Genomic DNA, 142,080 nt, shown 5'->3' with positions numbered 1-142,080 from the left:
TATATAGCTATTTGGCCCTGTGCAGACACTCAGCTCCTGTGGTCTGTGAGCCTCTTGGTGACTCTCCAGTTGTGTACGTTATGAAGCCTCTCGTAGTCTCTCAGCTCCTTTGCGTCCAGTGTCCTATAACACCTAGGTATACTATCTATAATCTATCTGTATTCTATAGTAATAAATTACATTAAAATACCTGATTGTGAATCTATATGTGTATATTTAAAATTAAATAAACACTTATACACTATAACCCATATCGCCTTGTCTGTCAATGTTACTCCATTTATAACTAAAGGCATATTTAATAGAAAAAAAAAAAAGGGAGACACATGTTTTCAGCAATTGCTCTCGTATGCTCCACTCTGAATTATAACCCCAAATCAGGACTTTCCCTTAGACCTCATGGACTATACAGTCCATGGAATTCTCCAGGCCAGAACACTGGAGTGGATAGCCTTTCCCTTCTCCAGGGGATCTTCCCAACCCAGGGATTGAACCCAGGTCTCCCACACTGCAGGTGGATTCTTTACCAGCTGAGCTACCAGGGAAGTCCAAGAATACTGGAGTGGGTACCCTATCCCTTCTCCAGCGGATCTTCCCGACCCAGGAGTTCAACTGGGGTCTCCTGCATTGCAGGTGGATTCTTTACCAACAGGGCTATGAGGGAAGCCCTCAACTGTAACTAAAGGCATATTTAATTAAAAAAAAAAAAAGTAAGACACAAGCGTTCAGCAATTACTCTGGTATGCTCCACTCTGAATTATAACCCCAAATCAGGACCTTCCCTTAGGCTCTCAGAGCCTGTGTGGCCACAGTTAACACGAGGAACTTCTGCCATCTTGTGGCACTTCCCGCTGTTGCAACCTGACAATTATGGGTAATGAGCGATTAATATTCACAAGATTTTTCATGCCCTAATGACCCCACCCTTAAAAATATATACAAGGGATAATGAATAAAAAATGTAAAATAGGGAAACTATCAGAGAAAATATCAAAAAGTAAATACAACTGCAATGTTTAAAAAAATAACACGTATAAAAGTTCACCATAATGCAACTCATTAGAGACCCAAAAATCAAAAAACAACAAGATCAAGACAGAAATCAGAAGGCCAGTGTCTATAAATCTACACTGACGAAATGATACAGTGGGGATAATTAAAGTGGTCCCTTTAGGATGCTTGTGGGATGTAACTGGCAAATCCATCTATAAAGGCCAAAGTGGAAGTGTATAGTAACTGTAAAAACACAGGGCACTATGATCTGGCATTCTAACTCAGACAGATAGGTGCAGAGGAAAACAGATTTGATAAATAAATGCACCCAAGAGTGTGCTGCCACAGGGTGTACACTTACATCAGACATGAAAGGAAATACACGTGCAGAGATGAAGAACTGAGGAGCAAGGCAGACATCTGCACGATGGAATATGACTCTGCTGCGAAAAGTGAGGAACACAGATCCAGAGATAACATAGTAAAAGAAGTCAGTCAGAGAGAAAATAGAAATGTCATATTCTATCACTCTCAGGTGGGATTGAGAAATTGTTCCCAAGAAGCATATTTACTTTTGAAATAACCATACATCGTAGGAAATGAATTTGTAATCACAAAAAGAAATGGTGGGTTTAAATTTGTATTAGATTGGGATTAATGTATACAACGAAGGATATAAAATATATAACATGGACTTTCATTACCAAGGGAGGAATATTAAACACTCTGAAATAATCTATATGTGAAAAAAAATACCAACAATGAATACATACACACATGGTAAGATATGAACAAAGTTTGGGAAGTTTAGAGGAAAAAACAACATTGTAATCAAATTTACTCTAATAAAAAGATAGAGATTAACTCTTTAAAAAAAAGATGAAGTAATGAGACTCATATTAAAAGGCTGATAAGTGCCGGGGTCCAGCCCTGGTGGATCCAGGGAATTCGAAAGGTGGACGGAGTTGGCGAGGAAAACTTATTTATTAATATAAGATTAGATTATGAAGAAATAGTGTAGTAGGAAAATTAAGTGGAGAAAGAAGGCTGAATAACTTGGTTTACGTGGGAAGCCAATAAAGTTCCAGACAAGGAGCTTGCACCATCTACGTTAGGCCACCGGCGTCCTCTTGAATATCGGGGGGTGCCCCGCCTTGGGCTTCCCCTCGTGTGGATCTTAAAAGCCGGGACAAGTAAGTAGACGTGGTGAGCCTCCACGCCCCAGATGGGAATTCAGCCAGAAATTAGAGAGGAGACATGGGGGAAACCAGTCCAGCGACTGGCCCCGTCCTCTATTGTTCAGAAGGCCTTTTATACTTTTGATAAAACATGGAGATCAATGGGTAACACAAAGTTATGCAGTGTTAGCAGTCCAGGCTCTTATCAAAACCAGGCTTTTCTCTCTGCATACCTAGTTGTATACACAAGTCTTAGGTAATTTACATCATCTTCCGTCCAAAAGGGCCAATTAATACTTTACAGCCTTTTTTTCTGATAAGGGTTTGTCAACCAGAAGACTTATTTGTGTTGATCTTCCCAAAGTTTGGTGCCACTCTCAGAAAGCACTAAATAAAGTTACATTCTTACATAGCAAAGATACAGCAATTTATAACAAGTAAAAGAAGTACAGTGATTTACAACAAAAGAAAAGTAGTTAACTCAAAAGTCTAATGTTGCTAACATCAAAACTACTATGTGTCTTTTTCTACATCCCGATTCCATTGATTAACATCCTCCCAGGTGCCTAAAAGATAAAGAATATGGAGGTCTGGCAGCAATTATTGAATCAACAGTGAAAACCCGTCACCAATATGATTTTTAACTCTCTAGAAAAGGCTCTGTATCTTTAAGATGCTTTTAAGCTTTGTGTCTCTCGTGGTTGGGGGACTGTAAGCAATTCACAAGCTGTAAGAGGTCTGGGGGAACCTGTTAGGCAAGCTAGAGAGCTATCAGAGGGGTTTAACTGAAACATCCCTTTCAAATGCAGAAGACTAAAGCCCTGATTTGACTTTTTCCAGAGAATATCAGAAGAGTGGAAAAGCAGGCAGATTCTTATTTTTTGGGGGGTGGATGCTCAGGAAATTCCAGGGGGAACCCCTGAAGCTTGATCACGTCCTTGCGTTTTGTCAGGCTTCCTTCTGCATGACCTTGTCATGGGCGGGATTCCTCACGCTGGCCCCCGACAGATAAGGAATCCGGGGCCCTTGAAAAGGAGAAAGGGGTCCGGGGCTCTCAAGGAGGAGCAAAGGACAAACTTTTTTCTACATTGCTTATTAAAGCAATGCATATTAAAAAGCAGAGACATTACTTTGCCAACAGAGGCCCATCCGGTCAAAGCTATTGGTTTTTCCAGTAGTCATGTATGGATGTGAGAGCTGGACTATAAAGAAGGCTGAGCACCAAAGAACTGATGCTTTTGAACTGTAGGAAGGAGACAAAAGCCTCTGGGTGTCTGTTCTGGTATACTCCATTCTAATTTACAATCCCAAACCAAAAATTTCACTCAGGCTCTCATAGCATCAGTAACATCCGTTGGGCATGTGGGAATCCTGCCACCACAGAGCAACCTATAAATAATTGCTTTGTTGTTCAGTCACTAAGTCGTGTCTGACTCTTTTGTGATCCCACGGACTGCAGCAGCGCAGGCTTTCCTCTCCGTTAGGGAACTTAAATTCTACCTACACTCAAAAAAAAAGGAATATAATAGAAAAAATGTAACAGGGAAAACTATCACAAGAAAATATAAAAAGGTAAATAAATTTACAATGTTTAAAATAGAGCACACGAAAATTTACACGATAAGGCAAATCATGAGACACTGAAAATCTGAATGACAATGACGTGCCACCTTATTGAAGGCAAAAAGGCCACTATCAAAACATCTGCATTCCAGAAAGGCTGCAGTGGGTTAAGATACCAGGATCCCTTTCTCATGCTGGTGGGATGTCATTGGTAACAGCCTTAGAAAAATCAACATGGAAGTGCACTTTTAAGGTAAAAATGAAAGGGCATTAAGATGCCACAGTCCCACTCCTATGAACATACACCGAGAAAGCCTGATCTGAAAAACCCGGGCACCAAGGAGTGCACTGCACGAGGACACACGATCAGAAAGACCGGGAATGAGAGAAACTGCACAGGCACCGACGGGTGGATACAGGAAAAGCAGGCATCTCCACAGTGGAGTGTGACTCAGCATGAAAAAGTGGAAATAATGTCATTTGCAGACATATGTCATTTGCAGAGACATAATCTTAGTAAGAGAAGTCATTCACTAGGAAAATAGAAATATATGATATCACTCGCAGGTAGGATTGAGAAATCATTCACAAACTCATTTATATTTCAAATAACCACACATCTTAGGAAATCATAGTTAACCACCCCCGCCCCCCCAAAGAATGGTAGTGGAAGGGTTAAATTAGGAGGTTGGAATCAACTTATACCAAAAAAACATGTAAAATACATAACCTACGTGGACCTACACTACCAAGGGAGGTGTATTAAACACTGTGAAATAACCTGTATGTGGAACAACAAACATACATGAATAGACACATGCATGGGGATAAAAGGACAAAATTTCAAAACTTTAGAGGAAAAACAACAATGTAAGTCAAATTTACTGTAATAAAACTACACATTACCTCTACTAAAAGAAAAAAAAAAGATGAAGTAATGACACACAAGCTGTCACATTCCAAATGGATTTTCAACCAGGAACCAGGACTAAGCCTAAGTCTCCGGTTACCATAGTAACAAGTGTAGGGCAAGAAGAAATTCTGCCAGGAGTGGTCCTTCCTGCAAAATCAACATTCTAACTATTGTTCATGGTTACTTCATATTCACAAAGACTACTGGGCATTAACTGATACTTGCATTTGAAACATTTTTAAGGGAAACCAATTGAAAATAATACAAACTGGGCAAGCAATCAAGAAGAAAATTTCTAAAGTAACTTCAACTCATAACGCTGTTTAAAAAAATAGTCCATGAATAGCTGCTGAACCCGGTGATTCATGACAGACGTGCAAATCATAACTACAAGGAGGGATCTCTCCCCGTCAACCTGAAAGGCCGTCATGAAAAATCCACAAAGAATCAATGGTGGAAAAGGCATGGAGAAAATGGTATCCTGTAAAGCAATGCTGGAGACCAGGCTCAATCGGATTGGTTAGAGCTGCCCACTCCAGTGTTCTTGCCTGGAGGATCCCACGGACAGGGGAGCCTGGTGGGCTCCGCCCATGGAGTTGCAAAGAGTCAGACACAACAGAGCAACTAACTCAAAGGTCCTCGTCGCATGTGAATGGTAAAGGTCACTGTAGAGAGAAGCATAGACCTGCCTGCAAGAGATAAAACAGGCCCACCAGAAGATCCCGCAGAACCACGACAGAGTGCTTGAGGGGAAAGCAAAATGAAAAAATCCACGCAGCCAAGTTGCACTGGACTAGATTTACAATATCCAACAAATGGAGTGTGCAGTTGGATTTGGGGAGAAGTGAATAGACAATGAGTATGTGACACCAGTACACAGTGCAATGCGCTCAGCCAAGAAAGAATGAAACAGTGAGATCTGAAGACACAGACAAAACTAGGGGTAACTAGTGAAGAAGTCGGTCACAGAAAGAAAAACCTCATATCACTTACGTTAGAATCTAAATATACACACCAACAAACTAACAGAGAATCGATTCAGAGACTTAGAAAGCAAACTTCCTCTTAGTAAAGGAGATAGAGTGGTACATGAATAAATTCAGAGCCTTAGATGCAACAAATATATTCATTCCATATAAAGAGGAAAATCAATAAGGACCTAGGTATACCAAAAGATTTCTACTGACAATATCGGAAATAATACGGGGAAAGTCCAAATGTGAATACATATGCTGCTGCTAAGTCGCTTCAGTCGTGTCCGACTCTGTGCGACCCCACAGGCGGCAGCCCACCAGGCTCCCCTGTCCCTGGGATTCTCCAGGCAAGAACACTGGAGTGGGGTGCCATTTCCTTCTCCAATGCGTGAAAGTGAAAAGTGAAAGTGAAGTCGCTCAGTCGTGTCCGACTCCCAGCGACCCCATGGACTGCAGCCTACCAGGCTCCTCCATCCATGGGATTTGCCAGGCAAGAGCACTGAAGTGGGGTGCCATTGCCTTGTGTCTTTAAAACTGAAGAGCATGTTTTGGACACTTAGAACTACATAGCCTTTGATCGTGAGGATCACAACAAACTGGAAAATTCTTCAAGAGATGGGAGTACCAGTCCACCTGACCTGCCTCCTGAGAAACCTGCATGCAGGAAAAGAAGCAACAGTTAGAACTGGACATGGAACAACGGACTGGTTCCAAATTGGGAAAGGAATATGTCAAGGCAGTATATTGTCATCCTTCTTATTTAACTTATATGCAGTGTACATCATGCAAAATGCCAGGCTGGATGAAGCATAAGCTGGAATCAAGACTGCTGGGAGGAATATCAATAACCTCAGATACACAGATGACACCACCCTTATAGCAAAAAGTGAAGAGGAACTAAAGAGCCTCTTCATGAAAGTGAAAGAGGAGAGTGAGAAAGTTGGCTTAAAACTCAGCATTCAAAAAATGAAGATCATGGCATCCAGTCCTATCACTTCATGGCAAATAGATGGGAAACAGTGAAAACAAGGACAGATTTTATTTTGGGGGCTCCAAAATCACTGTGGATGGTGATTGCAGCCATGAAATTAAAAGACGCTTACTCCTTGGAAGGAAAGTTATGACTAACCTAGACAGCATATTAAAAAGCAGAGATATTACTTTGCCAACAAAGGTCTGCATAGTCAAAGCTATGGTTTTTCCAGTAGTCATGTATGGATGTGAGAGTTGGACTATAAAGAAAGCTAAGCACTGAAGAATTGATGCTTCTGAACTGTGGTGTTGGAGAAGACTCTTGAAAGTCTCTTGGACAGCAAAGAGGTCAAACCAGTCCATTCTAAAGGAGATCAGTCCTGAATATTCATTGGAAGGACTGATATTGAAGCTGAAACTCCAATACTTTGGCCACCTGATGCAAAGAACTGACTCATTGGAAAAGACCCTGATGCTGGGAAAGATTGAAGGCGGGAGGAGAGGGGGACGACAGAAGATGAGATGGTTAGATGACATCACTGACTCAATGGACATGAGTTTGAGTAAACTCCAGGAGTTGGTGCAGGACAGGGGAGCCTGGCGTGCTGCAGTCCATGGGGTCGCAACGAGTCAGACACGACTGAGCGACTGAGCTGAACTGACTGAGTGCTCCACACCTATTTTGCCCCTCCCACCTCCCTGTCCCCAGTGGTGGCCGCTAGTTCTCTGTATCTGTGAGTCTTTCTGCTTCATTGGTAAGTGCATTGGTGTCATATTTTATATTTTATATACAGGTGATTACATATGGTGTTTCTCATTGTTTTTCTGACTCACATCACTTATTCAGATAATCTCTGGGACTGCATTGCTGAAAGTGCCATTATTCTAATCTATTTTATAGCTGAGTAGTATTCAGCATCTAGTTCATATATGAAAGCCTAGGCATACAGGTCACATATGAATACACAGGTATAGATCCCACATATTACATATATGTATATATTTCACATATGAAAATATAGGTATATGTATTTGCAGAGTAGACTCCTTTGCTATTGTCCTTCAACCAAAAGAATAAAAATTCTATTGTAATTTATAATGATACTAATTCTTACAACTTGGGCTTGGTAAAATGTGCGTTTCACCAGGACTTAAAGGGCAATAGTTCTCAAATTTCAGTGTTTCACAATCACCTGAAGGTCTTATTAACTCCAATTGTCAAGCTGCAGTTCCAGAGCTCCTGAATTAGTAGATTTGCAAATATCAGTCCACGGACCATGATGAAGATCCCTGTGCCTTTTGCGTGATGCTTTTAGAGATTTAAGATGACTCTTCTAACTTAGGAACACTGTCTTGCATCTTTATACAAAAGTCTTAATTTGAAACAAGAATATTCTAAGTGCCTACTATTTGTAAGGCATTGTGAACGGAAATCAATCTGTAGACATCAAAAATAATGAAAAATAAAATGTTCTGTCAGAGAACACTGACAGAAGCAACTTAAGTTAAAAAAGAAAACGTATTTATCCTGTAGCTAGATTGATTGGCTTGACTTGACTGATACATTGTTTGTAAAGCAAATTAAAAGAGTAAAACTACTTTAATGTGACTTTAAAAAATTTCATTAAAATTAGCTTCTTGGTGGAACTTTTTAAAATTTCCCATTTTTAGTTTGCTATTTTGAATAGTATTCCATTTACATTTCATATATGAAAATAGAGATATGTTTCACATATGGCAATATAGTTATAATGTCATATGAAAATATCAGTATCTCTTATATGACAATAAATGTACATATCACATATATGAAAACAGTGGTACATACCTTACAAATGAAAATACAGGTACATATTTTTATATCATGCAATTTAAAACTTACATAAAATTTAAAACTTTCAAAGAATTAAAGCCTTTGATTGTGTAGATCACAACAAGGTGGGAACTTCTTAGAGAGATGTGACTGCTAGACCACCTTACCTGACTCCTGAGAGACCTGTATACAGGTGAAGGAGCAACAGTTAGAGCTGGACATGCAATGCTTCCTCCTTGGAAGAAAAGCTACGACAAAGCTACACAGTGTATTAAAAAGCAGAGACATCACTTTGCCAGCAAAGGTCCATAGAGTCAAAGCTATGGTTTTTCTAATAGTCATGTATGGATGTGAGAGTTGGATTATAAAGAAAACTGAGCACCAAAGAGTTGATGCTTTTGAGTTGTGGTGCTGGAGAAGACTGTTGAGAGTCCCTTGGACAGCAAGGAGATCAAACCAGTCAATCCTAAAGGAAATTAACCCTGAATATTGGCCACCGGATGCACAGAGCCAACTCATTGGAAAAGACTCTGATGCTGGGAAAGATTGAGAGCAGGAGTAGAAGGGGGCAACAGAGGATGTGCTGGTTGGATGGCATCAGTGATTCAATGGACATGAGTTTGAGCAAATTCCAGGAGATAGTGAAGGACTGGGAGGCCTAGCGTGCTGCAGTCCATGGGGTCACAAGGAATTGGACATGAGTTAGCCTCTGAACAACAACAAAGAATTGAAAACGTCCTACATAATTATTTCTACATAGATATTTCATCAATAAAACTCATAAATTCCATAAAATTAGTAACGTCCATAAAATGGAAAATTTCTCTAAAATTAAAACTTCCATAAAGTTAATAACTTCCATAAATTGAATAACTCATAAAATTAATAATGTTTATACAATCAATAACATTCACTTACTTTCATACAATTAAAACCTTCCTCAGAAAATTAAAACCTTTTTCAGAAAATTAAAATTATAAAATTACTTTTAATATTAAAATCTTCTACTCTATGAAACATCTTTTAAGAAAAATTAAAAAATGAACCAGAAACTGCAAGAGACTGTTTTCAAAACACATATCAGATAACTGATCTGCACTCAAATTATACCAAACAGCTCCACTACAATTTGGTAAGGATTGATATGCATACCTGGGAAAGAAAGATAAACAGCAAATAGGGAAAGAAGGACTAGGGTGGGATAGAGAGGGAGCCTTTAGATAGATAACCCTAGGATCTGATGTTACTGACTCGAGTGGCTGTACGCTGACAACAAGCACAAAACTGAAATTCGACCATAACGCCAGCACAGCATCCCAGGAGATTAAAGAAAAGGAAAGAAAAGAGAAGGAATTACTAGTTTATATTCCACCGCCTCCTTAACTTGGGCTGATGTCCCATCCCTGGAAACTGAGTGGGCTTGAGAGCCAGGGCTGGGCTGGGGTGGACACAGCCTGGAGGGTGCTCTTCACTGAGCTGTCTCTTCAGCCTGTACCGTCTGGTTGGCTCTAGCTGGGGCCAGAATCCCTGGAGCAGCTCAATGATGGTGGCCCGACCTTCTGGCTTCCAGGGCCAGGTTAAAGTCACCAAGAATCTAGGTCCCCGTTGCTGGGGTACCCCCCTGAAGCCTCCTTCCTGAGAGTGCAGCCTCTTAGGAACCACAGCATGGAGCAGAGCTGCAGGTCCCTGAAGTCCAGAGGGGAGGGTGAAGCTTTAGGAGGAAGAGGTAGTGTGACATAAGCCCTTGGAGGGTTGCTCATTCCACTGGAATTCACAGCCTAGGAAGATGACTTTCCCTAAGGCTCTAGTTGCAGCTGGGAACAGAGCTGGGCGTGAAGAAGTGCTGCCCCCTTGTGGACATTATCTGTAACTACAAGTTGACCGCTGGTGCTTAGTCAAAGTGAAGTCGCTCAGCCGTGTCCGACTCTTTGCGACCCCATGGTGGGTAGCCTACCAGGCTCCGCGGTCCATGGGATTTTCCAGACAAGAATACTGGAGTGGGCTGCCATTTCCTTGTCCAAGGGATCTTCCCAACGCAGGGATCAAACCCGGGTCTCCTGCATTGCAGGCAGACGCTTTATCGTATGAGCCACCAGGGAAGCTGTTAAGGGCAAATGACATCAGGAAAGGTCAAGCGGTGGAGTTTGCCGAAATAAATTTCAAACACAACAGACTTTCAAGAGGCCAACTGCAGCAGGTCAACTTTATTCACGCACTTTAAATGGGGGGGGGGGGCACCATATAAGAAACACCCAAACAGCCAAGGGATGAGATGCTCAGCATCCCTAATTATGACAAGAGGAATGGCAATGAAAACACAGAAAAATCAAGTCCAATCTGACAGAACGGCCGTCCTGACTGCCTGCAACAGTAAACGGGGGAGAGAGCCGGGAGACTATGCAAGCCCCCTACGTGCTCTGCAGGAATGGATGCTGGCCATAAACCCTAGACAGGGGCGCCTTCCCCAGCCAGAGAGAAAATTTCAGGAGAGCTAAGCCTAGGACTTTCACACCTGTACCTGGGTTATATCATGAAAAACTATCATTCAAAGCGACACATGCTCCCCAACATTCACGGCAGTGCCACTTCTGCCAGTTGTGACACAGAACCAAAAAAATATCCCTCACCAGATTGAATCTTAAAGAAACGTGGTACATAGATACAATGGGCTATTCCTCAGACATGAACGACCACCGCTGAAATGATGAAATTATGACGCTGGTCCCCCCGAGAACGGACCCTGAAGGACTGTACACGAAGTGAGGTGAGACACAGAGGAAGAAAGTCCAGATGATGTTCCTCCTAGGCCATATTTAAAAAACAGATACATGGGAAGTAATCAAAACCACGAAACAGAGACTGAGATTCAGACAGAAATCAAGAATTAGGAAAAACAAACTGGGGGCGAGACTGGGGCGAAACAGCCAGGGATGGACTAGGGTCGGTCCTAACATATACAAGAGCTGTGCATATGTGTTATGGAATCCACAAGGCTCATCTCCTGCCTGCTTTCCTTTCTTCCATGCAAATATACACAGAACTATTTATCTCTAACACAGACATAGAAGTCTGTCCTTGAAATAGGTAATCCACAAGGAGTATGTCCTTTCCTTTGCTCCTTGCATGTATACATTCTGCGTTTTTAATAGTTATCCATAGGAATGTGAGGTTCACCACAGAGAACTGACTCCACCTTGTTCAATAACTTCTACATGAAAAGAAGAGTACAGATACGCTCTGTGCATAGTCATAACTGAACCCGCCTGTTGCACACTGAGGACAAGCCTGGAAGTGCAAATCAAATACACTTCAACATAGCATCAGCAAGAGTTTAAAGACAAGAAAAGGAACGGAAGTAATGCCTAGTTTACTCCCTCTGACCTCCCTCACTGGGGATGCTATCCCACCCCTGGAATCAAAGTAGGCTTGTAGCCCATGGCTGGAATGGGCTGGGGTCGACACAAGCCAGCAGGGTACCCTTCACTGAGACCCCTCTGAAACATGGACTGACTGCTGTGCCCTGGCCATCCTTAGAATCCCTAGTGTCCACAGACCATGGTGGTCTGACCCTCTGGTGTTAAATGCCTGGGGCAAGACACCAAGAATTCAGGTCCCATGCTACAGGGGTCCCCAGCTGAAGCCTCCTTCCTCAGAAGGCAGCCTCCAAGGAACCTCAGCACAGAGCAGTCCCCAGGTTACCCCGAGTCTGGAGGGGAGGGGTGATTCTTTAGGGGGAGGAAGTGGTGAGAATCCAACCCTTGGGTGTTGGTTCAGGCACATTCCACTGGAGTTCACAGCCCAGGAAGCTGACTTTCTCTAAGGCTCTGATTGCAGTTCGCACCGGAGTCGGGCATGAAGTGCTGCCGCCCTGTGGACATTTTCTGTAACTACAACCTGACTATTGGCGCTTACTGAAAGTGGAAAAGTAAAAGTGAAAGTCACGCAGTCCTGTCCGACTCTTTGTGACCCCATGCACTGTCGTCTATGGAATTCTCCAGAATACTGGAGTGGGTATAGCCTTTCCCTTCTCCACGGGATCTTCCCAACCCAAGGATTGAACCTAGTTTTCCCACATTGCAAGTGGATTATTTACCAGCTGAGCCACAAGGGAAACCCAAGAATCCTGGTGTGAGTAGCGTCTCCCTTCTCTAGAGGATCTTCTAGACACAGGAATTGAACCCTGGTCTCCTGCATTGCAGGTGGATTCTTTACCAACTCAGCTTCAGGGAAGCCCACTGGTGCTTACTAGCACCTCCAATTCACAAGGCCTGAAGTGTTGTTAATGAATGCTGTCATCAGGAAAGGTCAAATGGCAGGATTTCTCAAAATAAATTTCAAACTCAACTGTCTTTCAAGAAGCCAACTGCAACAGGTCGACTTATTCACACTTTAAAGGAAAAAAAAAAGGAAATACGACATTGGAACCACCCAAACGGCCACAGGACAAGATGCTCAGCATCCCTAATTATTATAAGAGGAATGGCAATGAAAACAAACAGAAAAAAATCAAATCCAATCTGATAGAACGGCCATCTTGAGTGCCTGCAATCAGTAAATGGGGGAGACAGCTGGGAGACTATGCAAGCCCCCTACGTGTTCTGCAGGAGTGGACATTGGCCATAACCCCTAGAAAGGGCAGTCTTCATATGCCTGAAAGAAACGTTCAAGAGGGGTAAACCTGGGATTTTCAGATCCACACCTGGGCCAATTCTATGAAAAACTATTTCTGAAATTGACACATGCACCCAATGCTCACTTCAGTGCTACTTCCAGTTGCCAAGACACAGACTCCAGAGAGCATTGATTAACAGATTAATTCACTAAAAATATATAAAGGCATACTGAGACATGAGATACTGACACTGAAATGAAAGAATCATGAGACTCAACCCCACAGGACTGGACCTTGGAGGATTACACCTTAGTGAAATCAGTGACAGAGGAGGAGAAAGCAGATGCTGTCCCTTCCGGTCAATATGTAAGGAAGAGAGGCACTGCAAGTCATCAAAGTAAAAATAGGCACTCTGAGAGTCAAACACAAACAAAGAAATTTTTTATTAAACAGGAGAAATGACCAAGGATCTTTAGGAATCGTTGTGATGTATAATGTATAGACAGAACTCTGTTTTATGTTAGACAGAACTCTGTTTTACGTAACCCGAAAGGTTTATCTTCCGCCTGCCTTCGTTCCTTCCTTCCATGCAAACATATTTCATTGAGTTTCAGGGGAAAGAAAGAATGAGAAACAAGCACTTAGGCGTTTGATCAGGCACATTCCACACTAATTCACAGCCCAGGAAGGTGACATTCTCTGACTCTGGTTATGTTGGAACAAGAGATGGCATGGAGAAGTGCTGCCCCCTTGTGGACATTTCCTCTAACTACAAAGAGGCGGCAAATGGCCAGGGGTAGATTAGAAATCCATCCTAATACACACACAGAACCCTGTATCTATGTTATGTAATCCACAAGGATTATCTCCTTCCTTCCCTCCATGCAAATAGACACAGAAATATTTGTCTCTAACAAACACATTGAAATCTGTTGCTGTAATCTGTAATCCACAGAGACTATCTCCTGCCTTTTTTCTTCGATGTACACAAAAATTCAGTATCTCTAATAGTTTCTCCACAGGAACCTGAAGTTCAGCACAGAGAACTTTACTCCACCTGTTCAGCCACTTATAAAGCAAAAGAATCAAAGGGTACAAATATGCTTTATGTATAAATATTAACTGAATCAGTCCATTGTATTCTGAGGACGAGCAAAATCTGAAAATTGACTATACTTCAGCGTAGCATTGGCATGAGCTTAAAGAAAAGAAAGGGGAAAAAATAATGCCTAGTTTATTCTCTCCAACCACCTTAACCTGTGATGCCATCTGATCACTGAACTTTGAAAAGGCTTGATTTCCAGGGCTGGACTGCGGTGGGTTCGACACAGCCTGGCAAGGTGCCCTTCATTGAGACCTTCATCAATGTCCCTTTTAGGAAAAATTAAAAAACAAAAAGATACATGGGCAGTAATTTAAAACACAAAGACTCTGAGGTGTTTTTTTACGCACGCGTGCTCAGTCGTGTCTGACCCTTTATGACCCCCATGGACTTAGCCGGCCAGGGCCCTCTCCATGGGATTTTCCAGGCACGTACTGGAGAGGGTTGCCACTTCCTCCTCCAGGGCGTCCTTCTGACCCAGGGATTGAACCCATGTCTCCTGCATTGTTAGGCGGTTTCTTTACTACTGAGCCACCTGGGAATCACTAGAGACTCTGAGATTCAAACACAAATCAAATAAAAGAACAAAAAAGAGGCTATAAATTAAAAGTTGGTACTAATCTATACATAGAAATGTGTATGTATAATAAACCACATAGATTATTTCCTTTCTTCCTTCTAAATATACACTGAAATCTGTATCTGTATTAGATCATTCACAAGGATTTTCTCCTTCCTGTGGACTTGATGTTCACCATAGAGAACGTCACTCTGCCTTGTTCAATAACCTCTATGTTAAAAGAATAAAAAGGAATAGAAATCTGTGGGTACATACTTCATAACTGAATCAGACTGTTGTATACTGAGGACAAGCACAAAACACATTGGACCATACATCAACATAGCATCGGCATGAGATTAAAGGAAAATAAAAGGAAAGAAATGTTATGCCTAGTTTATTACCTCTGACCTTCCTGACCTGGGATGCTATCTGATCCCTGGAACCAGAGTAGGTTTGAGTCCCAAGGCTGCACTGGGGAGGGGTAGAAACAGCCTGGCAAGGTGCCCTTTATTGAGATCCCTTTTAAACTTGCACCAATTTTCCCTGGGAGCCCGATCAATGATGACACGACCGTCTGGCCACGAGGACCAGGGTCAATTCACCAAGTACCCAGATCCACAGGGCTGGGGTCCCCAGCTGAAGCTTCCTTCCTGAGAGTGCAGCCTCCTAGGCACCTCAGCAGGGAGGGGTGTCTCAGGTACGCATGATTCTGGAGGGGAGAGGTGAAGCTTCCGGGGGGAAGAAGTAGTGAGACACAAGGCCTTGGGTGTTTGCTCAGCACATTCCACACTAATTCACAGCCCAGGAAGCTGACTTTCCCTAAGGCTCTGGTTTCAGGTAGAAGCAGAGATGGGCATGAAGAAGTGCTGCCGCCTTGTGGACATTACCTGTAACTACAACTTTAGCACCTGCGCTTATTGGCACCTCCAAGTCACAAGGCCTGTAGGGCTGTTAATGACAGCTGCCCTCAGGAAAGGACCTGTGAGTACTGCGGAAATCGATTGCAAACACAACTGGCTTTGAAGAGGCCAATTACAAGGTACATTTTCCATACATCCTTTAAGGTAAAGAAAAAAAGAATAAAAATCCCCAAATGGCCAGAGAACAAGGTGTTCTATATCCCTAAATACGACAGGGTAAGTGCTAATCTCAGTGACAGCAAGAGATCAATCTCACCTCAGAATGGCCATACTCACAATTCTACAAACAATAAATGAAGGCAACGGCCAGAAGAGCAAACCCCCCTAATGTGGTCATTGGAGAGGACATTAGCAACAGCACTAGAAAGCTTGTTTGTCCACATGCCAGAAAAATAAGATTTCAAGAGAGGGCAGCCCGTGATCTGACATACCCACACCTGGACCTATATCCCGAGAAAACCATCATTCAAAAAGACACGTGCACCCCACATTCACAGCAGCACTACTTACAACAGCTGAGACACAGAACCTGCAAGATATCTCTGAACAGATTAAAAGTTAAAGAAGAAGTGGTACATATATACAATGGAGTATTACTCAGCCATGAAAAACGGCCACTGAAATTATGAAATTATCCCAGTGATAATCACAAGGATGGACCTTGGAGGAATATAGTCTAGGCGAACTTGGCCAGACAGAGAAAGAAAAAAACATATGATGTCCCTTCTAGGCAAAATAAAAAAAGAGATACAAAGGAACAAATTTACACCACAAAAGCGACTCAGAATTCAAACAGAAACAGAAGGTTCCAAGAAAATGTGAAAGAACAAGGCTGAATTAGTAGGTCAGGGTTAACACACACCCAGAAATCTATATCTGTAATAGCAAATTGAGAAGGTCTCTCTGTCCTTTCTTCCTTCCAAATAGACACAGAAATTTGTACCTCTAACATATACAGAAAAATCTCTATCTGTAATAGATAGTCCAAAATCATTATTTCCTTCCTTTCTACCACATATATACAGAAATCTGTATCTCTAATAGATTCTCAGGAAGAACCTGATATTCAACACAGGGTATTTTGCTCAACCTTCTGCAATAAGCTCTACGGGAAAAGAACCGCCCCATCCACCAAAAAACAGATAAGCTTTATTTATATGTCATTAGTGAATCACGTGGTTGTACCCTGAAAACAAGCAAAAAACTGCAAATCGACTATACTCCAACGTAGCACAGGCATGAGACTAGAGAAGAGGAATAAAAAGCAGTGCCTAGCTCATCCCCTCCCACCTCCCTGACTTGGGCTGCTCGCCTACTCCGGGAGCCTGAGCAGGCTTGGGTCTCATGTCTGGACTCATCTGGGGTCAAGGCAGCCAGGTTGAGACACCAAAAGTTTAATAGAGATGGACAAGCCTGCAACTTTGGCTCCACTAGGTACAACAGCCAAGATGAAAAGCAAGTTAACTACAGACGCACAGGTGAAGGGATATACAGTGGGGTAGGGTACATGTACACAATGCCATACATCTCAAGCATAAAGTAGGAAGAAGTGCCAAGTCCAGCGTCAGGAAAGAAAGCAGGATGATCATTCCAAGTGAAGTAAGAGAGGCAGGGAGAGACTAATACCACACTATATCACTTCTAGGTGAAATCTAAGGATGGATGCAAGTGAACTTACTGCCTGGAGACACGGGCTCACATATTTAGAAAAGAAACTTCTGGTCAGTAAGATAAAAAGATGTGGGGCATGGAGAAAAGAGCTGCTTCAGACTAATATATGCACACTGCTATTGATAAAACAAGGGACCAGGACCCACCATGTAACAGAAGGAAACATCCTCCACACTCTGTATTAACCTATAAAGAAAAAACCCCAACAAATCATATACACAACCATGTAGAAGTGAAACAATTTGTGGTAGAAGGAAAAGGAAAAAACAAAACCCTCACGAGACTGAAATTCACCTGTATGCTCCAGTTCAAATGATGGGTGAAAATAGATAAAATGGAAAGGATATTCCGACTCTACTCCCCTCAGGCATAGTGACTTGCGGTGTCACACCCCTGGGGCCCGACTGGTTTGGGTGCCAAGGCTGGAGGGTCCTGGGGCAGAGCGAGCTGGGAGCATGTAGCAGGGGGTGCGTCCCCAAAATGAACCTGGAGTTCCTGTTTCCCTCTGGAGAGACCCACCTCCAGATACAGCAGAATAAACTAAGAGATTGGAAGTAACATATACACATTTATATACATAGCAAATAGAGGATTAAAAAGTACCTACTGAACAGCAGAGGGAAGTTTACTGAATATAGTGTCATCACCTACATGCAAAAAAGAACCCTAAAGAGAATAAACATCTATGTATAACTGAATCAAGTTCCTGTACGCCCGAAACAAACAACATCAGAAATCCACTCTATTCCAACAGAAAATAACAAGGAATTTACTGGGGGGGGGGGGGGGGGGGGGGGGGGAAGCATGCGGCAGGAAGAAGTGCTGCTGCCTTGTGGCCATTTTCTGTAATAACATCATGAAGAGCCGTGCCGTTGGGCGTTTAACATTCACAAGGATCCAGGGACTGTTAAGTGAAAAACAGCTGCCCTCGAAATATATCCTAGGGGTTGTCATCGAAAAGACAAAAGAATCCAAAAGAAGGCAGGCGTTGAGCCAATTTCAAGATGTAAGTTTAATTCACAGTCTTTTAAAAAATCACATGAAAAAAATGTCAATATCACTAAACATTAGAGAAATGCAAATCCAAGCTACAGCAAAATATCACATCACACTGGTCAGAATGGCTGTGGCCAAGCACTCTATAAACAAACAATGCCAGAGAGGGTGTGGAGAGAAGGGGACCCTCCTGCAGCGTTCTTCACAATCACATAGTACGTCCAACAGGAAGAATAGTATGGATGTTCACTTGAAAAATAACACAGAAGTACCTTGCTGCTGCTGCTGCTAAGTCGCTTCAGTCGTGTCCGACTCTGTGCGACCCCATAGACGGTAGCCCACCAGGCTCTCCCATCCCTGGGATTCTCCAGGCAAAAACACTGGAGTGGGTTGCCATTTCCTTCTCCAATGCATGAAAGTGAGAAGTCAACGTGAAGTCACTCAGTCATGTCTGACTCTTAGCGACCCCATGGACTGCAGCCCACCAGGTTCCTCCGTCCATGGGATTTTCCAGGCAAGAGTACTGGAGTGGGGTGCCATTGCCTTCTCCGAGAAGTACCTTAGGACCCAGCAATCCAATACCTGGAAATAAATCCAGAGAAAACCTAAAATTTAAAAGCACAGGTAACCGTCAATCTCGGTTCTACTAGCCAAGGCAAGAAAGCAGGCTAATCAGAGAAGGACAGATGAGTGGATACAGAAGATCGGGTGCACACACAAGGCAATATCCCTCAGCCATAAAGAGGAAGACATCATGCCATGTCCAGCAACAAGGAAGTAGAGAGGATCATAAAAAGCGAAGTCAGAGGAAGCAGGGCAACTATCATATGGTATCACTTAGAGGTGGCATCTAAAAATAGATACAGATGAACTTCTTTACCAAATAGAAATTGGCCTCAGGACATAGCCAAGCACCTTATGGTTAAGGAAAGGTGGTGGGGTGAGAAATGAGCAGGTGTAAATGAACATAAACACACCACTCTTTATAAAATAGTCAGTGAGGACGCTAATCAACACCGCATAATAAACCATATGGGTAGGAAACCCAGAAAAGGACATGTCCACATGTATGCAAAGGGAATCATGTTGCTGTACACCTAAAACAAAGATCCCCCCCACAAAAAAAGCCACATCCTACAACACTGTAAGTCACCTATACACCAATATGAAATGCAAATCACAAAAATAGAATGCCGACTCTATTCCCCTCGGGCCTTGGTGCCCTGGGCCGCTGGCACATCCCTGAAGCCTGGGCAGACTCGGTTCCCAAGGACGGACTGTCATGGGGCTGACGGAGCTGGGGAGGATGTGCCAGGCAATGAGCCCTGCCCCATGGACCTGGTGTGCCTGCTCCTCTCTGCAGGGGCCCACAACCTCCAGATCCAGGGGGTCCTCCTGCAGTGGAACTACGCCTACTGCACCCAAAGGATGTGGGGCCTCTGGGCTGGAAGAGCTTCGAAAAGCCCCGCGGGCTCCATGTCTCCTGGTGTTGGGGTTCCCACCTCCAGCCCCTTCCTTGGGGTCGCCCCACCTATGGATGAAAGCACCCTCCACAGAGTGGGGTTGCAGGAACTGGGATTTGTCCAGGGGATGGGGAAGGAAGAAGGAATGGGACACAGGCCTTGGGTGTTTCTGCTGGCACTTTCCCCTCCGACAGTCCAGGAACAGGCCTTTCCCGGAGGCTCTGGTGCCCCCAGTAACCAAAGTCGGGCACAAAGACACGCTGCCCTGTGCCCATTTCCCATGGCAGCAACTCTGAAGCCATTGCTGGTGGGCACTTACAGGGCCTGCAGGGCTGTAAGTAAAAAAGATCTGCCCTCAAGAAATGTCTTAGGGGAGGTCATTGGAAAGATATTCAAAACAGGGCAGGATTTCAAGAAGCCATTTTCAATAAGTAAGTTTAACTCACACAGTTTCAAAAAATCACATGAAAAGATGTCAACATTGCTAAATATGAGAGAAATGCAAATCAAAACTTCAACGTGTTATCACCTCACACTGGCCAGAATGGCCCCAGGCAGATACTCTACAAACAATAAATGCTGCAGAGGGTGTCAGTGTTCAGAAATCTGTGGATCAAATCATGGCTTCATGCCTTCATGCCTATTGAAGAAGGCATTAAAGAGAAGAGAGTCCCCCCACACCAATGCTGGGAATGAAAAATGGGAGCAGCCATTGCGGAGGACACTGGGCAGAAGAAAATGAGAATAAAATTAGAATACTCCTGATGCCGCGCACAAAAATAAGCTGCAAACAGATTAAGGGCCCAAATAAACGCACAGATACAATGAAACTCTTACGGAAAAAAGCAGAACGCACACTGACATAAATGCAGCAAGTTCTTTTTTGATCAATTTCTTAGAATCAGGGTAAATAAAACAGAAATAAACAAATGAGACTTACTAAACGTTTAAAGTATTTGCACAACAAAGGACATGTGCAGTGAAAGAAAAAGACAATCCTCAAAATGGAAAAAATTTTTGCAAATGAAGATACCCACAGGGAATTTGTCTCTACCACATACAAACAACTCCCACAGAACAATATCAAAATACAAACACTCCAGTATAAAATCAGCCAAGGATCTCTATGTACTTTCTCCAAAGAAGGCGTGCAGATGGCCATAATGCACATGAAACGGTGCTTAGCATCACTAATTCTTAGAGAAAGACACATCAGTTGTCCAAAGAGGTATCATCTCACATTGATCAGAATGACCATCTCAGAAAACCCACAGCAATAAACTCTGCAGAAGGTGTTAAGAGAAGAAAACCCTCCCACTATGGGTGGGAATGTAAATGGATACATCCACTAGGGAGAAAATTATGGAGGTTTTTTAAAAAAACTGAGCATTGAAGTACCAAGTGACTCAGCAATCCCATACATGTCTAGGCACAGATTGAAAAAAAAACCCAAAAGTTTAAAAGATATTTTCACCCCAACAATACATGGTAGCACTAGGTTCAATAGCCAAGACAAGGAAGCAACTGAAGTGTACAAGGACAGAGAAATGGATACAGAAGATGGAGTTATTCACAATACAATGTTACTCAGAAATAAGCGAGAATAAAATAATGACATATTCAGTTCCTGGGAAGAAACTAGAGGTGATCATACTAAGTGAGATAAGTGAGAAAGGGAAAGCATCATAGGATATCATTTCTGGTGGAATCTAAAAATGGATACAAAGAACGTCACTACAAAAGAAATGGTCTCACAGACTTGGAAAAGAATCTCATGGTTACCAAAAAAGAAAGTTGAGAGGGGGCAGGGGGCAATTAGCTGTGTCATATTTATATACATATCTTAAAACAGGTGTTGAAGGGCTTCTAATAGTAACAAGTCCGACAGGGCTGTAAATGACACCTGCCCTCAAGAAATGTCCTGGGGCAAATCATCAGAAAAGAATTCCAAATTCCAAAAAGGGCCAAGTTTCAAGAAGTCAGATTCAAGAGGTAAATTGTGTTCAGAAGCTGTAAAATAATAAAAGCACATGGAAAGATACTCCACATCGATAATGATCAAATCAATGTCAATCAAACGACAACGAGATATCACCTCACGCTGGTCACAATGGCCATCATCATGGAAAAAGATCTACAGAAAATAACTACTGCAGAGGACGTACAGGAAAGGGAATCCTCGCACAATCTTGGTGGGAAAGTAAATGGTAAATATCACAAGATATCACACACAAGTGGAATCCTCAGTTCACATCAATGAACTAATTTACAAACCAGAAAAAGACTCTCACACTGAGAAAACCAAATTATGGTTATCAAAAGAAAAGTTAAAGGGAGAGATAAGTTAAGAGTTTTGAATTAAAACATACACACTAATATCAAATTGATAATCAACTAGGACCTACAGAATAGAACAGGGAACTCTCCTGAACAAGCTGTAATAACCTATATGAGGGCGAAAACAGAGAAGAAATAAAAACTCCCCCAGGTAAAATATAATCAAGTTCCTGTACACCTGAAACTAACAAAACAATGGAAATTAACTCTGTTCCAATAAAAAATAAAAATTAAATTACCTTAGCTTGGTGTAGGGGAAGCCAGACAGGGGTGGCCCCAGTGATTAGATGTGTGATGCATTATGATAGTAAATGACACCCCAAGATGCCCTCACTCAGCAGAACACAGAGCAGGAACCCACTGGAAGCTGCCTGACTTCATGTGAATGCGACAAGATGAAGACAAGAAAAGGGACCACAGGTTCATGAGGGCAACACCCTCAGTTCAGAGGATGGGAATCTCAGAGGGGACGAGACGCGCTGCAGGCAAAGAGCAGCCAGGGGGTCTCCAGGTACAGGATCCTGACCCATGTGGGTGGGGTGAGCTCACACAATCCCCAGGGCTGAACCGGGGACACAGGTCCTCAGTCTCCAAGGCGACACCTCCTCCCCAGTCCCTGCACCTGGGGTCCCACGACCCTTGGTTAGAACACCAGGTCTCTGCTGGTTGGACCCCTAAGGCAGAAACAAGGAGGTTCTTGTAACCTCCTGGGATGGTAGAAAGACGGGTAGGGTCGGTCTCCTCTCCCCACATTTGCCCCAGAGAAGTCCTCCCCTTTCTCTTTGGTTCTGTGATATTAACTGTTTCTACAGCTGTCATAAGGGATTTGATTTAGGTCATACCTGAATGGTCTAGCGGTTTTCCCTACTTTCTTCAATTTAAGTCTGAATTTGGTAATAAGGAGTTCATGATCTGAGCCACAGTCAGCTCCTGGTCTTGTTTTTGTTGACTGTATAGAGCTTCTCCATCTTTGGCTGCAAAGAATATAATCAATCTGATTTCAGTGTTGACCATCGGGTGATGTCCATGTGTAGAGTCTTCTCTTGTGTTGTTGGAAGAAGGTGTTTGCTATGACCTGTGCATTTTCTTGGCAAGACTCTGTTAGTCTTTGCCCTGCTTCATTCTGCATTCCAAGGCCAAATTTGCCTGTTACTCCAGGTGTTTCTTGACTTCCTACTTTTGCATTCCAGCCCCCTATAATGAAAAGGACATCTTTTTTAGGTGTTAGTTCTGAAAGGTCTTGTAGGTCTTCGTAGAACAATTCAACTTCAGCTTCTTCAGCATTACTGGTTGGAGCATAGACTTGGATTACTGTGATACTGAGTGGAAGTGAGAAATAGATTTAAGGGACTAGACCTGATAGAGTGCTTGATGAACTATGGATGGAGGTTCTTGACATTGTACAGGAGACAGGGATCAAGGCCATTCCCATGGAAAAGAAATGCAAAAAAGCAAAATGGCTGTCTGGGGAGGCCTTACAAATATCTGTGAAAAGAAGAGAGGTGAAAATTAAAGGAGAAAAGGAAAGATATAAGCATCTGAATGCAGAGTTCCAGAGAATAGCAAGAAGAGATAAGAAAGCCTTCTTCAGCGATCAAAGCAAAGAAATAGAGGAAAACAACAGAATGGGAAAAACTAGAGAGCTCTTCAAGAAAATTAGAGCTATCAAGGAAACATTTCATGCAAAGATGGGCTCAATAAAGGAGAGAAATTGTATGGACCTAACAGAAGCAGAAGATATTAAGAAGAGGTGGCAAGAATACACAGAAGAACAAAAAAGATCTTCACGACCCAGATAATCATGATGGTGTGATCACTCATCTAGAGCCAGACACCCTGGAATGTGAAGTCAAGTGGGCCTTAGAAAGCATCACTATGAACAAAGCTAGTGGAGGTGATGGAATTCCTGTTGAGCTATTTCAAATCCTGAAAGATGATGCTGTGAAAGTGCTGCACTCAATATGCCAGCAAATTTGGAAAACTCAGTAGTGGCCACAGGACTGGAAAAGGTCAGTTTTCATTCCAGTCCCAAAGAAAGGCAATGCCAAAGAATGCTCAAATTGCCACACACTTGCACTCATCTCACATGCTAGTAAAGCAATGCTCAAAATTCTCCAAGCCAGGCTTTAGCAATACGTGAACCGTGAACTTCCAGATGTTCAAGCTGGTTTTAGAAAAGGCAGAGGAACCAGAGATCAAATTGCCAACATCTGCTGGATCATGGAAAAAGCAAGAGAGTTCCAGAAAACCATCTATTTCTGCTTTATTGACTATGCCAAAGCCTTTGACTGTGTGGATCACAATAAACTGTGGAAAATTCTGAGAGAGATGGGACTACCAGACCACCTGACCTGCCTCTTGAGAAATCTGTATGCAGGTCAGGAAGCAACAATTAGAACTGGACATGGAACAACAGACTGGTTCCAAATAGGAAAAGGAGTACATCACAGCTGTATATTGTCACCCTGCTTATTTAACTTCTCTGCAGAGTACCTCATGAGAAACGTTGGACTGGAAGAAACACAAGCTGGAATCAAGATTGCTGGGAGAAATATCAATCACCTCATATATGCAGATAACACCACCCTTATGGCAGAAAGTGAAGAGGAACTAAAAAGCCTCTTGATGAAAGTGAAAGTGGAGAGTGAAAAAGTTGGCTTAAGCTCAACATTCAGAAAATGAAGATCATGGCATCCGGTCCCATCACTTCATGGGAAATAGATGGGGAAACAGTGGAAACAGTGTCATTCTTTATTTTGGGGGGCTCCAAAATCACTGCAGATGGTGACTGCAGCCATGAAATTAAAAAATGCTTACTCCTTGAAAGAAAATTATGACCAACCTAGATAGCATATTCAAAAGCAGAGACATTACTTTGCCGACTAAGGTCCGTCTAGTCAAGGCTATGGTTTTTCCAGTAGTCATGTATGGATGTGAGAGTTGGACTGTGAAGAAGGCTGAGCACTGAAGAATTGATGCTTTTGAACTGTGGTATTGGAGAAGACTCTTGAGAGTCCCTTGGACTGCAAGGAGATCCAACCAGTCCATTCTGAAGGAGATCAGCCCTGGAATTTCTTTGGAAGGAATGATGCTAAAGCTGAAACTCCAGTACTTTGGCCACCTCATGTGAAGAGTTAACTCATTGGAAAAGACTCTGATGCTGGGAGGGATTGGAGTCAGGAGGAGAGGGGGACGACAGGATTAGATGGCTAGATGGCATCACTGACTCGATAGACGTGAGCCTGAGTGAACTCCGGGAGTTGGTGATGGACAGGGAGGCCTGGCGTGCTGGGATTCACGGGGTCGCAAAGAGTCGGACACGACTGAGCGACTGAACTGAACGGAACTGAATAGCTGTCATGATAATGTTGAAGGCACTATCTTGCTTCTGGCAGGCTCGGTCCTTTCTTGTCCCACCGAGGAGCTGGGAAAACACACCAGAAGCAGGGCTGGAAGACGGGGGGGCAGGTCTGGTCTCTGCTGAGAAGGACAGTCGACCTGAAGGAGGTCACGGCCGCAACCTCACCTGATCCTACTGGCTTTTTGCCTGATCCATGTGCCCTGCAATCAATCCACTGGGTGAACCTGCCCCCCTTCTCCCCATGCTCATGCTGGAATTATTACCAGGTAGCCCACCTGAGGAGTCCCCAGGAGCCCCAGGGAGGGTGAACCTCGCAGTGGTAAAGAGGCAAACAGGTACAGGCATGTGTAAAGTGAATACACTAAAGTATTCATTTCTAAACACAAGTGAAGCTCTCACGTGTTCTTTCCTCTTTCTTTACTGGGGTCCAGCCCCGGTGGATTCAGGGTAATTCAAAATGGGGACGGAGTTGGCGACTGATTTAGAGAGAGATAAGGAAAGAATGTTGTAGATAAGAAAATAGAGGAGAGAAAGAGGCTGATATTTTTTGGTTTACGTAGAAAGCCAATGAAACCCCAAGACAAGGAGTTTGCCCTGTTCACAGAGGCCACAGGTGCCTTCCCGGTCTCCCGAGGGAGTGAAGATGCAGAACGTCTTCCTGTTCAGGTCTTAGAAACCCAGGCAGATAAGTGAACACAGGGAGCCTCTATGCTCCAAGGGATCAGCCTGAAAAAGAGAGTAAGAGAGAGAAAGAAAAAAGACACGGGGTGACCAAGCTTCTTCGAGCGAGGCCCATTACTTTATTTTTAAAAGGGACTTTTATACCTTAATTTGTACATAGAAGGGAATGAAAGATACAAGGTCATACAGAGTCAGCCCAAACATTCCAGCAGTTTTGCCCTTATCGAAACCAGGATTTTTCTGTATACCTTTTCCATAAACGATGTTGTGTGCCGGGGTCCAGCCCCGGTGGATCCAGGGAATTCGAAGGTGGGGACGGCGTCAGTGTCTTTGGAAATGACTTAGAAAGGGATTAGAAGATTAGCAGAGAAAAAAAGGCTGACTAACTTGGATTACGTGGAATAGCATCCATGCTCCAGATGGGAATTCAGCCAGAAAAACGGGAGCATGAAAGAAGCGACATGGGGGAATCAGTCTTTCCGGAAACTGATCCGATTTCTTTATTTTTGAGTTTGCTTATATACCTTTTGTTACACATAGGGAGGAATACAGAGTCACGCGGGGGTCAGCAGTCCTGACCTTTATCAAAATCAGGTGCTTCACATAAATGTATAGAAAAGGCACATCATCTTCTGGCCATGAGTGAGACCTGCTGACATTTTATGATCCTTTCTTTCTGATAACCAAAAACCTTATTTTTCCCAAGGGTGTTTTCTCTTAAACCAGGAACCACCCTCCAAATAAAGTTGCATTCCTATAGGGTGAGGGTGTAGTGAGTTACAATCAAGAAAGGAATTTATTTAACCCAAGGTTAACAGGATTAATCTTAAAGGTTAATACTTATTTCTCCTATATGCTTAAAGGTTAATACTTATTTCTTCCTATATGCTAGTTATATTCATTATAAGAGTAGGGAACGTGGAGATTTAGCAGCAAACATCAGCCCACCAACTGAAAAGCCTTTCACCAATGCTCCCCTTAAGATCTATTTAGTCTTAAGATATGATAAAGTTACATTCTTACATAGCAAGGACACAGTGATTTATAACAAAGTACAGTGATCTATTACAAAAGAGAAAATCCATTAACTCAAAAAGTTTAGTATTGCTAACATCAAAAACTACTATATTTCCTTTGCTATATTCCAAATACATTGATTAATATATTCCCAGGTGCCTAAGGATATGGAGGCCTGTCGGCAATCATTGACTCAACAAGAAGAAAAAGTCCTATGCTAATTAAGACTCTCAAAATACTCCAAAACTCTCTGTGCTGTTTACGGTTGAGAGGTAGTAAACAATCATGTGCCTAGTGGCAGCAGTATGGATAATCCTGTCACACAAGCTAGTCTGTCAGCAGAGAGGTTTGACCTGAGACATCCTTGTCCCACCCAGAGCAGGGAATTAGCAACAATTATTGACACAACAAATGAAAACCCTTCACCAATATAATTCCTAACCAATCCATTATACTAATAATTTCTAACTCCCCAAAAGAATTTGCCTTTAGTAAGTCTAAAACATCTCGTGCCTCTCAGGTTGGGAGGCGGTAAACAATCACATGTGGCCGGACAAACCTATACAGGTGGGCTAGATAACCTTCAGAGGAGTCCGTAAGCTGAAAACACTCTTGTCACACCCAGGAATTTTTATTGCCTTGGAGCTGCACGTTTACTCCTTCTCCAAGAGAAACGGTTATGGGGGAGAGCCCCCCGTAAAGTCAGAGGTGTAGGTGAGAGCAAAAAACAGACTCTGGTTTTGGGGTTAGATGCTCGGGAACAGGGGGTTTCCTGAGGCTTGATCACGCCTTTGCCTATGCCAAGCCTCCTTCCTCATGACCTTTGCCATGGGCGGAGTTCCTCACGATGGCCCCCGGCAGTTGTGTACATTATCTTCTGGCCTTGGAGGCCTGTGGACATTTTATGACCCTCTTTTGATAAAAGCTGCTCAACCAGAAAACTTATTTTCTCTCAAAGTGTTTTTTCTTTATATTTCTAATCTATGTCAGCCTCAGAAAGTATCAAACAAAGTTACATTTCTCACAGAGCAAAGGTGCAGTAAGTTACAACAGAGAAAGAACCAATTAGCTCAAAAATCTGATGTGGTTAATTTCAAGGCTACTATTTTGGTTTTTTTTTTACATTCCAACTATGTTAACTAATGCACTTCCATGTGCACAGTGGATAAGAGATATGGGAACTTAGCAACAAGCATTGGCCCAAGAATGAAATCCTACACCAGCACTACTCTAATAACTTTTAACTCTTTGAAAGGCTCTATGGTTTAGGCTTCCCATGCCTCTCACAGTTGGGAGGCTGTGAACAATCATATGCGTAGCTGCAAGAGTCTGGATAAACCTGCCAAGCAAGCTAGAATGCTTACAGAGGGGGTTTGATTTGAAATACTCCTCTCATGTCCAGGAGACTTATTAGCTAGAGCCCTAAGTTGATTTTCTCCAGAGAAAGGTGGTCGGGGATAGCCCCTGTTAATGTTAGAAACGTAAGCGAAAAGCATAATGCAGTAAGGCAGGCAGACTCTGGTTTTGGGGGTAGATGCTCAAGAAAGTCCAGGGGGACCCCTGAGGCCTGATCCCGCCTTCGCGTATGTCAGGCCTCCTTCCTCATGACCTTTGCCACGGGTGGGATTCCTCACGCTGGCTCCCGGCATTTCTTAGGTTTGTGTGTGGGGTCTCCCCACACATGATCCTGACCTTGCAGAAGGGATGAGACTCACACAGTCCCCAGACCCCCCACCTGAGGTCACACGTCCCCTTGGTCAGGACACCATGGCTGTGGCCAGCGGGCCCCCAGTGTGTAAACCAGCCAGGTCCCTGGGGCCTCCTGGGACCCTAGAAAGAAGTGAAGGGCCCTCTCCCCTCCCCACAGTGGTCCCTGAGAAGGCAGGCCCCTCCTGTCTTCACTTAGGTTCTGTGCGATTTTTTGCTGGTTTGAAAGCTCGTGCTAGAGTTGAACACTGACCTTGGTTCTGACAGCCTCTGTCTTTCCTGTCCTGCTGAGGTGGTGAGAAAACAGGAGAGCTGGGCTGAAGGCCGGGGGGCAGCCCTGTTCTCTTCTGAGGAGAGTCGACTGGAAGGAGATCACAGCGGCAACCTCACCTGCTGCCCGCTGACTTCTTGCCCGATCCCTGGAATCAGTTCAGCAGGTGAACCTGCCTCCCTACTCAACCTGAATGTGCTGGAAAATTGGAATGATTGCCAGGTAGCCACCTGAGGCGCCTCCATGCCCCAGGGAGGGGGAACCTGGCAGGAGACACTCAGAGCCCACTGCAGCCCCGACCCCAGGAGGGCCACGGAGTCCCTCAGAGAAGAGCACGCTGCCCAGAGCAGCCACCTCAGCTCCAGACCCCAGACATCTGAGCGCTGACATTCAGACAGAGGCACGGAGTTTACCAGGACAGAGGCAGGCCAGGTCCTACCCAGGTCTCCAGTCCTGGTGTAGACAGAGGGTTAGGTCTAAATGAGCTCATTATAGAAAGCACACAGTCACATGTAAACATCATCAGTGTGGACAGGACTTGGAGAGGTCTAAATCTACCATGCAGACAGGCCTTGGTCAGGTTTAAACTAGCTTAAAGCTGCTCTCCCAGGACGCACAGGTCACACACATGCAGTGTCTGTCATCTTTGGACAGGGAGCTCCCCCTCGCGTGGGAACTAGGATGTACATTTATTGAAGAGGAAATAATTTGCGAGCTCACCCTTCACTCACATCAGGGCAGGGTGAAACTGAAAGAATCTGTGTCATTGAACATTCCGACAGGCAAAACAAAGTGTAACCAATTGCTTTGGCCATGTGACGGTCAGTGTCTCAGTGTATCTCACTGTTCGTTGAATCCAAGGTAGGCAAGGCGAGAGCAGGGAAGCTGCAAGAAAACTTGGGGAGCTGCAGGAACTGCAGACTCGTTTAATCTCTCCTGACTGGCGCAGCGGCTCTAACAGCAGACTCGCGGTATTCTCTGGTCTCGTGGTGATCCAGCGGACGCAGCCATAACACAGCCGCTCTTCTCGTGCATCTTACTGGTGTTTACAGAGCAAAAGTGGTCTCCAGCCAAGCCGGTACCTCGTGAAGCGCATGCGCTGTACTGTAAGTGCGCTCAGCTGATAGTAACCATGTATTTACAGAACATGGGGCCGGAGCGAGAGGCTGTGGGGCGAGAGAGCCTGACATCGCCATCTTGGCTAATTTGCTTTTTTCCTACCTTCAGGATCCATGGGAGAGGCAGGAACTTTTTCTAGTGCAGCCCAGTGTTGTGTAAAGACACACAGGATGTGGCATGATAAGAGCATCCCCGGCTTCCAGCAGGAGGTGGCCACTCTGGAAACATTTTGGAAAAGTATATTCTTTATCGGAATAAAAATGTGTTGTTGAAATTTCAACCATACTAGTTATTATTTGCAATCTAACATGTTCTTAAAAGCTTGGCACCCTGATTTTTGCAGTCCCATTAGTTCCTTTGGTTCAGATTTTCTAGGTAGAAACAAGCCATCATTTCAAACTAGTTTCTTCTAATTCTGTTATTTGTTACCATCGAATGAAAGGTCACACTTGAAAGAAAATAAAAGCAAATTACTGCAAACATTGAGTGACTCAGAGCACATGAGCCGCAGGTACTTTTTCTTCTAACAGTTTCATTTCTCCTCATGAAGAAAACAGAAAAAATTGCCACCCTTCCCCAGATTTTTTGCTTCTCTGATCAAACTGAGCTAAATGAAGTTGACACTCATATCAACAAGTAACAGTCTTTGAGGTTTGATATGTCATACCAGGAAAACAGGGTCTGGAGAAAAGGGAATGCTCCTACACCGCTGGAGGGAAACTACATCCTAAAATTAAGGCTAAAATTCAAATTGGACTTAATTATGACAGTGTGTGGTTCCATGGAGTATGAACCAAGGGTCAACGTAGAGCAGGCAATGTGTGAAGGCAAATTTGATATCTCGCATGGGAGAGTAAAGGTTTCTTGTGCAGCCAGTATGCACAGATTCTTTAGAATACTGCATGTATCTTTTAGAATTATAGCTTTGCCTTGATGCATGGCTAGGAGTGGGATTGCTGGATCATATGGTAACTCTATTTTAGTTTTTTGAGGAACCACCATGCTGTTCTCTACAGTGTCTTCACCAATTTAAATTCCCACCAACAATGTCCAAGGGTTCCTTTTCCTCCACACCCTCTGAAACACTTGTTATTCGGAGATTTCTTTATGATGGCCATTCTACCAGTGTGAGGTGGTACCTCATTGTAGTTTTGATGTGCGTTTCTCAAATAATTAACAATGAGGAGCATTATAGGATGATTCTTTACACTCCAGATTTGTAAAGTCCACTAAGTGTAACATGTCAACTTGACAATTTTTTCACAGATAAGGATTTATTAAATATTTGGTTATTTCCTTTCTCTTAGTTAACTATAGGGACATATGTTATCATGTTACTCAAGGTGATGAGCTCCATTATGCATCTTTGAGCAGTTTTAAAGCCATACATTGCTCCCTTCAAAGGGAAGGCTTGTGCTAGAACCAAGGTCCACCTCCCAATGAAAGCTGTTCCTTGAGCAAATTCAGTCACTGCTCAGGGGGCACATGGTGAGACCACCATGTCACCTGACACTTCCCACATCTCAGGCCTCAGTTTGACCATTCCATCTGAGGTGGAACAGTTTGCCTTGGTGATACAGCTTGACCTCTTTCTGTATGTCTAGGTCAGTTGTTAATAATTAAGCATTAAATTTAGGATTCTATAGGATTACCAGCCCTCTAATAGCAAAATCTATGTTTTAAAGTTACACCAGGACATGGGGGTTACACCATGAGCCTAAGGGAGTTTCTACAGATTTTTCTGTTCTGACATCAGGGCCTCTTCCCCGGTTTTATGACAGCACAATTGCCAGAGACTGGATGAGCTACATCGTTGGCAGGGATCAGGGCAGAATGAAAATGCAGGAATCCTTGTGTAAGAATTACCAAGAATGTGAATGCTGACAGCACAGCCTTAAACCAAGCACAGAGCCCTTCTAAGTGCAGGAGCCCCCGACACTGTGCGGGGTGTGTGTCCATGAGGACAGGCCCAGACAAGGCTTCTGTTTCCATAGAGCCAATTTTGTGTAGTGGTGTGTTAAATGGATTTATAACTCCAAACATTTGTATCAGGGATATGTGGACTCCTTTTTCTATTGAAAATTGGGGCATTTTTAATTGAAGAGTAGTGTTTTATATTGTGTTAGTTCCAGGTGGATAGCGAAGGGATTCAGTTATATATATATTACATACATATACTATATAATATACATTATACAATAAGCATATATATATATATATATATATATATAAACACACCCACAAACATTCTCTCAGATTATTAGGTTTCAGTTGTTTTTGTTGTTCAGTCGCCCAGTTGTGTCTGACTCTTTGTGACCCCATGGACTGCAGCACACCAGGCTTCCCTGTCCCTCACCATCTCCCGAAGTTTGCCCAAGTTCATGTCCCTTGCATTGGTGGTGCCATCCAGCCATCTCATCCTCTGATGTCCTCTTCCTTCTACCCTCAATCTTTCCCAGCATCAGGGACTTTTCCAATGAGTTGGCTCTTCTCATCAGATGACCAAAATACTGAAGCTTCAGCTTTAGCATCAGTCCTTCCAGTGAATATTCAGGGTCACTCTCCCTTAAGATTGATTGATTTGATCTCCTTGCTGTCCAAGAGACTTTCAGGAGTCTTCTCCAGCGCCACAGGTCAAAGGCATCAATTCTTTGGCATTCTGCCTTCTTTACAGTTTAGCTCTCAAAACCATGTGTGACCACTGGGAAGACCATGACCTTGACTATACTGACCTTTGTTGGCAGTGCAATGTCTCTGCCTTTCAACACGCTGCCTAGGTTTGTCATAGCTTTCCTGCCGAGAAGCAAACACCTTTTGATTTCATGGCTGCAGTCACCATCCACGGTGATTTTAGAGCCTGAGAGGAGGAAATCTGTCACTGCTTCCACATTTTCCCCTTCTATTTGCCATGAGCAGTAGGACTGGGTGCCAAGATCTTAGTTTTTTTAATATTTAGATTTAAGCCAGATCTCTCTCCTCCATCACCCTCATCAAGAGGCTCTTTAGTTCCTTTTGCTTTCTGCCAGTAGAGTGGTAGTATCTGCATATCTGAGGTTGTTGATGTTTCTCCTGCTATCTTGATCCCAGCTTGTAACTCATTCAACCCAGCATTTCTCATGATGTGCTCAGCGTATATAGATTAAACAAACAGGGTGACGGCAGACAGCCCTGTCGTTCCCCTTTCTCAATTTTAAACCAGTCAGTTGTTCATACAGGGTTCTAACAGTTGCTTCTTGACCCACATAAGGGTTTCTCAGGAGACAGGTAAGATGGTCTGGTATTCCCTTCTCTTTAAGAGTTTTCCACAGTTTGTCATGATCCACACAGTTAAAGACGTTGGTGTAGTTGAAGAAACAGATGTAGATGTTTTTCTAGAATTTCTTAGCTTTCTCTATGATCCAGTGGATGTTGGCAATTTGGTCTCTGGTTTCTCTTCCTTTTCTAAACCCAGCTTGGACATCTGGAGATTCTTGATTTAGAAAATACTGAAGGCTAACATGCAATATTTTAAGCATGACCTTACTAGCATGGGAATGAGTGCAATGTCCAATGGTTAGCGCATTCTCTAGTACTACACTTCTCGGGAATTGGGATGAAGATTGACCTTTTCCAGCCCTGTGGCCACTGCTGGGTCTTCCAGATTTGCTGACATATTGAATGCAACACCTTGATGGCATCATCCTTTAAGGTTTTGAATAGTTTTACTGGAATTCCATCACATCCACTAGCTTTATTAACAGCAGTGCTTCCTAAGGCCCACTTGACTTCTCTCTCCAGCATGTCTGGCTCTAGATGGCTGACCACATCATTGTAGTAATCCAGTTCATTAAGATCTCCTTTGTACAGTTCTTCATGTATTCTTTCTATCTCTTCTTGACCTCTTCAGTATCTACTATGTCTCTACCATTTCTGTCCTTTATTGTGCTCATCTTTGGGCAAAATGTTCCCTTGATATCTCCAATTTTCCTGAAGAGACCTCTAATCTTTCCCCTTCTGTTATTTTTTTCCAGTTTTATTCACTGTTCACTGAAGAAGGTCTTCTTGTCTCTCCGTGCTGTTCTTTGGAAATCTGCGTTTAGTTGGATAGACCTCTCCCTTGCTTTTTGCTTCTCTTCTTTCTTCAGCTGTTTGTAAGGCCTCCTCAGATAACCACTTTGCCTTCCTGCTTTTCTTTTTCTTTGGGATAGGTTTGTCACTGCCTCCTGTACAGTATTACAGAATCCATAGTTCTTCAGGCACACTGCATATTCATAGGGAATTTGATTTAAGTTGTACCTGGCTGGCCTAGTGGTTTTCCCCACTTTCTTTAGTTTAAGCCTGAATTTTGCCCTGAGAAGCTGAGGATCTGAGCCACAGCTCCAGGTCTTGTTTTTGCTAACTGTGTATAGCTTCTCCATCTTTAGCTACAAAGAATGCAATCAATTTCATTTCGGTATTGATCACTTGGTGATGTCCACACGTAAAGTCGTCTCTTGTGTTGTTGAAAAAGGTATTTGCTATGACCAGTGCATTCTCTTGGCAGAATTCAGTTAGCATTTGCCCTGCTTCATTTTGCTCTCCAAGGCCAAACTTGCCTGTTACTCCAGGTATCTCTTGATTTCCTACTCTTACATTCCGAACCCCAATGATGACTAAAACACCTGTTTTTTGGTGATGGTTCTAGGAGGTTTTCTAGATCTTCACGGAACTGAACAACTTCAGCTTCTTTGGCAGTAGTCGTCGGGGCACAGACTTGGATTCCTGTGAATTTGAATGGTTTGCCTTGAAAACAAACCAAGATCATTCTGTCACTTTTGAAGTTGCTCCCAAGTACTGCATTTTGAACTCTTTTGTTGATTATGAGGGCTACTCCACTTCTTTGATGGGATTCTTGCCCGAAGTAGTAGATATAACGGCCATCTGAATTAAATTCACCCATTTCCATACACTTTAGTTCAATGATTCCTAAGACATAGATGTTCATTCTTACCATCTCCTGCTTGACCACGTTCAGTTTACCTTGATTCATGGGTCTAACATTCCAGATTCCTACGCAATACTGTTCTTTGCAGCATCGAATTTTACTTTCATCACCAGACAATCCACAGCTGAGTGTCATTTCTGCTTTGGCTCAGCCACTTCATTCTTTCTGGGGCTACTAGCAGCTCTCCTCCGCTCTTCCTCAGTAGCGTATTTCAGACCTAGGGGACTCATCTTTCAGTGTCATAGGTTTTTCTCCTTTCATACAGTTCATGAGGTGCTCACAGCATGTATACTGGAGTGGTTTGCTATTCCCTCCTCCAGTGGACCATGTTTTGTCAGATTTCAGATTATTAAGCTATTACAAATACTGAATATAGTTTCCTGTGCTATAGAGTGAAGTGAAGTGTTAGTCACTCAGTCATGTCCAACTCTTTGCGACCCCATGGACTATAGTGTGCCAGGCTCCTCTGTCTGTGGGTTTCTCCAGGCAAGAATACTGGAGTGAGTTGCCAGGGGAACTTCTTGACCCACGGATTAAAACTGGGTCTCCTGCTTCACAGGCAGATTCATTACTATCTGAGCCACTAAGGACACAGAAGAACTGCCCAAAAAAGGTCTTAATGACCCAGATAACCATGATGGTGTGATCACTCACCTAGAGCCAGACATTCTGGAATCTGAAGTCAAGTGAGCCTTAGGAAGCATCACTATAAACAAAGCTAGTGGAGGTTATGGAATTCCTGCTGAGCTGTTTCAAATCCTAAAAGATGATGCTGTTAAAGTGCTGCACTCAATATGCCAACAAATTTGGAAAACTCAGCAGTGGCCACAGGATTGGAAAGGTTCAGTTTTCATTCCAATCCCCAAAAAGGGCAAGGCCAAAGGATGTTCAAACTACTACATAATTGTACTCATTTCACTTGCTAGCAAGGTAATGCTCAAAATCCTTCAAGCTAGGATTCAATAGTATATCTGGATTTAGAAAAGGCAGAGGAACCAGAAATAAAATTGCCGACATCCACTGGATCATTAAAATCAAGAGAGTTCCAGAAAAACATCTACTTTTTCATTGATTATACTAAAGCCTTTGACTGTGTGGATCACAACAAACTGTGGAAAATTCTTCAAGAGATGGGAGTACCAGACCACCTTACCTGCCTCTTTAGAAACCTATATGCAGGTCAAGAAGCAACAATTAGAACCGGACATGGAACAACAGACTGGTTCCAGACTGGGAAAGGAGTGTGTCAAGGCTGCATTTATCACCCTGCTTATTTAACTTATATGCAGAGTGCATCATGCGAAAGCCTGGGCTGGAGGAAGCGCAAGCTGGAATCAAGATTTCCAGGAGAAATATCAATAACCTCAGATGTGCAGATGACACCACCCTTATGGCAGAAAGAAAAGAGGAACTAAAGAGCCTCTCAATGAAGATGAAAGAGGAGAGTGAAAAAGTTGGCTTAAAGCTCAACATTCAGAAAGCTAAGATCATGGCATCAGGTCCCATCACTTCATGACAAATAGATGGGAAAACAGTGGAAACAGTGACAGACTTTATTTTTTGGGGCTCCAAAATCACTGCAGATGGTGATTGCAGACATGAAATTAAAAGAGGCTGCTCCTTGGAAGAAAAGTTATAACCAACCTAGACAGCATATTAAAAAGCAGAGATATTACTTTGCCAACAAAGGTCCGTCTAGTCAAGGCTATGGTTTTTCCTGTGGTCATGTATGGATGTGAGAGTTGGACTGTGAAGAAGGCTGAGTGCCGAAGAATTGATGCTTTTGAACTGTGGTGTTGGAGAAGACTCTTGAGAGTCCCTTGGACTGCAAGGATATCCAACCAGTCCATTCTAAAGGAGATCAGTCCTGAATATTCATTGGAAGGACTGATGTTGAAGCTGAAACTCCAATACATTGGCCACTGGATGCGAAAAACTGACTCATTTTAAAAGATCCTTATGCTGGGAAAGATTGAAGGCGGGAAAAGGGGACAACAGAGGATGAGATGGTTGGATGGCATCACCAACTCAGTGGACATGAGTTTGAGTAAACTCCTGGAGTTGGTGATGGAGAGGGAGGCCAGGCACGCTGCAGTCCATGGGGTCACAGAGTCAGACATGTCTGAGTGACTGAACTGACTGAACTGTTCTCATCCACATTGTATACACTTTACAGATTTACAACAGGTGATTAGACACCAACCAGAAAAGGCAATGGCAACCCACTCCAGTACTCTTGCCTGGAAAATCCCATGGATGGAGGAACCTGGTGGGCTGCAGTCCATGGGGTCGCGAAAAGTCAGACATGACTGAGTGACTTCCCTTTCACTTTTCACTTTCATGCATTGGAGAAGGAAATGGCAACCCACTCCAGGGTTCTTGCCTGGAGAATCCCAGGGAAGGCGGAGCATGGTGGGCTGCCGTCTACGGGGTCGTGCAGAGTTGGACATGACTGAAGCGACTTAGCAGCAGCAGCAGACACCAACAGTTTCCATTCTACATTACTCATATTCGGACTCATGCTAATTTACCAGGATTCTTAACAGAAGGAAATGCTCAGGCTGATATCCTTTTATTTCCAGCCTTTACAGTGGCATCAGCCTTTCATAATCTGACACGTTGTAATTCAAAATGTTTAAAAACCAAGTTTCATATCATTTGGACTCAAGCTAAACAGATGGTGTGGACTTGTCCTACATGCCAGAAGGTTGCAATAACCACGTCTCCAACAGAAGCCTTGGGAGTTAATCCCCATGGCCTGAAGCCAAATCAGATTTGGCAGATGGATGTAACTCACATTCCATCCTTTGGAAAGCTTTCTTATGTACACGTCACAGTTGATATTAACTCTAAGTTTATATGGGCAACTACTTGCTCTAGAGAATCTACAAAACATGTTATTTCACATTTGCATAGCTGCTTTGCTACTATGGGCCTCTGACAGATTATAAAAACAGACAATGGCCCGACTTACACTAGTTCTGCTTAGGGATTTTTAAAAAGCTTGGTCTGTAAAGCATCATACAGGAATCCCATATAATCCCCAAGGACAAGCTATTGTAGAACAAGCTAACAAATCTCTTAAAGAGATGTTACAAAAACCAAAAGGGGGAGATGGAATGTCACTTCCCCCACAGCAAACTTATATAAGGTATTATTTACTTTTAGTTTTTTGCATCCAGATAATGATTTCACTGCAGCAGAATGACATTTTACAAAGGAACAACAACAACAACAACAAATCCACCCCAAACCACCTGTTTGGTGGTGTGAGGCAGTATCGCACTCATGGCATAGGGGGAATCTGATAACCTGGGGAAGGGGTTTCGCCAGGTGATTCAGAAACACCCGTTTGGATTCCCTTGTGCCATCTAAAACCGTATCATGTGCAAACTCCCACGGAAGAGACTCTTCACACGAGACATAGAGCCCCCATTAATGAGTTTCGAAGGCCTGAGTCTGAAACAGACAAAGATAATGATTCCTATCCCATCGACGCATCGGAAGTTCCCCACTTGTGGACAAATTAAAAGGTTAACACAGAAATCAGAGGAGATCTTGGGAAATGAAAGGGAACCTGTCACTCCTAACAATCTGGCTGTTTCCATGTTTGCTCTTATCATCACCACAGTGTGTATACACCTAGAAACAGCTGAATCTAAAAATTATACTTATTGGGCATATATACCTAACCCCCCGTTACTAAAACCCTTTGATTGGGAGGAGTCTATGATCCTTGTTTATGTTAGTGATTCTTCCTGGATACCGGGACCTGAAGATACATGCCTTCCTCTTTTTAAACAAGAGGGAGGGACTCCCTTCAATGTTACTTATGGGTATAAATCCTGGCCAACTTGTGTAGGAATAGCTACAGGACGTCTTAAATTATCTATGCAAGCCTGGCTGTCCACTAATCTTTTAAATCATAACTATACTAAAGTTCAGCTTCATCTTTTCTCTGGTCTGAGTTTTGCTTATAATGACTTAGAACCCAATAATGACACCAAATCAGGCAGACCTTTATGTGAGCATCACAAGCTGTGGACTGAAAAACAAGATCGAATTCAGTGGGATAATTGCTGTGGGACTGAGGGAGTAATTTATGAATGGCTCCTCTGGAATTGTATGGGACTGGTCCCCTAAGGGGTATGCAATGTCTAATTGCTCTCATCAAAATCAGTCCTGCAATCCTCACAAAACGCTGCGTTGGCAGGTACATAAAGCCTTTAACCATACTAATATTACCACTCATTCAGATCATCCAATTATATGGCATGGTAGTGGCATGTCACCCCCCCTTCCCACAATTAGATCAAGGAAGAGGGCAAGGAGGGATTTGGAAATTGGCTTTAAGTCTTAAAAAACTCCAAATTTGGGATAGATATTATTCCGAGTAAACCAATTATTCATTGACATTTAATACCAGAACAGACTGGATATTTTATTTCCAAGCTTAGGTGAGGGATCCTTATGTACTCTTGAAAGGAACGATTTCTATCAAGGAAAGCGTACAAGAACTTTCTTGCCAGGATTGCAAATTATATACCTGCCTAAATTCTTCAGTTTGTAATTCTAATCACTCATTTGTTATAATAAGAAAGAGATTGGGAATATGGCTTCCAGTAAATCAAACCAGACCTTGGGAAGGCTCCCCTGAAACACATGCTCTTTTAAAGTTTATAAAGAAAGTACTGCAAGGTTTCAAAAAGTTTACTGGACTCCTTATAGCAGCTATTATGGGAATTGTTGCTATAGCCGTGACCACAGCAGTAGCTGGAGGGGCACTTCTTCAAACTATACAAACGACTACATTTGTACAGCAATGGCATCAGAATGCACGTTCTGCCTGGGGAAAGCAAACCCACATAGACCAAGAAATTAATGAACAGTTTGGTTGATTTAGAAAATGCAGTTCTCCTACCAGGGGACGAAGTACAAAGTTTTAAACTATGAATTCATCTTGTGTGATTGGAATATCTCTTCATCTAGCGTCACACCTTGTAAGTACAATCAAAGTGCATATACTTGGAATCAATTATCTGAACATTTGAGAAGACATGTTCATAATAATCTATTTTGGATAGTTTCCAATTACAGGCTGCTATTTCTAATATACAGAATGCTCACTTACAGCTACTCCCAGAAACTGATTTATTTGAAGAAATTGAGAAAAGCCTACATAAACTTAACCCCATGATGTGGATTAAAACTTTAAGAGGAGGATTGCTTGGTATCATAACATCAGGATGTATATTTTTGACTGTTTTGTGTCTAGTCCTCAGATGCATGAGAGAAACCATCCGAGAACTGATGAAGAAACAAGTTACTCGGTCAATGTATTTACTCCTGCAAAAACAAAAAAGGGGAGATGTAATGGGAATTCCTAATAATATACTTTCACAACCTTGAGAAATTTCACAGAAATAGCACCTGTAAAAACAGCATATATTAAGAAACTATGTTAATGATTATCTTTCATGCTTTTCTTACAATAATAGCCTTGTTACAAACCCCAAGGCCAGACCCAGAAGGGAGTATGACTGGGATCTTGAAAGCATGGACCTTGGAACACTAGGTTGGCCTCAGGCATGAACGCTGCCAGCGCACTTGTTCCGAGACTAGCCCAGAAGGGAATGGACTAGGGTAAAAACAAGGAGATCTGGGCTATGTCAGTGTAGCGTCTTGGGAAAGATAAGATCAAAGAAAGTCTTGCAGTCTGTAATTAGGGATAAAAGCTGGACTCAGAGAGGACTCTGCACCTCAGTCCAAAACAGGCTGCAGTCCCCTGACCCATTACACCAGATTTCGCCTTCTGTCTTCATTCTCATCACTTTCTCCCAGACCATTAGGGCAACAATACCCTTAGTTTTCCAAAAGGTCCAGCTCCCAAAGTGTCACCAGATACTCTACTAACCACAAATAAGGGCATCATATAGCTTTATCACAATATGAACCTTATAAAACATTGTAATTACCTCACTATATCTGTTAATTTCCTACCCTGTTTTTGTTATGTATTTTCTTTTATCGCTATACTCAATTCTCAGTTATTTCCCTTCATAAGGAAGCATTCCCTGCTGTTTAGTATGTATTTCTTTTGTTTGTAAATATTTTTTAAATGCATAGTGTTCTTTTGTGTGTATATATGTAAATCATGTAGATGGTATAGTGTGTGTTTGTGCACAAATGTGCACTACTCTCCAAGTTCAGTTCAGTTCAGTCGCTCAGTCGTGTCCGACTCTTTGTGACCCCATGAATTGCAGCACACCAGGCCTCCCTGTCCATCACCAACTCCCGGAGTCCACCCAAACCCATGTCCATTGAGTTGGTGATGCCATCCTACCATCTCATCCTCTGTCGTCCCCTTCTCCTCCTGCCCTCAATCTTTCCCAGCATCAGGGTCTTTTCAAATGAGTCAGTTCTTTGCATCAGGTAGCCAAAGTATTGGAGTTTCAGCTTCAACATTAGTCCTTCCAATGAACACCCAGGACTGATCTCCTTCAGGATGGACTGGGTGGATCTCCTTGCAGTCCAAGGGACTCTCAAAAGTCTTCTCCAACACCACAGTTCAAAAGCATCAATTCTTTGGCGCTCAGCTTTCTTTATAGTCCAACTCTTCCATCCATACTTGATCACTGGAAAAACCATAGCCTTGACTAGATGGACCTTTGTTGACAAAATAATGTCTCTGCTTTTTAATATACTATCTAGGTTGGTCATAACTTTCCTTCCAAGGAGTAAGTGTCTTTTAATTTCATGTCTGCAATCACCATCTGCAGTGATTTTGGAGCCCAGAAAAATAAAGTCAGCCACTGTTTCCACTGTTTTCCCATCTATTTCCCATGAGGTGATGGGACGAGATGCCATGATCTTTGTTTTCTGAATGTTGAGCTTTAAGCCAAATTTTTCACTCTCCTCTTCACTTTCATCAGGAGGCTCTTTAGTTCTTCTTCACTTTCTACCCTAAGGGTGGTGTCATCTGCATATCTGAGGTTATTGATATTTTCTCCTGGCAATCTTGATTCCAGCTTGTGCTTCCTCCAGTTCAGCGTTTCTCATGATATACTCTGCATGTAAGTTAAATAAGCAGGGTGACGATATACAGCCTTGGCGTACTCCTTTTCCTATTTGGAACCAGTCTGTTGTTCCATGTCCAGTTCTAACTGTTGCTTCCTCACCTGTATATAGGTTTCTCAAGAGGCAGGTCAGGTGGTCTGGTATTCCCATCTCTTTCAGAATTTTTCACAGTTTATTGTGATCCAAACAGTCAAAGGCTTTGGCATAGTCAATAAAGCAGGAATAGATGTTTTTCTGGAACTCTCTTTTCCATGATCCAGCGGATGTTGGCAATTCGATCTCTGGTTCCTCTGCCTTTTCTAAAACCAGCTTGAACATCTGGAAGTTCACGGTTCACATATTGCTGAAGCCTGGCTTGGAGAATTTTAAGCATCATTTTACTAGCATACGAGATGAGTGCAAGTGTGTGGTAATTTGAGCATTATTTGGCATGGCCTTTCTTTAGGATTGAAATGAAAACTGACCTTTTCCAGTCCTGTGGCCACTGCTGAGTTTTCCAAATTTGCTGGCATATTGAGTGCAGTAATTTCACAGCATCATCTTTCAGGATTTGAAATAGCTCAATAGGAATTCCATCACCTCCATTAGCTTTGTTCATAGTGATGCTTTCTAAGGCCCACTTGACTTCACATTCCAGGATGTCTGGCTCTAGGTGAATGATCACAGCATCACGATTACCTGGGTCATGAAGATCTTTTTTGTACAGTTCTTCTGTGTATTCTTGCCACCTCTTAATATCTTTTGCTTCTGTTAGGTCCATACCATTTCTGTTCTTTATTGAGCCCATCTTTGCATGAAATGTTCCTTTGATATCTCTAATTTTCTTAAAGAGATATCTTATCTTTCCCATTCTGTTGTTTTCCTCTATTTCTTTGCATTGATCACTGAGGAATGCTTTCTTATCTCTCCTTGCTATTCTTTGGAACTCTGCATTCAGATGGGTATATCTTTCCTTTTCTCCTTTGCCTTTAGCTTTAGTTATACATATACATGTATCTATTATTTTCAAACTCTTTTCCTGTTTAGGTTATTACAGAGTATTGAGCAGAGTTCCCTGTGCTATACAGTGATCTTTGTTGATTGTTTTGCTTTATTAGATATAACAACAAAGATGTAACTATATCTTTATTGAATAGATATAACAGTGTGTACCTCTCAGTCCCAAACTCCCAATCTATCTATCCTCTGCCCCTTACCTCATGGTAGCCATGAGTTTTTTCTGTAAGTCTGTGAGTTTGTTTTGTAAAAAAGTTCATTTGTATCATTTTTTTAGATTCCACGTATAGGAAATATCATATGATATTTGTCCTTGTCTGATTTAGTTTCCTTGGTCTGATAATCCCTAGGTCTCTATGTTGCTACAAATGGCATCATTTAAGTTTTTTTTAATGGCTGAGTAATATTCTATTGTATATATGTAACATTTCCTTATCCATTTGTCTGTCAATGGATATTTAGGCTACTTCCATGTCTTGGCTATTGTAAACACATCTGCAATGAACACTGGGGTGCATGTATACTATCAAACCATGCTTTTCTCTGGATATATGCCCAGGAGTGGGATTGCTGAATCATATGGTAGCTCTATTTTTAGTTTCTTAAGGAACCTCCATACTGTTCTCCATAGTGGCTGTACCAACTTACATTCTCACTAACAGTGTAGGAGGGTTCCCTTTACTACACACCCTCTCCAGCATTTATTGTTTGTAGACATTTTGATGGTCATTCTAACTGGCGTGAGGTGGTATCTCATTGTAGTTTTGACTCGCATCTCTAATGATTAGTGATGTTGAGCATCTTCTCACAAGCCTCTTGGCCATCTGTATGTCATGTAAAAGTACTTTTTAATTAAAGTGTATACATTTTCTGGACAACACTATTTCACACAATAGACTACAATAAAGCATAAACATAACTTTGCATTGGAAGTCAAAATTTTCATGTGATTTACTTTATTGCAGTGGTCTATAAAAATCCTGCAGTATCTCCAAGGCATGCCTGTACAGTTTTCTGGGAAGGAAGTTGTGACTGACTCAGTTAAATTCACATGTTCACACCTTGTCTAAGCAGCTATAGCTAGATTGACAGGCATTTGTGTAAAGACCAAAGATGGTAACCAGGAGCTCAAACCTGGGTAACCCTGGGCATTTATGGTAGTGGGCACTTCTCAGAAAAGGTGAGAATAATAGGAGTGGGGAACCTACCTCAAAAATCTCATTTAGAGACTCTGATGAAAGCATAAAATCTGAGCAGTAGCTCTTGGTTTTTGACAGGAAGTTATTAGCTACATAACAAAGAGTGACATCAGTGGGTTGATGCAAGAAGCGCCCCTCAAGGAAAGTAGTAGAAAACCACAAGTTGCAATATTAAGTGCCTTAACTCAAAAACAATAATAATTATTTTTTCTCTATATTTCTCTACATAAAAGGAGCCCATTTATTCTCTATAATTTCTAGACCATATCTTAATTAAAATGGTGAGAAGATATCCTTTAAGAATGGAGGCCAGAGCATTAGGGGTAAGAACTAAGTGCTACTTGGATTAATAAATGATGTGTTGTATCTGCCTAATAGAAAAAGGAAGGAACACTGACCATATCTGCAATGCCCTCCCCTAAAGAAGGAAAGCTGCAGAAAGTGTTGTGGAGTGGTGCCAATCAGGCTAGAGCTAACTGGGAGCAAATTATGAATCCACAAACCATTTCTGAATAGTCCACCATCATCACAACCTACCCAGGTTCTAGAAAATATACTCTGAGATTACTTACAAGTTTCATCAGCAATGAGAAGGTCCATCTTCTGCCTTTGTTTGTAAACAATTTGAAACAAGCTTATAGATCATAGATGAGGTGGTCTAGCAATGGGCTCCAAACCAGAAGGGCCTGTAGACAGTGGGGCTCTGTGGGGTGTGATCACTCAATAACCTTATGATCTCACTATGTTCCCCATATAGTCCGATTAAGGAGGCCATATTCTGCGTTGGTGTCCTCCAGCTCACCTGTCCTCAGCCTTAGAATGCTTTAGGTTTTTTAATAGGTTAATGAAAGGTTATAACCTTTTCTGTTATCCACTAATATTTGTGGGGACTTGAAGCACATTTTGATCAAAGGCAGCAAGACTGAAGTGTGTGCTAGGAAAATTCCCAACATATCAAGTCAATGACTGCTTTCAGCTGGTTGGTAGCTACTTGGCCCACCTCCAGAAAGGAAATGTACCTTAGCGCAGCAGTCTCATATAGGGTAGGGTAAGGGGGGGGGAGGTGTTTTCTCTACCACACCCTGCCTTGCCATGGTGTTTTAGGTCTGGATTGCTTGTTCCTTATTCCCTTATCTGGCCAGGAAGGCAGTAATTGCAATGTGGAGAAGCTATAAACCTGTCACTGGCCACCCCCTGACCTACCAGTAACATCCATCACCTCAAGAGAGTTTGAGGGCTTATGATCTTCTATTTAGTTTCTTTTACTAAACTCTCCTGGGTCCTTCACTGAAATCAGAGTCAGTCAGTAGATTTATAACCCAGAAAGGAGCAAAAACTGAAGAGTGAGGCATTAGTGGGCAAGTCCCTCTGATCCCAATCCGAATTGCCATCATCCATATGGGAGATAGAGGCAGAAGTCACCAATAAATGCATGACTATGTTTTACCTCAAGGTCAAGGTAACCTTTAAGGGAGAGGAGTGCTATCACCACTTGACTTTCTGTGATAATTTAATGTGTCAACTTACCTGGGCCACAGGGTGCCCAGATATTTGGTCTCATTGTTTTGGGTATGTCTGTGAGGATTTCTTTTGGATGAGATTAACAATTAAATCAGTGAACTTTGAGTAAGGCAGATTGCCCTCCACATGTGGGTGGGCCTCGTCCAATCAGTTGAAGGCCTGGCTAGAACAAGACTGACCTTCCCCATCTGCCTCCTTCCCCACCTGACAGGATGCTGTAGGCTCGTGTGTGAGTGTGGCTCTATGAAAGCTGGAGAATATGTCCCAGCACATCACACTTCACATGAGAGTTATAGAAAACCAGGGGTCATTAGAGAGCATCCCTCCACATGGCTTTTTTTCTAGGGCTCTGGTCCAGCTTGTAGTTACAAAAGTCAGCACAGGGTATGGATGTGGGGCAGAGCAAAGGGAAACCCAAGTCCAAGTCCCAAACAAGAAAGGATGAAAGAAAGGAGGCAAGTCCAAAAGTACCAAGTATGTGCTGAAGGTGGCCTCAGAGAACCAACCACAGGAAGGAGATCGGTGTCAAGGAAGAGCCTGCAACGTCCCCAGAGCCAGACATCTCCTTTTGGTTGTATGTCTGCCTGAACCAAACAAATAAGTCTCTGCTCTTTGCTTAGCTAGAACCAACTAGATTAAAATTAATTATCTCCAAAGAGTATTATAAAACAAAGACAAATGCTCCCAGTTTCATTAAATACCCCACTGTGGCCATCTTATCCACCTTGGTTCCTCCCTGACATGCAAGTCTTTCATCACTGCTTCAGAAATACCAGGGTAAAGTGGACATTCCCACGACCTTTCAGTCACTCAGCTTGTATGCATCTGTGATAGACTTTACCTGAGTAACGATGATGACTCTCTCTTCTCACAGGCTGTGTAAATAATTCTAACCCTGTTTCACTATGCACTGGGTGTTGTTTGTGCTTCCTTGTTTCTCAGAGAAGAAGATATAAAAAAACACTGACTATATCCCTGTATTGTTTACACTAGGGTGCATAGTATGGTCATAGCCATTTGTGAGTAAACCATGGTATTTTTTATTTCAATTCATTTTTTTTTCTAATGTATCAAGTGAATTACTCATGAGATCAAGCAATGGACTAAAGACCCAGTATCTGACTCTAAACAGCAAATTTTACTGTGGAAACAGCCTTAGCAAAGTGGAGGGTAGGATTTGGGCTGGGCTGGGGAGTGTATGCTTAGGGAAATCATTTTTATGTTTGTCGTATGTTTGATAAATCCTTTAAGAGAATGGCATGTGTATGTATAAACGATATTGAAGGGTATGTTTGAAGAATAATAAAGAGAGTGGCTGTTTGGGAAACTATAAGGCTCTTCTTTGCAGAGTGAAAATCCAAAGGCCTGAGTTTAATGCTTTTTAGAGATTTATAGAGAGACTACATAAGGAAAGGGAAAAGAAGAAACATAGGGTGGAAAAGAAATTAAAACAGGTTTCTAAAATGGATGTTTTGAGTAAGGAAGGATATTGTAATAATTCCATAAGCATAGTTACCAAGGTACCTGCCAGAGAAATGCAAAATTAATTACAAGACACTGTATTCAGGGAAGCCCAAAGCTGTGATCTCCCACAAGTTAATTTAGGCTCAGAGCTGCATCCAATCCAGAAATAATCCAGAAAATGATCAAGGATCCTTTTATTCATAAGTGATGCGGCATAATAACACAACTAATATTCCTAGTGTATCAGAGCTAAACTGAGGCCAAACTTCTCCTTAGAGGAGAAGGGGTTTTATTAGCCTCTGACCAATTCCCTTTGCACTCCTCAACCAAAAACAAGGCTTTGGGAGAGGAGATTTGAATATAACACAGTCCCTATGCTTTGTGAAAAGGACTCTGAATCATGCTGCGTGCATGCGAAATCTCTTCAGTCATGTCCAACTCTTTGCAACCCCTTCAGCCCACCAGGCTCCTCTGTCCATGGGATTCTCCAGGCAAGAACACTGGAGTGGGTTGCATTTCCCTTCTCCAGGGGATCTTCCTGACCCAGGGATTGAACACGCATCTCTTATGCCTCCTACGATATGCAGGAGATAAGTCATCAGGTACATCATCAGATATGCAAATAACACCACCCTTATGGCAGAAAGAGAAGAGGAACTAAAGAGTCTCTTGATGAAAGTGAAATCAGAGAATGAAAAAGCTGGCTTAAAACTCAACATTCAGAAAATGAAGATCATGGTGTCTGGACCCCTCACTTCATGGCAAATAGATGGGGAAACAATGGAAACAGTGATAGACTTTGTTTTCTTGGGCTCTAAAATCACTGCAGATGGTGACTGTGGCCATGAAGTTAAAAGACTCTTGCTCCTTGGCAGAAAAGCTGTGACCAACCTAGTGTTAGATAGCATATTAAAAAGCAGAGACATTACTTTTCCATCAAAGGTCCATTTAGTCAAAGCTATGGTTTTTCCAGTAGTCATGTATGGATGTGAGAGTTGGACTATAAAGAAAGCTGAATGCCAAAGAATTGATGCTTTTAAACTGTGGTGTTGGAGAAGACTCTTGAGAATTCCTTGGACTGCAAGGAGATCAAAGCATTCAATTCTAAAGGAAATCTGTCCTGAATATTCATTGGAAGGACTGGTGCTGAAGCTGAAATTCCAATACTTTGGCCACCTGATACGAAGAACTGACTCATTGATAAAGACCCTGAAGCTGGGAAAGATTGAAGGCAGGAGGAGAAGGGGATGACAGAGGATGAGACGATTGGATGGCATCACTGACTTGAAGGACATGAGTTTGAGCAAGCTCTGGGAGTTGGTGATGGACTGGGAAGCTTGGCATACTGCAGTCCATGAGGTTGCAAAGAGTCAGACACGACTAAGTGACTGAACTGATGCCTCCTGCATTGGCAGGCAGATTCTTTACCGTTAGCACCACCAAGAAAGCCTCCTGAAACATGATACTATAGCAGTTTTACCCTTGGAAGGGTCTGGTTACCAGTGCCCTGGATGAGAGACATTCCCTCAGAGACTCTCCTTTAGGGCTGGTCCTCAAGTGAAGGCCATTTACCAGCACCAGAACTTTCTGGAAAGGGCCCTATGTCATAAGGAGAAATGCTTTACACTGATAGAATACAGTGAAAGTGAATCACCCAATACAAGACATCCAGAAGGATTCCTAAGTCCATGATGTAGAAGAGAAGCTTACAGAAGAAATTGGTCACAGAGAGTAATTATTCAATTATTCAATTTTCTGTTGCATATCAGGCATGTTCCAAAAAGTGCTTCAGGTCTGTTTTATATGATGGAAAAACCAAACCCATGAGAGAATGTTATTGATTCCCATTTAACAAATGAGGAAACCAAGATCTGGAAAGTGTAAGGAAATTTTGCAGAGTGACCCAGCAAAAGTGTCAGTTTTGTTTTTGTTTTTTTTTTTTTTTTTAAATCAAGCCAAGGGTTCTGCTTCTGCTTTCATGACAGGGTCTCATTTTCCTGGACAGCAAGGTCCCCAGCCCCCTTCAAATAAGTCATCTTTTGTAACTGCTGTGAGCAGATGCAGATCAGGTATAAGACAAACCATTAAAAAAACAACAATATTCCTGATATGCCAGCAGCAACAATCCTTACGACAGAATATATGGAAGTCAACCTCTAATTCTTCAGATCAAATGCTTTCTGAAACTATTTGTGATTGACGAAATATTTTTTTTCTACAGCGTGATGGGGTGAGGGGGCGGATTCTCTCAAATAAATGGCAGTCAAAACTAGTGAAGTAAATCCTCCTTGTCTCTCATAGTCTTTGTGAGATCCCTAAGCCCCATCACCAGTTCAAAGGTTTCATTACTGAACAAAGACTTAAAAATGTCATTTCTTCTCTCTAATGGAGAAAGGGTGAATCCATTTCTTAGAGTCTACCAGTGGTCAACACAAAACTGAAATACATAGTTAAAACCACCTTCTTCAGAGAATTCAGTGATACTTCAGAGCTCAGGAATGCCACTGGCGTTAGGAAAATTGTTTGGGGGTCTATCATCAGGAATGAGTGTTTACAGATCCACGTTTCTACCCCCAGTTCCTCATCTCAGGATCCATGACCGTCAGTGTACAGAAGAAACCCACATGATATAAGGTATGTTGAAACAGTTGGAGCAATACCAAAGATATAAAGATGCTTGGAACAAACTGAGAAGAAATTATTGCTTTTGAGTAAATTTTTCTAGGAGGAAAAAATACTTTTCCAAATGTTTGTATAGGAAAAAAAAAACCATTTTTTATAAGGATGCCTTCCAGTGCATCTTTTTGTGTACAGGGTATATGGGTGTTGAGGAGGGCTCAGTGTAAGGAAATTAGTTTTATAAGGTGTCAGATGTGAGGGTTCTGATGGGAAAAATGTTGTTGTTTAGTTGCTAAGTCGTGTCTGACGTTTTTGCAACTCCATGGACTGTACCCTACAGGCTCCTCTGTCCATGGGATTTCCCAGGCAAGAATACTGGCATGAGTTGCCATTTTCTTCTCCAGGGGATCCTCCCGATCCAGGGATCAAACCCGCATTTCCTGCATTGACAAGCAGATTCTTTACCACTGAGCCACCAGGGGGGCCCAGAGGGGTATATATAACCAAATAGAACTCTGACCTAGCAGTCAAAGTAGTGGGAAGGGGATAAGACAAAATGATGTTTGAAAAGAGAATTGCCTTCAGCAAACTCAGGTCTAGAGAATAACATTGGAATACAAATCAGATACGATTAAAGTGCATCCAACAAAGGATAGTCACTTTCTTCTGTAGAACCTCCCCCACTGTGATTGGGATCACAGCTCTGGAGGTGGGTTGTCAATTGGCTGCATGAACTTGGGCAAATTACTCTGTGCTTCACTCTCCTTATCTGAAAAAAAAAAATGTGACCTATAAGGTTACTTATTTCAAAGGATGGTTGTGAGGTTTAAAAGAGTAAATAAGCATGAAGGATGGGGCTTCCCAAGAGGCAATAGTGGTAAAGAACCTGCCTACCAATGCAGGAGACACAAGGGATGCATTTTCAATCCCTGGGTCAGGAAGATCCTCCGGAGGAGGGCATGGCAACCCACTCCAATATTCTTGCCTGGAGAATCCCATGGAGAGAGAAGCCTGGAGGGCTACAGTCCATAGGCTCGCAAAGAACTGGACACGACTGAGAGACTTAGCAAGGCAAGCACGCAAGCATAAAGGACAGTTACACACAGCGTGTACCCATGATGATCTAGATGTGATATGGCGTTACTTTTGCCCCAGAGATAGAAATAGAATTGGCCTCGAAGGCTATGAATGCCCTTGTGATTTTGCAAATCCCTGAAACTGTCAGCTGGGGGGAAAAAAAGCCCAATATGAGAGTTGAAAGTTAAGCTTTGTGCTGTGCTAAGTTGCTTCAGTTATGTCCACCTCTTTGTGACCCTATAGACCATAGCCCACCAGGCTCCTCTGTCCACGGGATTCTCCAGGCAAGAATATTGGAGTGGGTTGCCATGCTTCCCCCAGGTGGTCTCCCTGACCCAGGGATCGACCCAGGTCTCTTATGTCTCCTGCATTGGCAAGAGGGTTCTTTACCACTAGCGCCACCTGGACAGCCCCAATGTAGGCTTTATTGGGGGACAAAATGAAGATTATAGCCTAGGAGACAGCATTTCAGATAGCCAGACAGCTCTGAGAAACTGCTCAAAACAGGCAGGAGGGAAGGTCAGTGTATATATGATTTTGGTGGAGGAAGAGTACTTGCAATCAAGTATTTTTTGCAGAAGGTTTCTGCTAGTTTCATAAAGGTTACTGCTGGTCACAAGGAGCAGACATCACCATGAAGGATTTTAGTATTTTTCTAGATATGAGGAGATGCAAGAATTGGACTCAAAATCTTCTGAAAATACCTAAGTATCTGAAGACCTGTTTGGTTAGTTTTCCTCAGAGCACAGAGTGCCTCATTCCTGATCTCCACCCTGAACTCCTTGCAGGCGGTGTTGAAGGTTAGGGGTTGAAACAGCTTGTGATTTAATCCTTGTCAGAGGCAGACAGCAATTGCCCATTTCTAATCGGCAACTGACATTCTTGTAGTTCAGCTTCATATTTGCACAGACTATTTCCATTTTTCTTCACCACATCCAAGGAAACAGGTGTGAATAAATTTAAAATGCGGGAGACCTGGGTTTGATCTCTGGGTTGAGAAGATCCCCTGGAGAAGGGAAAGGCTACCTCCAGTATTCTGGCCTGGAAAATTCCATGGACTATATATAGTCCATGGGGTCACAAACAGTCGGACACGACTGAGTGACTTTCACTTCACTTGACTGGTTTTCACAAAACTCACCAAAAGTGTTTTTGTTTTTGCTTTTTTCTTTTTACCAGAAGGATGATGGAAGAGGATGATGGCTGTAATTTCCGAGTTCCAGCCACATTCTGGCTCCACTTATCATTCTTCCCCCAACCTCAAGAAGCAAAAATAAACTTTTCTTTTCGTCTCATCCAGCGTAGTTCTATTTCCTTCTCTAGAAACACGTGACATCATTCTTCACAGAAACACCAAGACTCCTCTGCTCCAAGGATGCTGTTCCAGAAATTTTCCAAATCAGTTTGGCTCAATTCCACAAAAGGAAATCAATTATAATTACTTATCAAGTCAGGAAAATGCCTTGGAAAATTACTCAAATGGCAGCATAATGTTCTATTATACTGAGGTACTATTGTTGCGAGCGAAATGACACAAAGACAAAACACACGAGACACACAAGAGACAGACAATACACCACTCCGGCCGGAGGAAAAAACTGCGCAAAACTAATCACGGTTTATTTTTATAAAGCCCCCTAGGCAAAATTCCAGGCTGCATGAATAAGCCTTTTCAGTACAGCGCAGGTGCATACATGTTATCGTACAGCAAGGGGAGTGAAATCCCTGTCTACTGCAGAGTCTGTCCAGAGCCCTTATTTTCTCCTTATCACAAGAAGGGAATGTTCTCTCGTTTGCAAGGGACCAATAAACTCAAGGCTGTGTCCAGACTCCTTGGCAGAATGCCTCGTTTGCAAGCACGTTCAGGCCGAGCAGAGTCCTGTTTGCAGGCACATCTCCGCTACCCTATTGTGGCTGCATTAACCCTTCATACTATAATATACCTTATGTACTCATAATGTTCCTAAATTCCAGTAATTCAGTTCAAAAAACATCTTGAGCATCAAACATGTTCTGAGTATGTAGGATGTCTCAGTGAACAAATGGACAAAAATTTATTGCCCCTGTGACACTTATATTGTAATAGGAGGATAAAGAAATTAAACATGGCAGATAAGGAAATAGTAACATGTGAGAAGGTGAGAATAGCCGTGGGAGCGGGGGAAACACTTGCAGGGCTGCCCTTGGGAGGCTGTGTGTTTAAGTGATATTGTTGTTTAGTTGCCCAGTTGTGTCCGATTCTTTGCAACTCCATGGACTACAGCACGACAGGCCTCCCTGGAGTCCCTCACCATCTCCCAAAGTTTGCCCAAGTTCATATGCATTGCACTGGTGTTGCATCTAACCACCTCACCCTCTGATGCCCTCTTCTACTGCCCTCAATCTTTCCCAACATGAGGGAGAGATTGTGTGTTTAAATAAGCTGATCCAAATTCATCTCATGAGAAGATAGCATCTGAGCAAAGCTTGAGGGAGAGATTTGTTCTGAACCCAGGAAAGCTCTTCCTAGCTGTTTGTTTCCCCAGTTGTCTGGCAAACTAGCTGGTCTACACTTAAAGCTAGATCTCCTATATGCATCTTATCAGTCCCTTCCAGTTGCCTTTCACTACAACTTCTGTTGCAGGAAAGGGGTCCCGTTCTAGGGCCTGAGAGTGGACTCTTGTCTAACATTCAGAAATGAATTGTCCAAGGATACACACAGAAGTTAGCAAGAGACTTTACTGGAGAGGGACACCCAGGTGGAGAGCAGGAGGGTAAGGGAACCCAAGAGGACCGCTGTGCCATGAGGCTCACAGTCTTGGGTCTCGTGGTAATGGGGTTAGTTTCCAGATGGTCTCTGGCCAATCATTCTGACTCAGGGTCCTTTCTGGTGGTGCACACATCACTCAGCGAAGATATTCCAACCAGGAGGATTCTGGGAGGTTGGTAGGGCATCTGGACTGGTGTCTCCTCTCTCTTTTTGACCTTTCTCAAATTCTTCCGGTTCGTGGTGGGCTTGTTAGTTCCACGTTCCTTACCAGGACCTCCTGTTGTTATAACACATGCAAGTGGCTACTACCTTCTCTAGCCAGTGTGGGTGGGTGGTTTCACTCGGTGTTTCCCTTCACACTTCTACGATTTTTGAGAATACCCTTAGACCTAGATTTCTACGTACTCTGCTGCAAATGAAGTCACCTCTTTTGGGGAGATTAAAGCCTTCTGTTCTATAGCCTCCTTCTCCCCTGGACAAATTCTCTGAGCCAGGGCTCTGGTGCTAGAATGTGCTGGGGGTCAAGGACACTGGGGTGCTTCTCTCTGAGTGACACCTCCACTTTAAGAGCTGAGGGCTTGGTGAAGGGGGGCAGCAGCCCCAGGCCTCCTCTGTTTGCCTCTTATGATGTGGAACCCTTACCCCATAATCCAGGGCAGGGGTGATCAGAGCCCAGGATACTGATACTACATCCAAGGTATCCCCCCATCCCATAAGTGGGGGCTGGGCATATGAAGAGAGCCCCCTTCTCTAGGTTGCACGCACCTGGGCAACAGGTGGCTGGGAGCAGGATTAGACATGCTAATTAAATGACCTGTCCCTCCAGGGAAGGTACCACTAGATAAAACTCTGACTAGGGGATAACGGGAAAGACTTGGAGTGGCCTTGCCATGCTGAGAGGAGACAAGAGGGTGCAGACCTCAGTCAGATACCGCAGACTCCTATAGTTTGTACTGAGTTTTAGTAGATTTTTTTGAATAAATGTTTCTTCATTTGCTGTATGTCCTGAGGACTATTTCCAGAGATTTTTATGTGACTGGGTTTATTTTTAGTAACATTCACGAATTTCAGTGGGAAGTTGGTTCTTGAAGTTCCTCCGCAGACTCTCATGCTAGAAACAGGATCCCTCAAAAGTAATGATCTTGTGTATTTAATTCAAATGTTCAATTAGCCTTTTTTGGAATATAAATATCTTTCTTTAGGTGATCCTGGTTCATAAGGGTGAATCACTGTTCTCCTTCCTCCCTAGAGAAGGGGGCTCTCTTCATCCGCCCAGCTTTACTGATCTTTACTAAGCAAGAGTCCTTCTGGCCGATATTCCCAGCAGCATAGCTCTGCATATACATAAAGATAAAACTTAAAACTCCTCAGCACAGAAACTAGATCCTTCATAATCCATCCCTCACCCACTTCTCTGGTCACACGTAATCCAACTCCCCTTCAGTGTTTCACGTTTCAGCCGCATCAAATGCCAGGAGTTTTCCAGAACTCCTGCTTCCCCATGTTTCTGAAACTGCATATACTCTGTTCTTTTTCTCGCAATACACTTTCTCAACTTTGTCTGCCAGTGTGAACTGAGTCTGGCTATCCAAGGAAAAATGAGAAATATTGAGAAGGTGCCAGGCCTATAGCATCTACAGGAGATGAAGGAATAGGCTTAGAAAATAAACAGGATCTGAGGGAGTCCCAGAGACCCAGAAACAGAAAGCACGGCAGTACAATAGAAGTACTCCTTTTAGCGAGGAGTATCCAGCTGCGTTGTTAACTGGCATTAGATATCTAGCATCCAGGTTCCCATTGCTCCCCTTGCCTAACATCACAGCTCTCTCTTCTAGGAATGGATCCTAGTCTTTTGTTCATCTTTGTTACTTGCTCAAGGTTTACAGTCCCTAAGAGGAGCATTTCATTGGCTGCGGCCTGATGCTGGCTCTTAGAGATTGAAGAGAGGAAGGACCTCCCTCTGACTTTCATAGAAGTTTGATAAGCATCTCTCATAAAGACTAGAACAATGAGGAGAGCCCTTAAGATAGGAAAGGGGTTGCCGACTGGACAACCAAAAATTAATGTTACCACCAACATCCTTTCCTTTGGTTAACCAGCATCAAAACACATCCTTCTTCGCATTATTAGTTTTTTAAAAATCCTCTTTAAAATGTGACTATCCTCACATATACAAAAATGCATGCAGCATCTTTGCAAAGGGGCACAGCCTCTCTTCACAGCTCATGCAAGGCCCTCTGTGCTGTCTGGAAGGACGCCAGGACTATGGAAGGTTTTAAGTACTGAAGTGGCATTACTGAAGGAGGATGACATTGACAGATTCTAGACTTAAGTTCATCATTTATTGAATTTTATCACATGAAGTTGTATCATTTTGTGTCCCCCATTTGATTATAAGATTCTCGAGTTGAAGTCTGAGTTTATCCTTAACACAATGTTTAGCATGTTGTAGGCAGTGTATAATTACTTGTTGAATAAATAAATATATTTTCTGGAGAAAAAATTATCCTAATTGGGTACTAGACAAATTTAACTCAGAGTCCTGCAAGCAAGTGCAGTAAAATTCCAGAAAATCAGATTAAAAATTTCAGCCGGGAGTCTGTGCAGCATCCCGAACCACAGCCATGGCCACCTACAAAATGGTGCTGATCCGGCATGGTGAGAGTGCATGGAACCTGGAGAACCGTTTCAGCGGCTGGTACGACACCGATCTGAGCCCAGCCGTGCACGAGGAATCAAAGCAAGATGGGCAGGTGCTGAGAGATGCTGGCTATGAGTGTGACATCTGCTTCACCTCAGTGCAGAAGAGAGCAATCCGGACCCTCTGGACAGCGCTGGATGCCATTGACCAAATGTGGCTGCCAGTGGTGAGGACTTGGCGCCTTAATGAGTGACACTATGGGGGTCTGACTGGCCTCAATAAGGCAGAAACTGCGGCCAAGCATGGTGAGGCCCAGGTAAAGATCTGGAGGCGCTCCTATGATGTCCCGCCACCTCCCATGGAGCCCGACCATCCCTTCTACAGCAACATCAGTAAGGATCACAGGCACGCAGACCTCACTGAAGACCAGCTGCCCACCTATGAGAGTCTGAAGGACACAACTGCCAGAGCTCTGCCCTTTTGGAATGAAGAAATTGTCCCCCAGATCAAGGAGGGGAAACGGGTACTAATTGCAGCCCATGGCAACAGCCTTCGGGGCATCGTCAAGCATCTGGAGGGTCTCTCTGAAGAGGCTATCATGGAGCTGAACCTACCGACTGGCATTCCCATGGTCTATGAATTGGACAAGAACTTGAAGCCCATCAAGCCCATGCAGTTCCTGGGGGATGAGGAGACCATGCGTAAAGCCATGGAGGCTGTGTCTGCCCAGGGCAAGGCCAAGAAGTGAGGGCAAGCAGCAGATTACTTTCCCAAGGATTACCCTCCTCCCCTGCCCTGGCCCACCCTATTCCTCTGCACTTCTTCCTGGCACATGTCCTACTGATGACATCTGTAGGCATTGTAAGTTGTAGCTGCAGGTGGGGACCAGTGGCTCCCAATTCCACATTAGCCTTTAGCCATTGCACCCACTCTCTTCATACAGTCTAGTCAGAATGGCACGTCTGAGGCATGGTCCTCAGTCCAAGCCAAGGGAAGACTTATCCAGAAGTGTTGAGAGGTCATCACTGAGGGGGGTTGATGGTGGTTTATTACTAAGGAGCTGCTTGAGTAGGGAACAGGGAGAAAACCATGCTGAGGTGTGACCAATGAGGAGAACTAAGAGCCTATTCGTGTCCCCAGAGGTCAGCCGGGCACTGTTGTTAGGTGACTCGGGGCTCTAGTCATTCCCGTGGAAGATGAATGTAACCTGCATGGTGACTCAATCAAATATTCCTCCCTGACTCTAAAAGGCTGGATCAATTCTGAATGTTTTTGTGTTGCATTTACTTAAAAAAAAAAAGATTATATATTAAAAAACAAAACAAAAAAAAAAAAAACCAACCCTTCTGGGGTTTTCAGTGGTGGTTGAAATATTCCCACATGTGGTCATCAGCAAATAAGTCATTCCTTACACCATCATGGGATAAGCTCCTTGACTTCTAAGGTGTAGGAGTTCATCTTGCTGTGTGTTTTAGAATCCCTCCCCTGCCTTAACTGTTTTGTGGCTCCGGAATGCCTCTTGATCATGTCCAAGTGTGTCTCTCACTGTGCCTGACTTCTAAATCAGGTTCCAGTTGCTTGGCCCAGTACTCATTTGAGCATAACTGTACTAAAAATATCTTTTTTCCCAGATCAGTATAAAATAAAGGAGTGATGTGCAATTAAAAAAAAAAAATTCAGCTGGAATGTTCTCTAGCTGATTGCTTGACTGATTGCTTCATCAGAATCTGCTTCTGCTGCTCCTGACCAGTTTTCTCTGTGTCATTACAGCTTACTTCTACCAGTGTCATGAGCAGCTTTAGAGCCTGCTTTTCTGCATTTGATACAATTATATTATGCATTGTGTATTTCTCTTATGCTGCAGAAATGCAAGACTATGTTTGGTCATAGGTAAGTACCAAATTTAATAACTGGATCAAAATTCTAGATATAACTGAAAAAAAGTATGATGAACAGTGTATGTTTGCAATGATCAAGGTATGCAAAAGACAACCAGAGTTATCAAACATCTTTGGCAGAGAAATGTTTAAAAAGAAAAAAAGCTGAATTTCCTCCAAAGTTTTGTCATGGAAATGTTTTTAAAATCAGTTTTCCTTCAGTATTTGGAAAGGGTAGAAACCTCAGAGAAAGAGGAACACCTGGGGCTACCAGGGCTGGAAGAGGCAAGAAAGAATCCTCCCCCCAGGGGGGCTTTGGAAGGAATGTTGTCAGACCAATGCATTCCTTTTGGACTTTTACCTTCCAGGCCTGTGAGAAAATACATTTCAGTTGTGTTAAGCCATTGAGTTGTGATACTTCATTACAGCAGCCCTAAAGCCAGCCTGGGAGCCCAGTTAAGCAGCCATCCACCCTTCTTCTCTCCTGTTCTGAACCAAAGGAGCAAAGACAGAACCAAGCAGATGTAGACGAAATGATCAGCTTTATTGTTGATTACCATAGTTGAGCACCGAAGAATTGATGCTTCTGAACTGTGGTGTAGAGAAGACTCTTGAAAGTCCCTTAGAATACAAGGAGATCAAACTAGTCACTCATAAAGGAAATCTGTCCTGGATATTCATTGGAAAGACAGATGCTGAAGCTGAAGCTCCAATGCTTTGGCAAAGAACTGAATCCTCAGAAAAGACCCTGATGCTGGGAAAGATTGAGGACAGGAGGAGAAGGGGGCAACAGAGGATAAGATGGTTAGATAGTATCACTGACTCCATGGACATGAATTTGAGCAAACTCCGGGAAATCGTGGAGGAAACGAGACCTTGGTGTACTGCAGTCCATGGGGTTGCAAAGAGTTGAACATAACTTAGTGACTGAACAATACCACCACCACCACCACCACCACCACCACCACAGTTGGAGAAAAAGTTTTAAATCTTTGGCCAAAATTAACCTGCTAATGTACTGATACCTCCTCTCAGGAATTAAACTCATCCCGCTAGTTACAGATAGACCACCAGTCTCCCTACACTGGCCCTAGACAAGTTCCAGATGTTGAAGAGAGGAACTCATAGCTGTGAGCACAGGTTGTTCTCGAAGGAGCTGCCTTCCTTCTCTCAAAAATCAACAATTAGATAAATCTCTGCTTCTCATGTGGGGAATTGTATGTGAAGAGCATTGAAAAGCAGCAGAAGCCATTCTTTACCAAGAAGGAGGAAACTCCTTCTTGGGAGCATTGTAGCAATGTGGAAGCAGAGGGAGAATGATTCCACTTTATACATGTCATAATGCTCATGATACATAAGTTAAAAGAAAATAGAGCATGCAAATTACTCATGCACTGGGGGAAAAGCAATAAAACACAGATCACATAGTCACTCTCATCAAATGAGAGCCTATAAAGAGAGAAAAAGATGGGCACCAGGATAGCATTGGTTCTATATGTCATCTCTCTGCTACTGAGTCTTCTTTTCATGTGTGAAATAGAAATAAAAGCATCCAACTTGTAGGATTGTTCTTCAAATTAAGTGCTTAATATAATGTGTGACACATATATAAGTACTCAGTAAAATTTGAAACATATTTTATTGCTATGAAAAATACCCCCCAAATCATCATAGGTATGTGAGACTGTTGGGATGAATGATTTTTACTCTATTTTCTGAACATTGTTCCTGTTTTAAATGGTTAATTAACAAGAGGAATATTTCTTTTCTTTTCTTTTTAATTCAGTTAGCTGGTGGTATGCTTTTACAATATTTACTCTTCAGCAGCATCGCAGAACTGATCGCTGTAGTCATAACCATCTCCTGGATTGTGTGAGCATTGTATCATCCAGAATCCAAAGAAGAAAGTAAGCAGTTTTGTTTCTGGCTGACAGATCAAGATAAAACAGCTTCTGCTAAAACCCCTCTCTGAGGGACCAAAGTTTAGCTAGACTCAAGGAACAGAAGTGTTGCTTCTAAACTGAGGTCAATGGCAACAGAAAATACGCTAAAACATCACTTGTTTGGTACTGTGCAGAACAGAAGCCGAACAACTTCTCTGGGACAAAGTTAAATGGGAGAATTATGTCTTTTAGACCTGGCATCTCCCGATTCAAAGAGGAAACAGACTGAAGAGGTTTCACGGGTTATACCAAATATAGGAACACTGAATGCTACAGATTCAGAGGTTCAAATTTAGTTATGAAATATTGGTTTCTAAAAGTTGGGATCTTCAAATGCCTTCCCAGATGGCTCGGCAGGTAAAGAACCTGCCTGCAATGCAGGAGATGCAATTTCAATCCTTGGAGAAGGATTGAAGATGCCCTGGAGAAGGAAATGGCAATCCACTCCAGTATTTTTGCCTGGAAAATTCCATGGACAGACGAGCCTGGTGGGCTACAGTCCATGGGGTCACACGACTGAGCACACAGGAACACAAATGCCTTCAGAAGATGAAGATTTTAGAGGTCACTTCAGAGAATACTGGAATAAAAGAATAAGAATCTCTAAAATCCATTCTTCTATAAAATAAATGGCAGCACTGGCAAAAGTTGTCAAAATCAACTTTTTCAGAAATCTGGAAATTACTTAAAAACTTGCAATAATCCAAGAACCACTTATTCAAGAAAAATGGCTGCATGTTGGCAAGAACAGTGAGGTTTGTGGTGTTTTAATTTTCGCATTCCCATTCTCCTTGCCCCATCTCCAGAGTAGCCTTTAAATTAAATAACCTGGTGACCACAGTACTTGTGAAAAACACCCGCTTAACGACTACAAAAGTGGGAGTGGTATTGGAGTTCTCTCAAAAAAAGCCCTGTTCCTAGAGAATTCTTATTAACTTGTCTGGCAGCTCCCTGGAAATCTCTACTGGCAAGCCTTGTCTTAATCTGACCTCACTTAAAGCTCAGTCACTGTGAACAGCTTTCTCCCTGGGGTGTTTGAACAGACAGTGGAACTTAACATCATGTCTGCTTAAACCAAGGATGACAGTTGGGGAATACAAAAGGCTGATCAAAGAACTTTAAAAAAAAAACCAAAAAACTGTAGAGTACAATGTCCATGGTTTCCCTGGTGGCTCAGATGGTAATGAATCTACTTGCAGTACAGAAGACCTGGGTTCGATCCTTTCATAGGGAAGATCTCCTGGAGAAAGGAATGGGTACTCACTCCACTGTTCTTACCTGGAGAATTCCATGGACTGGATAGAGGAGCCTGGCAGGCTACAGGCCATGGAATCACAAAGAGCTGGACATGATTGAGTGACTGATACACACACACATGATATCCACAAGGGACTTTAAAACTATGACAATATTTGGAAATAATAAAGGCCATGTGCATAAGCAGGGTTGGATACATGCCGAGGGAAAACCTGAGAATGCCCTAGTCTCCCAGCTCTGGTTGACCTATGGCTGTCTGCAAGCAAGGAGCAATGGCTAAGGCAGGGTTGCCAACTGTGTCCCAGAGCTTTAAAGACTGATCCCCCAACACACACACACACATGCACATGTGCACACACAGCTTCTCAGCAAAGACTGAAAATTTTATTTGTTGAAAGCAGATAAGCAAGTGAAGACCAGTGCAACAAAAACAATAATAAATAAGAGTTAAAAAAATACACAATGAGATACTATCTCACACCCATTAGAATGGCTAATATATTTTTTAAGCAGAAAATAATTGTTAGTGAGGATGCGAAAAAATTGAAACCCTTGTATGCTGTTACTGAGAATGTGAAATGGCACAACCTTTATGGAAAACGATACAGTGGTTACCCAAAAAATAAAAATAGAATTATCATATGTAACAGCAATTATACTTCTGGATTAGTTCAGTTCAGTTCAGTCGCTCAGTCGTGTCCGACTCTTTGCGACCCCATGAATTGCAGCATGCCAGGCCTCCCTGTCCATCACCAACTCCCGGAATTCACTCAGACTCAGAGTCAGTGATGCCATCCAGCTATCTCATCCTCGGTCATCCCCTTCTCCTCCTGCCCCCAATCCCTCCCAGCATCAGAGTCTTTTCCAATGAGTCAACTCTTCACATGAGGTGGCCAAAGTACTGGAGTTTCAGCTTTAGCATCATTCCTTCCAAAGAACACCCAGGACTGATCTCCTTTAAAATGGACTGGTTGGGTCTCCTTGCAGTCCAACGGACTCTCAAGAGTCTTCTCCAACATCACAGTTCAAAAGCATCAATTCTTCGATGCTCAGCTTTCTTCACAGCCCAACTCTCACATCTATACATGACTACTGGAAAAACCATAGCCTTGACTAGACAGACCTTTCTGGATACATACAGCAAAAAATTGAAAACAGGGTCTCAAAGAGATGTTTGTACACTCATGTTCAATAGCAGCATTATTTACAATAGCCAAAATATAGCAATCTAAGTTTCCATTGACAGATAAATGCGAAAGCCAAGTGTAGCATATCCATACAATGGACCACTACTCAGACTTAAAAGGGAAGGATTCTGACACATGCTACAACTTGAATAAACCTTGGCAATGTTATGCTAAGTGAAATAAGCCAATCTCAAAAAGACAAATATTGTATCATTCCATTCCACTTATAAGAGATGCTTAGAATAATCGAAATTATAAGGGAGAAAGTGAAAGGATAGTTGCTAGAGACTGGAGAATGGCCAGTGTGATGTTGCTGTTTAATGGATATAGAGTTTCAGTTTTACAAAATGAAAAAAAACTATGGAGATATATAGTGGTGATGGTTGTACAATATAATGTACATATTTAAAACCACTTTTAAAACAATTTAAATCAATTTTTAAATTAAGATGTTAAATATTACATTATTTTAGCACAATTTTTTAAATGGAAAAAATCAATCAATATGTTAATAGTATACTGCATTAATAGAATAAAAGAAACAATCACTGAAGAGCGATTGAAGGAAATATTAATAGACTGTAATGGCTGATAGTCTTATCTCCTTACCTCTAAATTCTTTCAAGATAAAAATCAATCATTAATCCCTCCAAAAAACTGCATATTAATAAGGCAACCTAAAACTCTGCCTGGATCCAGAAGAATAGATATTTGTGGGATTGCTGGAGGATAATGTGGGCTTCCAGGGTGGCTCAGTGGTAAAGAATCTGCCTGCAACGCAGGAGATGCAGGAGACGCAGGTGGGGAAGATGCCCTGGAGGAGGGCATGGCAACCCACTTCAGTATTCTTGCTTGGAGAATCCCGTGGACAGAGGAGCCTGGCGAGCTACAGTCCATGAGGTCGCAAGGAGTCAGACATGACCAAGCACACAGGCATGCATAGGATAAGTGTGTAGAGGAGATAATTGGAAAATGAAGGCAGAGAAGCAAATTGGGACCAATTTCTAATACAGCTAAACCAGTTTACTAAAGAGTTTGGGATTTAGTCTGTAAGTAACAGCATGCTATTGAAGGGTTTTACACAGCAGTGTTTCTTTATTAAACTTTATGATTATATCATTATTTCCATGAGAGTATTTTCTGCCGCAAATTACAGATCTCCTAACTCAAACTGCTTAATCGATCAGAAAACATGTCTTATAACAACAAGTTCCCAAGTAAGGGACTTCTGGATCAATTGATTCAACAGCTCAGTGACAGTATCAGTGACCCAGATTCTTTCTGTCTTCCTCTGGAATCTTGATTCTCAAGTTGTAAGATGCATACTTCCTGGTTCACATCCAGCAGGAGAAAACGGTTTCTCTCTCTCAGAAGCCGAAGGGAAGCCTTTCTTTACCTCACACTGGCCCAGTTGCTTTAGTCCAGCTCCTCTCTGAACTGAATAATAGCAAAGGGGATGGAATTGCCATGATGAATTTAGATAAAAGTGTAGGAGCAAGCATGATTTTGAAGAAGTCACTCACCTGAAGAATGGAGATAGAATTGAAGAAGAACAAGCCTAGAGAGAAGGATAATTAGATGATTACTCCAACAGAGGCCACAGTAGAGCCAAATGATGAATTCCTAAATTTGAACTGTAGAGAATTAAAGAGGGTAAACTTGAAAGGTATTTAGGAATTTTATCAATGTTTCATGTATTAGTTAGGCTCACACTCAATGGCGCTCAATAGCTAAAATTAGTAGTTAGATACAAGAGTAGTAGATTAGTTACATAAACTGCTTATGCTTCACTTCTAATTCCAATGCTCCTCAGTAACCATTGAGCATAGCTTTAAATGCTGATCTGTATTTAACTTGAATTAAAACTGTTCAGAATGTTCATTGTTTTCAGTTTTTTTGTGTCTGTGTTAATGTAACAATATTCTGCTACAAACTTAAAATGCAAAAACACCAACGTTTTACTGGGACGGGAATGACACTATTAGCCTCAGAATGCCTTCTGCAACTATCGTGACTCCCCCAAATCCTGTAATCTGAGCCAGATAGCTCCCCATTCCAGAAGGATATTTCTCTTTCTGACCCAGAACATGAAGTAGAGGATCCAGAAGGAATCTTTTGAGCCACGAGAGTCCAGTTGAAGGTGAAAGCTGTTTCGCAAAGAGTCATAATTTAGTTTAACACGGTTGTTTGTAATCCATTGAAACCATCAGTTTCTGATGGGCCATAGGTCTGATGTGTCCTTGAACCTGCCCCAGGACAGAGCAGATGCTGTTCTCTTTGTATGGTTTCAACTGGTCGCATAGGTTTACTTGTTTGTTATTGCTATTGTTTTATCTTGTTTAGACTCAGTGGCTAAGGATAAGGCTATTATTCTATAGTATAATAATGAGGAATCTGCTATCACTCAACTCACCCTAGGTTACACACTGTCTGAATCTTCTGTTTTTGTAATTTGCAAAGAACCAGTGTGACTCCAGGCAAGAAAAGATTAATTGTGAATTAGTGAAGAACTCCATAACTTTTTTTAAGAAACCTCATGGAAAATGCATTCTAATGAAATCTTTTCCAGTACTCTTTTTTCCTACCTCTTCAATAAAGGATGCAATTTGATCACAAGTTGACTGTTCCTTTCATAAAAGCCAATCTGAGTTGACATGGAAAAAATGGAGTCAGTCTGGGGAATATAGGAAAGTCATGTTGAATGCCCACTGTATCTCACATTGGAGGAGACTGGCCTGAGTGAAGGGACTCCTTCATCTGAAAGAAGGAGGCTCTAACTTCGGAAGCAGGCAGATGTCGATGTAGCAATAGCAAGACCCTATGTTTTTATTCCTCACCCATGGTAGCTCAGATGGTAAAGAATCTGCCTGCAGTGCAGGAAACGTGGGTTCAATCTCTGGGTTGGGAAGATCGCCCCGAGAAGGGAATGGCAACCCACTCCAGTCGTCTTGTCTGAAGAAGTTCATGGATAGAGGAGCCTGGGAGGCTACAGTCCATGGTGTCACAAGGAGTCGGACATGACTAACTGACACATTTACAGAACAGAAATATAGTCCCTAGCCCACAGAGCAGATACAAGGATTAATAACAATACATCATCAAAAAAGGATTTACAACAGTGCCTAGTTTATGGTAATCCCTCAGTTAATTATTATTTTCCATCATTTATTAGTTCTTATTATAGCTGTAGCATGATGATGTTAGAGGCTACGTGGAGTTCTTCCCATTTCCCAAGAATTGGTGATCAGAGTCCACTTCTGAAAGCAGAAGATATACTCAATATTCTAAGCCCGAAAGATCAATTGAGAACTTGCTAAGAGGTGCTACTATGGGCTGAATTGTATCTCTCAGAAAAGCGATGAAGAAGAAAGTGAAAAGTGAAAGTGTTAGTCGCTCAATTGTGTCTGACTCTTTGCGACCCCATGGACTGTAGCCCACCAGGCTCCTCCATAGAGTGGGTAGCCATTCCCTTCTCCAGGGGATCTTCCTGGCCTAGGAATCGAACGCCGGTCTCCTGCATTTCGGACAGATTCTTTACCATCTGATTCACCAAGGAAGTGAAGTGTGTGTTAGTCACTCAGGCGTGTCCAACTCTCTGTGATCCCATGGACTGGGGCTCGCCAGGTTCTTCTGTCCATGGGTTTCTCCAGGCATGAATACTGGAGTAGGTTGCCATTTCCTTCTCCAGGGGATCCACTACGGAAGCCTCCAGAAAAGCAATGGTAGAGTCCTAATCCCCAGCACCTGATCATGGGACCATATTTGAAAATACTGTCTTTATGGAAGTAATCAAGTTCAAATGAGGTCATTAGAGTGGGCCCTTTATAAACTATGACTGGTGTCCTTATAAAGAGGGGAAATTTGCACACTGAGAGAGACATACCCATAGGCAAGTTTATGTGATGACTCACAGGGAAGACATCATATGAAGACAGAGGGTTGGAGTGATATATCCACTAGCTATGAAATGGCAATACCAAAGATTATTGGAAAATCAGCAGGAGTAAGGACGAGCTAAAGAAGGGTCCTTCTTGAATAGATTTCAGTGGGAGGTGATCTTGATTTGGGACTTCTGACCTTCAGAAGAACAAGAAATAAACGTGTTGTTCTAAACAACCCAATTTGCAACACTCTGTTACAGGAGCCTTAGAAGACTAATACAGGTGACTTTTCTCTATAGTGGGCACCATATAACCTCCCCCCGCCCCCCACCCTGGAAGGTGTCAGATTTATGAAGAAGGGTTTCCCTCTTACCTAGCATCACCCAGCAAGAGTGTGGCATTTGAGTGTATCTGCTCTCTGAGGGTGACGGAGAGGAGAGGCAGCAGTCAGGTTTGTGGGTGTCTACAGGATGAATTGCATTCCCTCCGATACAATCTTTGAGACCCAGGTAGGATTTTATGAGCTGCCCCAAAACATCTGGAGAAAGAGCTACCAATATTAAGAGAAGGCATGACTGTGTGACTGGAGGCTGTGAACCTGGAGTTCAGAATTTGCAAGAGGTAGAAAAGAAGGGTCCCATCATTGCCTGCAGGACCCACCCTGGGACACTGGAGAGAGATGAGACAGGAAGCTTCAGGCTTTCTGAGGATTGAAGCATGGAGAGCAATGCATAGCAAAGCCTTCAGCTTAAAAGCTGCCAGTTGAGGATCAGTAGGAAGATGAGGCCACCAATGCCTCAATGCCACCAATGCCTAAGAGAACTGCTCAGAATTGAGCGTCTCTCTGTTATGGCCAGTAGAAGCCTTCATGTACCCACTGAAATTGAAGATAGAATCTTCAATAGAAAATCTTCATAGAAAATGGACATATCCTTACATGGGGTTATATACTTAGGGAATGATACTCATGGCAAGCAAGCAAGAAAGTCACCTGACCATGAAGAGTCATGTTTCAGGGATTCCCTTGGTACCCATACTACAAATAGAGGCCCTGGCACCAACCATCCCACTGAAACCTACATTTGTAACTATCTCATGCAATTATGTAACAGAAGGGATCTAAGACACCTTTAACATAAAATCATTATTCAGTTCAGTTCAGTTCAGTCGCTCAGTCGTGTCCAACTGTTTGTGACCCCATGAATCACAGCACGCCAGTCCTCCCTGTCCATCACCAACTCACGGAGTTCACTCAGACTCACGTCCATCGAGTCAGTGATGCCATCCAGCCATCTCATCCTCTGTCGTCCCCTTCTCCTCCTGCCCCTAATCCCTTTCAGCATCAGAGTCTTTTCCAATGAGTCAACTCTTCACATGAGGTGGCCAAAGTACTGGAGTTTCAGCTTTAGCATCATTCCTTCCAAAGAAATCCCAGGGCTGATCTCCTTCAGAATGGATTGATTGGATCTCCTTGCAGTAAACTGCAGTAAATACGTGAAATACAAGAAGCTCATTTAATTAAAAATGTAGCAAAGGTTATTTTAAAAATAATTCTTATGCAATGCAATCCTTATCTAAATACCAATGGCATTTTTCACAGAACTGGATCAAATAATTTTAAATTTTGTACGGAAACACCAAAGACCCTGAAATGTGAAAACAATGGGGAAAGAACAGAGCTGGAGGAATCATGCTCCTTGACTTCAGATTATTTTTATAAAGCTACAGTAATCAAAACAGTATGGTACTGGCACAAAAACTGACACATAGATCAATGGAAGAGGGTAATTCAGAAATAAATCCACCCACTTATGGTCTTTTAATCTACAACAAAGGAGGCGAGAATAAACAATGGAGAAAAGACAGTCTCTCCAATATGCATATTTTAACATTTTATAGCATATCAATTAAAAAAAATCTCTGCTGTGAACATTACACATTGAAGTTATATATTTGGGGGTTTGCTGGGTTTTTTCTGTCTTACTCTGATACTATTCCCATGGGTTCACCATGTAGCTCCTGCCAAGCTGCTTTTATAGCCATCCTTCCAAGGAATCCTGGATTATCCCATTGCCTTGTGACAATGGTAGCACCCAAGATTATGTTGAGATCATCACATGAACATATGTCTTCCTTGGTGGCTCAGTTGGTAAAGAAACCACCTGCAATGCAGGATACCTGGGTTCAATCCCTCGGTTGGGAAGATCCCCTGGAGAAGGGAATGGCAACCTACTCCAGTATTCTTGCCTGGAAAATTCCACGGATAGAGAAGCCTGGTAGGCTACAGTCCATGGGGTCACAAAGAGTCAGACATAACTGAGTGACTAACACACATAGTGCATACATTCTCCAGGGTATTTTCCAGTCCCCTAACCCATGTCACATTACAGGAAATTAACACTGTATTTGCCCTGGTTAACTATGAAAATATTCTTCATTTTCTCTATTTCAGCATTTTGTAATTGGCCTTGACGTGGTCTGCCTACATTTTAAAGATTAGCATTTTATCCTTCTTTTTCCTATCTTAGAGTAATAAACTGTTCTTTTATTACTTTATTCTGTTCTTTATTACTTACAGTAGTAATTCTTACTCATACCTCTGCTCTTGCACGTGTGTGTGTGTGTTTCTTATACAGATGACTTCCAATTTTCTTATTTCTCTCAAATACAAACTCATTATTATAAAAAAGTACAGACATATAATTAATATATCCAGGCCTGAAATTTTACACAATGAAATAGATACTTTATTATATATATTCTTGCCCTTTATATTACAGTGAAGGTACTATCTATGCTGGGCTGGAAGATAGCAGAACAACCCTTGTTTTGCCACTAAGTAGCTGTAGGTGGTGGAGAAGGCAATGGCAACCCACTCCAGTACTCTTGCCTGGAAAATCCCATGGACGGAGGAGCCTGGTGGGCTGCCGTCTATGGGGTTGCACAGAGTCGGACACAACTGAAGCGACTTAGCAGCAGCAGCAGCAGCAGCAGCAGCTATAGGTGGTAAGCAAGTGTCAATTACTTCACGTGTAAAGTGAGAGTGCAAGACTGAATAAATTATGTTTTCTCCCAAATATCACTGTTTTATGTACAGTGCTCAATCTCCCATCGCCTTATCTAAACTCATTTTCTAACCAGTATTTTTGATACAGTGTACTGGTACACAGACTTTGAAAGAAGAGGTGTGCATCATACTAGTTATACAATAATTTCCCCTCCATAGTGTAAACACTGTGTTTCCCAGCTATAATTAAATCATTGCATAAATGTCAAACTATGAAGAAAGCATTAAATATAGACTGAGCTGGTAGAAGCCACAGGAATATCTGGATTCGCTAGAGACTGCCTAACAATTAACATTAGAAGTTTCTTGTATACGTATACAAAGAAGGAGTTAATCTACTGGAAAGAAAGCATTCTAAATTAAAACTATCGTTATGAATTCACACGCAAGAGAAAGTCCATCATTGTTTTCAAGAATATGAAAAATAAAGTGGGCTATAAAACCCAATATTTGACATTTAATTTCATGTTGTAAAACCACATTCAGTAACAACAACAAAAAAAGAAATAGTATGCTGAGTCACCTGTATGTTTTTGCTTTCTTCTATTCACATTTTTATGACTACTAATTGTTAGCTTGTTGTCAATTTACAAACTTTTGTTTTTATGGTGCAGCTAGCATAGAATGTGAGGCCATTACACACAATGTTAAATTGTCTCTTTTTCTCCCTAAAAAAAAAAAAGAAAAACTTATAAGGGGCTTATACTTCAATAAACTGAATCCTATTTAAAATTTTATTTCATCTAGTATTTATACATTTTCTCATTTTACTATTTCCAAGTATAATATTTTTAAGCTGGTTTTAGAAAAGGCAGAAAAACCAGAGATCAAATTGCCAACATCAGCTGGATCATGGAAAAAGCAAGAGAGTTCCAGAAAAACATCTATTTCTGCTGTATTGATTAGGCCAAAGCCTTTGACTGTGTGGATCATAATAAACTGTGGAAAATTCTGAAAGACATGGGAATACCAGAGCACCTGACCTGCTTCTTGAGAAACCTATATGCAGGTCAGGAAGCAGCAGTTAGAACTGGACATGGAACACCAGACTGGTTCCAAATCGGGAAAGGAGTACATCAAGGCTGTATACTGTCACCCTGCTTATTTAACGTCTATGCAGAGTACATCATGAGAATTGCTGGGCTGGAAGAAGCACAAGCTGGAATCAAGATTGCCAGAAGAAATATCAATAACCTCAGATATGCAGATGACACCACCCTTATGGCAGAAAGTGAAGAGGAACTAAAGAGCCTCTTGATGAAAGTGAAAGAGGGAAAAAGTTGGCTTAAAACTCAACACTCAGAAAACTAAGATCATGGCATCTGGTCCCATTACTTCATGGGAAATAGATGGGGAAACAGTGTCAGACTTTATTTTTGGAGGCTCCAAAATCACTGCAGATGGTGATTGCAGCCATGAAATTAAAAGACGCTCACTCCTTGGAAGGAAAGTTATGACCAACCTAGACAGCATATTCAAAAGAGACATTACTTTGCCAACAAAGGTCCGTCTAGGCAAGGCTATGGTTTTTCCAGTGGTCATGTGTGGATGTGAGAGCTGGGCTGTGAAGAAAGCTGAGCATCGAAGAATTGATGCTTTTGAACTGTGGTGTTGGAGAAGACTCTTGAGAGTCCCTTGGACTGCAAGGAGATCCAACCAGTCCATCTTAAAGGAGATCAGTCCTGGGTGTTGTTTGGAAGGAATGATGCTAAAGCTGAAACTCCAGTACTTTGGCCACCTCATGCGAAGAGTTGACTCATTGGAAAAGACCCTGATGCTGGGAGGGATTGGGGGCAGGAGAAGGGGACAACAGAGGATGAGATGGCTAGATGGCATCACCAACTTGATGGACGTGAGTTTGAGTGAACTCCAGGTGTTGGTGATGGACAGGGAGGCCTGGCGTGCTGCAATTCACGGGGTCACAAAGAGTCAGACACAACTGAGTGACTGAACTGAACTGAATATTTTTAAACACAGTTTTGTTATTTAGTTTTTTCAGTTGAGAAATATTTTTTTTCAAATAGAAATTCATCATAAAATTCAGTTATATGGCAACTTATTTTTAATATCTAATATATTTATACATTGGGCTTCGCTGGTGGCTCAGAGGTTAAAATGTCTGCCTGCAATGCGGGAGACCTGGGTTCGATCCCTGGGTTGGGAAGATCCCTTAGAGAAGGAAATGGCAACCCACTCCAGTATTCTTGCCTGGAGAATCCCATGGATGGAGGAGCCTGGTGGGCTACAGTCCACGTGGTTGCAAAGAGTCGGACATAACTGAGCGACTTCACTCACTCACTCATATTTATACAACTTACAGAATATAATTCATTATTTGGCTTTCTTTGTAAATAGGGACTGTGGAGCCTACAGTTTAATTTTACCTAGGCATGGGGAGATTTTTTTTGTATAACTTACTGTTTTTCTTCTTAGGAATTTTTGAAAATCTTTACCTTGTATTTGTATATAAGGGCTAAATAGTTTGTCTTTATTCTTTCCTGCCCTCCAAGGACAGACTGTCAGTTCAATTTAGAGGAAAACTTCTGAGAGAAATATTTTCTTCTTCATTGTTCAGAAATGTCTTGAACTTGAGGAACTGACACTTTACGCAACTGTATTGTTTCAGCATCAGACATTCTTGCATTTATTTAGGGGAAAAGAGAATCTAAGCGTTTAAAGTTGAGAATTCTAGAAATATTAAACTGATTTACCTCTGTACACTTTGATTTTCCGCAGTGTTTCTTTCTTGCAAAACATGCTGGTCCTACAGGTACAATGCTTCAAATCAAAAAGACTGAAGTCTCGACCGGTATCCTAGCAGGTTTATGGATTCCCCACTCCTAGCTCTTACTCCCCAAGGACTTTTCCACAACAGGGAAAAGAATGCGCTCTAATAATGGAAAAACAATTTTTAATTGTTGAGTGAGTTGGAGGTTATACAGACTCTTTTTTCCAAAGAGAAAGTAGAAAAAAATATATCCGTTAGGTAGAAAAAAAATGACACCTACAGTTGCTCTAAACTTTTCATGAACCAGGCCTTCTCCAGGGGAGGATAGTTGTCATGGACTCATTGGAACCCCTGTATTAATTTGAATAAGTAGGACTCCAGATTCTTCCTTGAGATGAAAACCAAAGTCATAGGGATCATGTTTGCTTCCATTTGGGGCAGGGTCAGGAAGACCAGAGAGAGAGACAAGTCTCCACTTGCCCGTTCAAACTGTTCTAAGGGTGGATCCATTTTCTATCCTTAGAATAGTCAGGTAACTGATCAGACTAAGAAGGAATGTTCAAATGGGCTCATCTGAGGGATAGTTAATACAAGGGCTTTTTGCAAAATGTGGGTGGGATGTAGAGAAACCACAAGTGATAGAATAATATCACAAGTTGTTTAAGAACAGAAGCAAATCATAATCTTCCAAGCTTGATGAAGCAAGTAGTGGTTCCTCAGGAGACAGATCTAAGCAGAGAAGCCACTTTGACCTTTGGTCAAGGAGCCCACCAGCCCTTGAAACATCACAGAGGGGGAAAGTGAGAGAATTAAATAACTTGCCCTTTCTCTCCTGCAATCTCCTAATAGGGTGTCCTGCTATTTGCAACCAGCTGGAGTAGGAGAGCAAGGGTGCCTGTTGAGGAAATTCATATAAAGATCAGCTCCCAGAGACACAATGGAAAAGTGGGGAGAGGAGATTCGGGAAGCAGGTGCCCTGCTCTGGACCTTGGGAGGCTAGCCCACATGGACTGCAACATCTCACGCCTTGGTTTTATCCTTCGAGTGGTGTTCATCCAATCAAACTGGAAGTCAGGAGAAAACAAGTCTCTTTCTGGTCATAGTTTTGACAGTAACTGGGTTCTTCTATGTAAGGCCTCGGTTATGAGGCATCACACTTCCTTAGCTACAGAGCTGCAACTCTTACTGCTGTGGTTACGTGGTTGCTGCACCTTGCCCCTTAAGGCTTAGGGGAAGTAATAGCTTCCCTCCAATATTGGTTCCCAAATGTGTCAACATCACTTTCCGTTCCCATGACTCTGCTCATATTTCTATAAACAGTTTCTTCATTAATCTTCCTTTAGTTAAACATTTTAAGACCGACTTCCGTTTTCTTCCAGGATCCTGAGTGATACAGTAATGTACAAAAGTTTGCATGAGCCATCAGCAGGCCCAGAATGAGCGGGATCAATGTAGAGACTGCATTTTGGGGGGATACTCAGTTCTCTCTAGGTCACTAAGGGAAGATAACCCATTCGTTACCTTCCCCTAACTAGAGAACAAGAGTAGCAATGAGTTCTCAACTCCCAGAAGTGTTTAGCACTGACAGAGATGCTGAAGATCAAAATATATTTTGAAGTATTTCTGTCTGATCTTTCTCTTGTTCTGTGATTTCATTCTGTTTTGGTCCTTCTATTCTCTGGCTTCACTTGTACAGGCTCTTGTTTATAATTTCTGAGGTGGCTGTTATTCTCATAGTTTCTTTTTCCCTTTAGAATTCATGAGCTCCAGCGAATGGTTGGTTAGAGTTATTCATGTCTTGGTAATCTCCAGCTAATTAAGTGCTTTGTTTTGAGATATAATTCACATACCATATAATTGAGCCATTAAAAGTATACAAGGGACTTCCCTGGTAGCTCAGACAGTTAAAAATCTGCCTACAATGCAGGAAACCTGGGTTTGATTCCTGGGTTGGGAAGATTCCCTGGAGGAAGGCATGGCAACCCACTCCAGTATTCTTGCCTGGAGAATCCCCACCAACAGAGGTGCCTGATGGGCTACAATCCATGGGGTCGCAAAGAATCAGACACGACTGGACGACTAAGCACAGCACAGCTCAAAGTATACAAGGCATAATAACCTAAATGAGAAAAGAATTAGAAAAAGAATAGATATTAGTATATGCATAACTGAACCACTTGGCTATATACCTGAAAGTAACACACATGGTTAATCATCTGTACTCCAACATATAATTAAAAAGTTTTAAACAAAAGAAGTTAAGTGTACAAGGCAATGGCTTTTAGACTGTTCAGAGCTCTGTAGCCTTCACTACTATTAATTTTAGAATCTTTTTTAAATTCCCAAACAAACTTTATACTCATAGCAGTCACCCACTTCTCCACCTGCTTTGAGCCATAGAAAACCACTAATCCACTTTCTATATCTATGGACTCTCCTATTTTGGACATACCATAGACACGAAATCTCAGAACATGTGGACTTGTGTGTGGCTTCTTTCACTTAGCTCAGTCCATCTCTGTTGTAGCAGGTATTAAGTACTTCATTATTTTTTCTTGTTGTAGAGTGATATCCATGGATGTCTATACCATTTTTGTTTATCCTTTTATCAAATTAAGGACATTTCAGTGGTTGCCACTTTTGGACTGTTTTTAACATTTCTGTATATGTTTGCATGTGGACTTATATTTTCATTTCATATATATATGCTAAGTCTCTTCAGTCATGTCCCACTCTGTGCAACCCCATGGACTGTGGTCCACCAGGCTCCTCTGTCCATGGAATTCTCTAGGCAAGAATACTGGAGTGGGTTGCCATGCCCTTCTCCAGGGGATCTTCCTGACCCAGGGATCGAATCCTCGTCTCTTATATCTCCTGCATTGGCAGGTGGGTTCTTTACAACCTGGGAAAGTATATATATAGGAGTAGAATTGTTGGGTTATATAATACCATATATTCAACATTTTGAGGACTATAATAGTTTGAACAGGTAAAATAGTCTTTTGAGTAACAAATAAGAAGTATTAAAAGAGTTACACTAACCAATCTTCCTGAAATGATTTCATAGAGTAATGGTTTATTTTGTGTGGATATATGTGCTTTTAACTTTTACATCTTATGAGGATATCTTGTGTAATGACAGGAAATTGTTGAAATTAGTGAGTGTACTTGCCATTTAAATAGGAAAAAAAATTGATGACACTTCAAATTTTTTAAAAATGCTTACTGTAATAAATCATATTTTTAAAAATAATTTCAAAGAAACAAAACCCAAGAGAAATTCTGAGACTTTGAAAAAACTTCCTCATGACTAGCCAATGATTATGCAATGTAAATTAAAAAGAATGATGTCAAGAAGTTTGCCTCTTTGTCTTTTTTTTTACCAGCTTGACTGAGTATTATTCTTCCTCCAAGTGCAGGCTTTGTTTGCACATTGATTCCTTCTGCATGGTTTAGTTGGTTGCTTTAGCCTCTATTTTTGTTCTTGTTCAGTCACCGAGTCATGTCCAAGTCTTGCAATCCCATGGACTGTAGCATGCCAGACTTCCCTGTCCTTCACTTTCTCCCAGAGTTTGCTCAAATTCATGTCCATTGAGTCAGTGATGCTATCTAACCATCTCATCCTCTGCTTCCCCCTTCTCCTTTTGCCCTCAGTATTTCCCAGCATGAGGGTCTTTTCCCCAGTGAGTCAGTTCTTCGCATCAGGTGGCCAAAGTATTGGAGCTTCAGCTTCAGCATCAGTCCTTCTTAGGGGCTTCTCAGGTAGCTCAGCTGGTAAAGAATCTGCCTGCAATGCCAGAGACCTGGGTTTGATCTCTGGGTTGAGAATATCCCCTGGAAGAGGGCATGGCAACCTACTTAAGTATTCTTGCCTGGAATCCCCATGGAGGAGCCTGGAGGGCTACAGTCCACGGGGGTCACAGAGTTGGACACAAATGAGCGACTAAGCACAGCACAGCACATCAGTCCTTGCCATGAATATTAAGGGTTGATTTCCTTTAGGATTTACTGGTTTGGATCTCCGTGTAGTCCAAGGGACTCTCAAGAGTCTTCTCCAGCACCACAATTCAAAAGCAACTATTCTTTGGTGCTCGGGCTTTTAATGGTCCAATTCTCACATCCATACATGATTACTGGAAAAATCATAACTTTCAATATATAAACCTAGCCATACCCAAAATATGTCCTACATCTTCTCTCTTCATGCATTTGCCCTCCTCTGTTCCCTCTGCCTGTGATAATGTTCTTACATTGACCACTTTACCAAATTCTAGCCATCTGATCAGTTTCATCTATTCACTCAGCAAGCATTTCCTTAGTGCCTCTTATATGTCAGTAGGAATACAAAGGTGAGTGTGTCATAGACTATTCCATCAGATCCTCAAAGTCTAGTACAACAGTTTTTATGCGCTTTGCCTGTGTAATTCATGCGATGTTCATCACGGATGCACCAATATGCCTGCCCACTCTTGGGCATTTTCTGCTTTTCTGCAGACTCTGATGTAGAGCTTATGACTTAAGTTCATTGCAATTCTTATTTTACAGGCTGTGGCTCCCCTTTTCTCATGCAGTTTATTGATTTCAAATTCCACTTTTTGTTTGAAGTATTTCCTAATCTCTTCATATCCAGTGAATCAGTCTCTCCTTCATTTTCCTGCGAGGGTCTCTTGTTTCTCTACTGGGTTGTTTACTTTGTTCTGTCTTGCTCAAAGAGTCGGACACGACTGAGCGACTGAACTGACTGAACTGACTGACTGTCTTGCGTTACAGCTGAGATGTGACCACTGTACACCCACCTCCTTCCTGTGTTTCTCAGGGCACCACACACAACTCTTCCTTTTCCAGTAAATACTGAATTGCAATTAAGTGGTTCTTTGACCAAATCAGGAAGTTAATACGGGTGTGGAAGCTGAGCTCTGCGTAACTGGTAACCAAGTCTGTATCTGGGAGGAAAGCAGAGTGGACTTTGGATCTTTTTAAACACATCCCCAAACCCAACCCAGTGTGTTCACTCTCTAAGGAAAAACAAGCTACCTACAGCAAAGAACTGGGAATAGACAGAAAGAAGTGAGAGAGACTTCACCACTGGCAGAGCAAAGTGAGTACCCTTGATCTAATAGTTTCTATGGATAACTGAGGGGCAGTGATAAGGTTTGCTGCCAAATGAGATTTGAATGAACCTGGGTGTGGGGTGGAACATCTGGCAGGGTTTACTGTACCAGCTTTTGGGGGTCTGCTCCAAAAAAGAGTAGAAAAAGAAAAGAAAATTTTAAACCAGACCAGAATTCACCAGTAACCTGTGTGTGTGTGTGTGTGTGTGTGTGTGTGTGTACATACACACAATTTTTCAGATTCTTTTTCACCATAGGTTATTACAAGACACTGAGTATGGTTCTCTGTGCTATACAGTAGGCCCTTGTTGTTTATTTTATTGCACTTGTTTTTCAGCAGCATGAATCCAACAACTTCAGCAGGCCCCATGGCCAACTCTATGTTTGTGGTGACACCCCCAAATGGATATACAGTGTTCCCTGGGGGCATGTCTCAGGTGCCCATATATCCAAACTACCAGTCCCAAGTCCAAGTAATTCATGGGAACCCACCTGTGTGGCCATCTGTGAGTCAGCAACCCACCGAGAGAACCCTAAAAGAAGGCAAAGCCTTAGGGGTAAGTGAAACTTCACTCTACAGGGAGGGGGTCACATGCCTGGAGTTGGAGGAGGAGGCAGTTTTGGAAATACGGACACTCCAAATCTAGTAAGTGGGGTTGGAGCTGACCCGGCCTCGCCAAACTCAGATCTGTGAGAAAGCTCAGCTGTGCAGCATCACTAGGGCCTCTGTGCAGGGCCTTGTATTTTTTGACTCAGGCATTTTAGGAAAGAAGAAGAAAAGCAATGGGGAAAAAAAAGCAGTAAGCTGACACCTGTGTTGATCCATGTGGCCTCTGGAAGAAAGTGGGTTCAGCAGGCCATGAGGTGAATTCTGAAAGAGCTTGAATGGACTATCTGCCCAAGAAGAAAAAAAGCACAATAGAGAACTAACAAAATAAGAGATCCCAACAACTTTCCCCCTAAGAGGTTGTCCTGGGTAGTTCAAGGAGAAGCCCATTTCATTGCAGCATCTGGATTCTGATCCAGACTGTCTGGAGCTCAAATCCTAGCCCAACCCCTCATTCACTGTCCATGGGAATGTCAATAAATACAATCTGTAGGCCAATTTGTATTTGCCACATTTACAAAATACCCAGTCATTCCATTTCTGAGACTGTCCTGCAGGTATACCTGCACATGCAAGAAATGTGACAGGTATGAGCTTACCCATGGCAGCACAGCTAGTGATCACAAAAGAATGGAAACAACCAAAATAGCCATAACAAAATCCTGGTTAAAGCCATGTATCATACCTCCAAAGAATGACATGTAGTGAAGCTTTAAAAAAACAAGTAAGCTCTCTGTGCAACAATGTGGACATAACCCCAAGATGTGACATGAACGAAAAAAAAACAGAGACAGATATTGCATATAGTTTGTTATTGTGCAAATTTAAGGAAATAATATATTCATGTCTGCTGTCATTTTGTCATCTATATACCATTAGTATGTATAGTATTTGTGTGAGAACATACCTGCATGAGTTTCCAAGGGCTGCCATCACAAAGTGCCATAAACTGGGTGGCTTCAGACAACAGAATTTTATTCTCATAGTTCTGGAGGCCAAACACCATCAAACTGTCCTCAGGGCCATGCTTTCTCTGAAGGATAGGTCCTTCAGAGGAGGAGCCACTAGGGAAGGGTCTGTTCCAGACCTCTCTCCTGGTAATAGTTCCTTGGCTTGTGGCAGCATAACTTCAATCCTGACACCCATGGCGTGTTCCTGTGTTCATGAATGTGTCTCTCCACATGTCCTTCAAAGGACAGCAGTCAGGGACTTCCCTGGTGGTCCAGTGGTCAGTGCTCAGCACTTCCACTGCAAGGGTTATGGGTTTGATGGCTGAGGAACTAAGATCCTGTGTGTCATGTGGCATGGCCAAAACATTTGAAAAGGATTAAGGGTTTCCTAGGTGGCGCCGCGGTAAAGAATCTGCCTGCCAATGCAGAAAACGCAGGAGACGCAATTTTTTTCCATAGATCAGGAAGATCCCCTGGAGAAGTGAATGTAAATCCACTCCAGTATCCTTGCCTGGAGAATCCCATGGACAGGGGAGTCTGGCGGGCTACAGGCTACGGGGTCGTAGAGAGTCAGACATGACTAAGCACGCACACACATATAGGATTAGGGGTCCAGTACACCTTATATGACCTAGTTTTATCTGCGGTGACAGTATTTCCAAACAAAGCTATAATCTGAGGTGCTGGGGATCAGAATGTCAGCACACAAATTTGATGGGGGAGAGGCAGTCACAATTCAATCCATAACAATATCCTAAAGACATAAGTGATGAGCACAAAGATTTATCTACAAAGATGTTCATCACAGTGTTATTTATAATATGAAAAAAATAGAAATAGTCTTTTTCACCCATACAAGCTCTCTGCTCCAAGGACTCCACAGAACATCCACACGACAGAATCTGGGCAGCCCTTAAAAAAAATATAAGTTTGAAAGATATTTAATTCTATGGGGACATGTTCATGATGAAATGTTATATCTATAGAGACACTGTGAATTATCCATGTATATATCTGAAAAGAATAATGGAAGTTTATCCAACAAAATGTAAACCATTGTTTTCTCTGAGTGAGGGGGAATGGTGCGCAGTTTTTATTTCAATTTTATATTTTTCCATATTATGTTTTAGACCAGGGAAACAAAAGATTTATTAAAATAAAAAGGGGGCAGAATCCAGACTCAGAAACAAAGGCTTCCGCTTGTGGCTTTCCTGACAGGCCATCCAGATCCTGATCGGCCTGATACACCTCGGCATCGGTTGCATCATGGGGACTATCCTCCTGAGGGGCTATACTGCTATTTCATTCTACGGAGGCTTTCCCTTCTGGGGAGGCATCTGGGTGAGTAATACAAGTCACCTCGCAACCAAGTTCTCCCAAAGTGCCAGCACACTCTGGGTCACCGTGTCAAGTTGTGCCCTGCAGGTTCCCAGCAAAAGGGGCAGGCTGGATGGAAACACAGCTCAGGTCTTGTTCACCAAATGAACTACTTTGCTTGGGCTGCCCTGACGAGTACCACTGTCTGGGTGACTTGCACAACAGAAATGTGGTATCTCACAGTTCTAGAGGGCAGAGATCTGAGCTCAAAGTGCCAGCAGGTTTGGTTTCTTCTGAGGCCTCTCACCTTGGCTAGTAAACAGCTATCTCTTCCCCTGAGCCTTTGCATAGTTGTGTGTGTGTGTGTATACCCTAATGAAAATGTGTATGTGTGTGTGTGTATACCCTAATGAAAATGTGTGTGTGTGTGTGTGTGTATACCCTAATGAAAGGTTGCTGCTACAAGCTGAGCTGTGAACAACGCTGGGATTTTTGGCCTCCGAAGAAGAGGAATTTGATCTGGGGCGAGTGACAAGGCTTGATCGCTCAGAGCTTTTTGTGTAATAAAGTTTTATTAAAGTATAAAAGAGATAGAGAAAGCTTCTGACATAGACATCAGAAGGGGACAGAAAGAGTGCCCCCTGGTTAGTTTTTAGCAAGGAATTATATACCTATTAGCAAGCTACTAATTAGAGAAAGGGAACACTTCAAAACTGGGAGAGTTGCACCAGGCCCTTCACCCACAACATGTATTTTGAGATAGCATTGGCACAAGGTGAGTCATCCCCAGCCATAAAACAATTGACATGAATCTTGAAGAAAGGCAGACTTCCAAGCAAATACACATAGTTCATTATCATAGCTTAAGGAAGAGATTTCCATGAGAAAAACACATTGGTTAGCCCAAGGTTTGAGATAAAGTTAAGTTCAGACAGAACCAGGTATCACCATGACAACACAGGATTAGAAGAGAAAAGAAAAAAAAATGTCTGCCACTTGTAATTTTACTTCCTCTTGCTGCTTGGGGACCTCTGGCCTCCCTACCAAGGCCATTAACACTGTCACTAATCTCCTTGTTTCATAAGAACATAAGTCATATTGGTTTAGGTCGAAGTCCAACCCTGATGATCCCCTTTAACCTTAGTCAGCTCTTTTTTAAGTCAAATTTTTTGGTTGTTGTTTGGTTGATTTTTTCATTTATTTATTTGTTTATTTGGCTGTGCTGCAACTTAGTTGCCATATGCAGGCTCAGTAGCTGTGTGCATGGGCTTAGTTGCCCTGTGACAGATGGGATCTTAGTTCCCTGACCACGTATCAGACCCACATCCCTTGCATTGCAAGGCAGATTCCTAACCACTGGACCACCATGAAAATCCCCCTTAATCATCTATTTAAAGGCCCTGTCTCCAAAAAGAGTCACATTCAGAGGTACTATAGGTTAGGGCTTCAAAAGGTATATTTTGAGGGGACATAATTCATCCATAACACCAAAGGTTACAAGATCATGCAAGGCAGCATTCACCCAGAAAGGCCACTTTCCTAATCCATCCACCCCAGAGGGCAGGGAATATTTTTCTAGTTTATCAACCCAGAGGAGCTACCATTTTCTAATTCCCACAAAAGCACCCATGTATAAAAATATACACTGGGAACAGCCTTCAAGTGTTGTTCAATGTAGACCCACAGACTGAACTCCAGGAGAAAAGCATTTCCACCCATGCTCAAGGGTCAATAAGCCATTAAAAAAATGGGGACTCAGATCAGAGTCATGGAAGAGCTTCTAAGTCCCCATTCTGGTAAAATACTTGGGGGGTGTTTTCTGTCAAAGTCCGTAGCTTTCATCAGATTCTCAGAATGATTCGTGACTCCCTAGAAGGTTATTTAACTTATATGCAGAGTACATCATAAGAAACACTGGGCTAGAGGAAGCACAAGCTGGAATCATGATTGCTAGAAGAAATATCAATAACCTCAGTTACGCAAATGACACCACCCAGATGGCAGAAAGTGAAGAAGAACTAAAGAGCCTCTTGATGAAAGTGAAAGAGGAGAGGGAAAAAGCTGGCTTAAAACTCAACATTCAAAAAACAAAGATCATGGCATCTGGTCCCATCACTTCATGGCAAATAGATGGGAAAACAGTAGAAACAGTGACAGACTTTCTTTTCTTGGTCTCCAAAATCACTGCAGATGGTGACTGTGGCCATGATATTAAAAGTTATGACCAACCTAGACAGCATATTAAAAAGCAGAGACCTTACTTTGCCAACAAAGATCCATCTAGTCAAGCTTTGTTTTTTCCAGTAGTCGTGTATGTATGTGAGTTGGACTATAAAGAAAGCTGAGTGCTGAAGAACTGATGCTTTTGAACTGTCGTATTGGAGAAGACTCTTGAGAGTCCCTTGGACTGCAAGGAGATCCAACAAGTCCATCCTAAAGGAAATCAGTCCTGAATATTCATTGGAAGGACTGGTGCTGAAGCTGAAACTCCAATACTTTGACCACCTGATGTGAAAAACTAACTCATTGGAAAAGACCCTGATGCTGGGAAACACTGAAGGCGGGAGGAGAAGGGGATGACAGAGGATGAGATGATTGGATGGTATCACTGACTCAATGGACATGAGTTTGGGTAAACTCCGGGAGTTGACGATGGACAGGGAAGCCTGGCATGCTGCAGTCCATGGGGTCACAAAGAGCTGGACATGACTGAGCACCTGAACTGAACTGAAAAGGTTAAGGAGTACAAGTCCTTTCTCTTCTCCAAGGCACTGTCTTTAAGGTTGGTTTGCATTCTCTCTAGTGTCCTCCTCCTACACACACACACACACACACACACACATGCATGCACACACACACGCACACACGTGCATACATACACACTCCTTCCCCCTCCACCCACCACTCTCCTTTTCCTCCCTGCTGTTATAGTCTGTTCCTCAACTCACACACCTGTCTATGACTCAAATTTAACTTTTCTGACAAACAGCAAAATTCCAGAGTAACCTAGATGTCAGCCAAAGTCACCTTATCCCGTGAGATTTAAATAAAATAGCCTGGGGGCTTCCCTGGTGGCTCAGGGATAAAAGAAAAAAAATCCACCTGTCAATGCAGGAAACAAGCCAGAAAGATCCTACAAGCCTCGGAGCAACTGAGCCCATGCACCACAGTTATTGAGCCTGTGCTCCAGAGCCGGGGAACCACAACTACTGAAGCTCACGAGCCCTAGAGCCCATGCTCTGCAACAAGAGAAACTACTGCAGTGAGAAGCCTGTGCATCCCAACTAGACAGTAGTCCCCACTCTTTGCAGCTAGAGAAAGGCTAGCACAGCAACGAAGACCCAGTACGGTCAAAAATAAAATGAATAAATAAATGAAATTAAAGGGAACAGGCCTCAAAAATTTAAGGACTATTATAATAAATTTCACAATTAATAAATAAAATAAAATAGCCTAGAGTTAGCCCCCACCCTCATTCCCACACAATATCTGCAAAATGGCAGGGTTTGTGCTCTAGGGAATGTCTTTCCTTGCATCACTGCTCCCTCTCTCTCTCTCTCTTGCTCCCATCTGTCTCGTCTCCTGAGATTTTGGTCTTCTCTCTTCTCTACACAGACCTAACTTGGAACCAACCCCTCTTCCGAATGCCCCCAAGCACTCACAGGGAACCTGTTCGGTATCAGTAACTTTAATGGAGTTTGGGGTGGCAGAAAGGACTAACACGCCAGACAAAGAACACCTTGCTACTGAGCATTAGCCTCCACTGAGTATTAAGTGCCCAGTGGCTGCCCTGACATTTCAAATGCCTCACTGGCTTTCTCCTTTTCCGCCAGGATGCTCAGTGACCTTCAGCCCTCCTCCCATTTTTCTGCAGTTTTGTTCTTAGCTGCCTTCTTGACTCCAGGACTGTCTTTCTATTTCTTAAAGATCACTAATGCCCTCTTCTAAAACAAAGGCTCGTCTCCCTTGGTATCTCTAAAGGGCCAGCAGGAACATCAGAAATCCAGCTTTTTGTTCCCTTTCTTCTTCATCAATTCTCTATAAACAGAAGGGTGTACAACTGAAATTTGTTTTTACACTTCTAGGAAAAATGGCATTCCCCTTAGAAGGCATAAGCAACTCGAGTAAGTTTTCATTGTAAATCACCATTTACATTCCCAGGCACATGCATCCACCCTGACTGGGAGCAGGTAGACAGTGGGGGTTAATACCACGGGATCTGGAGTCAACTCTTTGGATCTGACTCTCAACTCTGCTACTTTCTGGGTGGTCTTGGATGCGTTATTTTAAATCTCTAAGCCACAGGACTTCCCCGGCGGCGGTCCAGTGGTTAAGAATCCTCACTTCCACTGCAGGGGTGCAGCGGGTTCAATCCATGGTCGAGGAACTAAGATCCTGCATGCTGTACAGGGTGGCAAAAAAAATAAAAATAAAATAAATAAAATAAAAAGCAGGATGTAAATAAATAAATCTCTAAGCCTCAGTCCACCATCTATAAAATGGGAATAATAATAGTGCCTGATGGGACATCATGCAGTTAAATAAGGAAAAGTTATAAGAAACACTTCATGTAGTGCTCAGCAAAGCTTTTCCTAAACAGTGGCTGATGCCCTTTCAGACCACTCTTGCTGCCATATTGGGCAAATGCCATATTGGGTAATCTGTCCAGCCACTGTGCCTACAGAATACCAGTGCTGAAATAAATGCACACAATCTACCTTGCAATTCTCACATTGGACGTTCAGTTTTGTAGACATGTGACACTTTTCTGAGTCGCTAAAAGGTACTCACCTAGGTGTGCAGACAGGCAAGGACTGAGGTTGGATTAAGACATCTCAAAGCAGTACAGCTGGTAGCCTTTTCTTCTCCCCATCCCGAGCCCCCATGCCCAACTGAATCCTGAGATATGGGTAGGAAACCAACAAGATATTGCGTGTGGAAAAGTAAAAGAAAAAGAAATAAACAACATTTACTCTGTATAGGATCTACTATGTGCAAGATACACTAAATGCCAGATGAGGGGCATAAATTTTCTAGTGACAATGACACTTAGGAAGGCATGTCCTTTTCCCCCTTTTCAAATGAGGAAATAAATATTTGAGAAATGAGTAACTTAACCAAGATCACATGAGTTTCAAGCCAGAATTTACAACTAATCTGCTAGATCCCACTTCACTGCCCTGTGATGTGGTGCAAAACACATTCATCCATTCATTCTTTCCCCTCATGTTGAGCTAGGGTCTCAGCAGAGGAACATAGTGTGTATGAGAGAATATGTGTGTAAACAGAAGGATGGAAACCTGAAGACGGGGGCCCTAACCCCTGACATCTTTCTAAACCACCTTTCTTCCTTGCCAGTTCATCATTTCAGGATCCCTCTCGGTGTTGGCAGAAAAGCACTCACAATCTTCTTGTCTGGTAAGTCACATCCTGGGACTGACTCTCCCAGCTGGGGACCTATAGGAAAGACACACCAGGGGGAAAAGAAGATTAATCCCTCTCTCATCCATGCACCTACTCATAACCAGACATGGGGCTCTGACACGTTGTTGTTCAGTCACTCAATTGTGTCTGACTCTTTGTGATCCCCGTGGACTGCAGCATGCCAGGCTTCCCTGTCCTCTATCTCCCGCAGTTTGCTCAGACTCATGTCCCCTGAGTTGATGATGCTATCCAACCATCTCATCCTTTGTTGCCCCCTTCTCCTCCTGCCCACAGTCTTTCCCAGCATCAGGGTTTTTTTCCAATTAGTTGGCTCTTTGGCCAAAGTATTGGAGTTTCAGCTTCAGTATCAGTCCTTCCAGTGAGTATTCAGAGTTGATTTTCTTTAGGATTGACAGGTTTGATCTTCTTGCAGTCCAAGGGACTCTCAAGAGTCTTCCCCAGCACCACAGTTCAAAAGCATCAATTCTTCCGATACTTGCTCACACATAATCACAGGGCCACATGAACCTGGACAGAATTCCAAAGAGGAAAATATCTAGAGGACTTGGGGGAGGGGAAGGCAACACCGCCACACTAGTCAGGGCATCAGAGAGTGGAGAGAAAGAATAGCTTCCCAAGGACGTTTTTACAGGAGGCACAGAGCTCCCAGGGGCCCAGGGCTCCCCCACAGCTGAGCAGCACACAGAGCGGGCCCGCATATTTTCAGGACAGCCAAGGAGGCTCAGCCACCTGCCTCTCTAAGGAATCCAGCCAAAGGAGCTCTGTAAATCAGCATGGACAAGGCTTCATGGTCCCCTAGCAGCATGCCCAGAAAGTATCCTGGTTCCTCTCACAATCAGGTTATCTAGCCTAAGAGGCTTCGAGATAGCCAGGTCTCTACACCAGAGGAAATCTATTTGAAAGTCTCCAAAGGAAAGTTCAAAATTATGGGCATGTCTATTTGCACCTGGGGTTCCCTAAGTAGCTCAGCTGTAAAGAATTTGCCTATCAAAGCAGAAGACATGGGTTCAATTCCTGTGTCAGAAAGATCCCCTGGAGAAGGAAATGGCAACTCACTCCAGTATTCTTGCCTGGGAATTCCCATGGACAGAGGAGCCTGGGGGGCTACAGTCCATGGAGTCACAAAGAGTCAGACATGACTGAAGCGACTAAACAACAACTTTCTGCATGTGGCCCAGAATCATGGGCCACCAGAGCCTGTCACATTCCAAGACACCAGAGGTTGATCCTCCTGCCCATCTCCTATGGGATAAAAGGATGGAGTGTTTCCCAAAGATTATTCTTGGGGACACTTGTGCAATGACATACTCTGTGAAGATGGGTAGGTAAACTTGGAGAGATTTCTATTTATTAGCATCCCCCCACCCGAAGATCCGTAATCCTTGTTAAAGGCTCTTATAGGTCCTGCAGCAAAGACCTGTTTAATTTTAACTTAACTTTGTTTCAAAGTTAATTCAGCCCCAAAACTTTCTGTTAAAAAAATTAAATTAAAAAAACTTTAAAAATATTTATTTACTTTCGGTTTCCCCGGGTCTTTGTTACCTTGCAAGGCTTTTTCCCTAGCTGTAGCGAGTGAGGGCTGCTCTCTGGTTGCAGCGCGAGGCCTTCTCACTGCAGGGGCTTCTCTTGTTGCAGAGCACCGGGCTCTAGGCTCACAGGCTTCAGTAGTTGTGGTGCATGGGCTTAGTTACTCTGCGACACATGGGATCTTCCCAGACCAGGGATAGAACCCATCTCTTGCATTGGCAGCTGGATTCTTTTACCACTGAGCCACCAGGGAAACCCCAGCCACACTCCTTTCTGCACAAAACACTGCCTTGTTTGCGGTAGAACTAAGATTCTGGGAAATCCTGTTAAGAAATACTTGTTGAGTCGCTGCTCATTTCAGTTACAATTGTTTTCCTCTCCCACTCTGACCTTTTGTATCTTTTTCAGCTGAATAGCAGCGTGGGTTTCAACATCGTCAGTGCAGTCTTCTCCATGGTTGGAATCGCACTCTTGATCGTAGATTTAATTATCACCGCTCCCTACAGCTACCCTGTCTATAATCCTCACTATGCCACCTGGGGCGGGGTGAGTATCCTTCCTGACCAGTGCCCTCCTCGGTTCCACCTTAGTTTGGTTTAGAAATTGTTGGAAAGGGCCTGACATGGTTTCGAAATATGGCTTTCCCAGGGTATATGCCCAATAGTGGGATTGCTGGGTCCTATGGTTGTTCTAGTTTTAGTTTTTGAGGACCCTCCATACTTATCTATATTCCTACCAACAGTGCAAAAGGATTCCCTTTTCTCCATACCTTCTCTAGCGTTTATTTGTAGATTTTTTGATGATGGTCATTCTGAATGGTGGGAGGTGATACCTTATGGTAGTTTTGATTTGCATTTCTCTAATAATTAATGATGTTGAACATCTTTTCAAGTGCCTCTTGACCATCTGTGAGTCTTCTTTGGAGAAATATCTATTTAGGTCTTCTGCCCATTTTTTGATTGGGTTGTTCATTTTTTTTTTCATTAAGCTGCATGAGCTGTTTGTATATTTTTGAGATTAAGCCTTTGACCATTGCTTCACTTGCAAATATTTTCTCCCATTCAGAAGGTTGTCTTTTTGGCTTATTTACAGTTTCCTTTGCTATGCAAACTTTAAGTTTAATTAGGTCCCATTTGTTTATTTTTGTTTTTATTTTCATTCCTCTAGGAGGTGGGTCAAAAAAGATCTTGCTGTAATTTACATCTAAGAGTGTTTTTCCTATGCTTTCCTCTAAAAGCTTTATAGTGTCCAGTCTTACCTTTAGGCCTTTAATCCATTTTGAGTTTATTTTTGTGTATGGTGTTAGGTAGTGTTCTAATTTCATTCTTTTATATGCAGCTATCCAGTTTTCCAAGCACCACTTATTGAAGAGACTCTCTTGTCTCCATTTTATGTTCTTGCTTCTTTTGTAATAGATTAGGTGGCCATAGGTATCTAGGTTTATCTCTGGGCTTTCTGTCCTATACCATTGATCTATATTTCTGGGGTTTGTGCCAGTACTATACTGTCTTGATTACTGTAGCTTTGTAGTATAGTCTGAAGTCAAGGAGCCTGATTCCTCCAGCTCTGTTTAAAAAGATACATGTATCTCAGTGTTCATTATAGCACTGTTTACAATAGCCAGGATATGAAAACAACCTAAGTGTCCACTGACAGATGAATGAATAAAGAAGACATGGTGCATTTACACAATAGAATATTACTCAGCTGTGAAAAAGAATGAAATTGAGTCATTTGTAGAGATATGGATGGACCTAGAGTCTGTCTTACAGAGTAAAGTAAGTCAGAGAGAGAAAAATGCATATCAGATATTAACACATATACATGGAATCTAGAAAAATGGTACATATCAATCTAGTTCCCAGGGCAGGCATACAGACGGAGATGTAGAGAATGGATGTGTGGGCACTGGGCAGGAAAGGGAGGGTTAAATGAATTAGGAGACCAGTTTGCTATAAATATACTGGACTTCCCGATAGCAATACACTACTGTGTATAAAATAGTTAGCTAGTGGAAACCTGCGGTATAGCAGAGAGCTCAGTTCAGTGCTCTGTGATGAGCTAGATGGGTGAGGTGTGGGGGGAGGTATGCCCAACAAGGAGGGGATATGTGTATGTTTATAGCTGATTCACTTTGTTGTACAGCAGAAACTAACACAGCATTGTAAAGCAATTATATTCCAATAAAAAAAGAAGAAAGGGCCCAACAACCAACCTTCTCCTCCAAGTGCAGTAAGAATTGCAACAGAGTTTAAAGTCTCTGATCATTCTTAGTTTCTACTTTTGTAAAACAGTATCTACCATATGACACTGTTAGGAAATTTTTAAATTTATAATTTCATTTATGTAATTATATATTTAATGCATGTGTACCTGCCAACCTGCCTCTACTCACTTTTTTGCCTTCCTCCCCATCACTAGGGACAAGGAGTCAGTAAAGATTTTCTGTAAAGGGTGAGAGAGTAAATATCTAAGTCTTTGCAGGCCGTCTGGTCTCTGTTGCAACTACTCCACCATATCTTGTAGTGGGAGCGCAGCCATAGAAAATACAGAAACAAATGAGCTTGACTATGTGCTGATAAAACTTTATTGACAAAAATAGGCAACAGGCAGGATGCAGCCACAGTTTGCCAACCTGTGCTCTACACCAGTGCCATCCAATAGAAATAGGACATGAGCCATGTATATGATTTTGAATTTTCTAGTCATCATCCTGAAAGGGGGGAATGAATGAAATGAATTTTAATAATATGTTTTATTTAATCCAATAGATTCAAATGTCATTTCAACATGTAAGTCGTGCAAAAAATTCTTTATATTTTGTCTTTGAGATATGAAGTGTTTGAAATCCACTGTGTATTTTGCACTTGCGGCCTAGCCACATCTCAAGTGTTCAACAGCCACACAGGGCTCATGGCTGCTGGATATAAGAAACCAGCTATAGATGAGTCTCGTGTAAATTCAACCTCTCCATCTGTACAGCAGAGTTCATCTCCTCCCCCTCCTCACGGCCTTTCTTCTATATCAGCCATTCTCCCCTTTGACTGGAGCTTTCCCATCAGCATATGAACATGCTTTTGTTCCCTCCATTGTAAAAAAACAACCAACCTGATACCAGATACCACTCTATCTCTCGGGCCAGATACCAATCTATCCCTCTGGTCCTCTTTGCAGAAAAATCCTAAAAAGATTTGTCCACCCTCACTGTCTCCAACTCTCTCTCCTCTTACATTTGCTCTTGAGCCGACTCTAAATCAGACTTTCTGCTTCACTTCTCCAAAAACTTCCTATGGTCTAAGTCCCCAGTCAGGAGTCTTCTGTGATGGATGTCTCACAGTGTCCAGGCTGCACCCTGCAGCTGGTCCTCCTCTACTCTCCCTCCTCCCTCTCCTTTGCAGGTTCTGCTCTTTTTCCCAGTCTCCTAGGCTGTCCTTGGTCCTCTTTTTCCCCCTGCTTACACTACCTTGGCAATCTCATCTGATGGTAACCACAAACACCTTCTCCAGAGTAAAGAGCACCAACCCAAATCTCTCTCCCATACTCCAGTCTCTTGTGATCAACTGTCCGCACAACATCTTGAAATGAACATACCCAACTCTCATCTCCAGATTTTACTTCCCAAACCTTCCCTTGGATTTCCTTATCCCGGTTGATGACAACTGCATCTTTCCGGTCACTCAGGATAAACCTTAGAGTAATCATTGACCCTCTCTTTCTCTCACGCCTCCCTGCCAATTCCTCAGGGAATCCTGTTGCCTCTACCTTTAAAATGCATCCAGCATCCAATCATTTTCACCAGTTCCTCCAGTTCCTCTCTGGCCAGAGTCACCATCACCTCTCAGTTTCCTAATGATACCAACTAGGGCTCTTGGCCTTCCCCAATCAATCGAAATTGACTAGAGGTCAGACAAGGCTTTATAGGTGCCCCTGTTGTAGCAGGGGGTGAATGAGGACAAACAAGAGGTTCCCCTGCTTGCTCTCTACCTGGGAGGGGAGGAGGGTTGGGGGGTGGAGCGGTGAGCTTGTTCCTTGCATAAGGTGAGGGTAGGGCTTCCCACGTGCCTCAGTGGTAAAGAACCCACTTCCCAGTGCAGGAGATATGGGTTCCATCCCTTGTTCGGGAAGATGCCCCAGAGAAGGAAATGCAACCCATTCCAGTACTTTTGCCTAGAAAATCTCACGAACAGAGAAGCTTAGTGGGCTACAGTCCATGGGATTACAAAAGAGTCAGACATGACTTAGCGACTAAACAACAGCAGGAGTGTGCCCAGGGGTTGGGCTAGAGGGATGGCTTTGGTGTTCTGCCCACCCCCCCCGGTGGTGTTGTGTGCCTTGAACATGCGCAGCATGCTGCTTTTGCCCCTAACCCCCTGGTTTTGCTCCAGGCTCTTCGGAAGTGGCAGTTGGGATTTTCGGTTTCTTTGTACCTTTTGTCCATAATTTTCCCCCAACTGAATAAGCACAGTTATTTTTAGTCCCATATAGTTTCTTTGTATTTTGTTGTTCAAGGTGAGGTGCCTCCAGGGACAAGCATTGCAGCACTGCTGCCGAGGGTCCCAGATCTCAGCCTTTTTCACCACCTGCTCTCCCTGCTCCTCCCTTGTCTCCTTACAGCTGTAAGGACAGCAACTAGAGCGAGAGTGAGCCTTTCTGAGATGTAACATCACACCACTTCTCTGCTTAAAACCTGCCAATGCTCCCATTTTACTCACACACACCAAAAAAAAGGCCAACGTCCTTACAGGAGCCTAAAGATGCTGGCCTCTGGCCCCTGACCCCACCCTCTGGCTCTCCCCACTTGAACCACACTAACCTCCTTGATGTTTCTGCAAACACACCAGGCATGTTTCCATCTTCAGGCTTGGAAAGTTCTCTCGGCTACTCCCCCAGCCCCCTTGGTCCTTCAGGCTGTTTCTTAGTAACCACCTTCTCAAAGAGACCCACCTGAATGACAGAACCACTGCTCTCCCAGGATCCTTCTCCCCCACATCCCCAATTTACTTCCCAGTAGCCTTAACCATCATCTGACAAACTCTGCAATTTACTTGTCTGTTATATTTCATGCTTACTAACTGTCTCCTCCCACTAGAATATAAGCTTCATAAGGGCAGGGACATTTTTCTGTTTCATTCACTGTCCTGTCTTAAATACCCAGGCCCATGTCTGGAACATGATTGACAGCTCATAACCATTTGTCAAATGAAAAAATGTGCCTGGCATGGCTTATACTTGGTAAATAGAAACCATTAATTGTTATTTATTTTGATCAGAAGTCCTTCCCAAGACTTTTGTCTCCAAGATTTGTGAGAAGAGCCTCGCCCCAGAGAACCTATCGACCATGCCCATGTCTTTTATCAAAAGTACCTTGAGTTTCTCCCCTTCTGGAAACACTTTATGGCTCCCAGTTGCTTTAGGATTAAAGTCTAAATTCCTCGGCCAGGTATTTATTGCTGCCCAGAGACCTGGCTCCAACTCTGTGTGCCCTGCTGCTCACTTCGCTTCCAATCCCTTGCTGCCCCGCTCCAGCTCCTCCCGCCCCCCCATCCCCGACCCCCATCCATCACCCTGAGAGGCAGGCACTGAAGAATGCTTGTGTCTTTTCTTCTAGGAAATAGGAGGCATGGAGTATTCATTGTAAGAAATGAGGAGGCAGGTGCAGGTTGAAGAGCTGAGGGAGTGGGGTGGGTGGGAGGGGAAGAGGCTCAGGAAAGACTAAACCACGCAGCACTGCCAATGCCCTGGAGTGGAGGCTGCAGTAACTTTAAGTCAGAAAACGTGGCTTCTAATCTTGGTTCTGCCCATGTCTGATCTCAGAAGGAGAACTCCTCCCACCCCAGTTGCCCACCCCACCCTCAGACCTCAGGCCTGGCATCTGGACAAGAAGAACTGGACTTCATCTGATCTTTGTAAATGATGACCCAAGGGATGGGATGCTCCAGGAGCTTGACAAGCATGAATTAATGTTCATCAAATGATACATGTCTAAATTCTCTGTGTGTATGCTCAGTAGCTCAGTCATGTCTGACTCTTTGTGACTCCATGAACTATAGCCCACCAGGCTCCTGTCTCCATGGGATTTCCCAGGCAAGACTACTAGAGTGGGTTGCCATTTCCTACTCCTGGAGAATCTTCCCAACCCAGGGATCAAACTCACATCTCTTGCGTCTCCTTCATTGGCAGCCATTGGCAGATTCTTTACCACTGAACCACCTGGGAAATCCATCTAAGCTGCTTGAAGGACCACTTTTCCATGAAGAGTTTTCTTTGTAAAAGAATTGTGTTAAAAACAACTTTAGAAAGGACCAGAATCATTTGAAAACACTTCCTTCCTGAAACTCTGTGATTCTTTGACTAAGCCTCATCATCCCACCTTCCCATTTGCTTGGACCACCCTTTTGTACCCCCACCCTCTCTAACTCATGTAGGGTGAATTCCATCTCTCACTCTCCTCAGTGCCCTTGAGGCACCTCTTCCCGACTCTTTTATAGCTCTTACTCTGTTTGATGTGGATTGTAATTATCCATATCCGTATCTGTCTCCCTCATTCAACTGTGCCTCTTGGGATGCTTCTCTGAGCCCTTTGTACCGAACAGATCTTTAGTAAATACTTGCTAAATTGAGAGGGAGGCAAAGGAAAGAAAGAAAGATGGGGCCTCTCCAAAAGGGAGAATTCTCTGAGCAACTGACTCTCACTTATGTCATTTTAAAATTATAATCAATAACATATATTTGGTATATATATATAAGCCCCAATTACTTCCCTCTACAAAATGGCACTGTCACAGCCAAGAGAATGACCTCAGTAGCTGACTTTCTCTAAAAGTTCAGAGAAATGGTAGAGGTTTACATCAGAACCAGGAAACCATTGATTCCTAAAGATTAGATATTCCTGCTTTGTGAAGTGTCATCTTTTCATGAGATGCCTTTTTCTGCAGCTGCCACCTTCCCACTACCTTGCTCAGTCCCATCTTTCTCCTCTACCGATACTGCTTCTCTCTGTGGCTTGTCCATACTCCCAAATTTCTATTCACTTCCTACACAGAACAGTTCCACTGTTTCACTATCTGACTCCAGACCATACCCTCAGGTCCCTGATATCTGAAGCAAAGTGTCAAGGGGTTTCCCTAGATAGTGACTATCCTCTCTTCTAGGGCAGCATTGCTAGTAAGTGTTAAGATAAAATTTGTTTCACAAACACACTTGGCCTTCACAAAAAACCAGTGCGGTATTTTCCCCACGAAGCTGAGATGAGGTTAGGGGACTTCATCAAAGCCATAGAGATGGTCACTGCAGAGTCAGAGCTCAGACTCCCAGACATGCACTCAGGTCCTCCTGGTCCATTCTGGTTCCAGGCCCCTGGGATGGCCATTTCTGGTTTGCTGCTCATCTTCTGCCTCCTGGAGGTGTGCGTTGCAAGTGCATCTGCCCACTTTGGCTGCCAGCTGACCTGCTACCAAACCAACAACGTGAGTCCCAGAGGCTCCTCGGAGGATGGGAAGAGGTCCTAAAGAGGGTGGAGACTAGAGGGTTCATCCTACTCCCCTTCCTGCCCAGGAACAGGAGGGCTCCCTTGGTACCTAAAGGCATGCCCAGTCCTTCTTGCTTCGTCACTGGTACACTTCCTGTTTTCCTGTGTTTTCCAGGTGGGCGTGGTCATCCCAAATGTCTATGTGACAAACCCAGCGGTCAACCCAGAACCAGAGAACTCGCTACCAAATTATTCTGAGATCCAGGGTGACAAATAAGCAAACCCAAATGTTCAAGAAGCATTTTTCACTGGAACCCAAAAGAATACCTCCCCTGTCTGGGCTCCTGAAACCAGATTCTTCCTTCCCTGACAATCTAAAGGAAACATCTCGCCAATGGCGTGCGTTCCTGGACTTCATTCCATGCAGCCTGGTAGTTGTGCTGCTCTTCTTTCAAAGAGTAGACAGGAATTTAAAATGGATTTTAATAAGAAAAGGTCCTCCCTAGGGCATCCATGCACGGGTGTCTTTGTTCCACACATGTCTAGACAACCCAACCTTCATTCTTTCAATTATTCATTCATTTAATAAAAATGCACTGAGGATTTGATATGTTTAAGGCTCTAATCACAGCAAAAGGAGGGTGAACACTGGGGAACACAACTGTTCTTGACCTCAAGGAAATTCTGGCCTCAGAACAGAGGACAATATACAAGCAATTTTCTCTGACTTGGAGAAGAAATGTGGGGATATGAAGTGAGAGAACAGACAGGGATCTGATTTAGTCTGGTAGTGAATCAAAAAGGAATGTGGAAAGCATTGATTGCAGCAACATGTAGGGAACTAAAAATGATCATATTAAGTGAAGAAGTCAGACAGAGAAAGACAAATATCATATATTACTCATATGTGGAATATAATTTTAAAAATTGATACAAATGAATTTATTTACAAAACAGAAACAGACTTACAGATATCAAAAACAAACTTTTGGTAACCAAAGGGGAAACGTGCCAGGGAGAGATAAATCAGGAGCTTGCGGTGAACATTCACACACTACTACAGATAAATAGATAACCAGCAAGGACCTACTGTATAGCACAGAGAACTCTGCTCAATACTCTGTGATACCTATATGAGGAAAGAATCTGTAAAAAGAATGAATACGTGTGTATGTATAACTGATTCACTTTGCTGTACACCTGAAACTAACACAACATTGTACATCAACTATACTCCAAAAATTTTTTTTAATTAAAAATAATAAAAGGAATGAGGAAAGCAGAGAGCAAGGAAAGTTGAGGAAGCAAAATTTTTAGTGCAATAAGAAAGTGTTGGGAAGATCTTTGGAAAGAATGAGTTATCCACTAAAATGATCAATCCCTTTTCTTTGCTGTTATAACTGATGCAATAGAGCTCAAGAGTCAACATTGTCTTATGATAGCTTACAAAGTTATGAGGCTAGTACATCTTTATGTATAAAAGGACAGGGACAAATTCCTGTATGAAATGGCTGTACCTTCATAACTTCTAGATGCACACATTAATTTAAATACTGTTATCCACAATGGCCACTAGCTTCCAAAAGTTTCCATGCCAATGGGTTAGAACAATTGTTCCTAAAGATCAGGTGTTCTCAAACATCTTCCTGGTGTCAGAGAGCAGAGGAAGAGGGGAAAATTAAGGACAATACCAAGGTTTCTGCCTCAAGTAACTGGGTGAACAGCCATATACTCAGATGGAAAAGGCTAAAGTAATAAAAAGGTTTCAGGAGAAAAGCTAAGATTTCAGTTAATATGACACTCAAGAATTTATAGGAACACCGCATTTCAGAAAGTGAAAGTGTTAGTTGCTGAATCATGTCTTGACTGTTTGCAACCCCATAGACTGTAACCCACCAGGCTCCTCTGTCCATGGAATTCTCCAGGGAAGAACACGGGTCAGTATCCATTCCCTTCTCTCAGGGATCTTCCCAACCCAGCATTTCAGAGGTGGCCCCACATTTAAAGATAACTTCTATCTGATGCTTGAATATCCCCTATAATCACCCCCATATTTACAGCATCACCCAGGAGCCAGTTAGACATGCAAATTCTTTGGCCCCACCCCAGGCCTACTTAATTAGAAACACAGCAATCTGTGTTTTAACAAGCCTGCCAGGCAATTCTGATGCCCACTCAAAATTTGAGAACCTCTTTTCAACAATATCTTCAAATATTCCTTCTAAACTTGAGCACCTTGTATGGTGGTATATATTATGATGGTGTCTCCAAAGGCATCCAGCACCATCCTTAGACACCTCTTCTGAGAAGCTCTTCTAAAGAGTGAACTATGTCTAAGTGGAAACCCAGATAAGACATTCCCCAAGCTCTCACCTGGGAGACAAAATGATGACCTTTCCCCTTTAGGGCTGAACAATCAGAGACTAAATGAGATTCAGTCCCACCTATCTATTTCCCATCTAAGCTATTGAAAAGCCCAGGTCCCTTACCTTTCCCTCGATACTTCTGACCTCTTTCTAGCCAGGCTACAGATAAGTACACTTTCACCAGTTGTAACATTATCTCGGGAAACAGGAGTCATCAGAAAGAGGCTGGACAGATGCTGAGGACAATTAAGGCAGGAACAGCAAGATCAGACTTTGCCCAGAAAAGAGGCCAATAAAACCCTGTAAAGGACTAATCCCTGGGCCAGTCTAATGGCTGCCAGAAGTCATTTTGCCATCAGAGAATATCCCCCAGCTTCCACTATTGAACAGCACCCAGGGATATAGATACTCGCTAATATCCATTGAATGGACTCAATCTTCTGGAAAAAAAGAAACAATTAATGTTTATTGAGTCAAAATCTACTAAGTTATTCTTCTCAATGCCTTTTCACCTTTATTATTTCATTTCCTAATCAAACAATACAGAGTGGCATTATCTACATTTTAAGAACAAGAAATATGAAAATCTGGGGCTCAGAAAGGGTAATTTGCTCAAGTCTATTGCTCAAAATTCTCCAAGCCAGGCTTCAGCAATACATGAACTGTGAAATTTCAGATGTTCATGCTGGTTTTAGAAAAGGCAGAGGAACCAGAGATCAAATTGCCAACATCTGCTGGACCATCAAAAAAGCAAGAGAGTTCCAGAAAAACATCTATGTCTGCTTTATTGACTATGACAAAGCCTTTGACTGTGTGGATCACCACAAGCTGTGGAAAATTCTGAGAGAGATGGAAATACCAGACCACCTGACCTGCCTCTTGAGAATCCTATATGCTGGTCAGGAAGCAACAGTTAGAATCAGACATGGAACAACAGACTGGTTCCAAGTAGGAAAAGGAGTATGTCAAAGCTGTATATTGTCACCCTGCTTATTTAACTACTATGCAGAGTACATCATGAGAAATGCTGGGCTAGAAGAAGCACAAGCTGGAAACAAGTTTGCTGGGAGAAATATCAATGACCTCAGATAAGCAGATAACACCACCCTTATGGCAGAAAGTGAAGAAGAACTAAAAGCCTCTTGATGAAAGTGAAAGAGGAGAGTGAAAAAGTTGGCTTAAAACTCAACATTCAGAAAACTAAGATCAGGGCATCTGGTCCCATCACTTCATGGCAAATAGATGGGGAAACAGTGGCTGACTGTATTTTTTGGGGCTCCAAAATCACTGCAGATGGTGACTGCAGCCATGAAATTAAAAGACGCTTGCTCCTTGGAAGAAAAGTTATGGCCAACCTAGACAGCATATTAAAAAGGAGAGACATTACTTTACCAACAAAGGTCTATCTCATCAAGGTTATGGTTTTTCCAGTAGTCACGTATGGATGTGAGAGTTGGACTATAAAGAAAGCTGAGCACTGAAGAATTGATGCTTTTTCAAAACTGTGGTATTGAAGAAGACTTTTGAGAGTCCCTTGGATTGCAAGGAGATCCAACCAGACAATCTTAAAGGAGATCAGTCCTGGGTGTTCATTGGAAGGACTGATGTTGAAGCTGAAACTCCCATACTTCGGCCACCTGATGCGAAGAGCTGACTCATTTGAAAAGACCTTGATGATGGGAAAAATTGAAGGCAAGAGGAGAAGGGGACAACAGAGGATGAGATGGTTGGATGGCATCACTGACTCAATGGACATGAGTTTGGGTAAACTCTGGGAGTTGGTGATGGACAAGAAGGCCTGGCGTGCTGTGGTTCATGGGGTCTTGAAGAGTTGGACATGACTGAGCGACTGAAGTGATTGTTATTCAGTCACCAAGTCATGTCCAGCTCTTTGAGACCTCATGGACTGCTGCACACCAGGCTTCCCTGTCCCTCACCATCTTCCAGAGTTTGCCCAAGGTCATGTCCATTGCATGGGTGATGCTGTCCAACCATCTCATCCTCTGTCATTCTCTTTTCCTTCTACCTTCATTCTTTCCCAGCATCAGGATCTTTTCAAATGAGTTGTCTGTTTGCATCATGTGGCCAAAGTATTGGAGCTTCAGCTTCAGTATCAGTCCTTCCAGTGAGTATTCAGGTTGATTACTTACTTAAGTTTACATCACTAGCAATTGGCGGCATTGGATTTGAAATTATATCCCCTGCCGACAAAACCCACATTCTTTGACTGCCTCATCCTGACCTGCCCACAGTGGTGGCCCCGAGACAGAAAGAAAGCACATGATGGTGTGATGATGATAAAGTCATTGTCCATTGTGTATTAAAATCATGATCCTCCAAGCTACTCACTCACACTGTGGATGAATTGGCTGTGATCCACCCACCTGCTCTTGCTGTTGTTAATCAGAGGCTTTCATGGTAATGGAAGCTGTAAGCACACAACCATGGTTAGGGGAAGGGTTCTATTCACACAAATAGGGCTTGACCGGCACTGTAAAGGGCAGAATAAATGTCAGGAGCGGCACACCCACCAGTCTTTTATGGGACTGGGTTACAGGTTTCAACTTATATTCAACACCAAATAAACACTGACTAACCAGGAAATTGCTCTTTACAGCATCGGATCTTGCTTCTATCACCAGTCACATCCACAGCTGGGTACTGTTTTTGCTTTGGCTCCATCCCTTCATTCTTTCTGGAGTTATTTCTCCACTGATCTCCAGTAGCACATTGAGCACCTGCCAACCTGGGGAGTTCCTCTTTCAGTATCCTATCATTTTGCCTTTTCATACTGTTCATGGGGTTCTCAAGGCAAGAATACTGAAGTGGTTTGCCATTCCCTTCTCCAGTGGACCATATTCTGTCAGACCTCTCCACCATGACCAGCCCATCTTGGGTGGCCCCACATGGCATGGATTAGTTTCACTGAGTTAGACAAGGCTGTGGTCCATGTGATTAGATTGACTAGTTTTCTTTGATTATGGTTTCAGCATGTCTGCTCTCTGATGCCCTCTCGCAACACCTACCGTCTTACTTGGGTTTCTCTTACCTTGGACGTGGGTTATCTCTTCACGGCTGCTCCAGCAAAGCACGGCCGCTGCTCCTTACCTTGGACTTGGGGTATCTCCTCACCGCCGCCCCTCCTGACCTTGGATGTGGGGTTGCTCCTCCCAGCTGCGGACCCTGACCTCGGGCGTGGGGTAGCTCCTCTTGGCTGCTCCTGCACTGTCGCAGCCTGGCACTCTCAGCTGCCACCCCTGACCTTGGACGTAGGGTAGCTCCTCCCGGCTGCTGCCCTGACCTTGGGCGAGGGGTAGCTCCTCTCAGCCACGCTTCTGTGTGGTCCATCGCAGCCGGCGCCAGGGTTAGGGCTTTTCACGTAGCTCTAGTCAGTCCTTCGTTCTGTGACAAAGTCCCCTACCTATGAACCTTCAATTCCGGAACTTTCAAAGATGTGAACGTACATCTAGTTCCAGCAAGGAACCAGAACCTGTGCCATCATCAGGCCTGAGTGAAACTGCAGCTTGCCTTATATTGTCTTCCGTCTCCTGTTGCTGTTGCTCTAATTTGAATCAAGGCAAATTGGAAGTGGTCAAGCAGGAGATGGCAAGAGTGAACGTCGACATTCTAGGAATCAGCGAACTAAAATGGACTGGAATGGGTGAATTTAACTCAGATGACCATTACATCTACTACTGCAGGCAGGAATCCCTCAGAAGAAATGGAGTAGCCATCATGGTCAACAAAAGAGTCCTAAATGCAGTACTTGGATGCAGTCTCAAAAAAGACAGAATGATCTCTGTTCGTTTCTAAGGCAAACCATTCAATATCACAGTAATTCAAATCTATCCCCCAACCAGTAACGCTGAAGAAGCTGAAGTTGAACGGCTCTGTGAAGACCTAGAAGACCTTTTAGAACTAACACCCAAAAAAAGGTGTCCTTTTCATTATAGGGGACTGGAATGCAAAAGTAGGAAGTCAAGAAACACCTGGAGTAACAGGCAAATTTGGCCTTGGAATACGGAATGAAGCAGGGCAAAGGCTAATAGAGTTTTGCCAAGAGAACGCACTGGTCATAGCAAACACCCTCTTCCAACAACACAAGAGAAGACTCTACACATGGACATCACCAGATAGTCAACACCGAAATCATATTGATTATATTCTTTGCAGCCAAAGATGGAGAAACTCTATACAGTCAGCAAAAACAAGACTGGGAGCTGACTGTTGCTCAGATCATGAACTCCTTATTGCCAAATTCAGACTTAAACTGAAGTAGGGAAAACCACTAGACCATTCAGGTATGACCTAAATCAAATCCCTTATGATTATACAGTGGAAGTGAGAAATAGATTTAAGGGACTAGATCTGATAGAGTGCCTGATGAACTATGGATGGAGGTTCATGACACTGTACAGGAGACAGGGATCAAGACCATCCCCATGGAAAAGAAATGCAAAAAACCAAAACGGCTGTCTTGGGGTGGGGGTGGGGGGTGGCGGTGCTTACAAATAGCTGTGAAAAGAAGAGAAGCAAAAGCAAAGGAGAAAAGGAAAGATATAAGCATCTGAATGCAGAGTGCCAAAGAATAGCAAGGAGAGATAAGAAAGCCTTCCTCAGCGATCAATGCATATAAATAGAGGGAAAAAACAGAATGGGAAAGACTAGAGATCTAGTCAAGAAAATTAGAGATACTAAGGGAACATTTCATGCAAAGATGGGCTCGATAAAGGACAGAAATGGTATGGACCTAACAGAAGCAGAAGATATTAAGAAGAGGTGGCAAGAATACACAGAAGAACTATACAAAAATGGTCTTCATGATCCAGATAATCACGATGGTGTGATCACTCACCTAGAGCCAGACATCCTCGAATGTGAAGTCAAGTGGGCCTTAGAAAACATCACTACCAACAAAGCTAGTGGAGGTGATGGAATTCCAGTGGAGCTATTTCAAATCCTGAAAGATGATGCTGTGAAAGTGCTGCACTCAATATGCCAGCAAATTTGGAAAACTCAGCAGTGGCCACAGGACTGGAAAAGGTCAGTTTTCATTCCAATCCCAAAGAAAGGCAATGCCAAAGAATGCTCAAACTACTGCACAATTGCACTCATCTCACACACCAGTAAAGTAATGCTCAAAATTCTCCAAGCCAGGCTTCAGCAGTACATGAACCATGAACTTCCAGATGTTCAAGCTGGTTTTAGAAAAGGCAGAGGAACCAGAGATCAAATTGCCAACATCTGCTGGATCATAAAAAAAAAGCAAGAGAGTTCCAGAAAAACATCTATTTCTGCTTTATTGACTATGCCAAAGCCTTTGACTGTGTGGATCACAATAAACTGTGGAAAATTCTGAAAGAGAGGGGAATACCAGACCACCTGACCTGCCTCTTGCGAATCCTATATGCAGGTCAAGAAGCCACAGTTAGAACTGGACATGGAACAACAGACTGGTTCCAAATCGGGAAAGGAGTACGTCAAGGCTGTATATTGTCACCCTGCTTATTTAACTTCTATGCAGAGTGCATCATGAGAAATGCTGGGCTGGAAGAAGCACAAGCTGGAATCAAGATTGCCGGGAAAAATATCAATCACCTCAGATATGTAGATGACACCACCCTTATGGCAGAAAGTGAAGAGGAACTAAAAAGCCTCTTGATGAAAGTGAAAGAGGAGAGTGAAAAAGTTGGCTTAAAACTCAACATTCAGAAAACTAAGATCATGGCATCCATTTCCACCATTTCATTTGAAATAGATGGGGAAACAGTGGAAACAGTGTCATTCTTTATTTTGGGGGGCTCCAAAATCACTGCAGGTGGTGACTGCAGCCATGAAATTAAAAGAGGCTTACTACCTGGAAGGAAAGTTATGACCAACCTAGATAGCATATTCAAAAGCAGAGACATTACTTTGCCAACAAAGGTCCATCTAGTCAAGGCTATGGTTTTCCAGTAGTCATGTATGGATGTGAGAGTTGGACTGAGAAGAAAGCTCAGTGCCAGAAAATTTATGCTTTGAACTGTGGTGTTGGAGAAGACTCTTGAGTCCCTTGGACTGGAAGGATATCCAGCCAGTTCATCCTAAAGGAGATCAGTCCTGGGTGTTCTTTGGAAAGAATGATGCTAAAGCTGAAACTCCAGTACTTTGGCCATCTCATGCAAAGAGTTGACTCATTGGAAAAGACTCTGATGCTAGGAGGGATTGGGGGCAGGAGGAGAAGGGGACGACAGAGGATGAGATGGCTGGATGGCATCACTGACTCCATGGACGTGAGTCTGAGTGAACTCAAGGAGTTGGTGGTGGACAGGGAGGCCTGGTGTGCTGCAATTCATGGGGTCGCAAAGAGTCGAACATGACTGAGCGGCTAAACTGAACCAGGAAATAAACCAGATTGGTAAACAAATGGCAAGAAAATAAAGGGAGTTTCCTCCACCAACCATCAGCCCCACACAAGGAAGGGCAAAATACCAATAGGGCATAGAAAGGTGCAGGAAAGCAGAACAGAAATATGCCTATGAGAGTCACTTCCTTTTGCCTCTTTTTTCACCGAATATAAAGAAACTAGTCCTCCTTTCCCACAATAATCCCTGCTTCCACCCCACTTCAATCACTCACTGTCAAGGTCAGAACTTAACCTTGGCATTTCCACAGCTGCACCTCCTCCATAACCTGGGTTTCCCCAGCCTCCACACATCCTACCTCTCCTCCTAAGTCCTACAGTTCTCAACTCCAACTGGACCTACAACCCACCAATTTCCCATCTCTTCACTGCCCCCGCCCCCACCACCCCTCCCCGATTTCCTGCCTCCACGACTCTTACACTCCATGGTTCATCATCAAAATCACTACCAACTCCCTGGTTCAGCTCAGTGTGCTATCAGACAAAATCTCAACCCTGATTTAACCGAACCAGCTGCCTGTTTCCTTCCTAAAATAGCCATCTAGCAGTTCTGTTTCATTTCACTAATCTATACTGTCTCCCAACTTCTATGTAACTATATCATGCTTTTTTTTTTGACCACACAGTCTGGTGTGTGGGATCTTAGTTCCCTGACCAGGGATCAGACCTATGGCCCCTGCACTGGAAGCATGGAGTCTTAACTACTGGACCACCAGGGAATTCCCAACTATGTTTTATCTTTTCCTCTCTCTGCAAACCCACGTACCTCCCTTCCCAGTTCTCACCTAATGAGCTTGCTTCCTGTTTTCCTGAGAAATCAAATGTAGTCAGAAGAGAATTACAAGCCCTGGCCAAACACTAGACCTTTCTGTGACCATAGACTGCCTTCTGTCCAGTTACGATAGAGGAAATATCCAGGCTCCTTCTACCTGGCACTTGATTCCACCCCCTCATCTACACTTCCCCATTTCTTAGTTTTTCACAGTCTACTGAATTATCCCCAAGAGCACGCAAACATTATACGTTCTTCCCTCTGCAAAATGAAACCCTCTTCTGACCCCAGAACCACCTGGAGATGCTGCCCTATTTCTCTACTCCTCTTTACAGAGATGATCTCCTCAAACTAATTTCTGCTTGCTGTCTCAAATTACTCTCCCATTGTCTTTTTTTTTTTTGCTACCCCTCAAGGCATGCAGGATCTTAGTTCCCTGACCAGGGATCAAACTCATGCCGCTTGCAATGGAAGCACAGTCTTGACCACTGGACCATCAGGGAAGTCCCTCCCATCGATTCTGAACTCATTGTAATCATGTTTTTACACCTGCTCACTAGACTCATTCTTATCAAAGTCCCAATGACCCCACATTGCTAAATCTGAAGCCAAAAGCTTGGCCTCTGTGCACTGGTACCAAATTGAATTTTGGAGACAGAGTTTTGGTTGAAGTAAAAAAGAATAGCTTTATTGCTTTGCCAGACAAAAGGGGACACAGTGGGCTCATGTCCCTCAAAAACTGTGTGTTCCCATCAGGGAGGTTTTATAGCAATGGTTCAAGGGTGGGATTGCTGATAAGATTAGGGTGTGTTCAGGGCTTGCACTTCCTTGGTCTCAGGTAATCTCTCAAGTTCTGCTCAGTTTCAATAGCTCCAAAAGTCTTAACACATTCCACCATCCATTTAAAAGTCTATGTCCAAAGTCTCATCTAAATCAGCCATGGATGAGATTGCAGATGTGAATCTGTGAAATCAATCATGTTATATGCTTCCAAATTGCAATGGTAGCGCTGGCTTAGCATAAGCCTTTAAAATTGTCCTGCCACACTGCACTCGGGGCCTTTGGAATTGGGGCAGAGGGGGAGGCTGCAGATCTCCAAAATGCCTTCAGGATCACTCTTCCATTGATGTTTTGTCATGGATAACAGATCTTGGCTCTTCTGTTTGGACATCTGACTATTGTGATGAATAGCACCTAATTTCCATTGAGATTGTCTATCTAAACTAATCTCCTTACAATTGGTTTGGAAATTTCCACAACCAAACCAAATCTAGTTTCATTGCTTTTAAGTTCTGCCTTCCACAAAACACCAGGTCAGGAACACAATTCAGCCAAGTTCTTTGCCAGCACCTCCAGGATAAGATTAGATTTCTGACAGCGGCATTCAAGGCCCTGATCAAGGGCTTGCTTTTTAAGATGTTCGATCTCAATCCTCCAGCATGTCTGGACCCCTGCCTTTGACTTGCCACTTTCAGGCATATATGCACTCAGACACCAAGCCGCAGCCTCTGCAGATAAGAACCAGATCCAACCCCTTAGGGACTCAGAGTCTCATCAGGAAGTGTAGACCTATAGAGAGATAACAGTAGCACAGGGATAACTAAGACCAAGGATACAGAGAGGTCCAAATAAAATGATGCTATGGAATTATGATGCTATGGGAGTTTGGAACAGAACAGTGTCGAGAAAGCAAACATTTCTTGGCAGCAAATTTTCTTAAGGGACAACTCAACTATCTTAGGATCTCTAGAGGTATGAGAAGTGAGTCCCTCCTTCCACTCAAGGGCCTGACCAAGCTGGGGAGGCTGAAACAGGCTGCCTCATCATGTGAGAAGAATCTATTGATTCTGGGGGCAACACGAAGGGGCCATGAGGAAGCCCAGGGACAGAAAAGAAAAGTGAGAAAAGAAGGGGAGGGGGTCCTGGAAACGTGGAGAATGTCCAGGGTCTTAGAGAAAACCTGCTTTGAATTCTCTGTGCTGGGAATGAGTTAGGGACTAAGATCAGAGACACCTACTACCCAAGGTTAAATTCGTTGCTCTGCTTTGCTGCACTGCCCCTGCTCAGTTCAGTTCAGTTCAGTCGCTCAGTCGTGTCCGACTCTTTGCGACCCCATGAAACACAGCACACCAGGCCTCCCTGTCCATCACCAACTCCCAGAGCTCATTCAGACTCACATCCATCCAGTCAGTGCTGCCATCCAGCCATCTCATCCTCTGTCGTCCCCTTCTCCTCCTGCCCCCAATCCCTCCCAGCATCAGAGTCTTTTCCAATGAGTCAACTCTTTGCATGAGGTGGCCAAAGTACTGAAGTTTCAGCTTTAGCATCATTCCTTCCAAAGAAATCCCAGGGCTGATCTCCTTCAGAATGGACTGGTTGGATCTCCTTGCAGTCCAAGGGACTCTCAAGAGTCTTCTCCAACACCACAGTTCAAAAGCAAGCTCTATTCCCTACCCCCAATTTTAGTACATTTCTGCCACATGGAACTTTTTCCTGTAACTGAAGAAGAAAGAAAATCAAGCCCCATTTGTTTTCCAAACTGCTTGTAACGAAGTATCACAAACTGGGTGGCTTAAATAACAGCAGTGTATCACCTGCAGTTAGGTTAGTTCTTTCTGACAGTGTGATAGATGGCCAGGTCCATGCTTCTTGGCTAGCTTCTGGTGATTTGCTGGCAATCTATAGGATTCCTGGCTTGCAGATCTATCACCCTAGTCTCTGCTTTCATGTTCCCGTCATGTTCTCCCTGTGTGTACATCTGCCTCTGTCCAAATTTGCCCTTTTTATGAGGATACCAGTCCTACTAGATTAAAGACCTTCTCAAAGACCTAATTCTAACTTGATTACTTCCGTAATGAAAGTGAAAGTGAAGTCGCTCAGTTGTGTCCAACTCTTTGCAACCTCATAGACTGCAGTCCACCAGGCTCCTCCGTCCATGGGATTTTCCAGGCAAGAATACTGGAGCGGGGTGCCATTTTCTTCTTCAGGAGATCTTCCCCACCCAGGGATCGAACCCAGGTCTCCCGCATTGTAGACAGACGCTTTACCGTCTGAGCCACCAGGGAAGTCAAAGTGAAAGTGAAAGTCACTGAGTTGTGTCTGACTCTTTTGAGATCCTATGGACTATACAGTCCATGGAATTCTTCAGGCCAGAATACTGGAGTGGGTAGTCTTTCCCTTCTCCAGGGGATCTTCCTGACCCAGGGATCGAACCCAGGTCTCCTGCATTGCAGGTGGACTCTTTACCAGCTGAGCCATAAGGGAAGCCCATCTTTAATGAACCTGCCTCCAATGGCAACCCATTCCAGTATTCTTGCCTGGAGAACCCATGGATGGAGGAGCCTGGTGGGCTACAGTCCACGGGGTCGCAAAGAATCGGACACAACTGAGCGACTTCACTTTATGAGGTACTGAGCGACTGAACTGACTGATGAGGTATTGGAGGTTGTTGTCGTTGTTCAGTTGCTAAGTTGTGTCCAACTCTTTGTGACCCCAGGGACTGCAGCATGCGAGGTTCCCCTGTCCTTCACTATCTCCTGGAGTTGGTTCAAAGTCATGTCCATTGAGTCAACGATGCCATCTAACCATCTCACCTTCTGTCACACCCTTCTCCTTTTGCCTTCAATCTTTTCCAGCATCAGGGTCTTTTCCAATGAGTCGGCTCTTTGTGTCAGGTGGCTGATGTATTGGAGCTTCAGCATCAGTACTTCCAATGAATATCCAGGATTGATTTCCTTATGGATTGACTGGTTTGATCTTCTTGATGTCCAAGGGACTCTCACATATTTGGGCATGGGATGTTGCAGAAAGAGATCTAGTTCAACCTATAACAGAGAGCTGTGTTTCATGACTGAATTCTTTCAGGTTGGAGAAACCGCTAGAAAAGGGAGGTATGACCTGGATCAGAAAAGTATAAAGCATGACGTTGAGGCAAGAGGTGACTAAGAAAAGCATAATCCACAACCCAACTCCTCCAGGTTGTTGGGAGTGAGACCACAATATGTATAATGGGGCTTTCGCTAGCCCATACTTTGGCCACCTCATGCGAAGAGTTGACTCATTGGAAAAGACTCTGATGCTGGGAGAGACTGGGGGCAGGAGAAGAAGGGGACAAAAGAGGATGAGACGGCTGGATGGCATCACTGATTGGATGGACGTGAGTCTGAGTGAACTCCGGGAGTTGGTGATGTACAGGGAGGCCTGGTGTGCTACAATTCATGGTGTTGCAAAGAGTCGGACACGACTGAGCGACTGAACTGAACTGAACTGAGTGCTGTAGAATCCAGAACCACAAAACACACCTCAGAGGACACTCAAGACAGTGGAGTACAGTTTATTACACCAGTGGGTCCAAGGGGAATCAGTTGCCAACAAGGACCCCAGTGATTTCGGAGGACTTGGTTTTATACCCTCTGCTACATGACTCAGAGAAGGTAATGGCACCCCACTCCAGTACTCTTGCCTGGAAAATCCCTTGGATGGAGGAGCCTGGTGGGCTGCAGTCCATGAGGTCACTCCGAGTCGGACACCACAGAGAGGCTTCACTTCACTTTCATGCGTTGGAGAAGGAAATGGAAACCCACTCCAGTGTTCTTGCCTGGAGAATCCCAGGGATGGGGGAGCCTGGTGGGCTGCCATTTGTGGGGTCGCACAGAGTTGGACACGACTGAAGCAACTTAGCAGCAGCAGCAGCAGCAGCAGCTACATGACTGGTTACACCTTAGTAATTAGTTTTACAATGTACAGGGGTGGAACAATTAACCATTACAACACGCTGGTGCAGGCACTGTTGTTAATCTAACTGAGACAACCTTTTACTTTCAATCTTTGTTTGCCATCTGTTAGGAAGGCGTTTCCTGTTTTTCCTTTAATGATGGTTAACAGGGTTCAGGCCCAGTTCTCATCCTGCCTTAAGATGGCTGACAGTCTTCAAGATGGAATTCCTCTTGCCCTCCTCCCAGCAGCCCAAACAATAGAAACCTAAAGGAAAACGGTGATCCTACAAGGCTGCAATAATCCAAACCCATCCCCAGGCAGTTGACATTTGAGACATTTGAGTCTCAAGGAGATTTATTTTCACTGGAAAGTGTAAAGAAGTCTTCATGGAAGACAGGTTTCAAGATGGGTCTTGAAGAGTTAGATTGTTGTTCAGTTGCTCAGTCATGTCTGACTCTTTACGACCCCGTGGCCTGCAGCATGCCAGGCTTCCCTGTCCTTCACCATCTCCCAGTCCTGCACCATCTCCCATCTTCACCATGTCCATTGAGTTGGTGATGCCATCCAACCATCTCATCCTCGGTCGTCCCCTTCTCCTCCTGCCTTCAATATTTCCCAGCATCAGGGTCTTTTCCAAGGAGCCAGCTCTTCACATCAGGTGGCCTAAGTATTGGAGCTTCAGCATCAGTCTTCCAATGAATAATCAGGGTGGACATTTTAGAGGAGGAAAAAAATAATTTTCCTTTTCTACTCTTCTGAGTTCTCAGCTGGGGAAACAAAAAGACAGATTAAAAAGAGAAAAACAAAAGACAGATTAAAAAGAAAAACAAAAGACAGATTAAAAGACAGATTAAAAAGAGAAAAACAAAAGTTTATCACATAAACTGGCATCTGGTCCCATTACTTCACGGCAAATAGATGGGAAAACAGTGGAAACAGTGGCTGACTTTATTTTTGGGGGCTCCAAAATCACTGCAGATGGTGATTGCAGCCATGAAATTAAAAGATGCTTACTCCTTGGAAGGAAAGTTATGACCAACCTAGACAGCATATTAAAAGGCAGAGACATTACTTTGTCAACAAAGGTCTGTCTAGTCAAGGCTATGGTTTTTCCAGTAGTCATGTATGGATGTGAGAGTTGGACTATAAAGAAAGCTGAGCACTGAAGAATTGATACTTCTGAACTGAGGTGTTGGAGAAGACTCTTGAGAGTCCCTTGGACTGCAAGGAGATCCAACCAGTCCATCCTAAAGGAGATCAGTCCTGAGTGTTCATTGGAAGGACTAATATTGAAGCTGAAACCCCAATACTTTGGCCACCTGATGTGAAGAGCTGACTCATTTGAAAAGACCCTGATGCTGGGAAAGATTGAAGTCAGGAGGAGAAGGGGCCGACAGAGGATGAGATGGCTGGATGGCATCACCAACTCAATGGACATGAGTTTGGATAAACTCCAGGAGTTGGTGATGGACAGGGAGGCCTGGCATGTTGCGGTTCATGGGGTCACACAGAGTGACTGAACTGAACTGAACTAAACTGTGTACATAGAAGATATGTAGGGGGAAATGAGTAACACTCAGAGTTGACTCAAAATTCAGGCTTAAGTCCCATCTTCTGCTCCAGAGAAAAGAGAGGAAGATGTGAGGAGGCTGATTATGGGAGGTAAACAAGAGGAAGCTTTGTCACACAGATTTAAGGCATGCCTTCTCTGCAGAAAAGAGTTTCTTGTGATTTTGTCATCCTTTCCTTCCTGGTACAGAGAGGAAGGCATTCTTACAAATGAAGACTTCCTTTATAAAGCTATGTTTCTCTTACAAAAAGGTAACTTCTATTTTCAGAGATTTTCCTGTGTCTGCTCTTCCTCAAAATAATCAGTCCAAAACACAGTTGACAGTTGACCGTTGAACAACATGTGTTTGAACTGCACAGGTCCACTTATCTGCTAATTTATTTCATTGTAGTACTGCACAACCCAAGGTTGGTTAAATCCACAGATGTGGAACCTCAGATACAGAGGGTTTACTCTAATTATACCCAATTTTCAACTATGTGGAGTGTTGGTTCTTCCAGGCCCTGTGTTGTTCAAGGTTCAACCGACTGTAATTATTATGCCAAAGAGGCATACTTTGGAGTAGACTTTTCTGCTACAGTTTTCCCCCCTTTTGTTCTTTTTCTAATTAATTTTTATTGACGTATAGTTGCTTTACCTATGTTTGTGTTAGTTTCTACTGTACAGAAAAATAAATACATATACATATATCCCCTGCCTTTTGGACTTCGTTCCTACTCAGGCCACTGTCCCATTCAGGTCAGTTCCCATTCAGGTCACCTTCCCATTCACAGCATTAAGTAGCGTTCCCCATGCTATGCAGTAGACTCATTAGTTACCTATTTTATGTTGCTTTTGTTCAATCGCTGTCCTGTCTGACTCTTTGCAACCTCATGGACTGCAGCACATCAAGCTCCTCTGTCCTGCACTTTCTCCCAGAGTTCATTCAAACTCGTGTCCACTGAGTCAGTGATATCATCCAACCATTTTATCCTCTGCCACTCCCTTCTCCTCCTGCATTCAATCCTTCCCAGCATGGGGGTCTTTTCCAACGAGTGGGCTGCTCACATCAGGTGGCCAAAGTATTGGAGCTTCGGCTTCAGCATCAGTCCTTCCAATGAATATTTAGGACTGATTTCCTTTAGAATTGACTTGTTTGATCTCCAAAGGATCAAAAGTATATATGTGTCAATCCCAGTCTCCCAATTCCTCCCATCCCTCCCCCTTTCCCCCTGGTGTCCATACATTTGTTCTCTACATCTATGTATCTATTTCTGCTTTGCAAATGAGATCACCTATACTACTTTTCTAGATTTTACATATATGTGTTAATACCGGATATTTGCTTTACTCTTTCTGATTTACTTCACTCTGTGTGACTCTTCACTCTGTGTGGATTCTCCAAGTCCATCGAAGTCTCTCTACAAATGACTTCATTTCATGCTTTTGTATGGCTTAGTAATATTCCATTGTATATATGTACCATATCTTCTTTATCCATTTTTCTGTTGGTGGATGTTTAGGTTGCTTTCCTGGCTAATTATATAGTGCTGCTATGAACACTGGGGCGCGTGTATCTTTTTGAATTATGGTTTTCTCTTGAGTATATGCCCAGCATATATTGCTGGGTCACAAGGGAGTTCTATTTTTAGAATCGCCATACTGTTTTAAGGAGCCTCCATACTGTCCTTCATAGTGGTTGTATCAATTTGCATTCCCACCAACAGTGCATGAGGATTTCCTTTTCTGTACACCCTCTTCAGCATTTATTGTTTGTAGATTTTTTGATGATGGCCATTATGACCAGTGTGAGGTGATACTTTATTATAGTTTTGATTTTCCTGACACCTTTTAACATGCACCCGTGCCTCTGGTTCACATTCTTCTGGAATAGACTGTGCCTTTTGTGCAGCTTTAACCTGAGCCTCCTTTCAAAGTCCACTCTTAGTTGGCTGTCCTATTCAATGTCTAGCCACTCACAAACCTTCAGAGACCAGCCCAAATCTTTGACATGTCTTCCACCTACTTTATCACTGATGGCCTGGCTGTTTGTTTGTTTCCAGCCATAACTTGTACAGGCACAACTCAGAGATGTTGTGGGTTCAGTTCCAGACCCTTTCCAAAAAGTAAATATGCTACTGAATTTTTGATTTCCCAGTGCAACTAAAAGTTGTGTTTATGCTGTACCACAGTCTATTAAGTGTGCAATACCATTATGTCTAAAGGACTATACCATAATTTTAAAATAATGCTGATGAGAAAATAGCACTACAGACTTGCTCAATGCAGGGTTGCCATCAACCTTCAATTGATAAAAAAAAAAAAAAGCAATATCTGGCAATACAATGAAACAAGGTATGCCTGTACTACGATTATCTGACAATGGTTAAATTCTATCTTGCCACGTCATTATAAACTTCTAGAAATCTACATACCTCAGCATGTAACATACCATCTGACACACAGAAGACACTCAGTAAATACTTGTTAATTACTTCCTAAAATTGCTTAGAAATCCATTGGCTTATGAGGTCTTAGTGGCCCACTTCTGAAAGGCCCATGGAACCCTGTTCCTACTCAATCAAGGCCATAAATATTCTGAAGGTCAAATGAGCTCAACTCGGAAGCCAGAGAATGGATTCGTTGTTTGACTCAAAGTGAAACTGCAAACAAGACTTTGGAGCTTCAAAGAGAAACCAAATGTTCTTTTATCAGAAATTTCTAGGCCAGGTTTCAGAGGCCCACAGGATCAGAAGAAGGAACATTGAAAGGCTCGCCGGGTCGACCAGGTAAGACATCTATGACTTCCTCTCCTTGGTCCTCACAGAAACTGGACCACACTAGGGGAGACATGAGGCCTAGACGGGCCCTGAGTAGGGTCTCTGGGGAAACGCCATAATGCAGGGAACTGTATATGATGTATATACCTTTCTATAAAAGCATTTAAGATAAGCCAGTGCAGTCCACAGAGACAGAATTTGCAACCACCTAACCTTGGAGATGCAGAGTCTGGCCAGCTAAGGAGGTAAGTGAAAAAACAGAACAAGTTTCAGAGATAGTTCATATCTCTATGTGAACCCAGATATCTTAAGATAGAAGGTGGGAAACCCCACAGGACACCTCCATTTTCCCACTCCCGGAGTCCAGCTGTAATTAAAGTGTGATCAGGTATATGAAGGACCTAGAACTGATGGAAAGGCTCCTAAAGAACCCCCTCCCTTGTTCCTGACAGCAGCGGGGACTAAAGGGGTCTCGGGAGAGTATCACAGGATCCAGCTGCCTCTGCCAGTCACCAGGTTTGTAGTTGTATTATTTATCACACATGTAAAAAGAAAGTCTGTTCTGAAAAAGGGAGACAAATATAATCCATTCTCTCATATCATGTAGCAGACTGTAACATTCTGTGTGGTATCCCTTATGAAAATTGAAGGCAGACAGACCAGAGTTCAAATCTCAGCTTTGGCATTTTCTAGCTGTGTGTTCATGACCTGAGTTACTTAACCTCAGTTACTTTGTCTGCAAAATGCTCACAGCAGTGATATATAGCTGGAGGAATTGCCTGATGCCTACAGGGCTATGGAGTCTAAACTCCGATGCTTGCTGTAGTTGTCATTATAAACCACCTTTACGGGAAACCTGAAGTTCCTCCGAGAAAGCAAGGGATAAATCAAGGTCAAGGCAGAAGTGGCATACGCTGCATAGGTCCATCTCAGTTGACACTGCCAAATATTCTGCCACTCCTATGTCACCTGGCAGAGAGAGCATTCTTTTTGAAAAATTAAAAAAAAAAATGTGAAAAGAAGATAGCAGTCAGAATAAATTCGAATCTCAAATCCATTTATCCACAAGCAAGTTATTTCACTTTCAAAGACTTCATCTCCCTGTTTGCAGGGAGGCAGGTAGGATCAAAATTAGTGAGAGAAAAAAGAAAAAGAACAAATACTTTTTAAAAAGAAAAAAAAGTGAGGAGATGCAGCAAGTAACTGAACTGTCAGTTGACAGACCAGTGAAAGCTGTTGCTCTTATGGGAGAACTGAAGAGACCAGCTAGATTTTTTAAAATAGTTATTATTATTTTTTAATATTTACTTGGCTGCATCAGACAGCCCACTGTCTTAGCTGCTTGGGGACATATGAGATCTTAGTTCCCCAACCAGGACTCAAACCCTCGTCCTTACATTGCAAGGTGGATTCTTAACCACTGGACTACCAGGGAAGTCCCTAGATTTTAAAATAAGAAAAATTTTGGGAATTTCTTGGAGTTCTATATAGTTTGTATTTTTACCTGTTAGGGTCTAAGAGAAAGGAATTAAACCAAGAAGGAGATGTGTAGGACATTTATATACCACCAAGGTTCTCAAACTTCACCAGCCTCAGAGTCACCTGGAGAGTAAGTTAAAACAGATGGCTGCAAATGGCACAATTTTGTTCTTTTTATGGCTGAGTGATATTCAATTCATCTGCTTTATCCATTCAGCTGTTGATGGACATTTATGTTGCTTCCATGTCCTGGCTACTGTAATAAGTACAATTAAATATGCTTAAAATGGTTAAAATAGTATGTTTTATATTATGTATCTTTTACCACAATTAAAAAAAATTTTTAAAAACAGACAGCTGGTCCCCACACTTGGGAGATTTTTATTTAGTGAAAGTGAAATCACTCAGTCATGTCCAACTCTTTGCAAACCCATGAACTGTAGCCTACCAGGCTCCTCCATCCATGGAAATTTCCAGGCAAGAATACTAGAGTGGGTTGCCATTTTCTTCTCCAGAGGATCTTCCTGACCCAGGGATCCAACCCGGGTCTCCTAAATTGCAGGCAGACGCTTTACCATCTGAGTCACCAGGGAAGCCCTTCTTATTTAGTAGGTCTAGGCAGAGGACCAGTAGTCATGTATGGATGTGAGAGTTGGACCATAAAGAAAGCTGAGCACTGAAGAACTGATGCTTTGGAACTGTGGTGTTGAAGAAGACTTTGGAGAGTCCCTTGGACTGCAAGATCAAACCAGTCAATCCTAAAGGAAATCAGTCCTGAATATTCATTGGAAGGACTGACGCTGAAGCTGAAGCTCCAATGCTTTGGCCACCTGATGTGAGGAGCTGACTCACTGGAAAAGACCCTGATGCTGGGAAAGATTGAAGTCAGGAGGAGAAGGGGACGACAGAGGATGAGATGGTTGGATGGCATCACCAACTCAATGGACATGAGTTTGAGCAGGCTCTGAGAGTTGGTGATGGACAGGGAAGCCTGGCATGCTGCAGTCCATGGGAGTCACAAAGAGTTGGACATGACTGAGCGACTGAACTGACTGCAGTGAGTGAGGCAGAGGACCAAGAATCTACATTTCTAATAAGTTCCCAAGTGAAACAGTCTCACCTGTCCAGAGACCACACTTTAGATCCATGGCTGTAGGTACTGGAAATTAGTTTGAGATCAATTAAGAAAAATGTTCAAAACAAAGGCCCTTCTCCAAGAATAGTCTCTGGTGGTGGCAGTGGTGGTTTAAATCACTAAGTCATGTCTGACTCTTACAAGCCCATGAACTATAGCCTGTCAGGCTCCTCTGTCTATAGGATTTTCCAGACAAGAATGGAGTGGGTTGCCGTTTCCTCCTCCAGGGGATCTTCCCAACCCAGGGATCAAATCTGAGTCTCCTGCATTGCAGGCGTATTCTTTACTGCTGAACCATCAGGGAAGACCAAGGATGGTGTCTACTCATCAACAAACAGATGTTTAAGTATGTCCTCTGTGCCAGGCTCTGTGTGGGAAAGTTTCTCACTTAATCCTGACAACACCCTCTGAGAAAGGTGTTATTATGATCTATCTGTCAGAGATAAGGAAACTGAAGCCTAAAGAACTCATGCAACTTGATCAAGGTCATGTAATTAGTAAATGAAGGGACTGGGAAAAGGACCCAAGGATGTCTGAACTCTTAGCCCTGATGCTGTCTTGCCTTTGAGCTTATTTTTTAGCTTATTAATATTAAATAGTGCCAATTAATTAGCCAGCCAAACCCAGGTTGGTCATTGATAGTTCGGAGTGTTTCTGTCTCTCTGGAAGCAATTAGGATCATGGTGGGGTGGGATGTGATGGAATTCATGTTGTAAGTGCAACTTAGAGGCACTTTCTATTGGGCAGAAAAGTCCGTGATAGCAGACTTCTGGAATCTGTTGTTTTTGTTCAGTTGTGTGTGACTTGTTGCAGTCCTAGTACGCTAGGCTCCTCTGTCCTCCTCTGTCTCCCAGTTTGCTCAATTTATGCCCACTGAGTTGGTGATGCTAGCTGGAATCTAGTAACTGTAGGATTCAGTTTCTTGCCAGCAGGGAGTGTATCATTTAGGTGGAGAGACAAGATCAGCAGCTGCAGCAATTAACATTAACAGTTAATATCAACATTAATGACATAAGGGACCTTTTCTCTCACCTAAATGGGAAACCTTTCCACCTGTCAGTGTCTTCAGAGTCTGAAGCTACTCGTCCGCCGCCACCCATGGCATACTTGCTCATCAGCACAGATAATGAAGAAATCCTCCAAGCCTCTCAGCTTATCGGGGCCTCCCAGGTTGCGCTAGTGGTAAAGAACCTGCCTGCCAATGCAGGAGACATAAGAGACATGGGTTTGATCCTTGGGTCAGGAAGATTCCCTTGGAGGAGAGCATGGCAACCCACTCCAGTATTCTTGCCTAGAGAATCCTATGGACAGAGGAGCCTGGCAGGCTACAGTCCATAGAGTCACAAAGAGTCAGAAATGACTGAAGAGACTCAGCACGCACTCAGCTTATCAGGGGTCAAATCATGGTGAGATCCAAGTTTCACTTCAAGCCCTTCCCTTCACAGCAGCCTCTAATGCTCAGGACTCAGTTGTAACTACATGTTGTTAAGGGTGTGGCCACTATCATAATACCCAGTACCTTGGCCCATAATGGTTTAAACCCAGATAAATAGAAATAAGCAAAACTCCTACACGGTCCTAACCACACCACCAACTGGGACGTGACCCATGAGATGTAAAAGACGACTCTTCATAGTCTCCACGGGGTCCATGGTCCCTCCTGGGAAGACAGGTAGCCAGAGATAGTCTTGTTTTCACTCCAAAACCAATTAATGCTGACAAGTGAAGCGAAAGTGTTAGTTGCTCAGTCGTGTCTGACTCTTTGCAACCCCAAGGACTATAGCCCACCAGGCTCCTCTGTCCATGGAATTCTCCAGATAAGAATACTGGAGTGGGTAAGCCATTCCCTTCCTCAGGGGATCTTTCCAACCCAGGGATTGAACCGGGTCTCCTGCATTGCAGGCAGATTCTTTACTGTCTAAGCCACTAGGGAAAAGTCATACACAAATTAGCTTCATTAGATTAAACCCATAACTAGTTATAAACTAGTTACAGATTTCAAAAGGCTGAGAGTACAGCTGGGGATAATGAGAACTTGGATAAACAGTAAAAAATCATCAGGATCCAAGGTGTTTCCTTCTCTTTGTCTCTCTATTTCTGTCCCTCTCCCACCACCTGCTTCTTCATCTATTTCTCCCCACCCCTCAGCCCTGCTATATCAGCTTCATTCTTTTCGTTCTAACTGACTTTCTCTACTACCCCGACACATGACACAACTGTGACCCTCTCCAGCTCTGCCTAGACACCTCAACCCGAAATGGTTCTTGGGTCCAATTCCACATTCCCAAGATTGGAAAGTTCTAGACCCAGTTGGGGTCCCTTGTCCACCCCTAGGCCATCAGCTGTGGCCAGGGCAGGCGAGAGGATGGAGAAGTCACAACCAATGACTCAGATATTTAAGGCAGGCAGATTGAAACACTGACCTCAGGATGCTAAACAAACCCACTGCCTCAGCTGTAAACACGAGTCTACAGGGATAAGGGGCCCTGGGTAACCTAGTCTTGCAAATCCAAACCTCAAAGCAACCAGAAAAACAAAACCAACCAACATGTCCCAAAGAACACAGACTACAAGGAAGAGAAGGAGATCATTCTGTATAATATCATGCTAGATGATTCCGATGTTTTTATTTTTGGTGATTTTTATTTTAATGAAGATGAATCTAAAGATAAGGATGGGATCAGATGCAGCACATATTAATTTTCTCAGAGGAGGGAAAATGCACCTTCTTACCTGTTTTGCAGCACTTGAGCATCATGACGGAGCAGGGAGTTGAAGTCAATGCTGTGCCTGGTGTTATGGCACCAAGTAACGTGTACGTGATCCAGGCCAGGAATCCTGTGGCTCCTGGGAGCAAGGGGCAGCCTGTGGGAATGGCCACTTACTTAACATCCAGAGTGACCGAGAGTGATGCTGGAAGAGCGAACTTACAGACGCCATGCCTAGTGATCCAGAATCCAGCAGAAGTGAACGCCACACAGGGTCCGCCCACTGTGCTTCAGCTTCAGCATCCGACAGCAGTGGCCAGTATGCAGACCCCACCTAGGGAGATCCAGTACTCACTGGGAACCACAGACCTCCAAACCCTGCCTGGAGGCCCTCAGAATCCCTCCCCAAGTGCCCCTGGGCCGATGTATACCTCCAACCAATTCCAATGGAACATGCCTTTTGGATCATTTTTTACGTTCGATCCCAAGAAATTCATAAAGGACGAGGTCAGGACACTAGGGGTGAGTGTGATCTCTCTCTCTCCAGTTTGGGTCCCTCCATGAGCCCGGCTGTAGTGAATGCATTTCGATAAGGAAGGGAATGGGTTCAGAGGGCAGAGGACGCAAATGTAGGTGGCGGCTTCTGGAGGTTGGGTCAGGACAACACCACAGAGGCCAGTCTCTCCCTTGTTTTTGTCCAGAAACCATCCTTGAAGACCTAGGAGGGGCTGTTGTAACTACAGTACCTTCTGGTAATTGCCACAGGACATGCATAAATTGTCCTGGTGCTTGAAGAGTACAAACGGGCCAGCTCTCCCGAGAGGACCCAACCACCTGCTGGAGGCAGGAGGATAGGACCAGCTCACACAACCCCCAGCCCACCCCTCCTTGTCGATCCTTCAGGGACAGATAAACCAGTGTACTGCACCAAGAGCAAGGTATTGTTTGCCTCCTAAACTTATCCAAATCAAATCTTGGATTAACTTCTATAAAACACTGCCAGCAAAAATAACCAATCTATAATAGGAATAGAAAAAGGTTTTATTTGAGCCAAACTGAGGTGTGTAGCACAGAAGACAGCTTCTCAGATAACTCTGAGAAACTGCTCTGGAGAAGTAGGGTGGTCAGCACAGTTTTATATCTCATTGGATCAAGTATACAATTGTTGAAGGTTTCAAAAAAAAAACCAAAAAACAGATCAACATGTACACAGGAAGTCAGTGTGGCCTTTGCACCTGGGAGTAAGTGTTAGCTCTCAGTCGTGTCTGACTCTTTGCAACCTTATAGACTGTAGCCCGCCAGGCTCCTCTGTCCGTGGAATTCTCCAGGCAAAAATACTGGCATGGGTTGCCATTCCTGTCTCTAGCAAATCTTCTGGAGCCAGGGATCTAACCCACATGTCCTGCATTGGCCGGCAGATTCTTTATCATCTGAGCCAACGCACCTGGGAAGGGAGGCTTATCACTGAAGGACCACCAGCGTTGGCATCCCAGGAAGGGAGGCATTTCATCTCTCTTTGTCTTTTTTTGGCTGTGCCAGGTCTTAGTTGCAGCTTGTTGGATATTTTTTTCAGTTGCGGCATGTGGTATCTAGTTCCCTGAAGAGGGATCAGACCCTGGGCCCCTTGCGTTGGGAGCACAGAGTCTTAGCCACTAGACCACCACGGAAGTCCCAAAATTTCCCAGGTGAATTTTTTTTAGAGGGGGATCAAGGTGCATAGCTTTCAGGGTCGTAGTCCCTGACCAGGGATTGAACTCACACCCTTATCAGTGAAAGCGTAGAGCCTTAACCACTGGACGAGCAGAGAATTCCTAATATTTATTTAACGTAGACATTCTTTACTTCTGGTAAATATGCCCTTTTCTTTAATAATTAAAGCAAATGTACAATGGAGGTTTGATAAGCCACAAACAGGCTGTTTTAGTCAGCATTACGTGTATAAACCAGAATGACTTCCCCAAACCTCAGTATGGGAAATTTTCTTTTATCAACAGTATCAGGAATAGAAATCCTGGTCACAGGCAGGAAATGAGATTATAAATGTGTGTGGAAAACCTTCAATAGGTGAAGATATTATACAATATTACATAGTAGTTATAATTTCATGTTATGATTACTTTCCTTATTAATTAATACTGGACAAATGCTTGTTAACTTTGGGTTCCAATTACTTTAAAGTCTTTCGAAAGAATTATTCTGAGTTAGAGCAAATGCCTGGGGAACCTGATCAAACACAGAGAAAGACCAAAAACATGGACTCCCTTTAGTGAACTACAGTTCATCTGGGAGAAGCTATGCCTTTATCTTCAGATAAAGTGGGCACACAGACAAGATCAAGCATGTTATCTGATGAAGCAGCTGACATGAAACCCAGGTCTGTACACTAAGCTTTAGACTCATTGAGCGTGACAGCTGGCACATCTGATCAACACTGATCACTTGACCCCTGAGCAACCTGAGGCCTGAAGAAGTCAAATGTCACCCCAAGTCCTCAGGTATAGCAAGTGCTGCAGGATCCCCAAATAGGTATTTTGTCCTGAATGTGGGGGTGTCTGTAAAAGGATGTATTTGGTCATTGAAAGAAAGATGGGATTTCAGTAGGATGAGGGTGAAGCCAGTACCTTTCAGACAGAAGTGGAAGAAAAGCAGGTGGGAAGGAGGAACAGCACAGGCTTGCAGGCACTGAGGCTCCCACAGCAGGGAATACACGGGGGTGGGGCCTAGGAAAGGTGTGGATGGAGGGCTTGCAAACACCTCCCAAGTGGCAGGACCTATCTATAAGCTTTATGGGCACTTTAAAAAAAAAAAAAGAAAAAAAGAAAAAAACTTTGGCCATGGCTGTGACACATGGGATCTTAGTTCCCTAACCAGGGATTGAACTTGTGCCCCCTGCATTGAAAAGCAGAGTCTTAACCACTATATTGCCAGGGAAGTCTCCATAGGGCCCTCTTTCTAATCTCTGCAACCAGTGGTTCCTAACCATTTTTGGCACCAGGGACTGGTTTCCTGAAAGAGTTTTTCCACAGGTGGGGTGGGGGGAATGTAGAAAGCAATGGTACCCCACTCTAGTACTCTTGCCTGGAAAATCCCGTGGACAGAGGAGCCTGGTAAGCGGCAGTCCATGGGGTTGCTAAGAGTTGGACATGACGGAGTGACTTCACTTTCATACACTGGAGAAGGAAATGGCAACCCACTCCAGTGTTCTTGCCTGGAGAATCCCAGGGACAGGAGAGCCTGGTGGGCTGCCGTCTATGGGGTCGCACAGAGTCGGACATGACTGAAGCGACTTAGCTGCAACAGCAGCAGTGTGGCGGGAATGGTTTCAGGATGAGCATTATATTTCAAGAGCATTATGTTTATTGTACTCTTGATTTCTATTATTGTCACATCAGCTCCACCTCAGATCATTAGGCCTAAGATTCTGGAGTTTGAGGACCCCTGTCTACAGCAACCCCGCAAGCCAGATATGGTCATCCCAGTCAGGGAGAGACACGGGGAGGGTGCTTGCCTGAGGCCACGCAGCTGGTGAGTGCCAGAGCCAAAATTGAAGCCCGTCTGGTTTGCTGCCAAAGCCCCCGCCCAGGCATCTTCTCTGCAAGCCTGAGTCCAAAGGGAAAGTCATCCTGATCTGTTCTACCCCCGACCCCTCCACCTTCTGTTTATGTCCATGGCTCTCAATTCTGAGTGTACAATGGCATCATCTGTGGAGCTTCAAAACAACACCTTGACATGGACCCCACCCCGAGAGATTTTGGCCCCAACAACAGTCATACTCAGGGATTCTGGGGGTACAGTCTGGGCTGCTGAGGGAGCTACAATCCCATAGGCCCCCAGCTCTGCTCTTTCTCACGATGCCTTGTCCTCCCCACAGGCCATCCAGATTCTCATCGGCCTGACTCACATCTTCACTGCCATCAATCCTTCACTGTATTGGGAAGGATCTTATTCCGCGATATCAGGATACCTGGAATGGGGAGGAGTATCCGTGAGTACAAGGCCCTGTGGCCTCCTTCTGGGTTCTGAGTTACCAGACCGGGATGGGGGAGCAAAGGAAGAAAAAGCCTGGAATGCACTCCCAATAATAGGGCCCTGGGAGCCCAGAGCCAGCCACCTAAGACTGTAGGTGCAGGACAGGGTTAGGGACCCGGCCCTGACCCCATGCCCCAGCAACGTGCCCCCTGCCTCTAAGGAACTTTCAGCTACTCACAAGCCAATCACGTGCTTTAATTGTTCCACCCTCTTAGAATTTGATGTAAATGTAAATATGTAAATCATGTATAACCCCACCCTTATTCTCCCATGCCCTGTTGCTGGGAAGGATTGAAGGCAAATGGAGAAGAGGGCAGCAGAGAATGAGATGGTTAGACAGCATCATCGACTCAATGGATATAGAACTTGAGCAAACTCCAGGAGAGAGTGAAGGACAGGGGAGCCATGTTGCAGTCCATGGGGTTGCAAAGAATCAGACACGACTTAGCAACCAAACAACAACTGCAGGATCACATGCTGCTGCTGCTGCTAAGTCGCTTCAGTCGTGTCCGACTCTGTGCAACCCCATAGACGGCAGCCCACCAGGCTCCCCCGTCCCTGGGATTCTCCAGGCAAGAACACTGGAGTGGGTTGCCATTTCCTTCTCCACAGGATCACATGACCCTCTTGAAGATAGAGAGAGCAGGGTCTGTTTGTTCATGTCCATGTGCCAGATGAGAAGAGTGGGGCTCAGAGAGGTTAGACGAGATGACTACAGGCTCACAGCCAGGAAGGGTTGGAAGAAAGTCCTGATGGAGCCCAGGCCCCCTCAGTTCAGGGCTCTCATAACTGGACCAAGTTCTTCCTGCCTCTGGGTTCACATATCAGTCACCAGCCTCGCAGCATCTAGGGCCAGTTAGGACCCCCAAGCTGGAGCAGTAACTTGCCTAGGGTCACAGCAAGGTGAGTTAGGAGCAAGAGTGGAATAGAAGCCTAGGTCTCCCGTCTCCCAGCCCTAAGGCTCTGCTCACCCTGCTACCATGTCCTTGCTTTTCCAAGATCACAGTTGAGAATAGGGTGGTGGGAGGCCAGATGATCCATGAGTTTGGGCGATGCCTGTGCCCAGGGAGTGGGCCCAATGGGGACCAGACACAAAAATGAGATGTCTAGTATCCTGAAACAAAATGTAGGCTTTTAGGGGAAAAGATTTTAACCTAGACACAGAGGAGTTCAGGTATTGTGGTATCTAACCATTGGGATAGTGAAAATGTTGAGAGGAGGTAAACAGACATGCCCATCTTAAGAAACAAGGTATGTAAGCCTTGAGGACTCAGAGCTACACCTCTGAATGGACTGTGGTCTTTCCAACACAGTGTACAACTGCTCTTATTCCTTTTTGTCTGTGTAGTTTATCATCTCTGGCTCGCTCTCAGTGGAGGCTGAAAAGAAAGGCATTTGTTGCATGGTGAGTTGTAATTCCATCTTTCATCATCCTTCAGTGTTGGAATGTGACTCTCCAGGGGGGAGGGGCCTCCCAGGAGCCTCCCAGAGTGGCCTGGTCCTGGCCCCAGGGTTCAGCGCTCTTACATACCTTACTTCATTCAGTCCCCACAGGCCTACAAAGTTCTGTGATCCTCATTCTGCAGAAGAGGAAACTGAGTCACAGAAAGGTCGGGTGACTGGACTTAAGATCACATAGCAGGAATGTGGCCAAGCCGGGGTTTATGCCCAGAGCCCTCTGATCCCAGCACTGTGCCTTCACCTATTGTATTTAACTACTCAGACACTTGGCATTTTGGCAAATGGCCAAGTAGTCACAGCACCATGACCTTGGGGTGTTCTGAATTAAGCAGAAGGTCAGATAGAGGCCAAGTGGAAATGTGTGTACATTTCAGCCACCTCTTTAAGGCCCTTCCTGCCCTCCCCTTTGGCTAGACCTAGAAAAATGAGGGGAGAATGTGCCTTGAACAGTTCAGAGTTCAAACCGTAGGACACACGACCCAGAATTCCCTTGCACCATCAGAATGTCATTCTCTGTCTCGACAGCCAGAGATACACTGTGCATGTTTTTATTTTTGTTGCGGCCTCTAAAAAGCTTAGGGATAAATGTAGAGCTTCTAAGGGCCCTCCTCTCATCCTTGGCTCCAAGTCCTTCCTGCCCCTCTCCATGTTCTCCAAAGGGCTTCTTGTCTCTTCTGCCTTTTCAGCGGGAAAGCCATGGGTTAGCTAGGGGGCTGGCTTGTCCCACGGAGGGTTTCCAGTTACCAGTCCTTTGTCTGCAAGGCAAATGCCTGCCGCCCCTCAGTCTGCCTTACTCCATCCTCTACAACGGAATCAAGACCCCCTTCCCCAGGCCCCCCAACATCAGCTGAGCTCACAGTGCTCCTTAATCGCCTAACAAAAGTGGATCAAACTCTTGTCCCACATCTGGGAAATCCAATGACCTCTCCAAGATGCCTACCAGTTCGTGGGGGGCTCCTAGTCCCCCTGGTTCTGATGATTGACTTTCAGTTGAAGTGTCTACTTCCATCTCTACTCTGCTTGCCAGCCTTCCCAGCCTCAGCCCACAGGTGGACTCAGTCCTTCCCTCCCCATCTCCATCCCCATGAACCACCCCCCAGGGGAGGCAGTTGAGCAGGGGACTTCGTGAGTGACTGGAGGATTTCAGCAGCCTGACACTGGGCAGCAGATCCCTTAAAATGGAGTGCTAGACTTTCTGGTTCTGAAAACCCTCCCCAGCCAATCCTGCCAGTCCAGACTCCAGCTCCCTCCAGCAGGACCGGAACTTTCCTCTCCCTTCTCTCAAGGCAATCCTCTAATCCCAGTTCATGCCCCCTGCCACCATCACCCGCATCCCTGCTCATTTCTTCCGCAGAGCAGCTCTGCGTCCTTGCCGCCTCTCCTCCCAATCTGGCCTTTGAATCTCATTTCCTGCACCGTCAGCTACTTATGGAGGTATATTCCCAAACAAATACAGCCCCTGCCCCAGGGGAACTCTGCCTATTGAATAAAGAATAATCTCACCTCAGTGAGCTTAGGATAAGCTGGCTTCTCCACAACCCCACCTCTTTCCCCTCCGGGCTCCCCTTTCCTCCTGCTCCCTGAGAGTCCCCACAAGCCTGGCTTCAGACTCGACTCACCGGTGCCTCTCTCCCTGCCCCTTCCAGGTGCATGGCAGCATCGGCATGAACGTGGTCAGCGCTATCATTTCCCTGGCTGGGATCTTGCTTCTCATCTTGGATCTGTGCTTTACCCAGCCGGTGAGCATCCAGACTACCAGCACCCCAGGCTTCTGAAAGATTGGGGAGGCTTGTTTATGAGGTTGTTCCAGAGCTGGAAGGAATCACAGCCAAATTCCACCCTAGTATGACAGCCCTAGGTCCTAAACTGTGTTAGTTGTTGTTGTTCAGTCACTCAGACATGTCCTCCTCTTTGCAACCCCATGGACTGCAGCACGCCAGGCTTTCCCATCCTCCACTATCTCTTAGAGCTTGCTCAAACTCATGTCCATTTAGTTGGTGATGCCATCCAACCATCTCACCCTCTGTCGTCCCCTTTTCCTCCTGCCCTCAATCCTTCGCAGCATCATGGTCTTTTCCAATGAGTCAGCTCTTTGCATCAGGTGGCTAAAGTATTGGAGCTTCAGCTTCAGCATCAGTCCTTCCAATGAATATTCAGGGTTGACTTCCTTTAGGATGAACAGGTTTGATCTCGCTGCCTAAAGGACTCTCAAGAGTCTTCTCCAGCACCACAGTTCAAAAGCATCCTAAAATGTGTAACCCTCACCAAAACCCCTGACTTCTGAGGCAGGTGAGATAGACCCCATTTTGTAGATGAGGACACTGAGATTCAGAGAGCTGGAGCCAGGTGGCCCTTCCTTGTACCTGTTCTGTTCCTGCTTGGAGGCAGCAAATGCCAGCGCAAGCAGGTGGGGCAGTAGCCACACTCAGATCTTAAGGCCACCTGTCCCCAGGAAGCTGTTGAGGGAGGGACAGCTGGTGGCAAGAACAGGAGGTGCTGCCCCCAGGTTCTCCTCTTATCTGGGGCCCCCAGAAGCAGATGCTGGAACAGGGATTCAGGAGCAAGTCATTTATTTCAGAGTTTCCCCTTGGAAATACTGGTAGGGGAGAGAATAAGATGAACAAGGAAAGGAAGGTACAGGCAAAGGGTGTCACCAAGCAAGTCACTGCCAGAGCTTAATCCTGCTGGGACTCTAGCAGACAGAGAGGACACTGCCTCAGAGTTACATCCTGTCCTGAGTGAGGTGCCTGGGGTACTCGCCCACCAATTCCCACCATCACTGATTGAAAACTACTCCTGGGGTCATCGAATGCCCTGGACCCCAGTCTGCCACACATGTACCAGTGTGCTTGTGAGGTGGGTCTCACTTTGGGTTCCTCCCATAGCTGACTTTTCTTTTTTTTGGCTACACTGGGTCTCATTGCTACGTGCAGGTTTTCTCTAATTGCAGCCAGCAAGGGCTACTCTCTAGTTGCAGAGCGTGGACTTCTCATTGCAGTGGCTTCTCTTGCTGCAGAGCACAGGTTCTAGGGCTCAAGGGCTTTGGTAGCTGTGGGATGTGGGCTCTAGAGGGCAAGCTCAGTAGTTGTGGCACATGGGCTTGGTTACCCCGAAGCATGTGGAATCTTCCCAGACCCGGGATCAAACCCATGTCCCCTGCATTGGCAGGCAGATTCTTTACCACTGGACTGCCAGGGAAGTCCCAAAACTGACTTTGAAACAAGTAGCTTATTTGGGGGAGGAAGCAAATGCCAGCAGGGTGATGAGAAATGGGGTAGGGAAGAGAAGGGACCAGTAAAGATGTGATGTAATCAAGCCACTTACCCTGAGTGTTGGTTCCTAAACCAGTCCCCAGCCCTGGAGGGCAGGGGGAGACTGACCAAAGAGGCAGCCGTGCCAGACTGGCAGGTGGCAGGTCTGATAAGCCAAGGAACTGATGTATGAGGCTTGTCCTGGGCTGCTGCAACATGAGTTGACCTCTGCACTGCCCATCAGAATCCTACAAACGTAATTGCATCCAGTCCAGATGGTCTTAACACCACCTCCTCTCAAGGCTGCATCCTCAAAAATGACTCCCACTGCAGAAGTGCATTCCAAGGACAGGGGAGGCGTGAAGACCTCTGATTGCCTGGGTCCAGCTGGCAGAGGACTTCCCCCAGGTGACCTCATCCAACACTGAGTACTCACCTGGGAAAGCAGTGCAGACACACGCTTCAGTCACTCCCTCTCAGCCCAGGGGTGAGAATCGAGGGTATTTATCCACTAGCCCCTGTCACTCATTGATAGACCAGAAACGCAGGTACCAGCAGTTGGAAGTCTGGCTGTCGTGCTCTCAAAGGTACCATGGGGGCGTGTGAGAGGGGCACCCATAGCAACTGCTCGTGGAGCACATGCCAAGGGGTCTGGGGCTCTCCAGCTGAGGCATGTGGTGCTTGCCTAAGATGAGGCCTACAGGCGTGGATGGTCACAGGACAGTCACCTCTGTGACAAAACCCTTCCCATTCCTCTCTGCCCCTAGGTTAACGTGAAGGCAATTTCTGGTGGTCTCCTCCCCTTTGCCCTGCTGGAGTTCTGCCTCACCTGTGTGGTCTCACATTTTGGGTGCCAGGCTACGTGTTGGAACCAGTTTGTGGTAAGTGTTGGGCCCTGCTCCAGGAATCAGAGAGTGTTCTAGGGGTAGCAGAGGTGACCGGACATTGGGAGAAGTGGGGCCTGAGAGGACATCTTAGTTGGTTCAAGATGTTATAACAAATATACCACAGGCTGCATGGCTTATAATTATTTCTCACAGTCTAGGAGTCTCAGATCAGGGTGCCTGGATGGTCCGGTAGTGGTGAGAACTCTCTTCCTGGCTTTCGGATGGCTGTCTTCTTGTTATAGCTTCCCTATCTTAGGAAGAGCTCTCTGGCATCTCTCTCTCTAAGGGCATTAAACCCATTCATGAGAGCTCCCCCCTCATGACCTGTGAGTGTGCTAAGTCGCTTCAGTTGTGTCTGACTCTTTGCAACCCCATGGATAGTAGCTTGCCAAGCTCCTCTCTCCATGGGATTCTCCAGGCAAGAAAACTGGAGTGGGTTGCCATGCCCTCCTCCAGGGAATCTTCCAGACCCAGGGAATGAACCCATGTCTCCTGTCTCCTACATTGGCTGGTGGGTTCTTTATCACCAGTGCCACCTGGGAAGCCCCCTCATGACCTAATTACCTCCCAAAGGCCCCACCTTTGGATACCATCAGATTGAGGGTTAAGATTCTAACATACAGATATTCAGTCCATCACAAGGAGGGTGTATCTGCGGAGTTTTGCTGCAAAAGAAACTGCTGGAAAACTCAGCAGCTTAAAACAGCAACCATTTCTTTAGCTCATGATTCTGAGTCTCAGTGTGACCAGTGGGTCTTCTGCTGGCCTCAGATGGACCCACTTGATACCAAAAGCCTAGCTTCTCTATACACTGGTGCTGAATTGAATCTCAGAGACAGAGTTGTTAGGCAAAGGAGTGGGGGTTGGTGATGGTCACAGTGGCCTAGTGCCCTCACCAAAATCGTTGTGTCCCAACTTGGGGAAGATAGTGGGAAGTATTATCATAATTGTTCAAAGAGGATGTGATCAGCTTGTGGATGTTCTTTTGATGGGTTGGTTGGAAGGTAGGTAGAAGCCCGCATCATCAACCTTCAGGTCCAACTGGTCTAGGGTCTACATATGTGTGGACGGTACATTATTGTTAATCATTAACTTCTCTCACCTGATGGGGGTTTCAGTATCTGTAAAACAGCTCAAAGATATTGTGTGTATCCACTGATAGGGAAATAGGACCCTGCCTAAGGCTGCTCTTGACTGTTTTATTTCTCCCTGGTCTTGCATCTCCTTCCATCTCCTCCCTAATTAACAGCTGTTTGAATCTGCCCATTGGAACTCAGGAAAGGTCAGGGGACCTGAATGAAGGCTGTTTCCTATAATCAAAGAGATGAGGGCCACAGAAAGGCCTCGTGCCCAGGAGCCCCATAGAGCCCTGCATGGTATCACATTCAGACAGGTGTAGCAGCTGCCAGGTTGGCAGCAGCTGACCAACCAGAATCTTCAAGGAAACGTCCATCTCTGCTCCAAGTGGTATCACTTCCTCTAGAAGGTTAGCCTGAGCTTCTTAGGGTAGCTGGATTCCAAGAGCAGTGAGACACAGCCAGCCCAACAGGCACAGACTTTTAAGTCCCTGCCCATGTCACATTCTTTAATGTCTCTTCGGCCAAAGTAAGTCACCTGGCCAACCTCAGATTCAAGGGGATGGAAACTGCTGTGTGCCCTCCTGTTTTATAAGAGGAAGACAGGGCAGTCAAGGCTCCATAACAATCCTGACACCCTAGGGCCAGCTGGCTATTACCCCATCCCAGGGCCGGGGAGTGTGCCTTGATGAGAGGCCAATTCTACTCCCCAGAAGAGTTTGCCCAGATCACAGTTCTCTAGCGCTTCCATCTAGTCTCTCTTGACTCCATCCTCTGAACTCTTGGCTCCACGCTTGAAAACAATTTTTTCTTTTCTGTAAGAAGTGACCCATTTTCCATATGAAATGGCCCACCTTTTTCATCGTGTGGAAGAATAGCTCTCTCAAACTGCCTCCTGTATGAAGAAAGTAGGACCCAAAGGCCCTTTTGCAGTTTGAGCAGCTCCAAGTTAATCCAAGGCGATGGTCTGTTTGCTGACACAATTTCCTTTAAAAGAGTGAGAATGTTGTATCAGATTATGGTTTTTACTGTTTGACAAAAATCACACCTGAGCTTATGTTCCAGGCAGTCCTCTCTCTTTCCGAATATCTATTTTGGGATTAAGTTTCTGTGGGACCATGCCCTTAAAATTCTTAGAAGCTTCTCTGTCTAGCTGGAAGGATCTGCTAGTCACTGCCTTAAACCTTTTATAGATCTTAACAAAGAGTTGTATAGAGACATCTTAGTTTGATCTTTATTCTCAGGCCTACTTTTACTTCAAATGTCATTTATCTGTGAGGAACCTGGAAATAAGACAATTTTATTTTCTAATTTTTCAGGTCCTGGGCCTTCTTTTTTTCCCTCTAAATATTACTTGTGAAATGAATCATTCTTCATCTGATCTCTTGAAAACATTTTTATTATGGTACGTTACCATATGCAGCTAGGAGCAAGCAACTGACATTCCCATATAATGCCCGGTGATCTTTATCAGGGCTTCCCTAGAGGCTCAGATGGTAAAGAATCTGCCTGCAATGCAGGAAACCCTGGTCTCCATAGCAAGAGGCAAAAGTTTTTAGTTTGCATTTTCTGTCTTCCAAAATGCGACAGTCCTTCACCGCTACATACTGTGGGTAACTATACACCTAGCCTGTTTTGCCAGTTTCCTGGCTACTTCTCCAGCCTCACTGGCCATCCAGTCCCAAATCCAAGGCACGTGTTAGATTTTGTTATCCTGCTTCTAGCTACCGATTTCTCTGTACATTAGCTATTGCTGCATATCAAACAATCCCCAGACTTAGCCCCTTAAACATAGCTGCTTCTGTAGTTTATGACTCTCGGGGTCTGCTGGGTAGTTCTTCTGGTTTGGGCCAGCTCAGCTGACCTCTGCTGGACTCGCCATGAGTCTATGGTCGGTTGGTGAGTTTCCTGCCAAATGGATTGTCTAGAATGCTCTCAATTGTATGTCTGGCAGTTGGCACGCCACCTACCAATAGGGCCAACTGGCCTACTTTTCTCTCATCACCCAGTGGGCCAGTCCAGTCTTCTTTACATGGCAGCCTCAGCGTTTAGAAGAGCAGCGAGAGAGCAAGCCTGGATTTGCAAACATTTCTCAGATCTCTGATGCTTCACATTTTCACTGTTGGTCCACTGACCCAGGGAAGTTCCATGCCTAAGACCGGCATCAGCGAGGGAGGGTCTACCCAAGGGCATGGCAACAGGAAGGGGAAGAATTTGTGGCCATCTTTGCAGTTGACCACAGGGGAAGTTGATGGCCTCATATCCTTTGTCTTTCAGAACAGGACAGAGGTTCCGACCATAGTCATTGCCAACCCAGCCAACACTCCCACCGGCCCCTTCAACGTGACTGACAATACCACTGGCCAGGCCAACGTCATCACCAGCCCTGCCAACCCCACCTCCCCCACCAACGCTGCAGTGGTGGTGCCCCCTGTACCCTCCTAGGAAGGTGTAGCTGATTTTGCCCAGAAACAGACAGTCTGTTTCAGTGACGAGGAGGAGCCATGTCAGTTGACTCTTTCCTTCTCCCAGAAACTTACGGAAGCCCATGCCCAGCACTGCTGCTGGTCCAGAATGAACGATCCCCTTCTCCCTTCTTTACTCCTCACTTTCATTTATTGCTGTCTCTTTTTTTAAATTCATAAATCATTTCCTGGGACACGACACCCTTTAACCTTGGTGAAGAGCAGGGTGCACTTTTACTCACTCCTGGTGGAGGTGCACTGTTCAGTGTTAGCCACTCAGCCATGTCCGACTGACGCCATGGACTGTGGCCCACCAGGCTCCTCTGTCCATGGGATTCTCCAGGCAGGAATATGGCAGCAGGTTGCTATTTCTTCTCCAGGGGATCCTCCCAACCCCGGGTTTGCTGTTCTAGATTGGTGCCTCAGTCATGGAACTCTTGGAGGTCCAACTCTGGCCCCTTCCCCAAAGCTCTGACTCTGACACAGTTGCCCCAAGGAGCAAGGGGAGCAGTGGAGAGTGTGGGCGCTGCAGCTGCAGTGTAGACGCCTCAGCACTCATGGGTGAATGAGTAAAAGAGTGTATGGACCCACGTGCTGCTGTCTGGGGCTCTGGAAACATGCCTCACCCCCACCCAAGAGAGAGAGCTAGTCAGGTGGCTCAGTGGTATATACACACTAACTTAAAACACCTTATCTTGATGAAAAGGCACCTTCCCCATTTGCACAAAATGCCCTATGGACTAGTAGTGTCCTGGCACGTGCTTTCGGCCCATGGAGAGTCAGCTGCTGGGGAGTCCCCTCATCTCGCTTCCCCTTCCAGAGTCCTGACTCCAGCCTGACAGCAGACCCCAAAAGTGGGACTTCCCTGAGGGTCCAATGGCTAAAACTCTGAGCTCCTGATGCATGGGGCCCAGGTTCAACCCTTAGTCAGGATCCCATATGCCGCAGCTAAAAGACCCAGAATGCTGCAATGAAAAGATCCTGCATGCTGTGACAAAGACCCAGCACAGCCAAATCGATACATAAAACATTTAATTAATTAAGTTTTTTTAAATGATGGAAACCACATTCCTGGTGCCATGCAAGAAGGTGGCAGTGGCTTCTGACAGACCTCCAGAGTTACTTCCAATTGATGTGTCAACAAGGGACCAACCAACCTATTTCTTGCTAATGTGACAACTGCTCCTAGCATAACTGCAATAAGTGATTCTGCTCAAGCATCTCTTTTTCTACTAGGAGTAAGGGAGAGGGAGCAAAAAAAAAAAAAGAGTGAAGAATGGGAAACTCCCATCCCATCATACCTGATGCCCTGAAGCGTCCCAGTCACAAGCCCTGGATGACACATTTGTGTCACTGATCATCAGAAGGGCCCTGTGACCACTGTGTAGCCCTTAAGGTGTGGTTCCAGAGGTCATTCTAATATAAAAAGTCAGAGGGTGGGAGGGGGAGCTGGGAGGGTAAGGGGCAGGACCATCAGTAACATGTATACAGCAGCTGTATTTCACGAAACACAAATATTTCATCTCCCAACAATAATACAGGTAGATATTTGAAGCCTGTTTTACAGATGAGGAAATTGAGACGCAGAAACTGTCCCACGAGGGGCATCTCAGAAGGACACAAAGCCAGTGTGAAGGAGATCCCACTGGCTTAAAAAGGAACAATTTGAACTTCAAGAATAATAACAATAGCAAAATAGTAATAACAACAACAATACCTGTGATGGGTTGGAACATGAGACTTCATAGGGATACTAAAAAAATATCTTTTATCACCTGTGGAGGCAGTTAGGGCACTCCCATTATTCTGAAAATGGTAAATAACAGGAAAGAATCAAGCATTCCCAGAAAGAAAAACAGAGTCACTCAGCTAGAGATGGTGGCTGCCCACAGTGCCCAAATTATGAAGGAAAACAGGTCACCAGCTGTGGGAAAGGCCTGGGCGGGGCTTAGTGCTGGGCTTAGAATCTGGACGCTTCCATTTTTCTGGCTGCTCCCGGTTCTTAAAGGGTCAGCACAGCTTCTTTGGTCCCTGGCTTATGGAGTTGCTGATGTGAGAAACGAGGAGGCAGCCACAGGAGAACAGACGTCTTCATTCACCTATCACCAGAGAAGGACCGCAAGACAGTCAGCCATGGAACCTCCGTGGCACTCCTCCATAAGCGTTTACTTTTGCTCACCAGTCACTGGGTTGTCTGGGCAGGCCTCCTGCTCTGATCTAGGCTCAGCCATGTGTTTGTGTTCAGCTCAGGGTCAGCCAGATGGCCCTGCTGACCTTGGCCGTGCTCTCTCACACTCTGGGGCCTCTGTGGGCACTGCTGGGCTGGCTTGGCTCTGCTCCTGGGCTGGCTTGGCTCTCGTCCTCCAGCAGGCTGGCCAGGACATGCTGCGGGGCAGGTGTTGGTTTCCTGAAGACAATAGAAGCAGGTGGCACCTCCTGAGGCCTCAGGTCAGAGCTGGCACCGGCCACTTCTGCTGCACCCAAGGCAGCCTGGATCCAAGGGTTTGGGGAACTAGACTCCTGTTGTAGCTGCAGGAGGTGTGGATACACAGACGGAAAGAGAACCAGGCCCATTTCTTCAATCAGACTGTCCTATCCCTGGTTGAGCTGAGAGCCGGCCAGGGCCATGCCCTTCCAGTCCACCCCAACACCATCTCCCTGACTGTGCTCAGAGGTCACAGGGGCTATTTTGATGAGAACTTGAATCTAGAAACTGGTGCACAAATTCTCTGCACCCGCACCACTCGAATACCACTCTGTGGACATGCACATTCATGGCCACACATGCTAACACATTCAAGTACCCTCACACAAGTTCACACCCCCACATTCACACCACAGTCACACCTGCACACGTGGTCACATGCTCACAGATGTTCACATATACCCACACTCACACACCAGCACTTATGCATGCCTACACATGTTCACATGCATGCACTCACACACACACACACACACACGCTTTCACAAGCTCAGGTACACTCACGCAAATTCTCTGTGCCCATGCCGTCACACACATGTACTCATAGCTGCTCACACTCACTCCTACAATCACACACTCTGTGCTCTGCCATGGGAAAGCTGGGGACTGACTGCCCTCTCCGCTGACATCAGACAAGTTCAGCTGGAAGAAGTCAGGCCGCCTCCTCCGGGTAACTCTCAGTCTTCCCCCATCCTGAGCAGCAAGAGGGTGGAGGCTGATGGGGACCCCTGTGGACCAGGTCCTGGCTCTGACACTCACAGTGGGATCCCAGCAGGCCACTGGCCTCTCCGGGCCTAGTCTCCCCTCTGAACATTGAGGGAAGGAGTTGATGCCCGCAGAGGCCCTGCTCCTGGGAGCCCATGCTCCCAGCAGCAGCTTCCTGGGCCCCTGGGTGGGTCAGGCCAGACGGGTGAGGTCGTAGAGCCGGGAGGGACTTGAGAACTTCCCAGAGGTGGCAGCTCACAGCAGAGGATTTCCAAGCCCCGCACGAATAGCAAGGCTTTCACACGAGCATGTGTGAACTCAGGAGGGGCAGCCGGAGAGCAGAGGCAGCAGGGAGCAGGCAGCAGCGGGCAAGGCGGCGGTGACAGCCGGGTGAGTACGCCTGCCCTTCCAGGAGCAAGGCCCAGGCCAGTCCCTGGGTGAGACAGGGGACCTGGGGCAAGACAGGGGACCTGGGGCAAGACAGGGGACCTGGGGCGAGACAGGGGACCTGGGGTGTGACAGGGACCTGGGTGAGACAGGGGATATAGGGTGTGACAGGGACCTGGGGCGAGACCGGGGACATGGGGTGTGACAGGGACCTGGGGTGAGACAGGGGCCATGGGGTGTGACGGGGGACCTGGGACGAGACAGGGGCCATGGGGTGTGACAGGGACCTGGGGCGAGACAGGGGACATGGGGTGTGACAGGGACCTGGGGCGAGACAAGAGACATGGGGTGTGACAGGGATGTGGAGCAAGACAGGGGACCTGGGGCGAGGCGGGACATGGGGTGTGACAGGGACCTGGGGCGAGACGGGACATGGGGTGTGACAGGGACCTGGGGCGAGACGGGACATGGGGTGTGACAGGGACCTGGGGCGAGACGGGACATGGGGTGTGACAGGGACCTGGGGCGAGACGGGACATGGGGTGTGACAGGGACCTGGGGCGAGACGGGACCTGGGATGAGATGGGGATCTGGGAAGAGACAGGGGACCTAGGGTGAGACAGGGGACCTGGGACAGGGGACATGGGCCGAGGCAGGGACCTGGGGTGAGACGGGGGAGGTGGGACAGGGGACCTGGGGCGAGACAGGGGACGTGGGATGAGATGGGGGACCTGGGGGAGACAGGAGACATGAGAGGTGACAGAGGAACCAGGGCAAGGCACGTCAGATGCCAGGCAAGTAGAGAGGAGGAGACCACTGGGCGGAGACGGCGGTGACCCTGGTCCTTCCCCAGCCAGCACTAAGTGGGCAGGACAGCTCTCAGGCCTCTGAATTCCTGGCCTCCCTCTGATGGGGACCCTCAGCTCGGGACCACGGCCAGGTGTTGGGCTAAAGAAAGGGCGTGGTTCTTCTCTCCTCAAAGCCAGTCACTGAGAAGACTCAGGTATCCCCTGAGCCCCCTGGCCTCCAACCATCCTCTCAGGGAACCAGAATCCTCCTCAGCTTTTCCCACCTTCCCCCACCCTCCCTCTCCTTACCCAACCGCCCCCCTCCCTTGAGGAAGGCTGAAAGGTGATTCCAACCCTGTCCCTCCCTTCTCCAAGGAAAGAGAAGGACCTGACAGATTCTGAGCTGGCAAGGGGCTTAGGGGCAAATATTATCTCACCTCTCTTTTATAGATGAGGAAACAGAGGCCCAGCAAGGGGAAGGGGCTGTCCCCCAGGCCCTCGATGCAGAGCGCGCAGCAGAGCATAGTGGAAACTTTCAGAGGGGCCAGGCGGTAGGGTGGGGAGAGGCCTCCCCTTCTCCAACAGGTGTGTGCATCTGGCACCATCATCTCTGGGACAGCAGAGCAGGTCTGACCCGTCCTGAATGGGCTGGGATTGGAGAAGCCCAGTAGCTTCCTGCCAGCCTGACACCACAGGCTCAGACTTAGAGAGAAGGGACCAATTTCTACCTGTCGACACAGAGGTGGGGCCAGGAGGCGGGTTGGGGGTGGGAATAGATGGGGCATCCTTGGAAGACTCGAGCACCTCCCACCAACATCACAGTCACCCAATTGACAGATGGGGAAACTGAGACCCAAAGAGGTTAGGCAACTTGCCCCAGGGCCTGCAGCTGATAGAGCCAGCAGAGGGGTAGGCTGGATTCTTCCCCCTGGGGCCTGAGATCTCAGCCACTCGGCAAAGCTGCCCCCTCCCAGATGTGCAGCGCGTCCCGTTCCAGATGTGCTCTTTGCCTTTCATCAAGAGCCTCTCTCCTCCAGCTGGCAACACCTCCCCTTCCCAACTGCTGTCACTGTGAATGAACAAAACTGCTTCTGGCGCCTCGTGAGTAAAGTCGATGCTCAGAGATGCTCACAAGACAAGTCCAGGCAGCTGAGAGGTGGAGTTGGCCCAGCCCGAGGCGGTGGGCCCATGAATCAGTGTAGGACCCCAGGGCACCTTGGCTCCGGGGAGGGAAGCCAGTGGTGTCAGTGTCCTGGGCCTCTCTGTGCAGCTCTGTGTCCCGACAGTGTGGGCCCCACATCGGAGGGGCCTCGGGGAACTGGGAAAGAGCAGGCGGTGGAGTGAGAAGACCTAGGTTTGTATCCCAGCTCCATCCCTTACCCTGACCATGTGACCCTGGGCAGGTCACCTTGCTTACGTTCAAAACAACAGGTAATAAGCCCTCTCTCCTGAGTCGTCCATGTCTTTGCCTGCCCACGAAGGTCTTGGAGAGAAGCCCCCAGGGAGAGGACAGTTTACCTCACCCCAGTTTCCACAGGAGTAGGGCTTGAGCACCAAAAAGGATTTTCAGGGACCCATTTTACAGATGGAGAAACTGAGGCTCACAAAGAATAATTCACTGGACAGCAATTATACACATCACTTAATGTCTCTGAGCTCAATTTCTTCATCGGCAAAATGGTAATAGCACCTACTTCATAAGGATGTTACTAGCAACAGAGACTAGAAGCACTGGTTGCCCCCTACATGCCAGGCACTGTGCTGGGCACGAGGCAGGCACTGTTTCTTTTAAAACTCACAGCAACTATGTGAGATTGAAACTGGGATGGTGACTATGCTCTTCTGGCTGCTCTCACGTGAGGCAAACAGCCCCTATATGATCACTGGAGGGTCCAATCTCCTGTTAGGTCACAAGGAGGTTTAGCGCACCAGGATTCTCAGCCCAGCACACGTCAGGTGAGAAGAAGACCTGGAGGACACCCCTCGCTTTCCCACCAGCTTCCCCTCCCCCCAGCTGGTTGACTGCAGTTTCTCCAGGGCCGGATGACAGAGGGAGGAGATGAAGGGACAGGCAAACTAGCTGCTGCTCTTGCAAGCACCCAACGCCCTCCTTTGAGGCTAGCAGTGTTTGAGCTGGTTTCTCTGCAGAGGTGTTTTACCAGGTCTCTGGATGTGCCCCCTCATCGCTGAGGGGGCGTGGTTCTCTCTCCTGTGTACCTCCCCACAAAACCCCTCCCTCAACTCACAATCATGGGACGCCTAAAATGCAGGAGTGAGTATCGATTTCTCCAAGTGTCTGTAAAGCCAGCCCCTCCCTTTTGTCTCAAGGTGAACAGGAAAAGTTCCTTTCCCCTGTATTTAGACTCAGATCACTCTAAATAATCTCTCCAAAATCCACTCTCAGTCTCCATTCCCAGCCATATAGGCAAAGGTGGCAAAGTCACCCAGGAGGTTCACGACCACCTGCTTTTGGGCAAGTTCTACCAGGTCATCTGTGGCACAGCTCACTCCAGTATCTGAACTCAGCTGGAACTTTTGTTTTAACATCTCTGACAGTTATATCCAATTTCGAGGCCCATGGCCTGGGCCACTCAACTGCACAATTTCTGACCCTCAGTTTGGTGATGGCTTAGTCACTAAGTTGTGTCTGACTCTTGCAATACCATGGACTGTAGCTCGCCAGGCTCCTCTGTCCATGGGATTCTCCAGGCAAGAATACTAAGTGGGTTGCCATGCCCTCCTCCAGGGGATCTTCTGGACAAAGGGATCGAACCTGGGTCTCCTGCATTGCAGGTGGATTCTTTACTGACTGAGCCACCAGGGAAGCCCTGGCCCTCAGTTTACTGGTCTGCAAAATGGGCTGATTAACACCGACCTCAGGGGCTGTTATGAGGGTCCTTGTTTCCCATACACATGAGGACTCCACAAACTGCAGAAGGCCTTGCAGCTGCTCATATCATGCCTTGTTGATGTCTGGGCATTTCCTGTGTCCCAGGCAGCCGTTCCCCTGGTGGGTACCTGGTAAGCTCCTGGATACAGGGGATCATGTCTTTGCCTCTTTTCCACCTGCCTGTCCCTGATACACGTGCATCAGGGTTTATGGCAAGGTGACTGATTCATTCACATTCATTCACAAGGAAAATAGAGTCTCTTTTTGGGTGGCACATAGCTAGGGGCATGGGCCGGGTGGCTTCTGGAACCCAACAGAACAGTGGTCCCTGGCCTGATGGTGTGGCTGTTCTGATGGCAGCTTCAGAGAGGTGAGTAGAGAGAGATTTCAAGTCTCAGGAGCTCTGTGACACTTTCATTGCCTCTTAACCCGCGACATCAGCTGAGAGCCTATTTTTGTAGGTGTTTTCTTTTCATCTATGGGGAGTGAGGTCTCAGTTTAAGCAAGTTTCTCACCACCCACCTGGGGAGAGATGCCGTTAATTACACTTGTGCTCCCTTCTGAGGCTGCTCTGGGCCCCCTTGGAGAGCCCAGGAAGGGTGTAGGTCATGCTGCTGCTTCTTGGGACCCCAGAGAGTGTTCAGATACACTCCAAATTGCCATGGGTCCCAGGCACGGTTTTCACCTATGCTGAAAGTGTTAGTCACTCAGTTGTGTCCGACTCTTTGTGACCCCAGGGACTATAGCCCGCCAGGCTCCTCTGTCCATGGAATTCTCCAGTGAAAAATACTGGAGTGGGTTGCCATTCCCTTCTCCAGGGGATCTTGCCAAGTCAGGGGTCAAACCCAGGTCTCCCGTGTTGCAGGAGGGTTCTTTACCATCTGAGCCACCAGTGAGCTTTGTCCCTGATGAAATGACGACTCTACAGGCAAAGCAGCACCGAGTTAAATGTGTTTCACCTAAAGGTTTTGTCCTTTTATTCTAAAATTATGCCCTTCCTTCTCTGGTGCTAAATATCCTTTCCAAGTGATGGTGAGAACGTGGGTGGTTTCTTTAAATGAACTTGCATGAGGAAGTAGAAAGTTGGCAAACTCAGGCCCCATTGGTTGGTTATTTGCTTCTCTGTGGACTCCAAGTATTTCATTTATTTTTTATTAATTTATATTGGAGTATAGTCGTATATTTTAAATTAAATTTTATTCCAAGCATTTTAGAACTAGTATTCCAAAGAGTGGAGTACAGGATTGATCCCCTCACTCTGACAAAGGCAGGACTTGAACCCAGGAGTAAATGCCTCCCATCAATACGACAGTCCTTCTACCAGGAGACCAGAGTCCAGACCCACCCCACTTCTTCAATACTGAGGTGCTGTGTGACCGCGGGAGACACAGTCACCCTCTCTGAACCTCTAGTGCCTCGTCTCTGTGCTGTGCTTCGTCACTCAGCCGTGTCCAACTCTTTGAGACTCGTTGGACTGTAGCCCACCAGGATCCCCTGGCCATGGGGTTTTCCAGGCAAGAATACTGGAGGAGTTGCTATTTCCTTCTCCAGGGGATCTTCCCCACACAGGATTGAGCCCGTGTCCCCTGTGTCTCCTGTACTGCAGGCAGATTCTTTATCTGCTGAACCATCTGGGAAACATCTCTAAGCAGAGCTAACCATCCATGCCTTCTCTCCCTTAGACTGAGATGAGGACTTAAATGTTCATTACTCACACCTCAAGAAGCAAAGACTCCTGGGGCAGGAGGGGTTCTCAGCCCAGACCCTCTGTCTCCCAGCATCTCACTCGGGTCCCATGTGCTTGGACTGCCTGGCTTGTCTAGGATACTAGTGCTTGCTTATGTGGCCAAGAGGAAGGATCCCACAGCAGGAAATCACCCAGGGGGATTATTTACCCAAGCTCATTAGCCATGGGCTAAGGGACAGGAAGTGGTGGGTGAGCTCCAGTCCCCTGTGCAGAGATGCTCAGCTCCGGCTCACACTAGGTGTGTGTCCTTGAGTAAGTCACTTGCCCTTTCTGGGCAAAGGAGGCAATTTAAATGCATGTTCCTCCTAAAGGTCCTTTCCATGTAATAATAGCAGAGATGGAGAATGTGGTTTCTAGGGTCAGAAAGACTGGATTCAAGTCTTGGCCTTGCCTCACGTTGATCTCTGACATCCCTCTACTTCCCTGAGGGAAGCTTCCCTTCTTCACTGAGCAGAGATTTTGGTGCCAGCCTCTGGGGACTGCAGTGAACAGGGGTAGGTAGGCAGGCAGGTTGTTGATAAACTGACAATCTCTTATGCAGGTGTGTAACCATCATCACTATCATTATTATTTCCGGAGCCTCTGTCTCCCAGGCTCTCGATGAGCACGATGTCCACGGCTCCCTCCAGCAATGGGGTGTTTGTCGTCATCCCACCCAGCAACACCAGTGGCCTCCGTTCGCCCCAAGCCATCCTGCCCGCCTCCCTGTGCCAGCCTCCAGGGATCATGCAGTACGAGGAGCCGCCGCTGGGGGCGCAGACACCACAGGTCACCCAGCCACCAGACCTGCGGCCCGGGGAGACATTCCTGACCGGAGAGCCCAAGGCTTTGGGGGTAAGAACAGCCTCTCCGACCACCTGGGGCATAGGTGCTGGGCAAGGAGGGAGCACTCATGCACCTTGGAGATAATGTGCTACGCCTGGTCGCTCAGTCGTGTCTGACTCTTTGCAACGCTATGGACTGCAGCTCGCCAGGCTCCTCTGTCCATGGGGATTCTCCAGTCAAGAATCCTAGAGTGGGTTGTCATGCCCTCCTCCAGGGGATATTCCCAGTCCAGGGATCAAACCCAGGTCTCCTGCATTGCAGGTGGATTCTTTACTGTCTG

At 44.4% G+C, this 142,080-nt stretch overlaps 3 protein-coding genes and 2 pseudogenes across 4 annotated transcripts in view; all 5 read left to right on the top strand.

The window, feature by feature from the left end:
* Positions 1–44,738: 44,738 nt before the first annotated feature.
* LOC138083457 (membrane-spanning 4-domains subfamily A member 8-like) lies at positions 44,739–60,380 on the top strand (annotated as a pseudogene).
* On the top strand, positions 56,515–57,279 carry LOC138084258 (phosphoglycerate mutase 1-like; annotated as a pseudogene).
* A 16,983-nt stretch (positions 60,381–77,363) lies between the features above and the next one.
* On the top strand, positions 77,364–95,429 carry MS4A8 (membrane spanning 4-domains A8). Of its 2 annotated transcripts, none has more exons than XM_068978439.1 (7): positions 77,364–77,569; positions 77,923–78,139; positions 80,358–80,480; positions 85,815–85,874; positions 87,837–87,974; positions 94,781–94,894; positions 95,072–95,429. In XM_068978439.1, exons 2-7 carry the CDS (start codon positions 77,924–77,926, stop codon positions 95,171–95,173), a joined length of 753 nt encoding a protein of 250 aa, XP_068834540.1. In that variant the 5' UTR covers positions 77,364–77,569; position 77,923; the 3' UTR covers positions 95,174–95,429. The 2 variants fall into 2 exon arrangements, with proteins under 2 accessions (XP_068834540.1, XP_068834539.1); XM_068978438.1 differs by having other exon boundaries at positions 77,920–78,139.
* An 18,009-nt stretch (positions 95,430–113,438) lies between these two features.
* MS4A18 (membrane spanning 4-domains A18) lies at positions 113,439–132,044 on the top strand. Its single transcript, XM_068978793.1, has 7 exons — positions 113,439–113,491; positions 118,841–119,326; positions 122,676–122,789; positions 124,182–124,238; positions 125,941–126,033; positions 128,313–128,426; positions 131,786–132,044. The coding sequence occupies exons 2-7, from the start codon at positions 118,853–118,855 to the stop codon at positions 131,951–131,953; spliced, it is 1,020 nt and encodes a 339-aa protein (XP_068834894.1). The 5' UTR covers positions 113,439–113,491; positions 118,841–118,852; the 3' UTR covers positions 131,954–132,044.
* A 9,540-nt stretch (positions 132,045–141,584) lies between these two features.
* The window catches only part of MS4A15 (membrane spanning 4-domains A15), an 8,644-nt gene continuing 8,148 nt past the window's right edge, over positions 141,585–142,080 (top strand). The window contains exon 1 of the mRNA XM_068978864.1: positions 141,585–141,809. Within this exon, the coding sequence (XP_068834965.1) occupies positions 141,585–141,809 (225 nt within the window). The remainder of the gene's footprint in view (positions 141,810–142,080) is intronic.

Source organism: Capricornis sumatraensis, chromosome 8 (genome assembly GCF_032405125.1).
Source record: "Capricornis sumatraensis isolate serow.1 chromosome 8, serow.2, whole genome shotgun sequence".
Taxonomy (NCBI): domain Eukaryota; kingdom Metazoa; phylum Chordata; class Mammalia; order Artiodactyla; family Bovidae; genus Capricornis; species Capricornis sumatraensis.
This window is presented reverse-complemented; position numbering and strand designations above follow the sequence as displayed.

Coding starts and splice junctions, on each gene's coding strand:
- MS4A8 (XM_068978439.1), top strand. CDS start 77,924: ATGAATCCAACAACTTCAGCAGGCCCCATGGCCAACTCTATGTTTGTG. Junction 78,140..80,357: donor AAGAAGGCAAAGCCTTAGGG/GTAAGTGAAACT, acceptor CTTTCCTGACAG/GCCATCCAGATCCTGATCGG. Junction 87,975..94,780: donor ACTATGCCACCTGGGGCGGG/GTGAGTATCCTT, acceptor TTCTGGTTCCAG/GCCCCTGGGATGGCCATTTC.
- MS4A18 (XM_068978793.1), top strand. CDS start 118,853: ATGACGGAGCAGGGAGTTGAAGTCAATGCTGTGCCTGGTGTTATGGCA. Junction 122,790..124,181: donor TGGAATGGGGAGGAGTATCC/GTGAGTACAAGG, acceptor TTGTCTGTGTAG/TTTATCATCTCTGGCTCGCT. Junction 126,034..128,312: donor ATCTGTGCTTTACCCAGCCG/GTGAGCATCCAG, acceptor CTCTGCCCCTAG/GTTAACGTGAAGGCAATTTC.